Below are 129,126 nucleotides of genomic sequence, written 5' to 3'. Positions count from 1 at the left end.
CTATTGATCGTAGGATGAAGCCGACTTCGTTTAAAACTCCATTCTCGCCGAAGCGACACAGTCATTCATTCACCACATTCACCACTGCATTCATGACGACGTTGACTGATGAAATATTTTTACGTAAAAGGTTTTGACAAATTGCTACCTTAAAAACTATAATTACTGCTGTATTTCACCCTGCAGTTAAAAAACATTTTTTTTTTGTTTTGCTGCTGTATACGAGCTTGCCTTAGTTTACTAGTTGTGGTATTTTTTTATTGGTTAAAACAAATTGTAATGCTCCTTTGTTAAAGCTAGTGGATATTTTTTTTTTTTCAAATAAAATGTTGTGGAAATCTTGAGCTGTTTCGAAAATGGTTACATTATCATTCTAGGCCTGCTTTGAAAATGGTTGCCATACTATTTCAAAAATATTCCAATAGCATTCGATTCGTATTCGATTCGGTGTCATCGCTATTCGATTCGTATTCGGTTCGGTTCTAAAATTTACTATTCGCACACCCCTGCCAATCGGACGTTTTGCAAATCGATATACAAATTTCTCACTGGAACTATTTGCCCAGCAATCGTTGTTCAGACGGCTGCGTAATTAATCTTGGCTAAATAATTAGTGAAACAGAACACGAAAAATAGTCTGACTTACTCCATGCAGTATTCAGCAACATGTATTTGGTCGCGTCGTCATAGAGTGCGTCAGCATATTTTTAAAGGGGCCCTGCAACACTTTTCCAGGTAACCATCGAATTAACTAATTAAAGGAGTTTATTTCCTCGCGAATCGACCGTCGCAATTTTTTTTTAGAATCCGCCACGTATACGAGCAGAGTTATATACAGCGATTTGTCGCACGCTGTAATTCAATTACAGCGTGCGACAAATAGAGTAGAGAGAAAGCAATTAAATTGCTTTCTCTCTACTCTCGTCCCGACGAAAGCGCTCGAAGCTTAGCAGCTGGGTAGGGATCACAAGGCGGAAAGAAGATACGACACGCGGGCGTCATGACCTAGAGCACTTTTTTTTTTCTTCGAGTGCGCAGCTCACCTTCAGCGTGATAGCGGGCGCGCGCGTGGGCACGTGGCGGCCCCTCGCGGCAGGCTCGATAACTATGCAGTCCGCGATGCTCAACTCGGCCAATGGCTGTGAATTTGGGTATATGACGTCATTTGTCGAGAGAAGAGAGAATGATTTCTAGCTGACTTTGAGAATTAATTGTAAGTTCCAGGCCGCGTGCTGCGCTACAATGTTTGGCTCGTGTGTTCTCGGGAGCCTCGACTACCGATCGGCAGCGTTTTCTGATTATGCTGAAAGAGTGTTGCGAGGCCTTTTGAAACTCTCGCTACAGATAGCTGGGGCACCATGTGCAATCGATACTTTTGAAGCAGGCAAGGACAAATACACGATAAACTGACAAGACAGACGCTTGTATGCATTTCGTTTACGCTAATGACTACACTGTAGCTGGTTCGATTTGTCAGTTAGTGCATATTATTATGATATGTTCAGCTCAGAGGGATAACGCTGTTACTTTCCGTTTTGAAATAGTGCTAGAAAACGCAGATGTCTCCCTAACGAGACCACAGCAAAAATTAACGTTGATGAAATTGATTGATTTGCTTGCTGGTTTCCACTTGAACCATTAGTACTTTTTCTTGGCTATTGCAGGCACTGCGGCGTATTATGAGTTAAAGGTTCGTCGTTACTACCCAAAGCATTGGGTTTGGCTGGTAGCGATGTCGAAGTCCCCAATTGAAGTTTACGAGAACGTTCAAGTTTCTGATTTAAAATCAGTGGCACTAACGAGGGCCTGTATGGAAAACTCAGCTACCTTTCACGTTAGTTGCGAAATCGTGTTCCTCACATTCACGATTTTAGAACAAAAGGCAACGCATTCTGTGTATTTATGGGCCAGCCCAAGCAGCCTAGGCTAATGACTTTTTAGATGCGAAGCAGCTTTTGCTCGGGGCCGTCCTTCCCTCACGCGTCCGCTCCCTCACGCGCATGCGCCAACTCTTCCCCCTCTCCTCGCGTGAGCGCGAGGTGGCAGGAGGAGGTGTCGTGAGCGCTGCCTCTGCTCGTTTCTCCTCTCCCGTTTCTCTCTTTCCGCCACAGCTGTGCGCTCGTATACACCTTTTCACAGGAGCACCCTCGCACCCATGCTCGCACCAGTGCGCTGCAGGGTTCGAGGGTATGTTTTCAGTGTTGCCATCGCGCTTTGGGCTGCGCATGTTGTATTTGTACGCTTGGTACGCTTGGATGTTGTTTGCGAATTAGGCCCTTCTTTGCGATAAAAAGCGATTGTCATGGCCGGAAATGGTGCGTATTCAAAGAACCGATCGTCTGGCCATCACTGTGTCGTGCACGGGTGCACGAACAATCAGCGGAAAAGGAACATTTTAGGCGTGTTTGTGTGCCCGCAGCACAGCACGCCGCGCGAGGATTGCAAGTGTGACATGTTCTCGCTGTATCACTTTCCGTCGTCGCCGGAATTGCAGAAGAAATGGGTGGCGTCGGTAAATCGGAAAAACTACCGTGCTTTGGGCTGCGCCAGTGCTGTGTGTGTGTTGCTTCGGTACGCGTTTGTGTCACTGTGTTATGCGCCTGTGTCCGATACGAAGTGACTACCATGGCAGAAAATTTACTGCATTCGCATAGCAAGTCATCTGGTCATCACTGTGTCGTGTACGGGTGAACGAACAAGCAGCGGAAGAGAAATATTTAAGGTGCAATCGTGTGTCCGCAGCGCATGTACGCCACGCGATGAGTGCAAGCGTGGCATGTTCGCGCTGCATCGTTTTCCTTCGTCGCCTGAATTGCGGCAGCAGTGGGTGGCTTCACTAAATAGTAAGAACTTGCGCGTGTCGCCCTGGTCACGCCTCTATTCCCGGTATTTCGTTGGCGGCAAGAAAAACGACGAGAACAACGTTCCCAAGCAGCATCCTAGATAGGAAAGAAAGGTACGCAAGCCACTGATGACTCACCTACTAACTCGTGAGAATGTTGCGGATTCACACTTCATATCGTCCATAACACAGCGGCCGACACGGCTGCAAACTCCGCCTTGCCCGGTTACGCATGTGCAGCCTGCGCGCGCCGTACTTCAGCGGACGGCCTAGCGGAAACCCACGCGCGATCGGCTTGCGACGGTGTCACATTCCCCTTCACCAGCACGACTTTTTCCTTCACATTGTGCGCCAGCGACTGACCCACACAGTCAAACTGCACGTAGCTGCGCGACTCCAGTGCCTCGTAGTTGCACACCTGGCGAAGACCCCACACATTCGCCTCAACGAGATATAAAACAATGTTCGCTCGCGGTATTTCTGGCCACTCACAGGTCTCCTCGACCTAGTCTTCGACGTCGTCGGGGTGAATGTAGGTCAACTGTATCTGTGAAGAAGGATTGTGCGGTGTTTACAGTTTACAGCTGACAAACTTACGCGCCGCGAACGAGTATGCGCGGAGGTTTGAAACTGATGGATAATCCGTAGACATTTAGTACGCCAATAAAGGAAAGCGGTAGACAGCTGCAAGAACGCTCTAGTTACCGATTATTAACACTTCACGCCGTGATCGACCTGATACTACGCTGGCTGCTACTGGTACCGACGACGAAGCACTGCCGTTCGCAGACGCGGAGCTAATTCTTGCGTCGCACGGGCAAATGCGCGCCGCTGAACGGTTCAGACAGCGACGAATAAGTCAATGGCAGCGACGATACCAAACAAAACAGCTTAAAGAAACGAAAAATAGCAAACACAGGCTTTAGCAGGGACCTCACACCAACAGATAGCGTGCCGGTTCGAGTACGCGCAGCCCAAGATGGCGATTTCGCCAATCTTGCACGTTAGACGGCGCGCATTTCAATATGGCGCCTCCCTGGCGTGAGAACTTGAAAAGGTGTATATAATGCGGCGCAAACGTAAACGGCAACGCCGGCAAGCAAATCTCGAAGCTGCGAGGCAACGCGAAGCCGAAGCGCAACGGAAACGAGCTGGTGGGGGGGGGGGGTAACATAAGCGGTACACAACATACACACAACTGCACACACAAATGAAACATACAAATCGAAACACAAGTGAACACCCAGCGCTACTTCGCATCCCCACATGGTTCCCTTTGATGGGATATGGTGTAATTTTTTTTTCGTGGCCTGGACAGACGGTCGGCATGTATAGTACTCACCGGATATTTTAAATTTGTATTAGATACGCTAGCTGACGTGCAGGGTCCGAGATGGCGTCGACCTGACTGGAACGCATGCGACCTGCGTCGCCTTGTCCAGTACTTTTCTGTGATAGATGCGAACAGACTAGTACATGGATCACAATATGCCTGGGCTTGGCGACGTGGCTCATCGTCTAGTAGAGTGGATCGCGTCTACGTGCCAAGTGAGCTAGCTTCTTACGTGTCGCGATCATTTAGCATGCCATTATCATCATCCCCGTGTTTGTGTCTGTGATCATCGACCAGTGGACACGTCCAGCGACACAGACGCCATATTTTTATTCTATCTCACGCTCACTTTATCCTCGGCTTCTCCTACCATTGCAATTGTGTCACACGAATCCCCCCCCCCCCCACCCTTTCCCCGAAAGAAGGCATGAGTGACAAAGAACAACGAAAAGTGAACAAGCATAAATGTCAAAATGCTCAGATTGTTCCACGTCCTAGGAGAGTTCCGTAAACTCACACAAACACAGTTCAGCGCAGTCAGGTCATGTTTAGAAAAGCGCTGGTGGGCGAGGTTGGCTATCGGGTTCTGGTCTATACACAAGCATGTCCTAGCTGCTCATGGGACACTCCTGAAGACACAATTGGCGGACATTAAAGTCCCTAGATTTTTTTTTAGGGGCGAAGCTCCTTATAGCATCACCTGCTCGGTCGTCGCTCCATGCGGCGTGTCCCCACCGTCGCGTCTCCCGTCTCATTCAATAGATGGCGCTGTCCCATAGACATAGAAAAAAATTTAAAAATAAAAAATAATAAAAAGTAAAGAACAAAAAATAAAAAAGAAGAAAAAAGGGAAAAAGGAAAAATAATAAAAGCGGTGTATCGCTTTGATTACTGCTGGGCGAAACCACAGAACATTTCAGGGTGTACACGTGATTGCTTCAGGAGCTTCTTCCAAGCTCTTCATCATTCACCCGCGGATATGGTGTAATTTTTTTCCTTTTACCTAAGTACCGAATAGTGCCTCCTTTCCCGGCCTTCTCTCACGCGCAGCCGGCGTCTGCCGCCATTTTGTTTCTAACTTGGAAGAAACCCACGTACGTAGAAATACATTAGCCGAGCACCTTTCAGCGGACAATATATGCTAGCGTGACGACGCGCCTTTCTCCTCCCGCCAACCCCCCGTCATTAGTGAGCGGGGGACGCGTTTCACCAGGTGCTTGAAAAGCGTTAGGAAGAACATGGCTACCGAAAACGAGCGTTAGCCAATGAAATTCGTCGGCGGAGTTTCAATGGTTGTCGGTACTTAAATTTGTGTATATCAACTGATTATGACGTATTTGTCGCTCGGTTTCTCGCACGAACCCCATACTCTGCAGACGTCACTGTTGCCGATTAAGGAAGAAGAAGGAAAAATCTGGAGACTTTAGCGGACATATCACGGATGAGTAATACAGCACGCTACAGCATCGGAAGCTTGTATGTCGCAGGTGTCGAATTGTTCGTCGTGACTGATACAAGCACGTCGCTTTCACTTTGTGTATTCGTTGAAGGTGGCCGATGGTGCGATCCCTGTGTTCAACTGGAGTACACGACACGTGGTCGTTTCTCGTCCTTTCCGTCGTATTTTTTTTCTTTTTTTGTGATGTCTTGACTGTTAGGTCGTAGGAGCAGTCTTTTGATCGCTGGTACTGAAGGAGTCTTTGGCGATGTCCCTTTTACAGCGAAAGCTGTTATGAGTTCATTTCAGCGGCCGTTTATGGCGCCGTAGTTGTCCGCCGCCGCCGCTGCCGCCGCGGGTGTCCGTAACCACTATCGCTCGAAATAAGAAAAAAATTCCAGGATGGAACGAGGTTCCAACCTGGGCCCTCTGCGTGGGAGCCCAGCATTCAACCTCTGAGCCATGCCAGCTGTGCTTGAAACTGCTTTGTCAAAAAGGTCCTAAACAGGCTTCATATCGAGAAGGAACCACATTAACATATGCAATATAGCGTGGTAGAAGAGTAAAATAAACACCAAACGTCGCACATCGCGAATTCTGTAACCAGGCGTCACACAATGCGAATTGCGCAACGAGTAGGTTGTTGAATGCTTCCAACCCATTACAAAGGGCTCCGCCATAATTCTTCAACGTTATCAGGCACAGCATCAACAATGTGCGCATAATGCCTTACATGCGTTTAGCAGGTACCACGGCTCTCTGTAGAATGACGAAAAATGGCATATTGCCTGCTTCCCTACTTCTAAAAAATTACAGTGATTTATAGCGTGTGGGTTCCTCGCAAGTGCACTTATAGTGGTTGCAAAGGAAGTCCATAAGCGCATGATTCATTTCCTCGGGGTCTCAGTAAAGTTCTCCCCCCCCGTCTCTCTCCCACGTCAACGTATGTTATACAGTATGGCGGGAGAGGGAAATAACGACCGGGCGTCACCCAATGCAAATTACATAACTGGTGGGCCGTTTAAAGCTTCCAACCCGTTACAAAGGGCTGAGCCATAATTCTTCATCGTCATCAGTCGTCGCGTCAACAAAGTGCACTTACAGACGTGTACCTGGTGCCTCGCTTCTCCGCAGAATGACGAATAATGGCTTAGTAGGTGCTTCCCAACTTCACAAAAATTGTGATTTATGGCGTAGTGGGTACCTTGCTAGTGTACTTTGTGGGAATCGAGCGCGCCCTTCCCTTTGGCGCCTCGTTCCCCAGCTAGCACGCGTGTTGGCCCCGCGCGGCTCGAGCGCCGGGAACCGCCGTTAATCGGCGGTATGGCGACCGCGGCGGCAGCGCCAGGCCTCTTTGTCTGGTGCAAGCCATGCGTCAGCCTCCCGGCGCGCGGGCACGCGTCCGGGCATGCCTCGACATGCTCACATGCTCACGCCACCAAGCTAGCTTACGTCACTGTGCAACGCCGTTCCCATTGGCCGCCAGTGACAACCCCCTTCCCCCTTGAGCTCGCTTCTGTCTGGCGCGGGCTTGCCCGCGAGGGATGCTCTCAGGCTAGCACGAGAGGTTGACGCGCTGCTCTTGCAGGCGGTTTCTCGTTCGTGTGCTCGACTGCTGCCCTTTGTGTGATACAGGGGCGTAGCCAGAAATTTTTTTCGGGGGGGGGGGGGGTTCAACCATACTTTATGTATGTTCGTGCGTGCGTTTGTATGTGTGCGTGCCTATATACGCAAGCAAAACTGAAAAATTTCGGGGGGGTTTGAACCCCCCAACCCCCCCCTTGGCTACGCCCCTGGTGTGAGTCGTAGCGCCGCTGGCAAGCGTACTCGATCGGTCTTGCGGAGTTCCCTTTACGGCCTGCAAGCCCGTGACTGTCGTACTGTGCTGCATCCTGGGTTAATAAACCCGTGTTGTTTGTTGACATCCTGCGATCCTGCCTCGAGTGCCTTTTCTGCGCCGTGCCGGAGTCGACGAACCCGGCCGTAGCGTCTTTGTTCGCTGCGGCAGTGGAGAACGTCGCGTCCCTTCACGGTCGCCTCGTAGGGTAAGCTTTGCGCTATACCTATCTCCACAACTTGTATTAGTAGCCCCAAGAGAGCTTACAACGGGATCTAGAAACGCTGCTCTTCCAGCTTTCGCTGTGACTGTGCTGCGGTTGCAGCGCAGGCCTGGCGTTTTCTTTTTTTTTTTTTTGCAGATGTACACCTTGAATTTGTATGCCTTGTGGTCGCTTACTTTCGTCGACTTGCTTGTTCTGGACTCGCTGATATATACTGCTGCGGAAGTTGCTGATATGACATTCTTTTCAGCACATGACTTTCATTTTATTTGCGAGTTGATGTGGTATTCAGTATAGGTAGCTGGTGCACAATGGGCTAATAATGCTTGGCGTGTCGGGCATTGATGGCGGTGGGCCAGAATTGTTAGAAAAACCGTCAGAGGCTTCTAACGACGTCCGCCATCCAATGCGAATGTTTCCGTCACAAGGCTATGTGAGGGGTTTCGTGGACCTGAAACTTGAATCTGTATTGATAAACCGTTCATCGTAGGTAGCTGCCTGAAGGGAGCTTGTGTCATCAGAAGTCACACCTGCGCTCACCTTGGCACTGTTGAAACTGGTGCTGTATGGTGAATCCACATCGCTTCGACATTCCGGTAGTTGGACACTAGACGATACTGCAGTAGACATGAAAATTCACCAGGTTTCGATTGCGAATGTGTAGGTACGAAAGACGTGCTCTACGTGAGCGTGATGAGCAATTAACCGAAGCGCCACTTGATGCAACACCAGGTGCAACCCCAGACGAGGAATAAAATGAATCGGTTGTTTCGGTAACGCTCCCCCCACCCCTTGCCCCGAAAGAAATTCCTGGCTGCGACCCTGATGTCCTTCTCCTTAATATTTCGTCTTGTTTCCTTTGGGTTGTTAATACAAGTTCATTGCGCCTATGAGGAGTTATTTATAGGTATGAGTTGTTTTTACGCGGCGTCGGTACAGCTGCCACAGGCGGGAGCACATCCGCATGCATGCGACGACTACGGTTCACTAAGGTGCGCGCGCATCACGCACAGCTGCACCTGGGCTTTTTAGTCTTTTTTTTTTTATTCTGGTGTCGGAGCCGCTGTGCGTCATCACAGCTAGAAAAGCTATAGAAATTCCAGCCTCTCCTCTGCGTCACCTCAAAAGTGAGTATGCTAACAATGAAACCATATATTTCAAATTACGCGAGCGTGTTCTGGGATAGATAGAATTGAAAAAAATTCAAAGAAGGAGCGCAGCAAGTTTCATCTTGTCAAAATATAGATCAACCAATTCAACTGAAATGATTTAAGAAATAAGAAAGGAAAGACCAACCTCTACTTTTTCAACGCAGAAAGATGAAAATTTTGTATCTGATTCATCGTAACTGGTTTAACCAACTCAGGAAAGCGTTTGGCTGAAATTCATGCGTATGATTATAACTGCATTAAAAAATAGAATAACCTAAGCTTGAAATCCATGTTTCGCTGGAAATAAGTCATGCAGTTCGTGCAAGTAGTTATTAAGTTCTACGCCCTCTAACATTCTGGACGAAACTACGAGTTTGTATGTGTGCGTGCATGTACGCGTGCAAAACTGAAAAATTTCAGAAGGGGGCGTGGTTGAACCCCCATCTCACCCCCCCCCCCCCCTGGCTTCGCCAGGGGTAATGATTAAAAGAAGTACTCATCGAGTCATGCTGATTAATCTGCCAGATTATAATGAAGTGTTTTGCTTTTGATTGACCCCGTGCTATCGTACTTTTGATTCATTGTTGTTTTGTTGCACACCAATCCTGAAGTAAACAAGCAGGGCATTTTCAAAACCCTTACAAGCATTGCATCAATTAATTCTATCACGTAAACTGTAAGCTGATACATCGCATTTTTAATATTATTATTTTGAATGTCCAGGTTCTGGTTTACTTAGCAGTTTTTGAGAATTTTAAGCGAAATCTTCAGGCTATAAAGTAACACATTTTAGCTCTTACGGCCACTAGAATTCCACTTTCTCTCTTGAAAGCAACAAGCACCATTAAAATCGGTCTGGCGGTTTTCGGTTGACCCAATTTGCAGTTGACCCAGATTCTACAGTTGACCCACTTCACGGAAAATGCAAGTCTCTCTTCGCTCCGTTCAAACCCGCGTCTATACGCAGCCTCTGTAGATAAAAGTAAAGCTGCGCTTATGTAAACTTCGCATTTTTTGACAAATTATAGCCTCCGAGATATAGCCGTCAGACTGCTGCCGCCAACCGCCGCAACAAGTAAAGGCGCTACGGGCGCTACGGTGTACCGAATCTTTGAGGCCATAAACTGTGGCTTTCAGGAACCATAACAGCGCATGCTTCGGCATACCAGCGCCTACGGTAAGCGGTCGCAGTGCTGGCAGTGTTTTACTGAAGTTTACAGACAAAATAAATCTTCGGCAAACTGCCAAGCCCGCAGCTCCGCTTGACTCTCGCCATGGGGGAACGGTTATTCGCTTCTCCATACGTAAATACAAGATGCGTTGGTTCTACTAACTCCATGGATAGTGGTAGTGGCCTGACGTCACGCCCACTTGCTGGGCTTGTTAGCTCCGGTTAGCTCGCACTCTTTTGGACTACTGTGATTACTGTTTCTTCAGTTTTCTTCCTCCCTACATGTCAGTTGCCACCCTCATCAAAAGCAAGCTCGTTGCTGCCTGCCGTACGCATCTTTTCCAGCGCCTTTACGTGAGCATGTTTCTTCGTTTCACCTTATTTCGTTTGTTGATTGGCGTTACTGGAATCGCGCGCGTAATCAGTTTAGTAATCATACGATACTGACATCGTCGTTGGTTTAGTACCTGGTGCCAGTCGGTTGTAGGTGGCGGTTAATTTGTAGGTGTTCTGTGCTGTGCTACGACTGTGCGACTTACTAACCATTTCGTCGTTGGTTCAGCGCGCTACGTCTTGGCACCGCACTAGACACTTCCTCATTAGATTAGTACCGGTAAACAGCCGAAGGTTGTAGGGCGTTGCTGCTCCGCGACTGGGAAGGCGCGTCCGTTGTAGAGAGATAAATCACACTTGTCTATAACGCTGCAACGGCACGTTTCTTTCAGCACGTTCAAGTACCTTGAGAAAGCCCGCACTTGAACATTAATCCTTAGCGGCCATGCAGGCTATAATTCGGGCTCCTTCGAAATAGCTCTAATCGGCAAACATCGTCAGTGCAGTCCGGAGCGCGCCGTTCTAGTGTTCTACAGTCGGTTACAACCTAAGAGCAACCCAATGTAAGCTCCGCCCACAGCCGTCGTTGTCCCGCCCAGGGAGAATTTGCATAGGTGCCCTCTCCAGTCGCATTTGCTCATTTCCATGGCGTCAAGCACGTTTGGCGTATTTTGGGTAGGCGATTTTACCATACAGACACGCGTTATTGTCGCTGGTTTTTCTACCAAATTTCGGCAAAGATTCCGGCACCACTGCTCAGTCAAATGCAACATTTAAGGTAGGGACGACAAACTAGTCCATTCTTAGTAAGCGTAGTATTTACATTAGCAGCCAAAAAGTACGGAAGGTGTGAACGGAAGCCACAAAGCACGTATGACTTTCGCAGATGAAAGAGCAGGCGCGCCGCAGTTCTGGGGCGGAGCTTGTATTAGGTTGTAACCGACTATACTTGGTTGCAACCTAAGAAATAGCAGCTCTGCCCACAGAACCGCGGCACGCCTGCCCCTTCATCTGTGAAAAACAGGCGTGCTAGGTGGTTTCCGTTCACACCTTCAGTACTTTTTGGCTGCTAATGTAAATACTACACACGTTTAGAAATAAGGGCTCGTCGTTAGTATCTAAAACATTGCTTGGCTAAGCAGCGATAGAGTCCCTGACAAAATTGACCAGGACATTGAAGTTTCTGACCTAAAACGAGTGATGCAATTAAATGTGGCTCTGTATGAAAAGGTCAGAAAGCCAGTCTTGTCGACTGCACCTGTTTCGCATTTAACTAAGGGCTTGTCGTGCATGGAGTGAGAGATGTCAATGTATGTAGGGACCTCGGGAACGTGTGACGACATCTTGATATACGGTCCCCTGGCAGCACTGCGGCATGCCAGACTAAATCGAATATACAGACCTCGTAAAATATGCTTGCGTCTAATACAACAAGCTTTAATGTTGTAATACACACAAACATAGGTGTTTCTGTATTCAAGTATTCGTGCTTGTGTGTGTGTATGTGCATGTGCGTTCAAGCATTCCAGACAACTAAAATGCGCTTCGTGTGTTCTAATGTTTTCGTGTTCAAATATCATTTCATCTAAGATATTGTAGTATTGAGAATAATGCAAAATTGAACTCAGGATTTCAGAGAATTGGGGATTTACGAAAAATGAACTCCAACAAATGCCGAATTTCTGCCAAGAAATATACTCCGAAAAACATCCTCTGAAGTTCAAGAAAAATAAACTCCGAAAACACGAAGCCCTAGTTGTAACCGAGTATAAAAAGTGTGTTCACCTCTGTTCTCTGCTCAGGTGTCACCCCGCCCGGCAGGCCTACGCACGATGCAGGTGAAGGTGCTGAATGCGCTCGAGGACAACTACATGTACTTGCTGGTGGACGACGCGACCCGTGAGTGCGCCGTGGTTGACCCGGTCGAGCCGGCCAAGGTTCTCGACGAGGTGAGCAAGCTCGACGTCAAGCTCACAACCGTGCTCACCACGCACCACCACTGGGACCACTCGGGCGGCAACGAGCGGTTGCTCGAGCTGTCGCCCAAGCTGCGCGTGTTCGGCGGCGACGACCGCGTGCCGCGTCTCACGGAGCGCGTCACCGACAACCAGGAACTGAAGGTCGGCAAGCTGACCGTCCGGTGCCTCCTGACCCCCTGTCACACCTCGGGTCACGTGTGCTACTTCGTGCCGGCTGCCGATGGACAGGCCCCCGCTGTGTTCACAGGTAGTTGTTCGTCAAGTGGCACACTCTTACACAACCACGAAGGGAGGATAAATTGGGAGCGAGCATAGCGAAGCACGATTGAAGCAAAAGAAGGGGTATCACAACACATGACCTCTCAGAGGTCACGCGTTGCACTGATAGTGCATTGGAAAGAGCGAACGGGATGTTTTGTGGAGTGTCGCTTGCCAGGGCTAACTGCCCAACTTACTGTTCTCTCCTAGTTTATTTGTCCTCTACGCTTAAAACACCAACCTGACGAGGTATATTGCTGGAGTCAACGTTTCAACAAGCGCAGTTGTCTTCGTCAGGGCAGGCCTGACCGTGACAAGTCTTCATGTCAAATGTCAGCTTCAGTGAGTCACGAAGAGAAGCATCATGTGCAACTACCGGCGACCTTAGTGGGTCAACGGTAGTTAATGTGCAATTCAAAATGTGTGGATATGCCAAGCTCATCTACGGGAGGCGAAGGGTCAAACACACTTGAGATCAATTTTTCTTCTCCAGGTACGCTTCTCGAGAGGATGCTCGCGGCGAATCAAACTCAATGAGCTTTGCTTGTAGTTGTCATGGAGATGTGGTTGCATATCTGTCCTCATATATCTGTAACCCTCCTGGTGTGATAAAGCGTGCATCTATCGCGTCTTATCTGATGTGAAGCATAATGGAAAAGCTTACACGCTCCAGTGTAAATGTGTGCACCACCTCGTGTTGCCTCGTTTTTTGCACGTTTTCTAGGCAGGCCAAGTGTAAGCTTATACATCAGCATGTACAGGCATGGCCACTCTTAAGGGGAACAGGGGAGCCCGTGACATGCTCGTGGCAAAAACATGATCAACATGATAGGTGGAACACCCGTTTTGTCGTCTGCTATGACTTTCTCTCTGCTGCTCACATCAGCTGATAAATGGTAAAGAATACAATGCGCTGGCGCTCCACCTGTAGACAGTTTCAAGATTGTGATAGTAGGTGAAGGTAAAAAACCCTGAGGCACTGCGCCGACCAAAGTGAAAATTAAAACACAGAGAAAAAGACATTTCGGCTCCCACACGCGAGCCTTGTTCACAAGTGAAACTAAAAAATGTGTCAAGCACTTCGCCTTATGTACGCTTGAATATATCACGCAGGCAGCGCGCATACGCTGACAGCAGATTACCATCGCTAGTGTTGAGAGTGCGTGGTGTGGTCTCTATCACGAGCGACTCAAGATGAAGACGCCATGACAGTCCTTTTTCTCTGGCGAGAACATGTGCCCTCCCCCAGTCAATTGCGTGTCCACCTGAAGCATGCTCAGCCAAAGCACTGGATTTCACATTTCCTTTCTTCACGTCATAATTGTGCTGCCTGAGATGCTGTTCAAAGTCACCAGTTTCACCAATATATACGTCGTCACAATCTGCACATGGGCCAGTGTACATCACACCACGGAACTTCACGTTGGGTAGTCTGTCCTTCACATTTAAGAGTGATTGTCGCAGTTTCTGGCCTGGAACATGAGCCACTTGGACGTTGTAGGAACGCAGAACACGGCTTAGGGCTTCACTTATGAAAGGGATATACCGTATCGCCGCGTGCTTTTTACCGGAGGCAGCACAGGGCAATTGCAGACGTGCCATTTGTCGTTCGACAGCGTTCAAGAAGGAATTCGGACAGCCACAGGCTGACAATTCCCACTGCACCAAGTGTATGTCGGCTGTGTAGTCTTGTCTTGTGCAGATTTTCTGCGCACGACGTAGAAGCGTAGAAACCACTGCCCTTTTGTGAGAAGCAGGTTGCATGCTATCAAAATGCAAGTAATGCCCTGTGTAGGTCGTCTTCCTGAACACGCCAAACATCAAAGTGGGCCCTTTCCTTTAAATCAGCATATCAAGGAATGGCAGCTTGCCTTCGAATTCTTCCTCCACCATGAATTGAATCGCTGCTTTCATGCTGTTCAGGTGTGAAATGAACGCCTGAACCGCTTCTCGGTGTATTATGCAAAAAATGTCGTCCACATAGCGGTAGAACACGTTTGGAACAGGGCTGAACGAGGAGATGGCTCTACTTTCAGTCGCTTCCATCGTTAAATTAGCAGTGGTCATCGATATCGAACCACCAATAGACGTTCCGTGGACCTGTTTGTACAACTTCTTTTCGAAAGTAAAATACGTACTCGACAAACAGAACTGTAAAAGCTGAACTAGGTCCGGTACATCGACAGGTGACCTTTCCGCTAGACTTGCATCCTATTCCAGAGCGTTCTTGCACACATTCACAGCCAGTTCTGGCACACTGGTAAAAAGCGAGTTCATGTCAAAGGACACTAAAATATCGTCTTGATCGAGGACAACGTCACATTGTCCATTAAGTTGTAGGGGTTCCAGATGTGGGTGCCACGGTGTCCTACAAGGGGCAAAATGACACGATGCAAAAATCCTGATAGCTTGTGAAGAGGGGAGCGCGTAAAAACCACAATTGGGCGCATTAGGCGCACCATGTATCATCCCAACCAGACGGGCTTCCATCAAACATTAAACTTCATTGTGATAGTAGCAGGAAGTGTTGTACCCTAAGAAACTTCCTCACTTCATTTATCGTTCTCTAACACCAAAGCGGGAACTGTTTTGAAGTTGTCTCAGAGTAAGGAAAGTCACTTTTTACATTTTCGGATAAAAGGAGGGCACATAAAATTCAAGAGTCCCTCTTATAATTTTGTGTATAGCTTATAAGAACAATTATTTGAGACATTTGGCTAAATACCGAGAGAAAAGTGTTGAAAGTCTGTGCGCTTCTCGCCAAGGCTTCTTCCCCGCCACTGCTAGTACGCTACGTCGGAGGACAAAACCACAAGGAAGCCCTTGAGGGCCTATAGGGCCTGTGTCTGTAAAGAGCGAAAGGGTCTATTGCTCTTATTGCGCCTCTGCTGCAAGCCTTCACCAGGTGTCGGTACTGGCGCTACATCTGAAGGGGGAAACAACCTGTCGGAACTCGCTGCAGACGATGCTTATCTCACCTGCCGCAACAAGCAGGATGTTGATAAAGCGCAGCAAAAACTAGCGCACATGCCGCACACAGAGTTTGCGAATCTCCCTAACCAGATTCCACTTGTGCCGGGGAAACCCTACATGCTTACTTCAAACGTTGGCGTCATCAACGGTTCGTTAAATGGAGCAGTGGGAACTGTACGAATGGGAATCGCTGGCTACCCATGCTACGCACTTCCTCAGGGTTCATAGCAGTGGAGCTGCTATACATTTTTTTTTATATACGATTCTCCTTCCCTGTGGACACATTTTCATGCGGGTGGGTAACAGGATGCAGATGGAGTAAAGGTGCATAAAAAGGACGCACGTTGCAACACTCAATGAAGTGTCTTCTGTGTGCCTTTACGTTCTGTGTTTCCTCTGTGTCTCTTTAGTCTCATCTATTGTCTCTTTTTTTGTGCTAATTAGGTATGTCTCGAGTCTGCTTACTTCCTACTCATCATCGTTTGTGCTGTTCCCACTCGAATATGCATAATCAATTAGGTAATGCTTTTGCAATGACATTCAAATGAACGTACAGGCACTCTCAAGTGCAGATTCCAGATTTTTTTCAAGGAGGGTATCCTACATTTATATGGTGACTGGTGGTGATGGTTGCACAGTTGCTTGCATTCAGTGATATCAGTAATACCAAGTCTGCAATCCATTGAGCATTCTGATGACAGAGTAATAGCTGGGAGTGATTTCATGAGTTTATGTGCCATATGCCGGGGCTGCACACAAACACCTACATGCACATACACTTCATGTGGGTAGGTGAGAGAGGGGTGTCCTGGCATTTATTTTTTCACACCGAAAGGATGCAACAGTTGGGCTTGTCGGTACTGCAGCTGACCTTGTGGTGGAAAATGGCACCGTAGACGAAGAATGGCAATAACAGTTTTGTTATTCAGTGGCAGGATTATTGATGGGGACTAGCGATAATGATTATTTCCGCATGGTTATTACCAGCCCTTGTTGCTTGGGCTTTGTTTTTTTCTCCACAAGATACAGGCATACCTAACACATTTACACCTTTGCACACTGAGAATACAAGGAAATTTTTTAGTATTTATTATAAGAAATAAAGAATGGTTGTCCTTAGCGTGCATACTATTCTGGCTTACCACATACCATGAGGAAGCAGCGGTAAAAGGCAAAGATAATAATGAGGAAAGGAGGTAATTAAGGGCAGTGGATTCTTTTAATGTCCTAAATCTCACCTGTTGCTCTGCGTAGAATACAAAATGATACTTGTGACGTAACTTTCCTTTATGCGATGCAGTCACATAGTGTGCCTAGAGTAGCGACTTCCTTCTGATAATGTTTGCCTTCGAGTGCTTGTCAACACCGTGGCCAACCATGTGTAGGCTGTCCACATGAGCTAAGCGTGCACTCAACGTTGACAAGATAAAATAACCTGTAGTCCTCATGTTGTTCGGAATGCAGTACAGTCAGCAATATGTAGCTATAAGCAGCCGAACCAAAGGCAAGTGAACCATGCGATTTGCTGAGTGGGTGAGAGTTGAGCTTTGCCTTTATACATTGCCAAGTGAATGCCATAGAGAGTCGACATCTAGCTTTAGCACACCCCACAAATCAGCACCACGAATAGTCAACAGCTAGCCTCAGCACAATGACAAAAACAAACCCCAGATGAAAGTCAATAAGTGAATAAAAGTGAGAAGTGAGCCCCCAACTTCACATGCAGCTCAGTGTGTGTAGAGCAATAGGGTTGGGTTCAAGTACCCTGTTCCATTGGCACTTTGAACCATTGTTCAGTTGAACTGTGTTCAACGGCACTTAACTCTGAATCTGCACTTTAAACGAACTTTACAATTTGAGCGCATTACAGCTGATGGCAGTCACTGCATCTGTGTTCTATCATAGCTTGGCTAGAAACGAGGTAGGAAGATGATACCAAAGAAGGCAGCTCGCAATTAGCTGAACAGCACTTCACTTTCGAAGTGTGCAGCACTTCCCATGCACACTTTAGTTAAGATGCGTGCTCGTGCGATAGTGTCTTGGAAGCATCTGTAAATGACAAAACAAAAAAACCTTGTGTTAGTATTTCTCTGGTGCTAACTAGTACTGGTGCTATAAATGAAAGAAGGGGAATAGATCCACAGGCCCATTTTTGTTAGACACTACTATATGGAGCCAACAGATGACCATGCCGAGAAAAGTTGTCTTTTCATCCACTTTCAATTTCCTTAATTTCATAATTGCTACTTTTCAAACAAAGACTACAAATAATGCACCCTATGCATTTCTTGGCTTCAATTTCTTTCTTGGCTATTTATTTATTTACAAAGTGCTGCAGGCCCATTCGTGCCTAGGCAAGAGGGTTAAAATTACAAAAGAGGAATGATATACAAGTCTTAAGAAGAGAAGAAAAAAAAACCACCCACATCTCCATTGTAAAATTAGCAGTTGAAAAAGTTGTTAATTCTTGATCAAGATAAATAATTAACAAATCAAAAATTAAATCTGTCGCATCTGTAGTGTTTAACAATGAGAATGGTAGAGTGTTCCATTAATAAATAGTACAAGGAAAGAAAGAAAATTTGAAGGCATTAGTTCTTGTTTGATAAGGAGTTAAGTATTCAGGGTGGTAATTTCTGGTTATGGTCTTGTTTAGTTAATGGGCGTACGTATGGGCAGTGATGGAACGAGAGTTTGTTATAGAGAGAATTAAACTTTATTGAGGGACCAGGTGCGCGTGCTCTTCACCCAGAGGTGGGTGACTTCCTCATTCCAGGTAGCCATGGCTTGCAGCTGACGCTCGAGCCCTGTCTTCAAGGGGAAAAAGAAATTTAAGCCTTACAGTTTTCTGCCGTAATTGTAATGCCTGTATGCCATGAGCGTACGCATGATGGCTGTTGGTAATTCGGTGTTACGGTAGTTAGAAAAAAAGAACTAGCTATGTACTTTCTGCTGCACGTTTTCAGTAAATTAATATGCTTATTGTGGGGGTCCCAGTCGGGGCACGTGCGTTTTCTATTTTAGTCCTAGTGAGTGATTTAGTACTGATGTGGGGTTTAGTTCGAATGTTATCTTATCACAAAGGTTGTTTTTGTTCAATTTTCTAGGTTTTCTTTTGTCGGTCATAGCCATGTTCTATAACCAAGGCGATGCAAAACCTATGTTTGGTTCTCTTAGTTATGTGCATGTTTTGGAGTGTTGAGGCGCCTTTTATGTCATGCGTGCAATTTTACCTAGTGGTCTTCTCTGCAGATTCTAACGAGTATTTAGGTTATCAGTTGCCACTGTACAAACTGCTTGTTCGACGCTGAAGCACTCAAGCTACATATTTGCAACAAAGGCACACTTGAACTCGCTGTACATACGGACGTCGCTATCTTATCAGATCGCACGTCTTGCCTGGGTGCACCATTCTCAGAGGGAGAAAACTGCTGTTCAAATGTCCATGGTGGTTGCTTCTACGTGCCATGCCAGCCGCAATTGAGTTGCACTGCCTTTAGCTTCAGTGGCAGTTGAAAATGCCCGTGCAACTGAAGCAGACCGTTTCGGGGGGGGGGGGGGGGTGCTACCCCCCTCCCCCCGAAATTTTGGTCATGTAGGTGTTTTTACCAAAAATAATTAAGAAAAATAGGTGTTTTCTTAAATTGTCAAGGCTTTCAGCAAGTGCCCCCCCCCCCCCCCCGAAAAATCCTGCCAACTGGCCTGAACAGAAGTATTAAATGCTATATTGCCAAACCATGAAAGCACGTTTATTTCTTGAAATTCCCGACGTGACAATTTTGTACAGTTGCTGTAAAGCCTCACGCTCATACAGTGCTAGTGGGGTCATCAACAAAACAGAAAAACTAAAACGTAATTGTTAGCGATCCAGTTATTAACGTCCCGTAGCCAGGAATTTTTTTCCGGAGGGGAGGGGGCATTTTCTGAAGGCAAGTGTGACACCTTTTTTTATTGGTTGGTTGGTAACAACTTTATCGACACCTTTTTATTTATTTATTTATTTATTTATTTATTTTCGGTAAAACAACCCCCTAAATATATAAGGGAAGGGGGCTAGCCCCAACCCCCCCCCCCCTGACTACCGGCCTGGCTTGAGTTATGTACTCAGGAAAACCACAAAAAATTTCGCATATCTGTGCAAAAGAGGCAAATTGTGACGTTCATCTCGTAAGTGTCATCGTCATCGCGAAACTTGTCATTCATCTCAAGAACTAGGTCTGGTCATTTTATACACTTTTACAAACCTAATTTCCTCTTTGGTATTTCGTTAGCAGCATCTCCAGTTAACAGCTCAAATTATGAAACAGTTCTACAAGTAACCCGGGTTGTTTTTTTGTCTTTTTATGATATCTTTAAAATAAGTAGTTAATTTAAACCTCCTTCTTCGCAACGGCATATCCGGTAGCTCCAAGGAGGTTTAATTGGGTAGCTCAGAAGCATACAATGTGAAATCGACCGTCGCGAAACACACCAACGATGTCAGAAGGAAATCATAGCTAGTTTAGTGAGGAAGAGGGGGGAGATGTTTGTGTTATTGAATGATGCTATGTATAGGCGCATACACCTAAAGCGGATTCCTCTTTCTCGTGTTACTCGTGTTACCTCTGGTTGTACGTGTTTTCTGCGCCAGCTCGTTTTCCACAACAAAATACATGGAGGGACACACCGTCTCGTGTTATGATCTCATTTTTTGCGCGTCCCTTCGTCCTTGGTTCATCGCAATTCTACAGTGATAGCTCTACTCCTCCCCGTTCAAACCCAGAAAACGACTTTGTGCGTGCGTTTGGCCTTGAAGCTCAGTGAACGTCACTTTTCTCCTCTTCCTCCTCGCGCATGCGTCGCCATAGCAACGAACATGCGCAGTGTCGGTTTGTTCTTCTCTCCCGCGCGCCGCTCTCCATCGATCGGCGAGGGCCATGGGCCGGTGGGCCTGCACGCCTCAAGACCTCTGCATTTGCCACAGTGAAATGTATCGAACAGACGGTTAGGCTAAGGTAAGCACAGGGGACATCAGTTGTTGTCTTTAACTATATAATGCAGTAATTATGACGTAATTTGAAACGAAATAAAAGCGGACGCAAAAAATCACCCTTTCCGTCCGTGGGATCCGAACCCACAACTTTCGAATCACGCGTCTGATGCCCTGCCAATTGAGCTACGACAGAAGGCGCGTCCCCGTCCACTTCGTTGGACTTTTCTGTGCGTTTAATCCGTGAGTGATGATGATGATTGCGCGGATGCTTACAATAACAATATGAACTTAACACGTATTCGTGGGCTGGTTGGTTCATGATAGCTGTGCCAGCGCGCAACAAAACACAAGGACGAAACGGACACATGAAGATAAAGACGTAAGCGCTTACAGCTTTGTCTATGTCTGTTTCGCCCCTGTTTTTGGTGCGCGCTGTCAGAAGATTCCAAGCGATAAAAACATGTTTATTCGCGTCCATGTGAGCGTTCCAACGACAAAGCGAAAGCCAGAAGCGGGCAGGGTTGCCAGGTTTGGCTACTTTGCGCCAAGTTGGCTACTTTTTTAGGCCGGTGGCCACCCTACCGGTGGCGGCAGAAAAAGTGTGTTGGCTACTTGGCTACTTTTTGGCTAGTTTCTTGTTGCCTTAATTTGAACCAAATTATCAATAGCTTGTGACGTCGCAGCCGCTGGCGTTCGAGTATGCGGTGTCAAAACATGGTTATCAAGGCGTGTTACAAGCTCCCGAAATTAAATTTGCCGCTCGCGTTATACAACAGAAAAGTCTTATGCATAAGTGGCTGGGACTTGGGAGAAAACTGTTGCATGGCGTCTCATTTCGCAGACCACCTATTGCTGAACGCGACTTTAAACTAATTGAAAGTGAACAGGACAATCGAAAGCGCTCCGCATCCAAGGTGCTATGCACTTGTCGACATTAGAAATCGGATATCTGACGAACTGCTTGTGTCGTTTCTAAGAATTAGGGGCGGACTGCGACTCGAGAATATTAATTACTCGAACTTCGTCATCACGCGAGAAACGATTGCCGAAGTGAGTACAATTTATGCTTCAATCACGGAAACTGACTTTGTGCATACTTGCAGCACTAATTTGTATTGTCGGTGGTACTTGTAGCCCTTTCAAGAAAAGTCACGCAAGGCGCGCGAAGAGGACGTCATTTCTGCAACAGCGTAAGAAACTTCATCATCCGGCACGAAATGATTGCTAAAGTCAACAATTTATGCTTTATTCTCAGAAATTAGGATTTTGAAGGGTTTCTGGTGTACTTCTTTACGTTTCCACCAAAAGGCTACTGAATTTAGTCATTTGATAACAAGGTCGCAGTCGTTTTCACGCACGTGTGGCTACTTTTGGCTACTTTTAGTGCCCTTGGCTCGAGTTGGCTACTTTCTGGCTAGTTTTTCCGATTTATTGGCTATTTTTTGTCTTTTCGACCCGGCAACCCTGGAGGTGGGGTCATACAAACGTGCTCCCCTACTTTATCCACGCACGCACCGGCGACTAACGGTCACCGTTGCGAAAACGCTTCAAGCGTGTGAACGCGTCCTGATTGCACGCGGGACATTCTTAAAGATGTTATATTCCGCCTGATGAGGCATGTATGTGCCTGCGACGTAGGGATTATGCCATAGTTTCGGCACTTCATAGGTCTGGAGTTCGAACCATTGCCGTCGGAACATGTTGTCTTGTTTACTGATGAACGCCGATTCACCGCTGTGCCGCAGCCCTTTCCTTCTATCATGAAAAGATTGCAGAGTGCTCCTCAAAAAATAGCGCCGGAGCCTTACCACTATCGTTAGATTGAAGCCAGCGAAGCTGTGATTATCGTGGGTCTGATATAGCGAACATTGCTATAGTGAATTCATATGTCATCATTATTTTACTACTGTATTGAGTGAATAAAGAGACGTACGCTCAAAGATCCCGGTGTTTCTCTTGCGCATGACTTATATTATCTCGTCAACGGCGGATAACGGTCTTAAAATGAAATCCTGTATATAGTACATGAGAAACCCCGTTTTCCGAAAGTACAAAAACGGCATGACGTTCGTTTTTTATGCAGGTGGTCTTGTCGTTGGGGCGAAATCGTTTACTTGTATCTGCCACGTCGGCGAAATCGTCCGCCTTTTTGTTTACCTTTACGCCACATGTCCATTTTTTCTACGCAAGAACGCTGGGTTAATCTAGTTAATCGGCTCGCCGAAAACTTGTTCTACGCGTCTTTTGTTCGCGGACGCGATCTGCCAGAACCTAGCCGTATACACCTTCGCTGTAAAATAATGACCTGTGATCGGATTATTTTCTGACGGATGGACGCGCATGTCCTTGCCCACAGGCGACACGCTGTTCATCGCCGGCTGCGGCAAGTTCTTCGAGGGCACTGCGGACCAGATGTACAAGGCGCTGGTCGAGCGGCTCGCCAAGCTGCCGGACGACACTCGCGTCTACTGCGGCCACGAGTACACGGTCAACAACCTGCTGTACGCCTCGACCGTCGAGCCGGACAACGAGTCGATCAAGTCCAAGCTGTCGTGGGCACGGGAGAAGCGCGCCAAGAAGGAGCCCACGGTACCGTCGACCATCGCCGAGGAGCGGAGCTTCAACCCTTTCATGCGCGTTGGGGAGGCCTCGGTCCACAAGCACGCCAAGCTGGACGATCCGGTCTCCACCATGGCCTTCCTGCGCAAGGAGAAGGACCACTTCCGGCCCAAGGCTTGATCCTAGTTTTCGGTCGTCGTCGATCTGTACTCGCTTTATAGACATGCCCCAAATATACAGCTTCTGCCCGTCTCGGTTCTTTTCACGAACGTCTGTTACTCGACTCTCAATATACCACTTTTAGACATGGGGAGATATAGTCTCTACGAGGCCTTCATGGCCAATGAGAAATACAACTTCCGGTCGAACCCTTCAAGGGTTTTAGATTCTCAATCCTCGTTGATCGCCATTTGTTAGGTGCCATTATAAGACAGCCGAAATATGCAGATATTACCAGTTTATTTTTCTCGTAAACCGTATCCTTCGTATCTTGTTTGTCTTGCGCAAGGGGAAAGACCATTTCCGGCGCGCCGCTTGAGCCTTGTGTCGATGCTCGTCGATTGCCACCTGTGCTCGCGTTATAGACATGCCCAAATGTAGCGCGTCTGCCCGTCTCGCTTTTTTAAGGGTGAAGCACCTTAGGCCCGAGCCTTGTATACCCCGCGTCTTGCGTAGCTCTGGTTTACACGGGGTCCGCTAGGGGCGCTGCGGTAGCAGCGCTACCTCTCGGCGCGTGCTCTGGTTTGAATGGAGACCGCTAGGGGCGCGTTATGCTCTCAGATGCATTTCATATGACCATAAACATCCAACAACAACCAGGGAGACGTGTATAGACCTCGTCCTCGCTAACTTCAGATTGCATCCCGTTCAAAAACCCCTGGCTCTTCATTTCACCGTTCACAAGGTGGTCCTAATGAAGGGGAAACGGAAGTCCGCACCGCAACACCATATACGCCTTATGACATCAATAAAACAACATTGTATATACTGTAAACACGTGTTTGTCACGCATTTGCGTGCTCGAGTGGGCATTGTACGGAGGATTCACGGTTACCCGAGTGATCCCCGGTGCTTCGCCTACGCATCATCATTCACTTCATGGATATGCGTGAAAAAAAAAATTTTTTTTGCATGTACACCTCTTACTCGGCTCTCATTATACCACTTTCAGAGAAGGTGGAACTAGCCTTTACAAGTCCCTCCTGCTCAATCAGAAAGACCACTTCCTTCCCCACTCTTGACCGGTTTTGAATTTTCGGTCCTCGTTGATCGCCATTTTGGAACGTGTGTTATATGTAAGATAATCCAAATATGTAGCTATTACCCGGTAGTTTTTCTCATAAGCGTCTATTGATCAACCACTATGCGTATAACGTCTTCAGTCAACATGTCTTGTTGGCCTTGCGCAAGGAGGAAGACCAGTTTCGACCCGCCGCGAGACGTAATTACTTGTCGATATTTGTACTCGCAGTATTTTTAAAAAAGCCCGAACACGTTTTTACGCGCCTCGTTTTTTCACAAACGTCGATTACTTAGCTAAGTTGGCTCTAATTAATATAGGTTTCACTCGCGGCGTCTCCGTGCCCGAATGAGCCAATCCATGGCTCCTGCCGACACGTCACGTGACGTGGGTCGATACTCGTGTTCCTCTGTACTAGCCTTACAAAAAGTTCTAAGTATATCGCGGGTGTCTGTAATCAACAGAAAAAAACACGAATACTTGATATATAGAGAATTAGAAACTGTCTAATGGGACATTTTGCTAACCGATCTAAAACTTTATCATCGGAATTTTTCGCCCAGCTTCGTGTCTTCTAAAGCGGATTAATTAATCTTGCCTAATCAAGCAGTTAAGCAGAACGCACAAAAAAAGTGTGGCTTTTGACGGCCCTCCTGACACTGACGGCCCGGGCGCATGGCCTTCTGCCAGGATTTGAGAGGTCTGGTTCTGGACCTACGTCATTTCCTCTTGGGTGAAAGGGGGACCGGCAGAGGCGCAGCCCCACAGGGCATGCGACAAACTTTAAGCAACGGAGTGAGCTCCTTAGACTTTTTTTTCCTTTTTCCTCCTCTTTCTTTTTTTTTTTTTTGTAATGCCTTTTTCCGATTTTATTCCCCCAGGACATGGTAGTCAGGAGAGCAAGCTTACTTCCCCGCCTTTCCGTATATTAATTCCGCCTCCTTCTAGGACTCGCCATTTCCATGTGCATAATATCTGGGGTTTTAAGTGCCAAAACCACGATGTGATTATGAGGCACGCCGTGGTGGAGGGCTCCGGGAACTTCGACGGTCTCGTGTTCTTAAACGTGCACTGACATCGCACAGCACACGGGCCTCTATAGCATTTCGCCTCCTTCGAGATGCCACCGCCGCGGCCGGGACCGAACCCGCTACTTTCGGGTCAACAGCTGAGCACCGTAACCACTGTACCACCATCGAGGCCATAAAGTGTGTGCGTGGGTGCGAGCGAGGGTGGGGTGCGGCGCAGTGTCTGCCCCATAGTTGGACCTGTCCCGTCATTGCAGGATTACGGCCACGCCCACACGAGTTTTCGGCGATAGTGGCGGCCGAGTCTTCCCATCTTTACTTCAAGAAATCCGGGGACCAAAGGCAGGCCATAGTGACAAACACGTCATCGCTTAATTGTTTTTACAGCGAAAGCTGTTATGAGATCATTTCACCGGCCGTTTTTGGTGCCGTAGTTGTCCGCCGCCGCCGCCGCCGCCGCCGCCGCTGCCGCCGCCGCCGCCGCCGCCGCCGCCGGTGTCCGTAACCAGTATCGCTCGAAATAAGAAAAAAAACTAAATAAGAAAAAAATTCCAGGATGGAACGAGGTTCGAACCTGGGCCCTCTGCGTGGGAACCCAGTATTCAACCTCTGAGCCATGCCGGTGCTTGAAACTGCTTTGCAAAAAGGTCCTATACAGGCTTCATGTCGGGAAGGAACCACATTAGCATATGCAATATAGCGTGGTAAAAGAGTACTATAAGCACCAAGCGTCGCACAACGCGAATTCTGTAACCAGGCGTCACACAATGCGAATTGCGCAACGAGTAGGTTGTTGAATGCTTCCAACCCATTACAAAGAGCTCTGCCATAATTCTTCATCGTCATCACGCACATCATCAACAAAGTGCGCATAATGCCTTACATGCGTTTAGCAGGTACCACGGCTGTCTGTAGAATGACGAAAAATGGCACAGTGCCTACTGCCCTACTTCTAAAAAATTACAAAGATTTATAGCGTAGTGGGTTCCTCGCAAGTGCACTTCTGTTGGTTGCCAAGGAAGCCTATAAGGCTCCCATGATGTTTTTCCTCAGGGTCTCAATAAAGTCAATTTCTCTCTCGCTCGCTCTACGTTTCTCCGGTTAAAGTGTGTTATAAAGCGTGGCGGGACAGTTAAATAACGACCGGGCGTCACACAATATGCATTACGTAACTAGTGGGTCGTTTAAAGCTTCCAACCCATTACAAAGGGCGCAACCATAATTATTCATCGTCATCAACCGCCGCATCAACAAACTGCACATAATCGCTTACATATGGTACCTCGCTTCTCCGCAGAACAACGAATAATGTCGTGCTGGGTGCTTCCCAACTTCCCAAAAATTACGTTTGTGGCGTAGTGGGTACGTTGCTAATATACCTGTATTAGTAGCCACAGGAGAGTTTATAACGGGCTCTAGAAAAGCCGCTCTTCCAGCTTTCGCTGTGACTGTGCTGCGCTTTCCGCGCAGGCCTGGCGTTTTTTTTCGTGTATTAAGAAGCATGTTATCACTTGGACTCGACCAGGGGGGGGGGGCGTTGTAGAAGGGGAGGGGGGCACTACGATGAAACTTTGAAAACTCCCCCCCCCCCCCACTCCCTCAATGGGAAACACTGCGCACGCCTATGATCGAGGCGGACCTCTATTTTTCAAGTACTGACACGGATCATTCGCGGGATCGAATCCCGGCCGCGGCGACTGCATTTTCGATGGAGGCGAAAACGCTTGAGGCCCGTGTACTTATATTTACGCATAGGTAGGCAAACTCATGAGTCGACTCACTCAGACTCACACTCAGATCGAGCCGTGATCTGAGTCTTGAGTGATTGCGGGCGAGCAATATTTCGGTGAGCTTGAGTCCGAGTGAGTGCGGTTGAGAAAACTTTTAGTGAGTCTGAGTCCGAGTGAGTCCGGTTGAGGATAATTTGGTGAGTCTGAGTCCGAGTCAGTTCTAAGGGCAAAATATATCTGAGTGAGTCTGAGTGAGCTCCACATTTTTGGCCGACCTAGGTATTTAGGTGCACGTTAAAGAGCCCCAGATGGTCGAAATTTCCGGAGCCCTCAAATACGGCACCCCTCATAATCATATCGTGGTTTTGGGACGTCAGACCCCGACACTTATAGACAGGGATCATTAACGTACGTGACTTCAAAACGACACAAAAGAAAAACAACCTACGCCTTTTTCGTCGCGCGATTCGCAGCTTCCTCCGTGCCTTCTAGAGATAAGCGGGTCGAGATAAAGCTCGAGCCTTTCACCGGGCTGCCAGTGTATAGAATGCGACCTCAATAATGTCAATGCACAAATGCATACCTGATATCGGGCGGGCGTCAGCTTGTGCATGTCACACGCGTGGGGTAAGTGGGCTTACCTGGACGTTTTTTGAATGAGCTCTCCTGTTTTGCATATCTGGCTCGACACGAGCGTTGCCGACTTGCAGACGACTCCGGAATTTTCTTGTTAACCATCACCTGACTGGGGTAAGGTGGTTTGGGGAAAGGGGCTTGTGGTGGACGTCAGCTGGACGCTGCGATAAGCAACGTGTCAACGGGTGGAGGTAAAGATGGAGGCATTTTGACCTCTGGTGTAGTATGGTGTGCCTCGCTGCGTCATGGGGGCCTCACTGCATACGGTCGCGTGGCGAAAATAAAAAGCAAGGCACTTAAAACGCTGCAGGCAGCCCTTCACGGAGCTGTCCATGGCGTTTCCTGCGCGCCCGGCGCGGCCACTTTTGATATCGGCCTTGAAATTCGACGATAAATATCTGAGATTACGTGCGACTTTTGTCATGTCTAAAAAAAAAAAAAAAGGTATGTCGTGAATTGTGACGGCCTGCAACTTTCCCGCAGAAACAGCTGCCCTTCGATTCGATTCTCATTCGACACTCTCATTCGACAAACAAGGGCATAACAGAGAAGTCAAGACACCACGAACGCCGACTCACAACTGCAAAGGCGCACAGCGGCGGAAAAGAAAGAAGGCACGAAAACTTATCTGCGCATGCCCAAGCAATAGGCGAACCTATCAATCCGGCACGCGTGGTGGTCTATGTATACGTGAGAGATAACTATTCAGACACCTGATTACTTCTTTATGCAGGTTAATCGATGGTTGGCTCACGCATGCGCTACCACTATTATCGATATGCCAGGCCCCAACCATTAAACGCGTTTGTTCATTCCTGTGCCGGTACAAAATACAGTTGGTCGCTCTATCGATTACGCCGACGCCAACGGCGATTCCGCTCAACGCAGGAACGGGCTCCTAATCCTAAGAGCTGTGCTCTAGGAGGTTGGTTTCCTTTTTTTTTTTTAACTATAGGACAGATATGGCTTCGTAGAGCGTTTTGTTGGGCAATGTAATGAATGGACGAAATTTGTAAGGGACATTTGTGTGTTTGGAAACCTTCAAGTGAATTTGGTGAATTTTTGGTGTAATTTTGAGATGTTTGTGCGGACTTGTGAGAACGAGGACGACGGCGACATGAAGGCGAGCCAGGGGCAGGTGGCACGCGCGGCGGCGGCACGAGAAAAAAAGGAGAAACAAGAAAAGAAGAGGAAAAAGAAGAGAGGCGCATGTGGAACGCGCGGAGGGCTGAGCGGAGCAAGCCGAAGGACACGCCGGACCAGGGCGCTGTCCGAGAAGTCGTGGCCGTGCTCAGCGAGGACTGGTGCTTGCCTGGTGTTTCGGGCGTTGGCGGTGTCTCCAGCGAGGACGTGCCGGACCAGGGCGCTGTCCGGGGAGCTCCTCCTGTTCTCGGTGAGACCTGGGGAGCCGAGTTACCTGCCTGAGGCTGCCAGTACAGGGCGCGGCTCCTGCTGTGTCGGCGGGCAGGCGTCACGAGTTCCTGAACACCGTCGCCACCTGGGACGGCGCAAGGCCGTGATCAAACGGGAGGCCTTACGGAGGCCTTGTCTTCCTGCTGTGAAGCACACGGGACGTGTCACCTGCGTGCCTGGGCTTGCGTTCAACGACACTCGTCGCCGCATGTGGACTGACCCTCCAACATCTACAAGTCGTGAGATGTTTTTTCTGTACCCTCGATCGGACATTCCGCGGTTAGGACGTTCATATTAATTTATGTGTGTTTATCTCTGTGCTTGTTCTCCGTGATCGTCCCTAGCATACCTTGTCCCTATAAATGTTGATCCAAACTCATTCGTGCGTATTCTCTTGTCGCCTGTTCCGTTGAGCCACGCACTCGCAAACGTGACGAACCACCACTCGGTCCTTACAGGCAACTTGGTTCGTGACTTAACAAAAAAAATACCGTAACGCAAGAGAAACGAGAGAGAGAGACGGAAACACAGCACTGGCGCTATCCTGTGACGTAGCGTCAGCCTCGTCTTCGCCTCTTGACGCTACGTCACGTTTTTTCACGCTACGTCGCGTCCTCATAATGACGCTACGTTACAGTAGCGCCAGTCCTTTGTTCTCGTCCTGCGGTCGTTTCTTTTGCGCTGCGCTTTTTTTAGTGAGCTTGAAAACAGCGCGAAGACGGCATAACGAAAGCGGCACCAGCAAGGAGTGACTGTCTTGTTTCTCTTCCACGCACTTCCGGTCGAGCACTTACTTCCAGTTTTCCGAATATTCAGAAAAAGTCTTGTAAAAATAAAACTGATATCGATATGCTTCTGGTTCAATTTAATAGTTGTAGGGCATACATATGACATCGGAGCATAAGTTTACCTAAGCTAAAGGCCGCTTAACTGTCAGGATAATCAATGAAAATGAATCGAATGAGTTCATAGGAAGAGCAGACGGATTTCTTGTGCGCAGCAGGGACCGTCGCGGCACCTGGCGGAGAGGATCTCAACCACGCGCCTTCTTCTACGTGACCTCTGCGATTCGCTTCGGCAGCGCGCGAGGCACAAGCTTAACCAGAGGAATACACCAGGGCACACCAACACCGACGTGCGTGCGCCACAACCAGATAAGTCAAGGACTATAGACCAGAACACAGCGAATTCTATGCGCATCGCCATATTTGCATCGCGCGTCGCGCCATCTATCGCACACGCGACGAAACAACATGCGCGGGCTGCCACGCCAGCAGACGCTACACAGAGCAAACGTGAAACTCCCGAAACTCAGCCCGTCGGAGAGCGTGTTTCGCGTCTTTTCTAGCCTGGACATTTTCGCTGATTTCATTGGAACATCAAGAACATCTTGCTCATGCAAGTCCACAATGTATACAGTACGTGCTGAGCGGGCTGCGGAAGCAATCTCGTCGGATACGTACGCTGTTACATTTGTAAATAAACGTTCTCGCTGTAGTACGCGTGAATCGTAATTGCAGTGCAGCTCGCGAAAGAGTGAAACGATGTTTTGTTGCCCCATATTACAAGTTGTGCACAAATTTTTGTGAAAGCTCATCATTTCAGCATGCATCGCGTAATAATTAGAGTACGCTTTACGGGTAGTTTCGCGGAACGTAATTTTTGTTTCACGGGCGCTCTTACTATAATGCGTCTTGCTCACAAAGGCGTGCTATCAGAGAGTATAACCTGAAGTATCGTTCAGCGATCCCTTTTGGAAGCTACCTGAGCTATTTTATTCTTGTAACGATGGTGCTTTACAAGCGAAACTGTGCTACTCTTAGTTAAGCCGGTTAGCTACGCCTGCGACGTAAAGGACACAGGCGCGAGTACTGTTTACTTACGTGCCAATATATGTATTATGTGCAGCTGGATACCTGGTGTCCAAATAAATTTGGGGACACCAAACACTGAAATGAAAGCACGAAATTCTGGCCAGCTGTTGATGAGCACCGTGCCATTTATTACCTTTTGAAGACGAAATCTCGAAGGCGTGGATGCCATCAAAATCACTAAAGCTTAATACTACGTTAAAAGTGGCAAAGCATGCTGATTGCTTGTGCTTGAAAGCACAACCTTGCACTAGATTTTCGTCAAAGGAAACGCTCAAAGGTATGAAGTGCACCCCCACACAAAGCTCGCGCCTGCCTTCAACCCAGCTGCGTGTCACGCAAATTAGGTTCGCAAGATGAAATATGTGGGCATCACACTGCAGAATACACGCAGTTAGTGTACTTACTCGCGCATTTTCACTCGGCTCCTAGTTTTTAGGGGCGAAGCTCCTTAAGGCGGCACCCGTTCGTCCCTCGTAGTCGTCGTGGTCGTAGTAGTGAGTAACAAGTATTACGCTTTGACCTCCAAGGTGGTGCCGGTGGGAGATTTCTCCTGTGCGTTGTTGAACAATAAAAAATTCGCAGCGTGCGCGTTAACTAAAAGCCGAATTCTTCTGTCTCTCATTCCCCATTAGCAGCCATTGGCATGTTCCAGTAGGAAACGTTAGTAGAAGTAGAAGTGTAAGTGTTAGCTAAAAGCCGACTTCTGTCTCTCATTGCCATTAGCAGCCATTGTTTACCTCCAAGGTAGTGCCTGGTGAGATTTCTCCTGTGCGTGATTAAACAATAAAAATTTTGTTCAAAACGCCGTTGATTGATGAAATAAACCAACGAAAGACGCCAGATGTTTTGTAAAAGCAGAACGAAAGAACGCCAGATGTTTTTCTTAAAGTGTAGTAGTAGTAGTTGTATTTAGCCACCTCGCCCGATCGTCAACGGGCGAGGTGGACCGGCAACGGCGCGAGAACCCTGCCGTACGAGAGTTAAATCACACTAAAAGACATACTTTGCGGGCGATACACTCTAGTGAGCTTTCAACTTTTCGTCTTAATGTACATGATAAAGAAATTATTTCTACGAAAAACGCAAGGCACACTTTGAGCAATATGTTTGGTTTTGGGACGCTAAATGGAACCATGAGGCGATGCGAAGCCGGAGCACTTGCACGATCGCGTTCCGTTGGCTTTCGTTGGGCATGCTACCGACCTCGCGTCGTGGAACGTGCGTCCTGTCTTCCCTCTAGCCTTGCCTTTAATTCGCACAGGGCGAGCGGGGAATGCGGTCGCTCTTGGCGCTCTTTCGCTCGGGAGCGGACTTCTTCCTTGCATTTCACCGATCACAAGTGATAATGAAGGGACCACGTAAACCAGCAGTACAATAAAAGTTTGATGTTTAATATATACACGATGTTTCACGCTCTTTATATTATGTACTGGGCGCATTTCACGGAAGAGTTTCACGGTTTACAGATGATTCCCTCCGTAGCTTCGCCCCACTCATCATCATTCACCCCGTGGATATGCTGTGATTTTTTTTGCTTGAATCACAGTTATCCACTCGCGGCGAAGCTGAAAACACCACACCGGCACTATTTCCGTGGCGCGTCGTAATCGTCGCCGACAACGCTAATATCCTCTTGTTGCGCTGCTTGTTTTGGCATCCAAAGACGACGCAGTAGTGCCCAGACGAGCTCTTATGCGCTGAATCGGCGTGAACGGGTACTTTTTCGCATTTTAAAGCCTCAGAGCTGCAGCTTGCCCTGTTTACTTGGTGCAACCCGCGCGCGCCTTGGCAGCCCCGGTCAGCCGGGCGTCTGGGTGCGAGAGTATCCGCTCGGCTCGCCAGCAGCCTGGGTGCGAGACAGGCGTGCTCTGGTGTATAGGGTCGCCTCCAGAATTTTAGGGGCGAAGCTCCTTTGGGTGTGGGTCTGTCCCTCCTCTGTAGTATGTAGTAGTAGGTAGCCACCTCTAGTTCGAGTGTACACTAGATGGCGCTGTCGTAGCCACCTCTAGTTCTCAGAAAAATCCCTACATGGCGCGGAGGCGCTCGCTGCATTGCAGATTCGTGCTCTAGTCCCCCCCCCCCCCTCTCTCTCTCTCTCTCTCTCGCCTCGCGAGGCCGACGCAGGCAGCGTCTGCTAGCGAGTTTCTTGATTGAAAAAACTGACTGCTCGCGCTGCACAATCGTTTACTGACCACCCCGTATATATAGGCACTGTATTTTGACCTCCAAAGTAGTGCCAGTGTGAGATTTCTCCTGTGCGTGATTAAAGAATAAAAATTCACAGCGTACATGTAAAATTAAAGTGAGCTGCAAGTCGCCATGGCTTTCATCGACCCTTTAGTATAAACGCGCCCGATCTCACGTCGTTGATGATGTACTGGGCAGAATTCACGGAAGATTCTCATATGGCGCGTGTCATTGGTGAAACGCAATCGTTTGATTTAGTGCGGCGACGTACGCTAGTGGGACCGTTGTAATAAAATCCGCTCGCTGTTGGCGCGCTTTCACTTTTGCTCGGAGTATTCACGGTTTACCGATGATTCCCTCCGGAGCTTCGCCCCACTCATCATCATTCACCCCGTGGATATGCTGTGGATTTCTTTTTTATTTTCTCTTCATTTTTCGTTATCTCAAGTGTTGGATTATACTTTCACAGACAACGGTGCTATATTTGCGAAGGTCGTTTTACTCAACCGAGAACGGCGTTTCATTTCCGCCTTTCCCTGCGTTGTTCGGAACGACGGACGTGCACGCCTTCTCTCGATAACGATATCGCTTCGATAACGAGGCGCGATATGGACTCAAGTGCGTACACGACACTTTCAGCAGCATAAATTTCGTAAGCATACGCGAGTCGAGGTTCTTTGAGACTTCGCGATATCATTGTGCCCGGGAAGTGGCCATCTGGACACTGTCAAAATCCCCTCCCGTTATCACGTCTTGTTATCGTGTATGGGAACGTGTTTGTCGACTCTTGGGTGGTGGGTCTGTAGGACGCCACGCCAGCGTGGCCGAATTTCGCCCCCTGCAGAACCCCGTTGTGGTCCAACATCCCGGTGTTCTATAATAATTGCCGGGGTTTTACGTTCCAAAACCACGATATGATTACGAGGGTCGCCGTAGTGGAAGGCTCCGGAAATTTCGACCGCCTGGAGTTCTTTAACGTGCACCTAAATCTTAGGTACACGGGCCTCAAGCATTTTCGCCTCCATCGAAATGCGGCCACCGCGGCCGGGAGTCGATCCCGATACCTTCGGGTCAGCAGTCGGGCACCGTAATTAACCGCTAGACCACCGTGGCGGAACATCCCAGTGTGAAGTACAAATTCATTTTCTTTACGATCTCATAATTTATTTACTTTTCTGCATCCAATATTTAAAATCTCGACCATTGCCGCTGTGAAAACGTGGGCGAAAAAAAATTAAAGTAATCAAGGAAATTAAAATTAATTAAATTTAAACAATTAAGTTTAGTTCAGAAGAAGTCTTACGTGACTTGTTCTGAAGGAATGCACGTGTCGTATAATTAACAAGGTGTCGTATAATTAACAGGGCCGGTATAGTAAGCGCCTCTTCCAGTTAAACAGCTGTACTGATTTCCGCTCAGATTTCGCGTACGTCCGTCGTCGTGGTGACTTGGAGGGTGTTGGCGACGCTAAACACGAGGGCGTGGGTTCGATTCCCAAGCCGCTTGTGTTTAGCGGCGCAACACTAAACACAAGGGGCCCCCGGAGACTTAAAGTACCAAGTTTCAGCAAATTTTGCGAAGGCAACGTGGCCAAAACATAAGTACGCTTTGAAATCCATGACGCCACTTTGAAGAGATTTCGGCGTGAAATTTAAAAACGAAACTTTGGCCTTCGCCTTCTCTTGTGTTAATTAACCCATGATGGCGAAATAAAGCGACAGTATACTTCTAAGAGAGTAATTTATCAGTCTAAATCGATTCATTGTTTCACTTCGGTGTCCGTTTAATGTGAGGCTTAAACCATTTTTGGCAAACAGACAGTTGGCTATCACTCGCGACACCTGCTCTAGTTTTGTGATCCCTTGTTCGCGTTGCATTTGTCGACGACTGTACCTCCACGTGGGTCGTTCAGTTTTTTAGCGGGAATGCCCTTGTTTGCATAACTTCGACAATTCTATATTTAGGATAGGGGGTGTGGTTCGGGCGGATGGGTCCCTCATGCGATGCGCCTGAACACATGTCGTCTAATGACTGAATAGTTTTTCACTGTTGACATCGGCCATGCTATAGCAAGTGCGATTTTTTGAATACATATAGAGTAAGGTGACCCCCCCCCCCTCTCCGAATCGTCGACACCTGTGGTATGCATCCGGTGTATCAGTGTCGTCGTACTTCGCAGCTGGTATAAGCCCCCCTCAGGCAACCGCTGTCCGACACTGTACACCCCAGCATCCTTTTAATTTAATGGACGAAGGTCAGCATACATTCAAAATTTTATCGATTAATACGTGCGAACGTTGACGTTTATGCGGTGCCGTTAAAATCTCATCTGTGATGCAGAAACGCGGGCGATATTTTATTGTTCAGTCGTTTTTGCAACGTTAGTTCTGTTCTTCCTGCGTGCGCGTTTCTCCTTGACTCCACTGTCTGTTCGTGCTGTCATAATGAACGAGACGAGTATGTGCCGACACCGCGGTTCGTTCCAGCATTTTTCTACATACCAAAACAAAGCAAAGAGAGAGAGAGAGAGAGACAGAAACATGTCTACCCCCCTCCCGCCCCATCAAGAAAAGAAAAAAAAAAAGAATGACAGAAATACGTCCGTACTGCGTCCGGCACACATCGATACGACTATACCACTCGAATGCCGCGTGCGAAAAAAAGAAAATTAGAAAGTAAGAGAAAGGATAAAAAGCCACGCGAAACTAACTAGCCTTTGTTTCCTACCCTAAAACAAACTAGTTCGCGCGCGCGTTCCGAGCCCGCGCGGTTTTCGCCGTTTAAAACTGTTTTCCAACTGCCGTTTTCGTTGTTTCGGCTTTCAACCTCGCTCGCTTGGTTTTGCTTGCTTGCCTGCTTGCCTTGCCTTGCCTTGCCTCACACGGGCACCGCGCACGTTATCTGATGCTTTCCACTGCCGCCGCGGATGCCGACGGTGTTCCGCGAAACATGCTGCCTCGGCAAGACGGCGGTGGGGAGAAGTCGCCCCTTCTCCTCAACCACTCCGGCCGTTCGTCGCAGCAACCGGTGGTTGTTGGCGCTTGGCCCAGTTTCGAGTCGGACCCTGCGGCGTCGGCGATGGAGAACTACGAGCCCCTGTCGCCACCGCCGCACACGACGCCGCCTCAAGCGACCCGTGAGCCGGTCTGCCTCTGTTCGCCGGACGAAAACAGGTGGGAGCGCTCGAGCTAATAGAGTGCGTTGCTGGGGGACTTGGTGCATTGTCTGAAAATAACAGCAGAGCGCAAAAAGAACGGGACAAAACACAGAAGACGACGGGATGGGCTTGAGCTAGTTTGCTGCACATCGCAAGGAGGGTTTCTAGCCAAACGCTTTGGACCTAACCTAACCTAGCCTAGCCTAACCTAACCTAACTTAGCCTAACTTAACGTAGCCTAACCTCACCTCAAAAGAGCGTCTCTTTGGTACTGCACGCACCGGCTGAAACTATGTACGGAGGGTACAACTACAGTCCTGGGTGATTACAAGTGGCATGACATGTTGCAAAGCGGCAGAATATGAACCGATCGCGCGGTTACAGTAATGTTACAGCAATTAAATTACCTTTTTCTGTAACGGGTAATGTAATGAATTAATTTTGTGGGGCTGGCCCCGCCACGGTGGTCTAGTGGTTATGGCGCTCGACTGCTGACCCGAAGGTCGCGGGATCGAATCCCGGCCGCGGCGGCTGCATTTTCGATGGAGGCGAAAATGTTTGAGGCCCGTGTACTTAGATTTAGGTGCACGTTAAAGAACCCCAGGTGGTCGAAATTTCCGGAGCCCTCCACTACGGCGTCTCTCATAATCATATCGTGGTTTTGGGACGTTAAACCCCAGATATCATCAATTTTGTGGGGCTGGTAATTGAGTAATGTAACGAATTACTTCGAGCGCATAATTTCGAGAAAATTACTCGTTACTATCCCTATACTATTTTTGACCAATACGTGGCATGCCCGCTTTCATAATGGCTTATCCGAAGGTCGCGGAATCGAATCCCGGCCGCGCGGCGCGTTTCAGTGCAGGCGTAATGACAGAGGCCAGGTGTGCTTAGATTTAGGCGCACGTCAAAGAACACCAGGTGGTCGAAATTTCCGGAGCCCTCCACTATACGACGTCTTTCATAATCAGATCGTAGTTTTTTGGCGTGTAAAACTCCAGATATTAAATCTTAGCGCAAGAACTTCTGGACAGGAGGCGAAATGAATGCCACACATACATGGGCGTCGGCAGGATTTTGCATTGGGGGGTGCAAACCCGTGTTACATCGCGGCTGGGGGAGGGGGGGGGAGAGCTGGCATAGCTTGGGTGGGGGGGCAAGTGCCGGTGTGGCTTGAGGGTGGCAAGTGCCCCCTTTTGCACCCACACATAGAAGGCGCCACCGTTGCTTCTATCTTGTCTGCCGTCTGACTACCACTTTCGATGCGTTGTGATTTGCTGCGGTAGACTGACGCAGGCGCACGCTTTCCGTTGTAAAAATGTGTCCGAATAATAAAGATTCAGTTAGAAGTTTAGCACTTTTATTTATTTATTTTTTAAATTTACACATACTTCCGTCTTGCATAGCAAGATATTGCAGGAGTGAGTACATACATACGCTGAAAAAAGATATGAAAAAGAGTATACACACATAGAAAAAAAGAGAACTATATCAGGAAAGTATACACAGCTCGTCATTGAACGTTTTATGTGTCGCATTCATCTTGTCCCTTGTCCGGAAGCTTTCGTGCTAATACGCCACAGGGTTAATGCGCAGAAGACGAGAACTTCTGCGCATTTACCCTGCGTCATGCTACACCACAACAAGCCCAGACTGTTACCTAAGGGGGCTAAGACCACAACACGGATCTACCAAATAGCCCAATCATGGATCTTGGGAAGTTACACAGCCTGGTTAGGGTGGCTATAGCCTCGTGGGCGATTACAGGTGTCTTGCCTGTTGCGCACCGGCAGAATATATGAACCGAGGTGCGAATACCAATTGTTTTCTTTATAGTCAGAGTGGTAGCATGGACGAGTTAATTGGTTACACATATGTCAGGCACGCACACGCCATGGCCCCCATTTTCCCGATATGGGAAGTGCTCCTGAATTCCTTTTTGAGGTCGGGGTGGAGGCGGGAGTGTCAAACTATGAGGTGGGCATGGATGGTGACGACTGCACGGACACTGCGAAGACAGTTGCACCATTTGAGGAGCCTTTCTGTGCCGCCAACTATATGATGCCCTTATATAGCATGCTTGCATTTCCTCTCTTGAACAAAACTCGGCGCGCACCCCCTTTCCAATCGAGAATTGCGATATGGCGCTGATAGCGCGCACGCGGTTCGTAAACTGGAAGTGTGCCAGGAGCGAGAGAAAGGCACGAGAGATAGATGGCGATTATTGTTGCGGGACGAGGAGACCTGCGAAAGGGGGGCGGGCATGCGACTGTTTCTTAGAGTGGACGTTCAATAAATAATTTTTCGCGCGTACACATTAGCGTTCTAACGACTTATTTATATATTTATTTTTAAGCAAGGGGCGGTTTCATTCAAGCTTGCCGTGCTATTTATGTGGTGGCGCCGACCCAATATTTTTTTTCAAATAACAATGTTTATTTCATATTATTTATAAAGATAACAAGCACTTGCCGGACCTGTAGCGAAAGGCTAGTTGAATTTCTTTAGCCTCGCGGGGATACAACTTTCAAAGGCTTTTAGGGTGAGGCGCAGGTACAAGCAGCACCCGCCGCGGTGGTCTATAGTGGCTATGGTGCTAGACTGCTGACGCGAAGGTCGCGGGATCGAGTCCCGACCGCGGCGGCCGCATTTCGATGCAGGTGAAAATGCTCGAGGCCCGTGTACTTAAGATTGAGGTACGGGTTCAAGAACCCCGGGCGGTAAAAATCTCCGGAGCCCTCCACTACGGCGTCCCTTTTAATCATATCGTGGCTTTGGGACGTAAAACCCCAACATTTATTATTATTATTATTATTATTATTATTATTATTATTATTATTATTATTATTATTATTATTATTATTATTATTATTATTATTGTATAGATACCCATTTGAGATCCTTCTCGACTTACCGTTTCTGCACAATTTAAAAATATAAAGAAGAAACGTGGTGCGGCGACCATGCAGACTCGCATACGTCGCGCAAGTAAGCTTCAAGTTGGTCTATAAATATGTAATCTGCACACACTAAATAGTTAGAAACGCAATACAGAGAGCGAATGTGGTAGCACGGTGCGACCACACCGTTTGAAAAGGGCTGCGCCGAACTCAATCATATTCATAAACTTTTGTCCTCTTCGCCTCCCTATGGTGTTAACGTAAAATGCCGCATATTTAAATGCACGAAAAATACAGAAATTGGGGCTTTAGACGGGTACTGACACGAAATCTTTCAGTTGTCGTTTTTCTTGCGTCAAATGAAAGACAAGTCCGCAAGAGCCGAGAAAATGTACTGGCCGGTAAGCGTGATTGTGCCCTGCAAACTTATTTAAATATTTTTGAAAGCAAGTTCCGGTGTGCCCTGACATCACGACACGGTATGGGCTTCTCGACACGTGCTCGCACAAGATACCGTGACGTTCAGCGGCATCAGCGGCATACGGGGCTGGCTTTATCGGCCCACAGCGGAGAAAGGGGCACCCGAAAATCACTTGCGCTGTGCGAAAATGGACTTTAATGGTAAAATAAAATATCAAAATTTCCTGAGCATATATCACTTTTGCTCAGGGCCATCCATCTACACAAGAGATTTGTATGGCGGAAAGAACTCAGCTTCGAAAATCGGTGTCAGTACCCCTTTAACGAGATAGCCCCTGCTCCGATACATACGATTGAAAATTGTTCATTGGAGAGAGAAAGTTAAGATATAGTGCATTCGTAGGACTGTGCAGCGCTCACAAAAAAGACGAAGGATGAAGGAAGTGCACACGACATTCGCTGACTCATGTCGTGGTTTAGGAATATATTTCCCGAAGGTGGGCAAATACATGTGTCATCGTTTTTTTGTTTTCGTTGTGCTTTAGACGCATTATCAGATGCTGTCTACGGGATTATTACTGCCGACGGCAAAGCGGGGTTTTTCGTCTACTTTAATAATTTCCATTTACATCATAATTACTGTACTACATTTTAAAACTGCAAGTAATGTTCCCTATGCTTTATTTGGCTTCATTGTTTGTTGGCTCCATTAGGTTATATCTAACAAAGAAAATGGGCCCTTAATCAATTACCCTTCTTTCGTAACATAACAGTGATGTTTATAAAAAAATGTTTATTAAAAAATCGGTGGCCTCAGTCAAAAATAATTCGCTGACAGTCGCTAGATTAAGTTTTCTCTTTTAAATAAAACAAACGCCGTTAAATTGGTTGTTGTACTGTTTGCCGAGAGAAAGCTATTTTTAGTTTCCGTGTACTAAAATATAGGACCACCCTGGCGCTATAGATTCCCCCTTTTGACCGCCTCGGTAGTGCAGTGGTTACGTTGCTCGGCTACTGAGCCGGAAGTCGCGGGTTCGGTCCCGGCCGCGGCGGTCGCACTTCGATGGAGGCAAGATGCTATAGAGGCCAGTGTACGGAGTGATGTCAGTGCACCTTTAAAGAACGCCAGATTGTCGAACTGTCGGATCCCTCCGCTTCGGAGTACCTCGTAATAATCTCGTGGTTTGGACGCGTAAAACCCGAGATGTTATAGCTATTATATTACAATAATTCCGTGATATTTTGTGAGAAGAAGCGTGCACAAATAGTGAACGTCGCTCTCTTCGGCAAGTATGTTTTCGGTGTACTTAATAGCGATTGTATTGCAGTAAAACCTCGTTATAAGCTAGCGGGACTCTGGTGCATTTCCTGATATTATTATTAAAGGTTCCCCTGTGCCCGTAAAGCTTGTGCTAACAATAGCAGTTTGTTGACGCAAATTCTCAACCGAAACGAATACGTCAGGGGTTCAAGCTGAACAGATGTTAGCTGTCCTGCTTGTCACCGCTCGTTGAATTTAATTGCCAGGTCTTGGCCAGCTTGACAGTGTATGTGGCATTCCTGCGTTGTCAATGGCTTCGGAACGTCTGTTTTACTTGGATATAATTAAATGTGTGGCAAGGTTGACATGGAAAGTTCAGGGGTGTTATTATGGAAACTGTAAAATTCCGCCATCTTGTCAAATTTAGTAATAGCGGCATTTTAAGCCATTCAGAGAGGCCGTAGCAGCCCTCTGGACCAATCAGAATTGACTAATGGCGGAATTTAACAACATGGCGGAATTTGGCAATGTCCAGAATAGCAAACCCGGACTCGTGCTCAGTCATGGCCGCAAGGTTGTTGTTTCCAGCGTGCATGGAATGACGCAGATACGTTTCCGCATAATATACGGTTTCTGGGCATAATACGTTTTTATGTCGCTTGCTCGCCAGCGTCCTTTAGGAGCAGTCTATTTTCGTACGGTTAACCCGATCGCGTTTTTACCTTAAATCGGATACAGACTGTTCCGAGTGGTATTTGAATGGTATTTCTATACCTGACTAGTTTGGTTTACATATTGTAATAATATAATGTTATTATGGGCTTTTACGTGCATAAACCACTATGTGGTTATAAAGCACGCCGTAGGGCGAAGGGGGAGGGGGGACTCCACACTGATTTCAGCCAACCGGGGTCATTTAATGTGCACTTAAATCTAAGTACACGGGGGATTATTTGCGTTTCGCTCCCATCGCAATGCGGTCGCCGTAGCTTGCAATCGAACCCGCGTCGTCGAGTAAGCCGCGCGATACGTTACCTGCTCAGCCACCAGTAGTGCATTAGCTTGATTAACATCTAACGAATGGGGCCGTAGCGAGCATGTTATGAAGGGGGCTTCGAGCAGAGGCCTGCCTTTGGTCTCTGGTTTTCCGAGGTAAAGCTAGAAAGTATGAAGTTCTTTGAACGCAACGTGAGAGGTCCTCGGTCGTCATCTTAAAAAAAGAACAAACAAAACAAAAACAAAACATGCGTAGTAACCATAATCCTGCGCATTAGAAAATGACGTCAAAGTTCCGAATGAGTCAAGGTATGAGGCAGAATTGGACCCCCCCCTCCCTCCACCTCGTGCGCGTGCATGTGGTGAAATGTACAGTAACTCACGGATTCAAACAGGACATCAAATTTTTAGTATAACGACTGACACGCGCGATTGCTCGAAATAACCACGTCATGTCGCGACGAATCTGGTCTCTAAAGATAATGTTGGCTTCGATCTACGCGTTTGAGTCGAAATTACGCCGCTACGACACGAACTGAAGACGGCGGAAACGAAAGTAAGTTCGTTACTTAGCTCTAAAGTGTCCTGTTTCAATCCGTGAGTACCGTGCACCAACAAGCTCAACTGTCACAGCTTCGAGACGCGTGTAATACACGCGTTATGCGGAGCAGCGTCGATCGGTGCCGAATGAACCTGTTGCTACAGAGCATTTGTCGCCGAGTACGACCCTATTTCCATATTCTTTTGGGGCTTGCTTCGGATAGTACGATTCTCGGATGATGCGTTTATTTTATTTTTTCCCCGTTTCCCACGAGTTTTGTGCCAACGAGATTCCGCTGTACTTGCAACTAAACGATGTTGTCATTGCGTGGCGTGCAAGGCCCAGCTGAGCTGTTTGCCTTGGATAGCCCTCGTTTTGCTGCGCTTCCAAACAAGCTTGCGCGGAAGTGGGAAACGCGGCGTAGGGTTTCGGGTTCGGTTTATCTAATCAGCGGTGCCCTTGCAGTTATGGCACTTCGCGCCCGCCCTGCATGCACAGCGCTTCGTTGCGCAAACAGAACAGGCGTCGTCACAAGGTCTTCAGAGCAAAGGAGCGTTTGAGACGCAGATGTTATCCTGGGTTGCGTAAACGTGGTGCTCGGAAGGCATTGTATCCTGTCTTAATACACAAGAATAGACTTAGAACTAGTATTGGTATCCGCTGAACTAATTTCGACGAGGCCGTTTGCGTTCAAGAAAAAGAAAGTTATGTCAGGAAACAATGCACCAAATTTCTTAGTCGTCGTCATCAGCAGCAGCCTATTAATAGGCTGCTGCTAATGACTTATGTACACTGGAGAAAAAAGGCCAGTTTACCGCGTGTTGCGCAAACCGATTCCATTTCTATTCTGCAAGTTTTCAGATTTATTCTCGCCACTTAACTTTCTGCCGGCCTCAGCTGCACATCCCATTCCTTGGTTAACCATTCCGTTGCTCTGTCTGGCTACTGGTTTTTTCTATGCTGGCGAAAATTCTTGAGGCCAGTGCACTTGCCGTATTTACACGATTGTAGGTCGACCCATTTTATCTAAACTTGAAAACCGAAGTTGGGAGGGGGGGTCGACTTACAATCGAAACTGGTAATTTTAACGCCAGTTACAATGAGACAAACGAGAAATCAGGGACTCTGTGGCATGGTTGCGACATTACGTTTGCGTTCCGGCTTTACCTGTAACATATACCGTATTTTCGCGTGTATAATACGCACTCTCAGTGTCTATGCGCGGAATTAAAAAAACAAAGATCCCAATTTATTGCCGCGAAGCTAGCTTGTCTGCACAGATGTTAAGCACTGCTGTGAAGCCAACTTTGCACACCGGAATTCGCGTTTTTTGTCTTGACATTACAAAATACGTTTCGGGAGCGCTAGCATGGTGATACATTCTTACTTAAAAATTCCAGTGCTACTTTTTACGAGGACAGGACAGAGATCGAAGTGTGTGACAGACGGGCGCCGACTCCAACTATGGATTCAGTCAACGTGTAGTCATTCCAGCGACTACGAAAATAAATTTCATTTAATGAAATGCGCTCACGCGTTTTCTTTCTTTTTTTTGCCGCGCTATTTGGGGAGAGCCGACTTACATTCGAGTCGTGTTTGGGGGGAGGAGTTTCATCGCAGCCCCACCCATTTCCCTCCCGTTGGTCAAGTCCAAAAGACATGCGTCACGACGGATGACATGCCTCCCAATGGCATGCCTTCAGTTCCTGGCTTTCAGGGAGCAAATAGGGGTAGTAAATGGTTTTTGGAATGCAACATCAGCGGCCTTCGGCCGCCGTTATCGTTAAAAAAATTAGACCATCTCCCGCTAAAGGGAACCATGTGTGGATGCGAAGCAGCGGGGAGCCAGTGTCAGCGCTGACGTTGACACTGGCGCTTTTGCTGGCTCTAACTCTGAAACTGGCGGCGGCGTTGACGCTGGCGCTCATAGCGGCGTTGCGCAGGAGAGAATGAGGTGCGCGCGCTCCGTCATTTTATACCGCGGAACCACCGTGCCGCCCCCAGCGCAGTATGCAGCTGTCGCGCCACCTGTCGTGTGCGCCACTCCGTAGAGTAGAGGATTCCTAGAGGAGAGAGAGGGGGAGTGTAGAAGAGACGGGAGAGGGGGAGGGGACGCGCATGCGTATTGGGGGTGGACGCTGCGGGACGCGGGAGGGATGGACAAAGCCCCCGCCATAAGCTGCTTCGCATCTAAAACCTGCGTGGCCATAACCCTGAACTATAAACAATGATGGTACAGGTCCGAATGACCCCCCCCTTAGGTGATTCGGGGGGAGAGAGAGGTCGTCCCACTTGCCCCTCTCGTGCGCACGCCTATGAGTCAAGCCTCGATACAGCGATAACGGATATAACAAATTATCGGTTATAACGAAGTACGTTTATAACGAATTTTCGGATATGTTGAAGATATTTTCGGGTTGGATGGGAATCGTGACAAGGTTTGACATGTTTTCTTGTGTGCTATTGCTGGTGCATCCCTGGGCTTTCTTTCAATGTGCACGAATGTTAGTCATGAGCATATATTAGTTTCGTAGGAGTGACATTGCATTACCGGCAGTCAGAGAACCAGCTACAGACCATAGTGGCTCACTTCCTTCTGGCAGGGGCTTAACGTTGGAACATAGAATGAATGGATGCTCTGGTAATCTGATGTGGATTGTAAACTGCAACATGTGTTCACTCTGCCTCGACAGCAGCAATGGCGACGTCGAAGGCTACGTACGGCTTCGGAACCCGCACCTGGCGAAACTTAGCTCAGACCACCTCTACCACCTGGCCCTGTCCACCACCACGCATTCTCTGGTGGACATGTTTGGTGATGTCAAGGTGAGTTTATTTGCCATTTACCAGATCCGCATGTAGCTTCAACTGTGAACACCACAGTTGAAGCGAAAAAAAGAACTCAGTTGAAGAAGACAGCAGATTCTTCTAATTAGGCTTAAAGGGCCCCTAAACCACGCAGAGGTTGAAATTTAGCTGTGGCGTTTCAGTTGTGCACGAGTCTACTGCGAACGCTGGTGGAGTTGCACGCGCTTTGTCGTTTCGCTCTTTCCTTCGCTAGGCTGCGTTCGTCGGCTCGTCTATCCACCTCTCCGAGTGCCCTTCCTCAGCGTCCGAGGTGAAAACGCAAGAAGCATGGGCATCTGCTAGCAGAAAACAGGCTCCAATTGTTCGCCCATTGACAGCGTCTCTTGCTCGAGACGTCACCTAATCATACAGGTGACGTCATGACGGCTGTTGTCCATCAAGGAAAGGCACGAAGAGGAGCACGCGAGCGTCTGTTAGTGGTTTAGGGGCCCTTTAAAGGGATACTGACACCATTTTTTGATGGTGAGTTTACTCTGCTGTACAAATCTGTTCTGTACAGAGACGGCTCTGAGCAAGTGTGAAGCCCAGCAAATGCTGATAAAATGTTTTATTTTGATATTAAAGTCCACTTTCCCATGGCGCACCTACCGACATCGATACTAGCTTGATGTCAGGCTACAGTACTAATTCTGGTGACTTCATGCAGCAGTCTGGCTAGTTGTGATGACGTCAGGTACCAGAACTTCCAAAATGACGGCTTGTGCGTCACTGAAACATTCGCTGCTTGTGCGTCACCAATGGAGCCACGGTGCGGAGTAACCGTGGAAATGTCGCAATATTGTGCGCAAACACGTGACGTGAAGCTCATACCCTGTTGTAACGTCAGGGTACAGCAGGAACCAAAACTAGCTTTTAAAAACATACTGTAATTACTTTTTCAGGGTGCATTCATGCTTAGCAGTACATTTTTTAGGCTTTTGAGGGCTTGGCCTTCCATTTGACGCCAAAAAACTATAGCTGAACACAGATTATATCACAGATTTTATGCTTGATGATGATGTTCATAAAACAAGTCTCGTACCCACACCAAAGGGCAACACACCAAAGGGGCACGAAAGCAAAACATTAAGTAAGATTCTACTCGTAAAGTATTCGCTGTAAACATTATCTTTGGTTGATTACAAAAGGGCGAAATAAAACGCACAGCGTATAGGCGCTCTAAAATTTCTCACTGAAACCACTGTGCCATCAAATCAAGTTTGACGTCACAGATTTCGAAGTGTCTCTTTTCATATCTGGGCCATTGTGATTCACTGAGAGCACTTCAGTGTTGTTAACTTCACTTTATGCTATAAATATAAAGAAGTCGATGTTCACGTCCTATGCAAAACACGTACTGACATTGGTGTGGCTGTTTGCTGGAATGGTGCAGTTCGTGTGCATGGGCGGCACGCCATCACGCATGGAGCAGTTTGCTCGGCTCGCCAAGGAGAAGCTCAATCTCAAGTTGCCCACGGGCACGGACCTCTGCTGACCTGAGCCATTACGCCGGCCGCTACTCCATGTACAAGGTCGGACCCCTGCTGTCCATCAGCGTAAGTATGCATGCAACCGTCACAAACATCTGCCGTTCTCGCTCTTGAAACCATTCACAACTGAGACCACACGTTTTGTCGTATGCAATCATCCTCAACAGCTTGAACAAGCTCATCACAGTTGCCGCAGCAAGTTGCGAGGTTGCATGGATTTTCAACAAAACAAAATCAAAATTTTGACTGTCAGTGTTAATGGTGTGAATGTTACACAAGTAAATAGGACACTTGTACCAAGAAGAACAAGGAAAGAGATGACAAATGCTTTCTTCTTAGTATGGTACTGAACTTGTACTTGCTTCGAGAGAGAAGGATCGGGGGAACTGAGGGGCTGGGTCCTTGTTGTTTGCAACAGTGAAGTAGAATTCTGATAGAGCTGTGTGTTTGGACTTACCCTACTGAGTGTTCAATACAATCAAGTCCGAACACTTCATTTCTGTTGAGTGCGCATCATTGTCGCATCCTTTCCTTGGCCTGTGAATGCCAGTGTATTATGTGAAAAACATTACGCAATTACCTACTAACGAGAAAACAAATCACAGACCGAGTAAAAAATATCTTCACTTAAAAAGGCGTTCTGGCTGCTGCACTGGAGCCTTGTTCATTATAATAGCAATAACTTCGAGTACTACACATTCGTGAGGTCGTTGTGTCACTCACTGTAGGCTGGGAACATATGTGAACGGAAGATTATCGGTGCCCCTTCCTAACGTGTCCGGCGGTAGTCTGAATGATCGAAGATTCCAAATGCAGATGTGGAGACAGTTTCTTTCCCATGGAGATGACGGAGATGTCTTTTCCCGTTTGTCATATGCCCGGTGGACACAACTTGCTCCGTGAGGACATTGAACGTCATCTTTCTCGTTTTTGATACTGTTGCTGTGTTCATGTAATATCCCCTGTTATTCCCTGGTTATTTTCCCCTGTTATTGTGTCCTTCCTTTCCCGACCAGGCAGGATTCCGTTTAATGCTTGATTTCATATCATACAATATCTCTTTTAGTATCTCTTATCAGTACCCGCCGCAGTGGTCTAGTGGCTGTGGTGCTCAACTGCTGACCCACAGGTCGCGGGATCGAATCCCGGCAACAGCGGCCGCATTTTCGATGGAGGCGAAAATGCTTGAGGCCCGTGTACTTAGATTTAGGTGCACGTTAAAGAACCCCAGGTAGTCGAAATTTCCGAAGCCCTCCACTACGACGTCTCTCATAATCATATAGTGGTCTTAGGATGTCAAACCCCAGCAGTTATTATTATATTATTATGTCATTATTAGTATCTCTTATCAGTGAGTTATGCAGGAATGTTATTTTGAGAAAATCTGCAATTAGATCTTTTTGTTTGCGATGCGCAGCATGGCATGGGTGCTCCGTCGCTGTCAATCCTGTTGCACGAGGTGTTCAAGCTGCTGCACTACGCCCGATGCCGGGACGTGCTGGTGTTCCGCATCGGCACCAGCGGAGGTGTCGGTGAGTAACCATTAGATGTCCTTTATCATCCATTGCCAGCAGCGCCTCTAACTACAAAAGCACGAAAGAAAATTCAGGAGCCCGTTCCCTATCAAGTAAATGGGTGCAAGCGAAGATTGGTGTGTAATGCAATACGTAGTTCAGTAACTCCACTAGCCTCTCTGCTAACAGACACAATGACTCGCATATGAGCAATAGGGTGACAGCAGAACAAATTGTTTCACTTGTTCCCATCTTATTCCTGTGCTCATTCGCTCTGTGTTTCACTTGCAGGACAAGTGTGCTGCAACTTGTACCGCATTCAGCTTTGTTGATGATTGATTTTCTTACTTCTTCTTTCGTGTAGGTGTGCCCCCTGGTTCGGTCGTCGTGAGCACCGGCGCTGTGAATGGTCTCCTCAGGGAGGAACTGGACATGGTCAGTTACTTTTGAAAACTTGTTGCTGCTCTTTCGATTTTCTACTGGTGTAGATATTCAAAGATCTTGTTTAGGGCAGTCAATTCATATTATATCCGTCCCTTGTGAAGTGTCGCATTAGGGATCACGTGTCACGTTACGCCCTCTGACTGAAAGAGTTTTTCACACTCGCTGCCTTGGCTACAATTGGCATTGGCTAACACTCCTAGGAATTACACGAGCACAAATGCCCAACGAAGCGGACGGGGAAGTGCCTTCCGTAATAGCGCAATTAATAGAGCATCGGACACGTAATTCAAAAGTTGTGGGTTGAGGATCCACCGGTAGAAAGGGTGCATTTTTGTCCACTTTCATTCATTTCATTTTACGTCATAATCACTACTCTACAATTATAGACAACAATTGATGGCTCCTATGCTTGCCCTCGCCTAATTGCCTGTCGGATTCGTTTAGTTGTGTCTAACAAAAAAACGAACCCCTCATGAAAATTTCCCTTCTTTGGGCATGTTTAGGTGATAAATTTTGAGTCTTACCCTTCTGAAGGTGACTGGTGGGCAGCAAACAAAGGCATGAGTGAGTGTGGGCCTCGGGATGATAGCGACCACTCGGCGTCTTTTGAACACCAGTGTTTTCGCACGTGAATGCTTTGGCATATGAGCGTTCTTGTGATGTGCTGAAGTAATAATGTGTTGGCCATGGCAGTTAGGAAATCTACCTGCAAGCTGGTGCTCAGGAACTGAGAACCCCTCAGAGGAAATTGACCCCTCACGAAAGGCGTCCGTGTGGAAGCTGAAACGTTATTACGCTTTTTTCGACAACACCATTTTAGCTGCTATTTCATTTTATTTCTATCGTGGGCAACCATTTGTCACCTCCCCTGTTAAAAATAATATCAATAAAAATAATCGTCGTCTTCATCTTGACAATATGCGCAGCATGTGCTTGGCAAGCTTGTGTCCCGTCCTGCCAAGCTGGACGTAAAGCTGGCTGAGGAGATTGCAGCCGAAGCCCGCCGCTCCCTGTCCGGGATCAACGTGGTCTTGGGAAAGACAATGTGCGCCGATGACTTCTACGAAGGTGAGGACCTTGTTTCTCAGAACCTCGCTTGAAAAAATGGGGCTCGCTTCTTTCGGTTCCTCTGACGTGCAGATGAATTGACGATGTAAAAGAGTTGAAATACTTGACCTCGCTTAGCCCATTGTTGCAATTGAGCGACATGCTGAGCCTAATCTCGCGAATTCATACAGGACATTCAGGACAGAAAAAAATTCGGGGGCTCTTGACCTATCAGGATAATGGAGGCAAGCGAAGCAGCTTGGCGTTTGCGTGCCTGACATACTCCTTTTCTTTCTTTCGTTCTATCACACTGCGCAATGCTCCCTCCTAATTGTTTCCTTCCTCCATGTCAGGGATCAGACCATCACCCACACGCTTAGCAGAGGAACACTTCAGTTTCCACACGCAACAACGACGGTTGTGCATTCATATACAGGCAACAACGAAGCATGGCAACATGAAATGACAAGTGTCCTCGTTAAGTAATCAGATTGCCGTATCAGAAACGGCTGATTGCCGAAAAGCCCGCAATCGAGAGAGCATTAATTATTGGAAAAAAGGCACACACAAATACTCATATGACTGGTGCAACCTTGAGGGCTGCATTTGCTTGCGCTCGCGGGTGCCGGGCTTTATCTTGCGGTCACACCTACGACGGCCACAACGCTTGTGAGGCAATGTGAACTTCGCTTGAACATGTTAACCTGGGCATCGTGTGCCAATCTGGCGAAAACCACTACAGTCGAGCCCGGCTATATCGAACCTATTTATATCAAATTATCCCGTATATCGAACAATTTCTAAACACGGTAAATTTACATTGAGAATATACAGCAAAAGTTACTGTTACATCGAACGAAAATAGCAACGACAACCGATATATCAAACTCCATGTGCCTCAAAAGTGCCCCAGCAAGTTGGCTTTCCTTGCGGTGGCGGGGAAAACTGCCGGCGCCACCCTAGAAAAAGTGGTTTAGACCCGGCTGTGCACGGCCGAACACCCCCCTGCACAAAATGATCCTGGCCTGCTCGCAGCGCTTACAGCCAATTAGAGGCCGTCGCGCTTTCTCCGAGGCGCGGAGGCGGTACAAGTGAGCGCCATTTTTTCTTTCTTTATGCTTGCGTGCCTGCTGCTTTATGCTTGCGTGCCGCTGCCTCTTTTCCACGAGTTCAGCGTGGTCCGTGCTGGTGGTGTTGCCTGTTGGCGCTCTGTGAACTTTCTTGGCGCGCTGTCGTCATGGCTTGTGCAAAGAGGCAGAATTTGCCGTTCGCCACGAAACTCGAAACCACAAATCGAGTCGAGCGCGGTGAGAAGTCCGGCGTCGTCACCGCATACGGATCGACATTCGACGAGTTCGTCAGTGCGGACGATGATGTCACCATCATGGGCCAGCTACAAGATGAGGAATACGTTGCAGACGTCGTGCCGACCACGAGCCATAGCGACAGCAATAAGGAAATTGACGATGGCCCGTTGCCTACATCCTCCGAAGTGATTAGTGCACTTGCGTTGGTCCGGCGCTATTGCGTGAATATACAAGGCTGCTCCGACTCGTTGGACGTGGAGGCGTGCGTGCTGTCGCAGGCAGCGAAGTTGTTGAAACAGAAGAAAATCCAGGACTATTTTGTTCCAAAGTAGGGCACGCAAGTAAGCCACCATATTAATAAAGTACTTTTCTTATTTGTATGTGCCTTTGTGTCATTAAATCCTATAGCGGGCCTATATCGAATTATGCCATACATCGAACTAATAAACGTTTTTTGGCGAGTTCGATATACCCGGGTTCGACTGTATAGCGTGTCACCATTCTGACTTGTGAAAGAACGCATTAAATGTGGAGCTACTGATGAAGGGGAAAGCTTCAAAAAAAACTCATGCAGGTGTATCTATTCAAGCATATAACTTGAAATTACCATCTCTGTGGTATTGAACGCTTTTGCAGACTGCGGTGAAACGACAGACCAGTTCACATGCTAAATCTCAGCTTATTTAGTGCAAAACACGCTAGCATAAGAACATAGTTTTCCGTTAGGAGCTTTGTTTCTGTTTTCTTTAATCTAGTCTGCAAATGTCTCCTGGTTTAGTCACATGGTGCAACAGTAATTTCATGTGTTGTCAGCTTGCATGCAAGCAAGCATTTCTAAGTGCAATTTGAATGCCATTTTTTTAGACAAGAAAATCCAATATATAAGAAGTTAAGTCTATATTGGCTCCCGAGTAGCTATCAGAGTGAATACAATCCTTATGAGAAGAAGCTTAGTCTGCTGGAAGGTATGCAAAAAACAAAATGCGAGTGCAGTTGCCTCCTTGGAAAATTTCCTATTAGGCTGCCCATAGTGCAGTAGGTTTTTGCAGCTTTTTTTTCAAGGCCATCAGTTGTTTGCAGTTTATTGGCAAATAAGTGTTACATTCTCGCAGGTCAAGGCCGGCTGGACGGTGCCTTCTGTGACTACACGGACCAGGAGAAGCAGCAGTTCATGGAGAGGCTGCGCTCCGTTGGGGTGGTCAACATCGAAATGGAGGCCACCCTCTTCGCTGCCATGTGCCATCATGCCGGCATCAAAGGTCGGTGTAACAATCAATTCGGATGCAGCAGAACAATCTGGAACATTGGCATAGTTGGGGAAGATGGGTTGTATCAAATTTTGTTTTTGTTGATTGGCCCATTTTGGAGCACTGGGCCATACGTCAGCCGAGACGTGTCACATTTTCCGCGGAAAAATGAAGCGAGATGTGGTAGTATCAATTTGGCTTGCCAGTACTTGTTTTTACGTTTAGACTCCATGCGGTTGACTGGGCCAAGGCAGGCATAATCCCAAGAGAAGGAAACTGGTGTTTCCATCAATATCTGTGATCGTTTCTTACCAGACTACGAGAAAAACGCTGAGCAGGAAAGATGGCAATCTCCCAACACCAGGTTTGTCGGCCACGTACTAAAACGGACGTAAGCTCGCGTCGTCAGGCCACTATTTTCTGAACAAGGCTTCTGTGCAGAAGCCAGAACATCTTTTAATGTTTTAAACCTTTTCATTTTGATCAGCGTTTCTTATGCTTTTCTTTTTTAGTCGTAGGTTGCATTAGTGCTTCGCTCCCTTCTTCAATACTAAAAGACTAGTTTGTACCATGCAATGCTACCCTCTCTTATGTTGGCATTAAACCCTAGTATTAGCTTTAGTCTTAATACTAACATTAATACTGTACTCGGCAACAACTTTTCTGGGCAGTACTGTGGAAGCTGTAGAATCGAAACGTCTGCCTGCTGCCGCGCCAAAAAATAGTACTTAAATGTACTGATAATTTTCTCATTTGCCTTGCTGAAATAAATGCTGCTTTATTTATCATGAGACTAATACAGTTGTTGGAAGTCGTAGGTAAAATACCGTTATTGCTGACTTTGCAAGAATGCCTTCCATTTCTTTGCATTTCTTAGACACCACCACCTTTTTGAACACACCTGTTTTCCAAAGTAAACATGGCGTCCGTGACGTGAGTGGGTCAGTGCACTGCTGGAAACTCGCTGTTTAGTTCTGCAGAAAAAATATACTCGTAATATGACACTAAAATGTGCCCTGAACAGTTGAAACGTCTCTCCCACTCACATTTTTCGTGTAGATGTTTTTCCAAATGCGTTAACGATGCGAGCGAGCAAAGGCGAAATCAGCTGCAAGCTGCCGTACTACTTGCGGAGCAACACAAATGTGCGGAAGCCCCGCCTCCGTAGCCTTCGCTCCATTGCCGCCGAGTATAGCATCAGGTGTTTTATTAGTGTTAGTGTGTGTCTCAATGCTGACACTCCTTACGTGATACCAAAATTTACTAATTGGGGGGTATCCTCCAAAACTTGTGTATTGTGTGTTTTCGGCATGTAATAATTGCATCACTGGCTTCGCTCAATGCATGCAGGCGCTGTGGTTTGTGTAACCTTGCTGGACCGCCTGAAAGGTGACCAGGTCACCGAGCCGAAGAGCGTCATGAGCGAGTGGCAGCTACGTCCCCAGCACGTAGTGTTGCGCTTCATACAGCACCGCCTGGCAAAAGCCGCATCATCGTCCTAGTTACCTCACTAACGCACTCACCCTTCACCGCCATTTGCAGTCCAGTAAACTTTCCAGACAAGAAAGCTTACATTTGTTGCACCTTGTTTTCTTGTGGTTTAGTGCATGGCATGTAAGTGACGTGAGTCAAACATTGGGTGCTCCGAAGTTAACACGTATTCGCTGGGCTTGTGCGAATAGTAAACTTTAGGTTGAAAGCGAATTCGCTTCGAAGCGAATTCGAAGTGAATAGTGATTTGGTCTAATATTTTCGAATCGAATTGGAATAGTATTGTCACATATTAGAAAGAAAAATGTTCATATTTGTCATGACTCAACTAACCTGCACAATATATATATATTTTTAATTGAAACAAGGCATGTGCAAATAAATGTCACTCTGTTTTGGTTCAAAGGAAGTGGAAGCAACTTTGAATAGTAGCAGGATTTGACTTTCACTAGAATGCTAGTGATAACCTGTAAAATACGTTACGTTTTAAAATTTACTATACTTAGAGCATATAAGCCAGTACAACAAGCTCTTAAACTTCAAAAACGATGAATCAATGTAAGGGTAATATGTTCATTTAAACTTGAAGTGGGGCTTCGCGGTAGTGCAGATTTGCCCTGGACAGGTGTATTCATGGCATAGCACCCCTCCACTGCAGTGAAACCACTGTTACAGGTGGGTTACATGTGGACTGTTCGTCCAGACAAGGGTCGTGGAGTGGGCCACACAGGTCGCCGTCAACCTTGGGCTGATGGCCATCTAACACGGAATCGTCCCCAACTGTTTTCTGACGAAATAAAGTTTTTCCATCCATCCATCCATCGTTCATTTCGAATACTGTAATATTCGTTCAAATATTCGAAGTGCTGGAATATTCGCACAAGCCTAGTATTCACATGTTTGTATGTAACCCGCAGCGTCATTTGTGATGCTAATCGTAACGTACGACGCTTTCTCCGTAGAGTTTCCTACCATGCCTACCTACCTAGAGGTAACTCTGGTGCTGCGATCATTCAGCCACCATGGGAATGATGGGCAGTACGTGGATTTGCCTAAACTTTGCGCTTGTGGCTTGGAATGCACTTGGGGCTTTGTTTATTGCTGTGTTTTGGCGTTTGTTTCGGATAAATGAATGGATTGTTGTGAACTTCGTGACCCGATTTGAATTGGTGAGCCTAAAAAGGTCAAGGTGATCATATTTGTGGAACTGCTGAACGTTTGCTGAACATTGTCTTGCTACAAAGGGGCTGCAAGCCACATGTAGCCAAACGGAGCCGAAAGAGCAAAGCTTAGACAAACCTATGTACTACCCATCATTCCCATGCTGGCTGAAGCGCCATGCATTGCAGCTTCCATAGACACTAGTGCCAGATTTCCTTCTATTGAATAATTAGGAAACTCTATGGATTTCTTATCCCTACAGCACGCCAGCTGGTAAAAAGGAGTGTTCCACACTCGCCGCCATGGCTCCAAGTGGTGCTGGCTAATACTTCCAGGTTTAGATTCACAGAAACACCCCATAAAGTGGGCGGGAGGACGACTGCCACTGTAGCTCAGTTGGTAGAGCATCGGACACGTTATCCGAAGGTCTTATTCTCGGTCTGTACCAGCGGCAAGTTGTCTTTTCGTCCAATTTAATTCCTTTAGATTTATATCGCAATCACCACACTAGAGTTAAAGACTACATATAATGCCCCTATACTTTCCTTGGCTTCATTGTCTGCTGGTTTCATCAGGTTGCACATAACAAAGAAAACGAGCCCTTGATGAAGTCCCCTTCCTTCGTTCAACTTGCCTACTAGCAGTTCACGTGGGGTCTACTGTTTTCATTGTGCTGTCACCGATGTGCTGGAGAATTTTTACAAAAGTTCTCCGAGAAGCTGTTTTCTTGTTATCTTTTTAAGCAGTCTTTACCATAATAGAGCAAGCCCTCTAGCTATTCATATGGCTACCCTCGTTATCTAGAACTGTCATCCGTATATATTACTATAGCGAAACTCTGTTGATGTGGTTGTTAATCGACTTTAAAAAAACACGCGACATTTGATGATGCTTGAAGTTGAATAGGAAGCCAGCAGACTACTGAAAACTCACTCTGTGGAGCTTGTTATTATTGCCTGGTTGTCAGATTAAATGTTCCAACACTTTCTTGGAGCAGTCGTAGCCAGGAATTGCACTAAATGAAGGTTGTAGTATTCATCTCATGCTCGGATGGAGTCAACAGTAACAGCACCTTTGATTCTGAGCATTCACAGCCATTTCTCGGTTTTTGTGCAACCATGTATATGGAAGCAACAGTGCAAGGTCATAAAGTTCACGAGAAAGTATCCACTAAACGGGATGCTGGGCTACTTATTGTGCTTTTTTCTGCCTCCTCTTGGCTTTCTACTGAATGAGCATTACTGAACTCGGCAACAGGTGATGATATGAATGTGGCAATGACAATCATTCTGTGCTTTGTGGCAAGTCCTGTGAAGTGGCTGTTTTTAGTGGCAGCATGATGCTGGTCAACGCACCTCGGGTTCTGCCAACAAATGTTGCCGTCTCGATAGTGCACTGTTGCTGTTTTACGGTTGTAGCCACCACGAAGAGAAATGTAAGAAACGAGAAGCTGATGCGCACCATTCTTTAGAAACAAACTGGGTGTAAGCACTGGTAAAACGGACCAAACAGAAACGTACCTGTGAGGTGGCACAGCGGCTCACACTGCTGAGCGTCAGCAGGTTTGGGAGTTCAATCCCGAATGTGGTGGCCACCTTGCAATGAGTACAGTAGAACGTGTTTGTATTAGGCTTGTGCGAATAGTAAATTTTAGGTTTAAAGCGAATTCGAAGCGAACAGTAATTTGATCGAATAATTTCGAATTGAATTTGAAAAGTATATATTGCATATTATAAAAAAAAATCAGCTGTATAGAAGCCTTGGAACTGAGTAATGGGTTGCGCTCTCCAGCGCCTTCTAGTGGGTCGTCTTGTTTGGCTCCTTCTTGAAAGAACGCCGCTCCCGCTAAGAGTTCATGCTTTGATCTGACTGTTGCCATTGCGTATTGTCGCTGAGTACCGTAAAATAAACGCCTTAAGAAATTGGTGGAGAGTGCTGTGTCATCACAAGAACTTCGGTCTCTATTCGATGCCCCTGGAGCTTCGATCCCGTACCGTGCCATCTACATTGCCTCAAGACGCCGCCCAGCAAATGCCGCCTCCTGCACCGACCGCTTGGTCCCAGTGTCCTCCGTATCCGCGACCCTCCAGTCGGGTGCGGATGGCACCGATGTGAATGACTGGCTCGGGATTTACGAGCGCGTGAGCGTTCCCAATAAATGGGACGAGGCAGGCAAACTGAGCAACTTGGTTTTCTACCTCGCGGGTGTGGCAGGCATGTGGTACAACAACCATGCATTCGATTCCCCGACGTGGTCCGATTTCAAGGCCGCCATCGTCGACGTGTTTGGCCGCCCTGCCGTTCGTAAGTTGCAAGCCGAACAGCGTTTACGTGAACGAGCTCAGCGTATTTCTCATGACCCAAGTAACCTGCACAGTATTTTAAAGAAAATTGAAACAAGGCATGTGCAAATGTCATTATTTTTGGTTCAAAGGGAAGTGGAAGCAAAAGCAACCTTGAATAGTGGTAGGATTTGACTTTCAGTAGAATTCAAGTGATAACCTGTAAAATACGGCACATTTTAAAATTGACTATACAGAGCATATAAGCCGGTATAACAAGCTTTTAAACTTAAAAAAAATGATGAATCGATGTGAGGGTAATTTGTTCATTTAACCTTGAAGTGCATGGTGCTTTGCGGCTGTGCGTATTTTCTTTGGATAGGTGTATTCACTGTATAACGCCCCTTAACTGCAGTGAAACCACCTTTACAGGCGACTACATGCAGTTAATGTCTATTCGTTCATTTCGAATACTTCGAAATTTAGAATCACTTAAATTCGTTACGAAGCGAATTCGAATACTGTAATATTCGTACGAATATTCGAACTGCTCGAATATTCGCGCAAGCCCAGTTTGTATGCCACGCATCGGGTAAACATCACAGAATGCCGGTGTGATCAAAATTATTCTACAGACCATCATTGCAGCATTTCTCATAACCCACTTTGCAGTTGCAAGTCATTAAAGCTTGCAGTTTAACTTAACAGGAATGGATGATGGAGGTTCTACCGTAACATGGCGTGCGCATTTGTGCGCACTCTGGGCATTTATTGCCCAGTTTTTCCTATGTCAGGAATTTTGTCTGTATGATTCAGTCGTTGTATGATTGTATGATTCAGTCGTTGTATGTCTGTATGATTCAATCGTTGTCTTACATTTGTATTTCATCTTCTTTCATGTGTGATTATCAATCATTAGGAGCTGTGCTGAGCATTCGCTGAGTGTCCAGTAGCGATTAAGGGTTGTGTCACACTTTGCAGAGAGAGAGAGAAAGGTAGCGGAAGGACAGGGAGGTTAACTGGAGAAAATGTTGGGTTGGCTACCCTGTACCTGGGAAGGAGAAAGAGTGTGCGAAAGAATGAAAGAGGAGAAGATTCTGTAACAATACTACAAAGTCGTGACAATAGTATCGTCTAAAATCAGCATACCAGTATAGTCACTGAACTGTCACAATAAATCGTTCATTCTGGTTGTCCTAACAAACTGCAGCAACGCCCTCACAGCGGCTCGCATGGAAGTCTATGTAGGCCAGTGCCCTGAAATTTTGTTTTCTGTCAGAGGGTGGTTGTCCAGCTGGCCTAGCGCATGACTGAGGTGGCAGCTCTTTTGCTGCTAAAGCGGGGGCATGTCCCCCTTTCGGTTTTAAAGCAAATACTAGGATGCTTGTCTTGTGAACTCCTGGCAGACAACGAGGACAAGCGGTGATTTGAACTTCGCACTGAGGTCCTAGACCTGACTCTCTGCACCCGCCGTGGTGGTCTAGTGGTTATGGTGCTCGACTCATGGCCCGAAGGTCGCGGGATCTTAGCCCGGCTGCGGCGGCTGCATTTGAACACAGGTCAAATGCTAGAGCCCCGTGTACTTGGATTTAGGTGCACGTTAAAGAACCCCAGGTGGTCTCGAAATTTTTGGAGCCCTCCACTACGGTGTCTCTCAGAATCATATCATAGTTTTGGGATGTAAAACTCCAACAGCTATTTTTATTACGTGAACCTGTTTGTACATGCTCCTCCCATCCCTGCATTTCAATGTGGAATGTTGTTTGAGAACGCTTGCATTGAACATTTGTCTGTTCGTTGACCAGTTGATGCTTCCGTCGGTTTTTCTACATTGAATATCATTGTTTCTGAAAAGTGGAAGTTCTTTACGGGCCTTGCTTGTTGATTCTTTTGCATTCTGTTACGATATGCCGAGTCATTTCCATTTAACTGCAACTGCAGCATACGCATGCCACATCCTTTGTGGTCACATTGCTGCATATATTCCGCCTTCGCATACTTTTACAATACGACTACCTTACTTAGTATTCCATGTGTGTGACCAATCTACCGGTCTATTTTATGTGTTCTTATTGCAGGTCATATGTGGCTCAAGCAATGTAGTTATTGAACAATATATTTATATGTTTCTTTATAGTGTTCTTTGCTAGGTGATTACATTGTGGGAGGTCAATATAGGTACTTATATGACATCACTAACTATAAGCTCCCTCATAATTCTGCATGCATGCCCAGGAGCCTGCTAGGAAGGAAGGAAACTGACAGGGTAGAAGGCATAGAGGTTAACAAGAATTGCACCTTTTTGGCTACCGTACACTGAGGGAAATGGTAAAGGGAAACAGACGGATGAGAGAGTGAGAGGAGGGAAGTAAAGGAAGAAACCTGTGGTAAATAGGCTGACATGAGTGGGACATGTCCTAGTGGTCAAAGGCAGTTCCACGAGCTTGTCAACCTGTGAAATGCGCTTGTTTACCAGTACACCAACGCACAGCGTTCCGCGCATAGGTCGGCAAACTCACTCATGAGTCGACTCACTCAGACTCACTCAGACTCATATCGAGACGTGAGTGTGACTCTGAGTGAATCCGGGTGAGTAAAGATTTTTTGAGTCTGAGTCCGAGTGAGTCCGGTTGAGGAAAATTTTGGTGAGTCTGAGTCCGAGTGAGCCCTAAGGGCAAAATATATTGCATGAGTGAGTCTGAGTGAGCTCCACACTTTTTTGCCGACCTATGGTCCTATCTACTCAATTTTAGCATTAGTATCAGCCCTATGTCAGCTGACGTGTATACTCCCGCATACTTCTACGCGCTACCGTTCATACGTCAGCTCAATATTTATTGATCAGAGGCGTGATTTGAGGAGGGAGAGGGGAGGAGGTGCCTTGACCTCCCCTCGCAAACTTTTTCACGGGAAGTTACTGATAAAACTATCTCGTGTGAGTCATGACTTCCAATAAAAAGGTCCTTACTGAACTGCAAACTCAGATAACTCGTATTTGAAGGTACGAGATCAAAAGGTGCTAAGTAGCGCACCGATTATGCGAGATAATGGCGTTAAAGAGCATTGACATTACGGTAGAAAAAGGATAATTTAATGCTAACGGACTCACGAGTCGACTCATTCAGACTCACTCAGACTCAGATTGAGCCGTGAGTCTGAGTCTGAGTGAGTTTGAGTGAATAAAATATTGGTGAGTCTGAGTCCGAGTGAGTCCGGTTGAGAAAAATTATAGTGAGTCTTAGTCCGAGTGAGTCCGGATGAGGAAAAGTTTGGTGAGTCTGAGTCCGAGTGAGCCCTAAGGGCAAAATATATTGCATGAGTGAGTCTGAGTGAGCTCCACAATTTTTGCCGACCTATGGTTCCGCGTTTCTCACTTTATTTCTTTCCATGACAAGACAGCGGCATCAACAGCACACATGAAGTCGCACCCACGACCTCTAGGTTTCAGGGAAGCGCCTTTTTGTACTATAGCGTCTCTCGAGCCCGTCACCTCACAGGGAACATCAGTTCAGTGCACACGAGGGCGAACACCGAAAATCCCTGCACACCGTGCAGTGAGATTCACGGGGCGAGCTGCTGCTGACACCACTGCTGACGTTGCAGGATTGGCTGCGCCTTCGTCTTCTAAGGCCTCCTCCGATGAGCTTGGGGTTCTGTTCTGGACAGTGTCAAAGTCCGCCGTATTGCTAAATTCTGTCGTGTTAATGTCTTAAGCCAGTCAGAGACGGCATAGTCAATGAGAGTAGACAGATGGGCGAATTGTACAACGTGGTGGATACTGGTAGCACCAAGATTAGCACGCTGGACATAGCCAAGTTTGTTATCTTGCCCACCAAGAGGATCAAGGACAGCAGGCAATGGTTTTCTAGGAAATTTTGTGACTTTGCCATTTATCACTGGCTCAGAAAGGAAGCTCGGCAGAATTTGAAAATGGGTTGGAGTTTGACACCATCCAAAAAACGTAGATTTTTTGTGCGGTTTCTTGACATGTCTTCGCTTCCGCTGAGTTAGGTGGTACAACTTTCTTCTCCATGGTTCTGGCAGTTCAATTCAAAGCCTATGCCGGGAAACATTGAGTTGGAAGTTACCTTTGTACCCGTTGTGCCATGTGTTTTCGTGCATCGCTTCTTTCTTCCCAAGTACTACAGTGTCGTAGTTGAGCCCAATATTTGTTAAAGCCATGGCACTTTCGGACGTACCACACGACAAACCCGCATGCCTCGCTGCATCGTACGCTTTGCTGTGAAGCAGGCAAGCATGAAAAAACAAAAACAAAGGGAGCATGACTGTTCTTGGATGCATATTTGAGTGTTGCATGTGCTTCTTTGCCTAACGTTTGCTTATAGTGCGTGGTAAAGGTCGTTGAACATTCATCTTGGCCCGTCTATCATCTGGTGCTCCCGGTTGCTTGGATGGACGTTGAAGTGAGAATGGCCTATAGGCACAAGCCTTAAAACCTTGTGTCTGTAAACCTTTGTGACTGCCTTGAGTGCATATGGCCAGGTTCTTGCGTCCAAGAGCACCAAGAGCATACTTCTTGTGTCCAAGAGCTCCAAGAGCATACTTTAGCATGAACTGCACCAAGAGCTCGATGAAAGCACCGTGCACCAGCGGCCCTCCGAAGATGCTGCTGCTGTAGATTCGATGTGCGCTCGTATTTGTTAGGTGTAGAGCAGCGCTAGTGACCCTCCCTTTGTGTCTTCGTTGCGACGTTGATCTTGGCAAAGTTTGAAGCACATGTTCTTAAGAGGGGTGCAAAGAGACCCAACGTCGTCATCACTTTTTGTTGCACGAATCCCTGTCACCCTTCATGCAGCGGCCCACCTTGCTCCTGTAAAGCATCTCGGCAGGGCAGTTGTGGACGTAGCCGCGCAGTCCTGTCGACGCCTTCGAGTTCGGCGCGCACACGACGAACTTGCCGCAGTCCTCCGGGTGCGGGAACACGCCGCGCTTGTGGCAGTCCACGGTGTTCTCGTCGATCAGGATGAGAGGCGGCGCGAACGGGTCCGGAGGGATGGTGGGCAGCGGTGCCGCCGCCACGACGGGTCGTCGGTGACCTCCGGTGGCAGCTGCCGCGGGCCGCCTGCTGCCTCCGCGACGTCCTCCTCTCCGGCTGGGGCGACGCGTGGTCGTCGTCGTGGTGGTAGTCGTCGAGGTCGTCGACGGCTCGTCGTCTTCGTACTCGTACTCGTACTCTACGTCATCGTACTGCGGCGGTGGCGGAGAGGTCGGCCTCCGCGTCGTAGTCGTGGTTGTGGTAGTCGTTGTGGTCGGGGGCAGGGTCTGCTGGACGGGCTTGCGGCGCACCGCGATCCTGTCTCCCGGTCGCACGCGGATCCTCTTGCCGCGACGACCTCCGCCGGCTGCCGGCTGGTCTCCCGTGGGCTTTCCGTTCACCCGGACCACCTTGTTGATGCGGACCTTGGTTCCCTTCTGGAAGCTGAGCGGTACCAGGACCTCCGCGTCTGTCTGGAAGTCCGGCGGAAAGTCTATGGGCGTCACACCTACCGAGTCCGTGAAGGAGGACGTAGAAGGCTGCGTCGGGTACACTGAGGGCGGCACCGTCGGAGGCGAGAACGAGGGCGCCTGGACGGGGACGTTCAGCGGGGCGTTCACTGGACCTCCCTGATAGTTGGGGTACACCTGTTGCTGCTGCTGCTGCTGCTGCTGCTGCTGCTGCTGAAAAGTCTGCTGCTGCAACGGCTGTTGAAGCTGCTGTTGGGGCTGCCCTCTCTCGGGCGTCTGGTAGACGAACTGGAAGGGCATTCGTGGAGGCAGCGTTCCGTGTATGGGACCCACGAACACGTTGGTCTCTTCGCGCGGCGTCGGGGTTGGGTGCGAGGCGTACGGAGTCGGAGGTGGCGGAGCGAACTGCGTCGGAGGAGGCCTAGCAGGCTCGACGTACTGGAATAGCTGGGGTTCTTGAAACAGCGGGGGTCTCCGGATAACGTGACCCTGCGCCGCGGCGCTGCTGTCGTTATAGACGGTACGGAACGGCGCTTCGGTGCCGGCAAAGACCTGAGGAGGCAGCCGACGGGCTCCCGTGCCGCCGACGCCTTGTCCTCCCTGGTTTTCGGCTGACGTCAGAATGGTCTGCAACTTCTCGACGCCGCCGATGCTCTGCAGTAGCTTGAGCAGTTCGGCGACGTTCTGGTCGGGAGCCTTCGTGGTCGGGGGCGGCGGCGGTGGAGGTGGTGTCGTTGTTGTTGTGGTGGTAGTGGTAGTCGTCGTGGTCGTGGTTGGCCTTCGCGTCGTGGTCGTAGTGGTGGTGGTGGAGCGAGCCTTTGATCGCCGTGGCTTGCGCGTCGTGGTGGACGGAGCATCCGTGGGTGTCGGGACCCTGCGCAAATAGGCGAATGTATTAGGGCGCTGCCATTTCGGCGCTTAATATACGCACATTTCTAGAGTTCTTTCCCGCTAAGTGAGAAGACGAAACTATAGGGTTAATGTCTAAAGGCGCATAACTGGATGTGGCTCCGACAGGGCCAATACAAGATACATATACGTGTTTAAACAATCAAGATAACTTCAATGAGGACAGAAAAGTACAAACTGCACATCATTCGTTGCGCGCTGTCTCGTAACAAGCGGCACACAGAGAAAGTCGCTCTGTACGGCAGGCGCGATTTCGATAGCGGCTGTATTGATATTTCTATAGCGGTTATACTTGATAGCGACTGTATTGCAGTCCAACCTGGTTATAATAAACTAGTGTGTAAAACGCTTAATAAAACTCGTATTATTAATGTCGTCTTCACGAAGCAATGGATGTCTAAAGATCGTTGATGTAAACCTTTCGTAGTTCGTATCGAACACCTACTATTCATTCCACACCGATTACATTGAGTGCAGCCCAGAGGCGGCGCCAGGAGTTCGGGCCATTGGGCGGGGGGGGGGGGGGAGCGAAAATCTGCGACACCATAAAATCTTAACCTGCTCCTCTTCCATCGCCATCCTCCAGAATTAGAAAGGTGACACTTACAGAAACACCGGCCGGAACCTCGTCATTGTGGGCGTGGATGGTATGCCAATCTCGGCTATAATAATACTTACGCGCGCTTATATCTTTCATGTACGCTAAGCTTCGAACCCGCCTCAAGATAATGCTCACCCCTGGCGCCACAGCCTCGCCTGCAACGCCGGCTGCGCGGGCGAGTCCTGACCTCTATCTGGAATGATTCTGATCCCGTGATTGACAAAGATCCCGGCCCATCGACTGTGGTCCGAACTCTCCGCAGCGAAACACTGGCACCTATTGGTGTGCATGCGGCAACGTGACAGTGTAGTCGGGTATTACACTCAGATTGCTTCCCTCAGCTGTGTAGTTGACCAGGTTAGGATGGCTATTATTTTCGCAACTCACACACTACTGCGAAACTTCCGAAAGGACAGAGGCGTATCCTTACTTGCAGACCACGTTCTCCTTGTAGTCGCACGCCTCGGACTTCGAGTTGAAGTACAGTCCTGACGGGCAGGTGAACGCGTGCGCCACGGTTCCCAGGTTTGCCGGCCCGGAGTCCAGGCACCAGAAGTACTTCCTGCAGTCGCGTGGGTTGTTGAAGAACCCTTCGTCCTCGCACTCGAACGCCGGTCCCGGGTCCGGGGTCGGCGGCGGTGGCGGCGTGGTCACCGATAGGGCCAGGTTCTTTCGCGTGCCCGAGCCGCCCCGGCGTCCCGGGGACAGCGAGGACTTGGCCACGCGGCGCCCAATCTCCTGCTGCTGCGGTCGCTGGGCGGCCCTGGGGGTCGCGGTCGTCGAGCGGGCGTTGCTGCTGGCCACAACCTCTTCCTCTTCTTCCTCGTCCTCGTCTTCGAAGGATCCCTGAGGCTGTGGCGCCTTCGAGGAGTTCCTTACGGAGCGCCGTGATCAGGGGGCTCTGCTCGCCACCGCAGTGGCCCCTGAAGTCGTCGTTGTCCAGCGTCCAGACCATGGCCCCGGCCAGGCCCTTGGAGAGGATGTAGCGGGCCTTCTCGCGCACCATCTGTTCGTCGTCGAAGCCCACCCACTGGTCGTCCTTGAAGGCGTACGGACCCATGCGCCGGGGTTCCGGTCGCCGCAGCTCCCAGTCCAACTCGTTCACGTACTGACAGATCTGCGTGAGGAGACCGAACGGGAGAGTTAACTAACGCAAGTCGAGACATGGGAGATGGTTAAAGCCGTTTCGATAATTATGTCAGACAAACTTTAATCGAACACTGGAATTTGGGCCTGTCTTGAGCGTTGATCTTTCTTAAATATACGAACTCGAAACGAGGCTCAATGCGGAAATATTTCAACACGAAACGAGACTAAACACGAACCGCAAAAATCTTCGTGTTTAATCTCGTTTGCTTGCTGGGATAATTCGTATGGGTCGCCACGGACGCAACTTTTCAACGTTCTGGTCCTCCATCATGGCGTCTAGGATGATGTCACTGCAAGTCATTAAGTTTTCGTGACGCAGTATCAAACTCAAACTATAACCACGTGACTCGTCGTCCTAGTTACTCACCTCGCGTAAAGCGTTGTAACTGAACTCGGAAACGAAAACCTTGGTAACTTAATTGAAGCACGCGCAAGCGATGAGGCTGTACGTTACAATGCAACCAACCGTGCGTGACCTGTCCATGACTTGTAGTACAGATGGCACGCCTTCGCGAACGAAGTGTGGCCATGCGCATACAAAGCGTGCTGGACAGAGACGACGTGTTTCTCCAGGGTGAATGCCTTGTCATTGTGTACGAACAGATCCGTTCGTTTCGAAAAACTGTCCGCTACAGCTTTCCGCGCTTCGAATCGCTGCACGAGCCGCCCAAACGACGAAGTCGTGGAAAAATTGCGCTCTTACTTCGACGTGAAATGCGGTGCCGCAAATGTGATGCAACGGGGCCTCTGCGTCTAATGTTTACGTTTCTCTCGGTAATGTATCCTTCACGACTCACGCTTTTTTTCCCCAAGTCACGACGGCTATATTAGAACCCCTTCGGCTTCCGGTGACCCAGAAAAAAAGAAGGACCGGCTTTTGTATTCGCGATTGTTACAGCGTATTCAAAGACCTTATGCTGGCTACCGCTGAGATGTTGTGCCGCCAGATGCGAATTCGTGTCCTACCACGCCATAGGCGAACCTGACTCAAACCGACTTTTGAGTTGAGGAGCTGAAGCTGGTTTCGTCAGCAGATATGACTCGACACTGTATGCGTCGTTGAGTAATTGCGCAAGCTGAGTAAAAAGACAGTTCACACGTGAGCGGACAACCGTGCGTTAACGCATGGGTTAACAATCTTAGTTAAACTCTTGAAATCTTCTCAGGGTTTTCTCATCTGTGTGCGTGTAGATGTCTGCCTTGGGCCAAGGCTCGCTGCATGTTTGAGAAGAGTTGACTCACCTGGATGATATGCGATAAACACTCGTCGGATCATTCAAGCTAACTCAACGCGACTTCTGAGTCGACACGTTCCAGTAAGATTGGTCCGCGAAGTACTTTTTGGACTCTGTACACATGTCTGGCTCCAAAACGGCGCCCTTCCTGGCACGCACGCGGTTCGACCCATAGTTCGCTCCTCGCATCCGAGATTAAACGCGTCTTAATACGGCTTTCGAGTCGACAAGCTTCAGCCACTTTCTGCAGCTGGAATTTGCACATGTATGACTCTGCAAAACACCGCCCTCGTGCGCGGTTTGATCGATAATTCATCGATCCCGTCCTACGTAAGATTAAAACTGACTCAACGTACGCGACATTGGAATCAAGATGCTCCAGCCGATTTGCTTGGTTTGCATAACGTGCGGTACCATACGCATATGTCTTGCTTGGAACACCGCCTGTCACTCAGCTTACACGCTTGTATTGATTGACACATCGCTTATCGCATCTCACACTCAAACCGCCTCAATACTCGAGTCGACACGTCCCGGTAAGGTTTGTTCTTGCTGTATACCCTGCTGGACCCTACAGACTGTGTAGCTGGTAACACCACCCGTCATTGCACGGCACGGTTCGGCTAAAAGTTTGCTCATAGCAACCTGCATACGATTCACGCTATCTCAAGATGACCTGCGAGTCGACACGCACCAGCAGGGTTGATGCTTGATATGCTCTGCAGGACCCTGGCTACACCACATGTCTCGCTGGAAACGCCGTGGCCGGCTTTGCGTGCGGGATTCTATCGACATTTGACTCATCGCGTCAGATTCAAGCTGTTTCTAGGTGACTTTCGAATCGACACGCTGCAGTGCAGTTGCCTGTATACCTTGTCGGACCCTGCACTTGTCTGTCTAGAAATCTACGCCCACGAGCTTCGCTCGCTCATGCCATCCTTTGTGACATTCAGTCTCAACACTACTCTCGAGTTGAAGCGCTCCATCCAAGGTTGGTTCGGGACGTACCCTGTCACACCTTAAGCCTGTCTGGCTGCAAATACTGCCCATTTCGTGCGCATGATATTCAGTTGTCAGTTTGCTCATTGTGTCCTACGTGATGGTGATGAATTCTTTTATTCAGGAAAAAGGAGGACCGAAACTTGCAGATGAGGATATGGGGAGGGAGGGGATGTAGGCGCACTGAATCACGCGCACCAAGCCGCTAGTACATCCGGAGCGGGCTAAGAGGACAAGCTCATCAGGGCGCTCGAGTATGTTCTTCTTTACAGCTTCCAATTCAGGACGTAAAAAAAATAGCGTTGTTCTTTCGATGAGGATGTATAGCAGTGTAAAATGAGGTGCTCCATGTCCACTGCCGCACTCTAGACTCAGCCGAGTGCGGTCTGTTACTCTGAGGCTGTTACAAACAGACACGTACCCCAAGCCGGTTATATTCAATAAGATCAATGCAGACTGTGGCACAGAAATGAAATGTCACAAATGCGATGATTTGATATCCTTATAACATATGCTATATACGGCGCTGCCCTGTGGAGCACACGGGCAGTACCAAAGAATAAAGATGATGGCAACAGACACTACACAGCGACTAACATCAAGATCAATTCAGGGCTTTCCAGAGGGCCCATGACGTGACAGTTAGGCTTAGTCTACCTGTCGCAGAGTGGGAGCGGCCAGCATCAGCCCTTGGCTGACCCTCAGGACCCTATAAAGTTTTACCGTACCATACTGTACCATGTTAGTTATATGCATAGGCGTGCGCAGGGTTCCCCTTAAGGGCGGGGGGGGGCGAAGGTTCGTCGCAGCGCCTCCGCCTCCCAATTATGTCAATGTATGGCGCTGACAATGCGCCCCCCCCCCACCCGAGTCGTAGCGCCCCCCCCTCTCCGTATTATGTCAATGGGTGAGGCTTACTTCGCCCCCCCCCCCCACCCTTAGGTGAATGGGGGAGCGGCCGCCTCCCCCCCCTGCCCCCCCCCCCCCCTGTGCGCACGCCTATGGTTATATGCATGAATCGTGGCACAAGGTGCATATATAACGCGACGGTTGTACTCACCTCGTAGTAGGCGAGGTAGCCCTTCTCTCGCGTTGAGTTGCCGGGCTCGCCGGGTCCCTGCGCGGCCGAGTCCAGCTCGTTCTCGTCGGGGTCCTCCAGCGTGTAGGATCGGCCGTAGGTGGGCACGCCCACGACGAGCTTGTTGCGGGGCGCGCCGGCGTCCAGGTAGTAGTCGACCGTCCAGCGCACGTTCAGCCGGCTCTCTTCGTCCCAGTTACGCAGGCCGTCGGGCGATCCCAGCGGGGCGTGGTGCTGCGTGGCCGACTCGTACGCCGTGTGGTAGTCGTACGTGAGCAGGTTCAGGAAGTCGGCCGCCCTGCACCGCGTCATCGATTACGTATATGGCTTATCGTAGCACACAGTTGAAAGTCAAATGCACTGAGTACCGCCGCAGGCAGCTTAGCAGATAAGGTCTCTCGCATGGTAAGCTCGAGGACGCGGGTTCGACTCTCTACAACGGCAGTCGCACTTCGACGGTGGCTAAATGTAAGAACACCCGTGTACATGTATTTAGGTTGGCTTCAAGTTACCCGATATGGTCATGAGTTAGTTTTTAAGCGTAGGGTGGCTTGAACAAGTAGTAAGACGGGGAAGGCGGGCTGTTAACTTGAGTTCATTCTTGATCTAAATGTGCGCACTGAACGACGACAAAACGAAGAATACACAAGGGCCAGCGCTAACTAGAACTGAACTTTTTTCATAACACACGTAAATACCCTCGAGAACAGAGCTAGCTTGAACAAGCTGGACAGAAGCAGTTTAGGAACAATAAACTGTACACAAAGACCGTCACTCTTCAGGGCGAAATTAAACACGTGAGGCTGTTGAGGGGCTAAAGTACACCGATGCGGTGTAGTTACGTAGCCATGCTGAGGTCTAAGTTGATTTGTGGGAGCAGAGCTTGTCTGTGCAACCTGTATGGCCACCGAACACCGAGTACTGTCCAACCGGCGAAATGACAGTAATAGCTCTGAACATGGTGTGTGTAGATAAAAACACTGCGTTCTTTCCTGTATGGACACTTTCTGGCTGTCTTTCACGTGTTTCCCACGGCAGACTGCTACAGACTAGATCTTGCTCTACTCCTCGCTTAATACACTTATAGATCAGGAAAACTCGCAGGCATGCTGCAATTGCGGATACGAATGTTGTAATTTTGAACGCGTGCTCTGGCTGTGCGCAGCCTTAGAGGCTTTCTCACTTAAAGTCGAGGACTCCTGGGAATCAGCCCTCAAGAGTCCAGGACATCTACAACCCCTCCAGGTCGTTCAGAAGGCCCATGATGTTGCGGTGGGTATAGGCCTGCCAGTTCCGTCATGGGTGAAGCCATCAGCTCTTTCCGGTTCCCCCCGGGCTTGAGCTCTTCATGACCTCAATAAAGTTCTTGTCATGTCATGTCATATGAAGTGTGAATAAACCGTATAGCCCTGAAAAAAGTGTATGGTAACTCTGTACACGTACTTGGCGATCACTCGCACGTCGAAGCCGTTGTCGATGTACTCCTTGCCGGCGGGCATGGCGACCGAGAGAAGCAGGCGCTCCTTGCCCCTGGGCACGGACTCGGCCTCGAAGGCCTCTCGCAGTTCCCGGATGAGCTGCGCGTAGCCCTGCTTGTCCTCTGGCTGGCCTCCGTCGCGGAAGGCCGGGTACTCCCAGTCCATGTCCAGGCCGTCGAAGCCGTGCTCGCGGCAGAACTTGATGGCGCTGCGCACGAACTTCTGCCTCTGGCTCCGATCGGATACCATGTGCGAGAACCTGAAACGTAGGAGGAGAGAGGCGGAGGACAAACACTATGTAGAACAGCACGTAAGTAGCTTCTCCGCCCTGCATTGGGCTGTCCCCCTCAGTCCAGGAGTCCGGCGACCTTAGCTGCCCTCATCGCTCGGTAGACCAGTTTGATATGGTCCAAGGTCTGGGTACGGGCTAGTTGGTATTCCATTTCAAATTGTGATCACAGCGCAAGGTAAGACACGAGACGGAGAGCAACGAAGACGAGCGCTGCTCTCTGTCTCGTGTCTTACCTTGCGCTGTGATCACAATTTGAATTGATCTGGTCCGTCGAGTCGGTACTGGACATAGATGCCTCCCATTGCCGTGTGGTGGATTGTGTGATAGACGTGTGCTGCGGTGTGATTACGCGTGTCCGTACCACGCGGTGGAGGTTGGTACGCTTCTCGCAGTGTGGGCATCGACATGAATGCATAGTAGTATGCAATACTCTGGTACAGACTTAATTGCGAATGTGTTTGTAGTTTACTAGGTGCCACAACTTCTTTTCGTGTGAGAGAGTTGCGCAACCGTGCAAAGGCGATGCTGCTGCAGAAGGTGTGGTTAATGGTATCGACTCGGTATGGAACTGCGCACCGCGTCCATCTCGAGCAAACGACGAAGAAGAGATGGGCAGACGACGTGGCTAAGCTCTTGGCGAGAAAGTCTCACGAAATCTCGGCTGGTCGCCGAGAGGAAATATGACAGCGGTAATAATTACGACAGCGACGAGAATGACAAGAATTGGGTGCGACACAGGAGCACGGACGGTCAATACCGGCCAGTGAAATTAAAATGAGACGGATGGCTAAAAGAATGAACGTAGAGCTTAATGTCGGGAATGTTATTCTGGTTCACGTGTTATGGGCGCCGTTGAATTCCGCCATGCTGACGTTTCGAGTCAATTGGCGATTGAGTAACCACCTTGCGAGCCAATCTAACGTTATGATTGCTGACCTGAAAGTCGCAGTTTCGATCCTGGCCGCGGTGTTCGCATTTCGACGGAGAAAAATTCTAGAGCCCTGTTTGTGTGTGTCATCATCATCATAATCATCATCATCAACAACAACAGCAGCAGCAGCAGCAGCCTGTCTACGCCCACTGCAGGGAAAAGGCCTCTTCCATGTTCCGCCAATCAACCCGGTCCTGCGCTTCCCGCTGCCACGTTATACCCACAAACTTCTTAATCTCATCTACCCACCTAATTTTCTGTCTCCCCCTCACGCGTTTGCCATCTCTTGGATATGGACATAGGCCGGGCACGTAGCACGTCGGCAGGATAACCGGTGGTCATTAAGGGTGTGTGTGCCAGCGCACGTTAAAGATCCCCAAATGATTATGAAGCCCATCACTACGGCAGGCTTCATAATCATATCGTGGTTTTGGCACTTTTTATATATTATTTTTGGCATATTTTATTAATCTAACATCGCAAGATGGCGTTAGAATATGCGGAAATTTGACTGCCCTAAAATATGACCATCTGTGCGCTGTTCTGGGCGTTTACCAAATTCAGCGCATTGTCAAGTTTGCCAGCTTGTCACCAAAGTCGACCAGCAGAGCTGCAACGGTCTCCTGCTGCGAAGCTGCACATACGGACCAATGTGAAGGATCGATTTATCTCAATGGTTTTTCTTACGTTATGACCCCCGTGGAGTATAAACGGAAAGTACTGTACGACGGCTCGTCATTACAGAAATAAATATTGCCACGAATTAAGCCACGTTCTGTCATTACGTCGGCAATACTCGTACCTCGAAGGTCCGAGTATTGCCTACGAGAAGGTACGAATACCTCGAAGGTACTCGTATCCATGCATCCGCTGCTCACCTTTTAGAACCTTCGTTCCATCCGCCTACGGCGACCATGGTCTTGAGACCAGGGTTGTATTGCTTCAGACCCACGAACTTCTTGTAGTTACCTGCGAATATGGTATTAGAAGGTGAAAAGAGATGGACAATGAAATGAGCTGACTTTCTCATTATCCCTCGAGACTTTTTGATGTACACGGTCGGGGGTTTGGCAGAATACCGTCTGGTACCCACCAATTAACTGGGAACGACGCAGGTGACTGTATACTGTGGACGCAAGGATATGGCTGTTTGAGATCTGTACATATTCCTTCTTCACGACGACATTTAAATAACGATGTATTCTCAATGTCATGAAGCAGGTCACTCGCAGTGGCCTGCTTCATAACGCATCACTACGCTTCCTGATACTGACCATTGATTCTATCAAATGTTATAGGCCGCTTGAGACTCCTTGTCCCTCTGCAAGGAGATTGGTTTTCAGGTTTGGACAGAAAATTGAGCTTCATAGACAATAGACTCAGTGTCCCTGTGGGAGGACAAGTGTTGTGGTACTATCTATGAATAACGTATAGTAATTTTTAGCTCCCTTGAAAAGGCAACGTGCCGCCAATTCGCACGAGCATGTCTAACGCGCGACATTGCCCTCAGGTCTGAGAAGGATACTGGTGCCACTGGCAGGGGCGTAGGCAGAAATTTTTTTCGGGGGGGGGGGGCACCTCCTTGATCTGTAGTGGGGACGAGCAGGCAGATGTGGTCGAGTGTCATTTTCTGCTCTCTATGCTATGGCAAAAAAAATTTCGGGGGGGGGGGGGCACGGGCCCGGTGTGCCCTAACGTGGCTACGCCCCTGGCCACTGGTGTACCGGCTCTGAGATAGTCGTACACCATCTGTCTCGGCAATGGCAGCAATGGACAACGATGTGGTTGTTAAGTGGTAATCAATTTGAGGATTGAACCGTGGTTGCAGCTGGGCTTTAGGGGTGGGCCTCCTGTGGCGGCACCTCTACAATTTTTCTGTAGCTTTCTGATTCAGTTGAAGTGCTCGATGCGACGGTGTATGCTGTGTACCCGTTTCATTTCTTGAAGGCAATTTGATTGCGATAGCAATTATACGTACACTCTCGATGGGTTTTTGCCGTCAGCGTCGCCGTCATGTTCCGTATAAAGTACAAATCGACAACACCCCCCCCCCCCGCGCATCGTATGTTCTACCCGCAAGTAAAAGTGCGCGAACGGAGGCGACGAACGCGGCTGCGGCAGAGATCAAACGAGCTGGCCCATCTCCGTCGCTCGGAGGGCGCATGCCATAACAATCCCCCGCGTGTTGGACCTGCCGTCGAATGCCGCAGAGACCTGCCGCAGAGAAGAAACGCCCTGCCCATCTTTAACGCTCGCGAAGAGACGCTGATGGGGGGGGGGGGGGTGTCGCTGGAGCAGCAACTCTGAACTTTCATTCTAAGGGCGCGGTCGCGATCGCTGGCGCGCGCGTTATCTCGGCAGGCATCAGCGGACGGCTCGTGCTGCGCTGTCAACGCGAAAAGGCTGTGCGAAAAGCGCATCTCTCCGTGGAGCGGCCGTGTTCTCATACAGCAGCAATTTGTACATTCACGAGAGATCGGATCTAAAAGAGTTAGCTGCCAGCATTACTTCGTATAGCATTACAATTTGTTGGTGTCGCATTCATTGCTTCGCCCTTGCGGTGAAACTATTGATTTTTCGATTGATAAGACCGTCGTTTTGTTCGTCTATCAACACATTCATATGCCATAAGGAGTAGATATTTCCACCTGTAGTAGCGGGTGAAATGCATGGGGAGAGCCACAGGTCACGAAAAAAAGAAGTGAGCGCGCCTGTGGAGAGCGAGCTTAACCAACGCGTTTACCAAGAGCCCTGCTGCTCTACGACCAGTAAACTTCGCCTGGACCTCTGAAGCGAAGTGACAATATGTAGATTTGCTGAATGAACTGGAGAAAGTGCCGACAGGCTGGCCCACGGTCGATAGGGAGACTTTATCGGCACTTTCTCCTGTTCCTTCAACCTATCCCCACATTGTGTTTCCACCCGTCGGCTACCTCCTTGACCATGTAGCACATCGAGGAGTACAAAGAAAAGAGAGAAGCGCCACGGCCGGTGTTCGGCCAGGGCATTTCATGGTTTAAGGCCGACCCTGCTGTCTGTGCTTAAGATGATCAGTTCACATAAAAATAAACAAAGGAAGGGGGGGGGGGGAGGGGTCATCGGGAATACAGCTTGCAAAAGAGATCAACCAATTACGTACCCTGCTCGATGTCGTTGTACGGGTCGTAAGGCTTCAGCTCGTAACGCTTGTTGAAGCCGGCGAACGCGTAGATGATGTGCGTGCACAGGTACGGGTTGATGTTCTGCGGCGTGAACTTTGCCAGTGAGGGTCGGTACACGGCCCAGTTTGAGTAGTAGCACACGATCTTCAGGTCCGTGCGCGGCGTCACTTCTCGGGGCGCACGGTGGTGCCCTGCCTCGGCCGCGGCTGCTGCTGCAATATAAATATTGTAAGCGGAATAGTGAGAACATCGCATTTGCGCTCAAGGTTGAAAGAGCTGTGTGTAAGTGATAGCTGACGTGTCTACAGAATTGTTACAAAGGCATTGGCATGACCCTAATCACAAGCATACCACTAACGGCACTTCTGGGTGACCAGAGTTGACCTGCTTTGAAGAAGGAAGTCAACCCGCGTGGGTCAGGGCTGGAACTGAACGAACTGGTTACGGAACAACAAGAACGCATGTTTATGCTAACAACACAACAGTAGAAGGCGATACTAGTTCGTGCTGACGTCGTCTTATGCAGGAGCTATTGCTACCCCTTTAACGAAATTGTTTTTTCCTTTTTTTTCTCGAAAACTAGATTAACATTAGAATCAAGAGTGACATTAAACAATCAGGACGGTAAAATGTGGTCCTTCGGCGAACTCTGGGAAAGAAGAGTACAGTGGTAAGCACGAAACCTTTTTTCTTTCTGTGATTTTTAATCGAGACATGGACGTGCCTGTATTGGTCGTGTTGTTTCTCTATCCCAGAGGTGAGACAGTAGTCGTGAGATAACGCTAACAGAAGAACAAAGAGGGCAAGAACAAAGTTACGGTGACGCGACTCACGTGATGGCCAGCCGGCACCCAGGGCCGATAAGAAGAGCGCCGGCCACAGGAACATGGCTCCCCTGCGATAAAAAAGCCAAAAAAGGACGAGATAGTTTCATGTGGCTACGAACCAACTTCATACCTTGTTTGCGGACATGGTATATATACAGATACAAAATGTAAAAATTGTGTGTGTGGGGGGGGGGGGGGTAGGAGTAGAGGGGTAGTTGAACCCCCATAACAACTCCTCTGGCTACGTCACTGCGTAGCGCTAGTCCTGTTACTTGCTGCGTCCTTGTCCATCCGTACTTTACGTTACAATGAACAGTTACCCACTCGCCCAGTTGGCCATCCTTTATCACCTGGTGCGTGCGGATGTGTATGAGTTGCTGCGCACCGACAGCGCTGTTGGCAAGGGATTTTAACCACGCAGTGCACACTCTCGAATTATTCATAATTCGCAGTTCTACCTTGCAAAGCTACCGCTGGCGTGTGCAAGGCCATCCGCACTTATATACTAGTGCGATGGTTCGGTGTTTTGTTCCTCCTCCTCACGAAAACGGTCTGTAAACCAGAATATTGCTCCGCTTGTGGGAGGCGGCCACCTCTAATCTTATATATTGAGGATAAAACGAAGGTCACGATTTAAAAAAAAATCGGACCAGTGGACCCGACCATCGCTCCCCGTCACCCAGAAGCACTACGAAGGTGACGCCTTTCTCTCTCTGTCTCTATCTGTATCCTATGTGTAATAATGTACAAATGACGGCGAAGTCAATGACAATAGAGTTTCGGACGAAATGTTATCAGTCTAGACTGTTCTTCTGGTGCTTCTCTGAAGTGTCCCTTTATCGACATGAACGTCCCTTTCCTTCAATTATTAATGCGAAAGTCGATAGTCGGAAAGTTCGGCGTAGTCGACGTCCAACACGAATTATGCAGAAAAAGTCACAAAGAACAAAATGTCACATGACTTCATCATCACGTCATGTAGGACCGCCATATGATGACGTCATCACGTGACACCGACGCCTGACCAATGGCGTCGGTGATAGTGCGACGCCGGATGAGGTGCTCAAAGCTTTTGAGGAAGGGGCCGGGGCACAGTGCACTCGACTGAGAACCACAAAGAAATTTAATGAGTGTCCCGTGAGAGCATATAGGCTTCCGCTTGCGCACTCTCCTTAGCGTTGCCTAAAGGGGCTGTCGTTTTTCTGCAGAGCAGAGTTGCAAGGCGCCGGAGCATGCATTCGTTGTCAGGAGGCGAGATCGAAGAACTAAGCGCACGAATATACGGCACACGCTGCGCGTACAGTCAAGGTCGACCGAAGCGCCAAGGCGTACAAAACAATGCTCGTCTTCGAGGGCCGATCGCGGAGGTCGATCGTTAAGATACCCGCGTGCCTGCGTCGGCAGGCGGCAATTGATTGTTCCCACTAAGTGGTAGCTGCTCGACATGAACGACAGCCAGATGCTCGTTAGTGGTGCGTATTTGGCGAGACCCTGGCTGCGGTCGAAGGCGAACGAAATTGACAAGAGACGCCTCAGCCTAACATAATAATACACCCGGCTCACTTTCTGTAGTTTCTTTGTAGGAACGCACAGACGTGAAATGAAGAAAATAAAACATACAACTTCAGACAACCGGCACGCATTGCACGAGTGTTTGCATGAAGTGGCAGCCACTGCGAGACATGAAATATTCATTTAACCTGTGGCATATTAACATATTTGCATATGCGCTTAGACTGACAGATTCTGACCCTACATTGGCGGATGGTCTCTCATTGCGGTTACCTCAATTCCAATGCAGGTATTATATTGGCGCAGCGTGGCGGAATTACCTGTGCGATGCGTCTAACTTCAAACCAGAAGTATGAGTGCATCTTTAATTGTCCCTTCTAGGTACCAATGCGCGAAAACAGCATAGCGCAACCTCTCATTAAAATATGCTAGCGTGGATCCGACGTGCGCCATATCGATGTAGCACACGGTTTACCTTTGTCTACTGTTAAACCAAGATTAGACAACGTGTGATACAGTTGTCCAATCTCGGTTTAACAGTAGACCGAGGTAGGACCTGCGCTGTATCAATGTCACGTTGGCGTTACGTTGGCTCAACCCTTGTTGCTTGGCAAAAACACCCGTTTCGCGGCTCCCACGCCGCACCCTTCACACACCCTTGGGTACTCGTGTTTTTTTCTTTTCATTTTGTGCGGCGATTCGTTTCGTTCTCGATTTCGTTGTTACACTCGTCCCTTCGCTGCCTGCTCACTCACTCCCGAGCCTGTTTAAAATGCAACAATGCTTTTCTTTCTTCCAACAAGGTTGGGCTGGGCTGGAGGATGTAAGCGGAGCGCTATTGGAATTTCACATCCACTCCCCCATCGCCACTGTCCCAGTCTCTCTCCCCTCCCCCCTCAACCTTTCTCTTCTTTTCCTCCGTCTCAATCACGGCAAAGCGGAGCACGGGAATGCGTTGCTAGCGCTGTGGTGGTGGCCGCATTCCAACGGCACCGAGGAATCTCCAACATCAACCCCCCCCTCCCCTCCCGCACCTTGTACAGTCGATATCAAGCGTCGCAGTCCGCGACGTCGTCGCCGCTTCGCGAAAAGCCTCGCATACGCCGTTAGAGAAACGACGCAAGGTGTTTTGAATTTCGAGAACAGCTTTCGCGGGAAGGCCGGCGAGTCGTCTCTTGGCTGGCGAAGCTCCTACTTCGTTTTATTCTCACATTTTCGTTAATGAACAGTGCTGCGGCGCGTGCACGAATGTGTGATCCGTATCGCATAAAGAAGCACCGAACACTGCTGGCGTCCTTCGCGTCGCGTTAGCATCTTCTATTGCTTCGCAATGGTTCGCTGCCGATTCGTAGGCGCCCGGATTCCTAGGTGCGTCGTTGCTTCGTAATGGTCGGCAAGATTCCTCCGTGTGCAGTCGCGAGAGAGTTGCGACCATGCAGGAAGAAAAATTAGGGGAGAGAGCATTGCGCAATGCCATTAAAGCCCACCGTGTCGGCCGAACACTTGATCAAAACGTCAAAGCGCGCGGTAGGTTTTAGTACCCTCGGTTAAAGGGGCCCTGCGACACAATTTGAGCATGTGTTTTTCATCGGTTCTTCTGGCACTGTGGAGTGCACCGATATTGTTGCGCAAGTGGCAACGCCGAAATCGAAGCGGTTATAATTTTAATTCACGGGATAAACTACCTTAATTTCGCACTATGGCGACACACATCGGCTATTTCTGTTACAGGAAGTGGCGTGATGTCATGTGACAGTGACGACAAAGACCGTTCGTTTTTGATTGGCTTGACGCGACACGTGACGTGCAATATTCATATGGTAGTAGCTAGGCCATACTACGGAGGTCTAAGAGGAGCAAAACCCCTTTTTATGCTTTCTCAGAAACAAATGATTCCTGTTTTTCTAACTGATATATTTTCAAAACAACGAACACGACGCTAGGTGCGTTGTGGAATGGTAATCAAAGGATACTCTTCCGCGTTTTGTCTTTTGCGGCATCGAGCGACACCGGCCACACCGGCACCTGCGAAACACGCAATGCTCAATTCGGCGCGATGCTGTCAACGAAAAAAAAAAAAAAATTCTAAACGCTTACCGGCCGACGCCTTCCGCGTCATCGGGCGTTAGCGTTTCGTCTGGGCCCATGGAGCCATCCTCGCGTTGCGCGGGGCTCAGCGACGCACTTTCAATTTGCAATGGCGTGCACGACACGCAATCAATCACTGCGTCGCGAGAGCTCGCGCTCGAGGTCTGTTAGGTCTTCCAGACTCATTTTGTGCACTACACGACAAATCATGGGAGCGTCTGCTAGCTGACGGACGTGGTTTGTCGTAAGCATGGTAACAACGCCGTCAAAAAGTGGTGTAGCAATGTACTGTGTGAAGGCCACCATGAGGGGACATTTCCGGTATGTCTTTATAAGACGCGCGCGGTGATTGGAGCCGGTCTTTGACGTCAGCGGGAGAGTGAAATCCGAAAAAAACGTTTCTCGTCGTCGTCTGCTTGAGTTTTGAACTTTGAGGACTAATAACTTCACTTTTCGCGCACCAATTTACATAATTATTTTTGCGTTCGTCTCGGCATTCATAACTACACGCATTTGCGGTGCTAAATAAGGCAGTCGCAAAAGTGTCGCAGGGCCCCTTTAAGTTCTGTTTTTGAACCACCGCCGTGAGCCGGCCAAACTGCGCCGAGCGAGCGCGCTTCGATTAAAAACTACCGGGCACCATAGACCAAGGTCTCAGCAAATCTCGTTTATTGCGTGATCTCAAAGCGAATGGTCACTTGTTGGGTCGACGCTACCATAGAGTTTCCTACAATACTTACTAGAGGGAACTGTGGCGCTAGTGTCTATGGGAGCTGCGACGCACGACGCTTCAGCCAGCATGGGAATGATGGGTAGTACACAAATTTGTCTAAACTTCGTTCTTTCGGCTTCGTTTGGCTGCGCGTCGCCTGCATCCGCTTTGTCGCAAAACAAAGTTCAGCAAAAGTCAGCAGTTCCGCTTCACCACTTTAACTTTTTTAGGCTCACCAAATCAAACCTGGTCACGAAGTTCACAACGGTCTATTCTTTTATCCGAAACAAACGCCAAAACACAGCAATAAACAAAGCCACAAGTACGTTTGAAGCCGCAAGCACGAAGACTAGGCAAATTTGTGTACTACCCATCATTCCCATGGTAGCTGAACGATCTAAAGTACGATCGCAGCGCCAGAGTCCCCTCTAGTTAATTTTAGGAAACTCTATGGACGCTACTACTGGCTTCAAAACGGTTTGGCTTGCCAAGGCTGGTTGCTGCGTGACGTAATGATCCCTCCTTTCTTTTACCTACTTCCACGGTTGCGACTTTCTTCAGTCACGCGTCGATGTCCCCCATAATATGTTGGCAACTTAGCGTTCTTATTTGCCGCGTAATATGGTTGTAAAAGACTACTTAACCGTTGCACCCGCTGTGGTATATTGCTGAGTGGATAACGTATCGGCGCTGCAATAAGCTCGAGGACGCGGGCTCGATTCCAGGCCACTGCCATGATCACATTTTGGCGGTAGCGAAGTGCGGAAAAAGCAATAAGAAATAATAAAAAAACACCAGGCCTGCGTGGAACACGCAGCACAGTCACAGCGAAAGCTGGAGGAGTTGCCTTTCTAGAGCCCGTTGTAAACTCTACAACGGGCTGCTTGTACAACTACAAGTACACTTGCGAGGTACCCACTACGCCATAAACCATCATAATTTTGCGAAGTATAGGGAATGCCATTATTTATGATTCGACGGAGAAGCGAGGTACCCGCTACATATCTGTAAGGCTTTATGTGCACTAAGTCGATGCTATGACTGATGACGTTGAAGAATTATGGCTGAACCCTTTGTAATGGCTGGGAAGCTTTAAACCACTCACTGGTTACGCAATTTGCGCAGTGTGATTTCTCGTTTTTCATTTACTCTTCTACCACGCTTTATTACAAAACATAACGTGACTCCTAGCCCGACGTGACTCCTGTATTATAGCGTCTTTTTGCGAAGGGGTGTTCAAGCACTAGCTTGGATCTGTGGTAGAGTACTCGACTGGCACACAGAGCACCTGCGTTCGAATCCCGCCCGAGCCCTCTTTTATTTTGTTTTCATTGTGCGCTGTAGGTGTTACGGACACCGGTGGCGGCGGCGGCGGCGGTGAACTCTACTCCACCAAATTCATCTGTTGTTGTGATTTCATAACAGGTTTCGCTGTAAAAGAGCACCGCGACGCACAGCATTAGTAATTGCTGGGTCAGATTACTTGTGGGTAATTCGCAATTTTGGAAATGAGGAAACGCGAACACCGAAAAAGAAATGAATTTATCGCCATAATTAAACGTCTTGACGTAATCGAAACGGCATACTAAAAACAAATGTGCCAATACTCGGGCACCGGAAGCGCAGCGCAGCGCAGGAGAGTGTGGACCCAGGGAATAAGGATGACGGTCATAGTTGAGTGGAAATGCGTGCGAGCGCCTCAGATTCCAGGAGCGTAGTGAGGCGTCGCCTCTGGGTGCAGCGAAAGCGGAAACGTCTCGGAGAGCGGCGAGCGAAAGCGCGAAGGCCCGAAAACGAATCGATTCTCGTTCGCCCGTCTTTCGTTCTTTTTTTCGTTTCTTTATCCCTCGGTGTTTCTTTTGCGGTGGTGCCTGCGCCTATATAATGGCTTGTAACAGTAAAAACAGTCCACCAAGAAGTCATTCCTTGTAGTGCTTCAACATGGCGAAAAATTGGAGGACGCTTAAGCTTCGCCTCTAAGATTTGAACGTAAGAGCGATATCCGGCCCCGTCCGCATGGCGCTCTCTTTCGCTTGTCATGCTCTCGAGTCTCACAACCACGTAATTCTCACGACAGAACACTCCTTTCTTGTCGTTTTGCGAACTAGCGATGCACCCTTTAGTGTGAACCCGACACACCTAGTGTCGCTTTGCCTGATGTAAATTCTCGCGCGTGCAGTCACTTAAGCCTCAACCACACGCACGCGTTGGAACGCGTCAGCACGCGATGCCCCGCGTCGGCGTCAGACGAGGAGGCCAGATCGCGTGATGACGCGCGTCGAAGGCGAGAGCTAGTGCTGTCAGCTTTTCTTTTTGTTTTTGCGTCGTGGGCCGGCACGCCGAGTCTTCACGCCATGCGCTGACGCGTATAACGCGCGCGTATGCTAGGGCTTTAGGTGATTACTCGCCCGCCCTAAGCCAACCAACCTGCGCGCATCGAAAGCGTCATTTTGGCGGCATCTCCAACAGTGATCGTCTCAGAATACGGCCCTATAGTACACCAGTATCGCACAGTCCCGAGCTCGGGACGGTGCGACAGACTGCGTGAGACTGCATTAACACATCGACAGCCTTGGTTTCGTGGTCCCGTAATGAACCTACAAGTATGTGCCTTCTGGAACCAATCGCAACGCTGTCAAGCCTTCCTGGAAGAACGAGCCAGAGGTGCCGCAGGTTCTTGCCAGCTACATCGCGCGAAACGCCGCAAATATCAGGGGACAGTGAATTCCTGGCATCAAATAGGTCCGATGACGACAGAGTTGTGGCTCATCACGTGCCTTCTACAGTAAATCTTAGATACGAGAGCGTCGCGAAGCAAGACATGTGCACCTCGCCAACAGGCTTGCCGCGATAACCTTTGCATGGTTGGTCCCGGCTTGCGTAAGCCAAAACGACGGCGATGGCCGGAATTCCGGATAAACTAGTGGTGGGGAGGGTGGGCTCGTACTCGGGAAGACGGTCAACAAGGTCGACGAGGGGTCAGCTAGGGTCCCAGGGACACCTTGAGCGTCCCGCGGTAACGCCGGTGATGCGCGGCCTCATAAAATGTTTCTGCCAGCAAGAGCTGCGGCCACCTCCTCTGAAACCGGCTACCACAAGATGTGACGTAACTCGCAGAAAGTGACGCTGTTAGATCTTAGTTATCCGGTTGATTTTACTCGGTCAACGCGTGCTGTCGGCGGAACGTGTCTTGAACCGCTGAAACGCAGTCGTAAGCAGAGATTGAAGATAGCTATTAACTGCTCGACCGATCAATCGTTTGATTGGTTTTGATGCACGCATTGACGATGAATGAAAGCAAGAAAAGAGCGCGGTAGAGGAAAGAGGCTCCCTCCTCTACAGAGCCTTCTTTCACAGACAGTGTGGTTCTGGAGGTGTTTATTAAGCGCATGAATCACTATATGAATGGCTCAGCACCTTTGACTGACTGTGTGTGTGTGTAATGATGGCGGGAGGTTGCATTGGAAGTGCTTTATAGTTCGAGATCTCTAAGGGTCAGTGGTTCTGTATATTTTGTTTACTGTTTTTCGTTTGATGATATTCCTTATAATCCTCTGATGTCCTCTTATTCTCTGCGTGTGAGCTATTTTTCAAGACTGAAACAGCAGTCGCAATCACCATAGGCCTGCGCACGGAGGGTGCAGGGGGGGGGGGCGGCGGTCGCTCTCCCCTATTTACCTAGGAAGGGGGGGGCGAAGTCAGCCCCACACATTGACATAATAGGGAGGGGGGGCGCTGCGACTCGGACGGGGAGGGGCGCAATATCAGCGCCATACAATGGGAGGGGGGCGCTGCGACGAACCTTCGCCCCCCCCCCCCTCCTGAAGGGGAACCCTGCGCATGCCTATGACAATCACGTACAGCAAATCGCGAAGGGTCTTTCTTTCTTTTTTTTTCTCTGTTCTTTCTGTTTGTAAAGCCTTCCCTGCAACCTAAACGTTTATTTCAATAAAATAATGGATCTCCTCTTCGAGCAAAAGTTACAATTTAGTGACTGCGAGCGAACTTATACTGCTTTCTAAGCCACTACCAGAAGGATTTGCAAAGAACTCTCCTGTGATAGGGAGACAAGGTCTCCCGGCCTCTACCTGTGCGGCCTAACCCGGACGCAAAACCAGCCGGATCATGTAATAAAGTTTATTCACCCAATCACTCACGTAGAAAACTGGAGCGTAAAATGAGCCCGGGCGCTCTTTCCCACCCGGACTCTCCTGCCCCGTCTTGACGTAACACATGAGGTAATACCACCTTCGGTGGTCTCAGGTTCGACTCCCTGACCGGCGATTGGCAGGCTTGGGGTGGGGCAGTGTGTCACTTCGCCATCTTACGTTGCTTCTCGCGCCGAGTGTCCTAAAGACGTGAACCCTGGTTCCCAGAGAGTGTGCGCTGGCATCGAATACGCGCGTTTCACGTGGCCCACATATAGGGAGAAAGGTCTCAAGGCGCCGCGCCGCCGCCGCCTTGGGTCAATCGCCGTTGCGGCAGCGCCGATGGTGCCGTTAGGGTCGACGACCGACAACCTACATTGGCCACCGCTCCTGCGAGCACACACACACACGCACACCTTTCACGCACGTAGACTTACGCTGCAAGGCCGAAGAAGTGAGGGCTTCACTATACCACTCCCACGTTTCGTTCGAGATCTGGACGTGTGACGGCCTCGGCCCCAACCGGCGAGACGGGTGTCCATAAACGCTGTATCAGAAACACGTCCGCTAAAGCGCATCGAAACGCACAGAAAAACACACCGACGAAGTTAACGATACTAGGTCTCAGTGGCGTAAATCCGGAAAAATCACAAGGGCAGACACGTCTTGCCATGACGGCCATTTTGTTTTTAAAAATATGTTTTATTTCTAATAGTATAAAATTAAAATAGTGATTTGAAATAAGATAAAAAACAATGTTTTTTTTAATTAACACGATCATAGTCGAGCAATGGGATTCATACTTAATTGCCGATGGCTTCCGCGAAACCGCGAAATCGTCGACATAAATAAATAACGGTAGGTAATCGGGGATTCTTTATTTCCATTGCATCTTAGACCCCAGCATAATAAAACATTTGCGGCACGTAAACCTGGGGCATTTAAGAAAGCTCGTTCCCTATAGTGCCTTTGGAAACGAAAAGTAATTCCAATATAAGGTTTGAAAGATAAATCTCAAGGGGGGGGGGCACCTACAAGGGGTGTCCCCCAGCCCGAACACAGGGCGTGTCGGAACTCCCTGACCCCGCATTATTTACGCCATTGCCTCCTCAGACATGAAGACCGCTACGTAGCCTGAAAAACCGAACTGCTGTGACGTTTCGGAAGCTTGCTCGTCTAGCATCCGCAAGACATAGTTTCCATTCCCATCCGAGCCAAGTTCGCACGATTTTCTTTTCGACTCAATTTCTTTGTTTGCAGGAGCTGTCCTGATAAACTGGGCACGAATCCGAGCCTTCCTTAACACAGGCGCGCGCAGGGTTCTCATAAAGGGGGCGAGGGGGGCAATGTTTTACAGCAGCGCCCCCACCCCCCACCCTTGTTGGCCGAGTCCAAAGGACATGTTTCACAATGAACGACAAAAGTGAAAAAGCGATGACGTGTTTCTCACAATGGCCTGTCTTCGGTCCCTGGCTAACCGGAAGTAAAGATTGGAAATAAACAGTTCTTGGAATGCAACATCAAGGGCCTTCGTCCGCCATTATCTTCAAAAACCTGCCTGGCCATAACTGAGTTAACGTATGGGGCACACTTTGCCCTCCCCTCCTAGGTGATTAGGGAGGGGCGGTCACCCCCCCCTCCCCCCTGCCCTTCTCTTGCGCCCGCCTATGTTCCTTAACAGGTTCCGGAATTTTGTTCTTTGCATTCATTGCGATGAATTTTCATTCACGGACAATGACGCCGACGCCGGATATTCTTTCGCTGTAATGGTGGCATAAATTATTGAAGACATCCTTTTTCCTAGGACGCTTTCACCGACATTATGTGCCCGGGTAGGATGAATATTTCCGACCGAATACAACTGCCGCACTCACTCGCACACTACCAGCAATGATTAGGGCTGACCTATGTGGCTAGTTTTGGCCAGAACGATAGGACTAGTGTTTAGTAACGTTGCCTACAGATGGCAAAGTTTGTGGTAATGTTGCCTACGGATGATCAAGTGATTGCCGATTTCGGCTTATGTTGGCTAATATTCGCCAATGTAGGCTTGTGTGGCTAAATGATTTCCACTGCTGACTTGAGAGTTAATTATGGTAAATAGTGGCTGACGGTGTCTGTCCGCTATTATAGCACCAACATCGTGTTCATTACATATCTCAATGTAAAGGTTGATACGTTTACCAAATTTTAACCTGGGTTAACTTACGCTTTGTTTAGCGTCCTTTCTAAGTAAAGACGACACGCAGTGTGTAAAGGGTTTTCTAACATTATTTGAGTCTTGGAATGTTTCAAAGACATCAAGGAAATAACTGAGCAACACCAGAACAGACGGCCAGTATTCGCATGACGGTTATGTAAGATAGATCGACTCGCCAAGAATTTATTAATCGTAGGTTGGTGTCAGTTGATCGGAGTCGATATCAATGTATCGAGTGTTTTATGGGATGGCTCCCATTGCAGAGTACACGACACTCTATATCGTTAACCGCTAGAAAGGCGATACCCTTAGGTGCCTCGTCAAACGCGAAAATCGATAGTCGGTGTAACACGAGTGATGCAAAAAATGATGACGTGATAGCGTCATAGTGACGTCCCTATGACGTCACATAACGTGACGCCGCATGATGAGGTCATCACATGACATCGTCGCTTGGTTAAAGGTGGGCCGATCACTGAGGAAATGCAAAACCAGGTGAAGTCCAGAAAGCTTGCAAAGCTTTAGATCCTGGAGGCAGTGCAAACAAGGGTGTGGAAGTGGGGGGGGGGGTCGCGTGGTCATTGCGTCCACAGATGTGAAAAAGAAGAAAATGGCTCTCGCCTTCGACTCGGCTTAGGCGATTGCATAACGGACCCTATTAGTTTTTTTTTTTATTTTTCGCACATGTGTATCTAATATTCGTAGCACCTTAGTGTGCTCTGTGACATTTTTATTCAGTAGACGCACGGTGGTCTAGTGGTTATGGCGCTCGACGGCGTACCCGAAGGTCGCGGGATCGAATCCCGGCCGCGGCGGCTGCATTTTCGATGGAGGCGAAAATGTTTGAGGCCCGTGTACTTAGATTTAGGTGCACGTTAAGGAACCCCAGGTGGTCGAAATTTCCGGAGCCCTCCACTGCGGCGTATCTCATAATCATATCGTGGTTTTAGGACGTTAAACCCCAGATATTATTATTATCAGTAGACGCTGAACACACTAGACAACAGCGCACATAGAAATTATCGCGGACATCGTGTACATAGCGCCTCGTTTCATAATGTGGGCGGAGCAGCCCATTAAAACAAATTGCATTTCACGTAACCAGACACTCGCTGGATCACCGTGCTGCGCCCACGTGACACGCCAGCTGGCTCTTGCGGAAAAAAACAAGAAGGAATCCTTTGCACTCAGCGCGCTAACTTTTTGTCGTGGGGGCGTTTATAATTGCGGCGCGCCGCGCTGAGCATCTTCGGTAAACGTTAACGGGGATTCTGGAACGGCGCCGGTGAATCCATCCGTCCCACGTGACCTGTCGACAAACCGCCGCAGACGGCCCTCAGGTGGCCCACGACGTCAACGATATGTTTTGCGCGTCTCTTCTTTTTTTTTTCGTATTATTTTGCTCATTGCGGGAGACCGACACCTTGTTGACGACATGGCTTACGCCATCTGCCTCGTGGTTGCATAGAGACGCGCCTTCTGTGCTTATGAATGACGGTGCTGTATGCCTTATTTACATTGTGTTTCCCTCTTTAACGGGCTGAAATCATGATCGTCTCGTCTTTATGCTATAATTACATGAAGAAATATTCATGTGGACTCTACAGACATTTGTCTACAGTCACCATTCTTGCATGTCGTCAACAAAAGACATCGCAGCTGAAGGCGACGAAGGCACTGCTGAGTTTTTTAAGAGAAACGGACTTGGACAAGTGGCTGTGACAGTAACGTCGCGTACCACGCAAGAGTGACCGACCGAGACTGTCTCTGTGTGTGCTGTGTCATCTCCCATCTTTCTCTTTCCTCTCCATCTTTAAATCTCCCTGTTTCCATGTGTAGGGTAGCAAACCGGTTTTCCTAAACTGGTTAACCTCCCTGCCTTTTCTTCTCTACTATTTCTTCTTTCTCTCTTCATGTGGACTCTAATTCTTTATGATAATAGGCAGTTTTAGAATAGGGTACGCAAAGATAGCAATCGTTGCGTACGCACGCTATTTCCGTCAGTTAACGGGGCTGCGCAAGAGGATACCAGTGACGCATGGGCAGTGGCGACAAACGCTAACGCAAAGCTTTGCGTACCCAATTCTAAAGTTCCCTAATACCTTCTGGGGTTTTAGGTGCCAGAACCATGATATGATTATGAGGCACGCCGTAGTGGAGGGTTGAGAAAAATTCGACCACGGGGGGTTCTCAACGTGCACCTAAATCTAAGTACACGGGCCTTTAGCATTTCGTCTCCATCGAAATGCGACCGCCGCGGCCGGAATCGAACCCGCGACCTTCAGGTCAGCAGCCGAGCACCGCCACCGCTTTACCACCGTGGCGGCTGGACTCTGAGTCTTACGTGATGGATTACTCCTATGAACCCTACATCTTTTGTAATGTGTTCTGGACTGTGATAAATTCGATGTGATGGGTGATGGGAAAATATTTTGGACTTGCCAACTTCTGTGTGGTGGATGTCTTCCTGTATGTCCTGGTCTTGTGTTAACTCCTGTGTGATCCTCCTACATGTTCTGGACTTGTGTGATGGGTGAATTTTGTGTGTTCTGGGCTGTGATAACGCCTGTTTTATGGGTGACCATCATGCAGGTTCCGCACACTCCAACTTCTCTCACATCGGTGACGTCATATGTGTTCTGTACTGAGATGATTCCTTCTTGTTGAATAACCCTCCAATGTGTTCCGAACTTGCCAAGTCAGACCATCCTGTGTTACGAACGGTTATATCTCCTGCGTTATGAATGACCCTCCTGTATGCTCTTGACTTCCTAACTCCTGTGCCATGGGTGACCATACTATATTTGCATTCTGGGCTGTGATAGCTCCTGTGTGCCCGGTGACCCTTCTATATGTTAACTTTTGTGTCATGGGTGACCATAGTACGTGTTATGGGCTATGATATCTCTTGTGTGACTGGTGAACCTCCTATGTGTTCTTGACTTGTTAACTCATCTGTCATATGAGTGACCATTCCATGCATTCCGGACTGTGATAGCTTCTATGTACTTCGTGGACCCTCCTATTTTCTGGACTTGCCAACTCCTGCGCCATGCGTAACCATCCTACGTGTTGTGGGATGTGATAGCTCCTGTGTGATGAGTCATGCCCCTATGTATTCTGGACTTGCCCAATCCTGTGTCACGGATGACCGTGCCATTTGTTCTGGACTGTGTCATTTCCTTTGTTATGGTGGAACCTCCGGTTGTTCTGGGCTGTGCTTTCGGTGCTGGTGCCCGTGGAGACATTCGCAGCGCGCTTGAGTTCGTATACGTACAGTTAATTTGAATATTTTCTTTTTACTTGTCGTTTCATTGTTACCACACTTAAATGAAGAAGACCCGGCTTTCTTTTTGTTATTCATCGTGGAATAGGTAACAGCGCAACAGAGTTAGAATACGGACACTACAAGAAAAGGACACAGCGCGCTCTACCACTGTCCGTATTCTAACTCTGTTGCGCTGTTACTTATTCCACGATGAGCATTGACCAACTAGCCCAACTCGCGATTCTGCTTCGGCATGTTCTTGCTGTTGTCCTCGCCTTAGTGCACAAAAAATCCTTAGCTCGGCGCTCGACAACTGTCTCCTTGCGGGAAAATACATACAGAGTATTGCTGTTTCTTTCCTTGTTTTCTTTCTCTCTTTCTCTCTCTTTTGTAACCCCTCACAGAGTCGAAAAGCGGTTACTTTTCTGATTTCGCTTTCATAACTCTCTCTCTCTCTATCTCTCACGCGACCGGCGCTGTTATAAACACTCCTGCTACTCTCGTAATAGCCATCGCACACCGCTGCGTCGTACGAGGATCGATGCTCGTACGCTTTCGCTCGTGTATGCAGGTGGCTTCGATTCGCACGCGCGGTAGCCACGAGCCCCGTACACATGCGCACACACCGTGACCGTATTCTGCCATCGTCCATAACTCACCATGAACTTGGTCCACTTTGCGCCGCGCCGCCATGTCAGTGTCATATAAAGTCATTAACCCACATTCCCCGCAGATTTGACCGTGACGCATATATACGCATACCTGCACGCCGATAATCGTGAATGAATTTTTATTACGTCTTACACGATAGTCGTCATCCAGCGGGTCATCCTTTATTGGAGGCTTACACGAAGTGCCTATATGCTTTAAAGGCTACCCGCACGCGTGCATGCATGGTGTTGGCGCTGACGGTCACGCATGCGCCGTTGCTTCCTTCGTGCGCCACTTTCTTCGAGAGCTTTCTATGTTTACGCTTCACATGCAAAGCCGTTTTCTTCTGTCGGCGCTCGCGACCACATCGAAGTGATGTTGCCGACCGCCATACTATCGCGCACATGGCATTGAACTCACGAGGAGAAATGCACACGGATCTCAAAAGCGAGGATTTCGATAGACTCGAAGCTCTTGCAAGCACAAGAGCACGGGTTTATCGAATCGAATCGAATCCTGATGATAGATAGATAGATAGATAGATAGATAGATAGATAGATAGATAGATAGATAGATAGATAGATAGATAGATAGATAGATAGATAGATAGATAGATAGATAGATAGATAGATAGATAGATAGATAGATAGATAGATAGATAGATAGATAGATAGATAGATAGATAGATAGATAGATAGATAGATAGATAGATAGATAGATAGATAGATAGATAGATAGATAGATAGATAGATAGATAGATAGATAGATAGATAGATAGATAGATAGATAGATAGATAGATAGATAGATAGATAGATAGATAGATAGATACGCTCAAAGTTCCTTTGGTGCGCCAAGAAATGTTCAGAATGTTCCAGCAGAAGTTTCAGTTTACTGCACTGGGCTTCACCTGTAGTAGCACTGAGAAAGATCGTTATACCGAAATCGCGGATAAGCAAGCTTCGTTATATTGAGGTCGAAAATACATATATTTGCCATCCTAAAGCATCACAATGGGTGCCAGGCACTGAGAAGTCTTTCTTGTGTCCCAGGTTTTTGCGCTTTAAAGCGAAGTATAAATTCGTACAATCTCGCCCGAATTGCAGCTCTTGTACGGCAGAGCCCATGTGGTTCGTGCATCTGGATACAATTTTACTGCTGACCGCACTGCAACTGTGCATTGCTGGCACCCGAAGGCTGGTCAGCAGTGGCTGTGGGAGGAGGGAAGTGAAGGACATGGGGAGAGGGAGATAAAAATTTGGAGGACGCTTGAGCTTCGCCTTCAAGAGTAGAACGCGACAGTGTAGTCGGGCCCCGTGCGCATCGCCTCCAACCGTGCCGCAAAGACGGGAACGCTTGTGCGCGTAACACTAGTCGCTTCAAACTATCCTAGCTGTCTTATCCTACTACAAGTACAGTTGCGAAGTAGATTTTCGCTCACAACCAACGCCGCCGCCGCCGACACCGGATTTTCTGCGAAACGAGCTCTTTAACGATGTCGCGGTAATGGAGGGGGACTGCTGAGGTGTGAGCAGTGAAGGCTTCGTGCGAATGTGCTTTCGATGTTCACGCTATGTCGGACTACGCTTGGCACGCGAAGGAGGTCGTTAGAGGCCACCGCTACTGCACTCAACTGCGGTGCAGGTGACCCGTAATGACTTTTGCCCTCTTGTGTCTCATTGTTCTTTCTTGTTATATTCTTCTGCGTTTCTTTTTGTATACAAAGGCTACGTGTTGAACGCGCTATGTCGAGGAAGCGTGTAATTTGCTGGACTAAATAGGCGACCGTCGACTGGCGTTCCTCGTCTGACCGGAACTCAACAATGGTCTCGGTTCTGTTTTCTTTCCCAAGGAAGTGTCGGTGTCCGCATCGTCATGGCTGGAACGAGGGTTCCTTGGAGTCACGCACGTGCAGTTTAAGTGCGTTACTCTTTTTTTTCCCCCCTCTCTTCCGAGGACGACAGCGTAGTTTTATGCTCTCTGTGAAAGTAACTGCCTTCATGTGGCTTCGACGATGCTCCGAGTACTTTGCAGTGGCGTAGCCGGGAAGTTATTCCACGGGGATGGACAGCACCTGGAGTGGGCAATGTGGGATGGGCGAGCGGATGTTTCTTTGCTTCATGTTATTCTTATTCTGCTGCGTTATCTTTTGGTAAACAAACATTTCGAAGGAGGTGGCGGGTGAGGATGATGAAGGCACGTGCCCACAGTGGGCACATACCTTTATCTCTCTCTCCCCCTCCGCTTCTCACCCAAAGTCTGATCTTTTACCTGCTGATCCAATCTTTAATCGAGGTTAGTTGTCATTTCACGTTGCCACATTTCAGTGTTGCCTAGATATGAAAGCATGGCCTTCGTTGTAGCCAGTAGCAACTGAAGTGTTTCGTTGCTAAGCACGTGGATGAAGGTCCAATTCCTGGCATGGAGGAAGGAAACAGGAAAATGCGAAAGAAAGAAAGAAAGAAAGAAAGAAAGAAAGAAAGAAAGAAAGAAAGAAAGAAAGAAAGAAAGAAAGAAAGAAAGAAAGAAAGAAAGAAAGAAAGAAAGAAAGAAAGAAAGAAAGAAAGAAAGAAAGAAAAGTAGTACGTCAGGCGCATAGACGTAAAGCTTCGCTTGCCCCAATTTTCCCGATAGGGCGAGGGCTCCTAAATTTTCGTTCAGTATGGACAAACACCAAGAACTTGCCCAGCCCAGTTGTGAGACTCTTGTAACCGTGTCTACACAAAACCGGGCCCTTCGGCGACCGATTTCCATTTCTCGTTCGTGTCTCCGCGGTTTGTGCCTTTGCGGTACTTTACAAATATCTCTTTTCAACTCGCTCTACGTGCAGTATAGGAAGGGGCCAACACATGCCACGGCGTCGTGCGGTGACGTCTCTCGTTCGCGCGAGGACTTGGACTGAGAGAAGGGAGGGAGGGAAGGGCGGGGGACATAGAAGGGCGAAGGCATGCCATCATCACCCCGCAACCAACGCGATCTCCGATGGGATTATTCTCTTTTCCGGGACGGCATTCTTTCGCAGGCGGCAATGCGGCGCCTCGCTCCGGCCACCGCAAGGTCGACAAGGTGCTGCCTCGACGACTCTAGTGGATGCGACGATGACTGGAGTAGCTCGCAAGAGGCAGCGTGCCCCCGCGTTATGGCCTATACGACGAGTCTGCCTGCCTCTGCTCGTGGCGGCAAAAAAAAAAAAAAAAAAAAAAAAAAGAAAAGAAAAACGTTGGCTCGTGGTTCAAGGCGCGGGTTCAAGGACTGCCCCCCTCATGGAAGGAGGGAAGAAGACCGGTTAGTGAAGCTTCTTACAGACCCCCACTCCCTTTCCTTTACCCACCACCTCTGGAGTCCAATAAGTGGGTCATCGCCTAGCCTAGCGGAGACCAGGGAACTGATGAAGCGGCCGCTGCAAGACGGTCGCCGTTGCCCCCGCCGAAGAAGAAGAAGAGTGGTGGAGGAAAGTGAAGAAAAATTTCGATCGAGCAAAAGTGGCCCTTGATCTCGCGTGGCTGCGATATCGATAAAAAGCGTGCAGCGCGCGGTTGGAAAGGTGAGACGAGATACAGGTTCGCGGAGTGTTTAACCTATAGAAGCGTGTCGAAGAGTGAGCTTGAACGCGTATATATACGCTCTGTAGAGTGAGAACGGGAGTGTTGTATGGTTCTGTGGGATGCACGGAACACTCCGGCTTGTTTGCTAAAACGCCGAAGAAAGGCTTGACTGGCACTTGGTTTGTTTCGTTCCCTTTCGTTTCTGAGCCTCTTTTTGTTTGCTCTAAGGAGCGCTACTTTTGATTCTATACAGCGAGTCGAGGGATAGAGTGTATATGTAGTGGCATTCCTTTTTCCACGGAATAGATGCAACAGGGCCCCCGTTTTAGGACACAGCCCAGTCGTATCAGTGACTCCCTTGACAAACTTCTGTATACGTTGCATAACCTAACTGCAGGCTTGCTGTCGCCTAGTAGATCTGTTTTGTACATGGACACATGTTAGAACTCTATCAATTTCTTTACATCGCTTGCCGCATTCTGCCGTGTCCCACCGTGATTATTTGTCCTTTCATCATCATGTTACGTTGGAGCCAGTGTCAGAGTCAGTTGGTTGTACGATAGCGTCCGCTGCGGTGGTATAGCGGTTACGGTGCTCGGCTGCTGACCCGAAGGTCGCGGGTTCGATCCCGGCCGCGGCGGTCGCATTTCGATGGAGGCGAAATGGTAGAGGCTCGTGTACTTCGATTTAGGTGCACGTTAAAGAACACCAGATGGTCGAAATTTCCGGAGTCCTCCACTACGGCGTCTCTCATAATCATATCGTGGTTTTGGGACGTAAAACCCCAGATACTATTATTATTTATTGGTTGTACGATAGCTCTAAACAGTGTTTATAGTTCACCGGGACGGGCGGGTCACGCAAACGCCCGAATGTAACTGACTACAAAAAAGTGCGATCTCACGATCTTTCGTCTGCACGTGCGCGTCCTGTTTTCGTTACTGCGCGTCACACAGACCTTGCTCAACTAAGCCTTTCATTAGGCTTAGTTACACCTGGACCTTAGTTCACGAAACGCGTACGCCGTTTTCGCAGACGTCGTCATTTTCTGCTTAACTTGTGTTGCGAATAGATGGCGCCGCGGAAGAGTAAAAAGCAGAATTTACTGGCACGACCACTATCCTTCGCCGATGAATATTTGACCGTTCCACAGCATTCCTGCGATGCACACTATTTCGTGACGTAAGAGAAGAGGAGAGAGAGTGTGTATGGACGAACACGCGGCGTCGTGTCAGGCCGGCCATATATAACGCGCGAACAAGAACTCCGACGCATACGCGCAGCCTTTGAGATCACCGCCGTTTCGCGAACCGTCCGATTAAGCGGCTGGGGCGCGCTTGGGGTCGGGCCAGATCCGAGAGCTAGGGGTCGCCTCGTTGGAACAAGGTCGGAGGAGGGCAGACAGGGGTCACGGTATTCGAACCAGATGCGCCGCGCGAATGGTGAATGGTGCACGCGGCGTGCTTGCCGATGGGCTTGCGCTTGCGCTTTTGACTGCCTAGCGTGCGCACAGAAGATCTAGGAGGAAAGGAGGCATTGATGCGGAGAAATGGAAAGTGGGTTGACGGTGGAGCAGCGGTCATTTATTATGTGTGACTGCAAGGTACTGGACGCTGTACATCATCTCTTTGTGTTGTCAATGTCCTTGATACGGAGCAATTCGTCACAGGGGATCTAAACGAGAATGACAGCTCTGAAGTTGGAGCTGCTTTTTTGTTGTATTGGAAACGACTGATATTCGACTGTAGATCGTGGAAAGAAAGAAAATCAAAGAAACGGACAATAAATAGGGCACAGTTAGCTCTTAAGTATATGTATTGTACCTCGGACTCGATCACTGCAGGGATGTGTAATTGAGTGTACGATTTGTGGGGTGCACACTACAAGGTGAGCGTGTTGATTTCGATCAGATAAGCCAAATGATTCAGGCGTCTCTGTGATGGAGCGCTTCTTCTTCTAGCAAAGGCGCTCGCGCGCAAGTGGTCATTCTGTAATCCGTCTGCCTGTGTTTCTTTGACTGATGTGAATTTTTAGCCCCATAAACGCTAGGGAAATGCTAGTAGCGCGATAAGGAACAATGAGGGCCAGGCACAGAGGTCAACTGGGAGAGGAGGTTCTGGTTTGCTACCCTACATTAAGGGAAATGGAAAGGAGAAAAAAAAAGCAGATATGCGTAAAAGATTCAAACTAGAGCAAGAGGGGAGTGGCATGTGTCCGAAGTCCGAAGGATCTCTGAAGTTTGGCTGTAAATATGCTTTCGTAACTTCCATAATTCAGAAGAGTAAAATGCAGCTATACCTGTACTAATCAGCATGAATACATTTAAGCAGACAACGAAAGAACTGATGGCGATCTCGGCGGTGCACCTGTGTAACATTTGATGCATTACGTCATGCATTACGGAACTGCATTACATAGACTAGTGGATCGAACCCAGGTCAGTGTAACTTATAACAGCGTTTTCATCGGAGCCACTCGTTTGGCGGTTACGGTAACGTGCAGCCCAACATTTACAGACATGCAAATAAATATAAGAGGCGACACAAGGCATGGAGGTAACACACCACGTGGAGACAACACGACATGTGTAGGCACGCAACACATGGAGGTAACACATGGTTGTTGTGTTCTTGATGCAACATAACACACCGATTCAACACAGGCAGTTGGTAACCGAGTCGTATAGGCTCCTGTGTCGTATGGCCTGGATCGATTGACACGTGGGACGAGGAGATGTCGCACAACATAACAGCCATGCAAATTGTATTGCCACGATGTGTTGTGTTGCCTCAACAACACAACAGCCAAGGTAACCCATCCCATGGCTGTTGCGCTGTTGAGGCAACAGAAGGCATGGTTGTTGTGAGGCAGCACAACACGTAGAGGCAACACAGCCCATTGATGTTGCGTTGTTGTTGAGGCAACACAACACGCGGCCGCTGTGTTGTGTTGCCTCAATTTGTCCTGTATGCCGATGAAGTTTGGCCATACGACACAGGAATTCGTGTATATCTAACTGGGTTATCAGCTGCTTCCTGGGGCGATAGCATGTACGTAGTAAGACGCAGGGAAATGGCAGGCTGCGTGGAAGGGGTGGTTTATCTAGTTACTAAGACTATTTACGGGTTCGGGAAAAAGTGTCACAGGTTCTACACGATGAAATATACAGCTCGCGACCTGGACGTTTAAACCACGCATTGACTTCGCATGCTGCGATTTCATTATTTTTATTACGCTCGTAGGGGTCGGCCTTGCTCTTGTGGTTCCAGGAGAACGTTCCTTTGCCGTTACAGTGGCACTTTCGAAAACCGAAACGAGGCGGGCGTGCTCAGAGGTTTACGCTGAACACAACGCCTGCAGCGCTCCCTGCGGACGGGTATATAGCTAGACGCGATAAATTATCAAAGTGCCGCCCCTCGTTGGCGTTGGCATGGCTACTAATCTTTCCCTTGGACTACGTACAAGGCTCCCGTTAGATCCTCGATCGTATATAGCGCGGTCTTATCTCTGTCGAGGAAAATTAAATGCAAGAACTCCATCCGAAATGAGGAAATGCAACGCATTAGTGAGCTGCATTTAGTAGAGCGAGGTAGAAAGATAGTCCACCTGTTTTCTTGGCGGGCTTGCATGTGTTGTTTGTGCACGCGTTTTCCTGTTGACGTTTGTTGCATTGTTCGCGGTCCACCGAGGCTTAAGTCCTCGTACGAATCACGCCGGGACCGCGTCTTCAGTCTCCCGATGTTATTGTTGAGTTGAGTGATCAGATGTTTAGAAATGAGGACATAGAAGGGCTGGCCATCCAAAACATCCAGGTGAATCCTAAAGACTACAGCTAATGTCCATTGCAACAGCGGCGGCAAATGGGACGCCAACGCACGGCAGAAAAGTACGCAAGAGTACTGCAGGTCAGCGCTTGTGTGCTTGTTCTCTGCTTCAGTAGGACAGTGCTGCTTGGCTAGTTTGTTTTGATTTATGATCGCTGCGTGCGCTTGGGTTATCACTAGATTTCTCTTCATCGTCAGGAGCTGTGGGAGGCTGCCGTGCGCAGCTACAGCTCCGTACTTCAGGAGGCTGTCCCGAGGTGGGCTGAGGTGGCAGAGGAGGCCTACCGCGAGGAGGATCCCTCGCCTTCTTCTCGCGGCTTCTTTCCCTTAAGATATGGGATAAATAAAGTTGTTTCTCTCTCTCTCTTTTCATCAACATAGTTCTCTAATTTCTGTTGCTGTCTAATTCACGCCGCCGTCATGAACGCGAGCCAGCTCACCCAGTTTTACGCTCTGCATGCTGGTAAGAAATGTCTGAAGTTACGCTAAATAAAAGCAACCGGGAAAGAAATAATGAAAAAGACATCCCTTTGCTGGATGAGGGGCTCATAGACAAATGTCGCGTGTTTCATGTCTTGTAAGATGTTACGCCTCTACTTATATAATTACCTCTACTAGAAATGAGCGTTTTACGAATGCTGTAAACTCGTACGAAAACAATGTTAAAAAAATAAAAACGTCTCCAAGAACTTAGCGCGCTCATCAAATAGCACGACATGGCAGACGCGCTGAACGATTGATCGGTATATGTGGCGTAAGAATGTGTGAACAACGTAAAGGAATGCGATCAGCAAGACTGGTCACTGCTGGTCACTGGTTTATATGCTACAAACAAAATGCTCAACAGAGCGCAAGACAATCCATGCCTGTGCAACGTGTATTCTCGAACCAATGGTACGAGTGGGCAGAAGCTACAGACGAGTACCTCCATCGCTTGTATGTGACAGTCATCTTAAGTAAGGTTCTCGACTTCGGGCCCGGAGGTCGCTGGTTCGATTGCGGCCGCGGCGGTCGCATTTCGATGGCGGCGAAAATGCTAGAGACCCGTGTCCATCGATTTAGGTGCACGTTAAAGAACCCCAGATGGTCGAGATTTTCGGCGCCCTCCTCTACGGCGTCCCTCATAGTCATATCGTGGTTTTGAGACGTTAAACCCCAACAATTATTATATTAGGAGACAGTCCTCTTAAATCAAGAGCTGCGGATCAGATGAAGCGAACAACCACGATAGCGTCCGGCCTATCCTTATCGCGTGCCTGTTGCCAGTGTTCGCTCGCCATAAGCTGTGACGTCACCAAACCCGTCACGTAGACACGTGACGTAGACAGGTAACAACTGAGGTCAATATTACGACTAAACGTAAGCGATATAGTAAAAGAACCTGGTCCATAAGCTATAGAGGAATCGTGGGTTTGGTTACGTCATATGATGATGGCGAGCGGACACTCCAGCATGCGATAAAGACGAACCGGGTGTTATCGTGGTTCTTAGTTTCACTTGACCCGCAGCGCCCGGCCAAAGATGGCTGCCATCAGTAGAAGTCAGGAAAATTGTGATCTAATACTTCAACTGTGAACAAGGAAACTACGCAGACTCGGCTGAAATGTCACGCTTCGCATTTTTGGACATTGGTGAGTGACCTGGAATACCAGTAATGAATATATTTCTCTCGCGCTCTTGTTAAAGCGGCCGTGTTTAAAGGGTGTAGCCTAATGTTGCAAGCTTGCTGAGTGTTCGCCTTTGGTGTCTCTTTGACGCGTTTCACCTTTTCATGCACTGCTGGGCTCTGCGATTACGAAACTGTTCGTACGCTTACGCGTGCTTCTGCCTCTGTATATAGGATAGTAAATGGGCGACGGAACTACGTTGCCAGTCCCGCTGCCTAAAGACGAGTCCAACTGGAAACGATCGGACATACAAGCGAGCAGCTCATTTTCTTTAACGCACCGCTGGAGAAAGGTATTGTAGCGGTGCTACAAGAACACCTTGCAGGCGGTGAAAGAGCCTGTTCACACCAGCATAACAGGGAAGCGTCTGCCTCGTCATAGAATCCCCCACCCTCTTCCGAAAAGGTGTAGTCCGTTAATGCCCCCATATTCGCGGCGTCGCGTCCAAAGTACGTCTCCCTTGAACCACAAAACCTGCATTCCCGCACGCTTTGACGGCTATACGACTACGCCCCAATACGCTGTGGTCGCCTAGCGGATAAGATGTGCTGTTTCGATGCGGCTCCGTTTCTCTGCTACGGCGGCTGTGTAATCATATGACAGTGAGAAAGGGACAATTGACAACCACCCGTTTGTAGCACGAAGCCACAAGGAAACTGTTAGGTCAATTGCTAGAGCGACCGCCCCGTGCAGGCATTGGTCCCGGGTTCGAACCCCGGACTAGGACACATTGTCCAACTAAGAAACCTTCCTTTCTAAGAAATCCGTTTGGATTCCTTGTGGTTTTGTGCTACAAGCGAGTGGTTGTTAATTGTCGCTTTCATAACCCTTCCGCCACCTTGCGGGATTCCGCAGAACTCATTTGCAATCATATGGCGGTTTCGACTCGTAAAAGGAACACCTGAATTCCACTGACGACGACGTCCACTCCAGTACATACTGCTACTTCAAGCGCGCACACAGTCCCTGTGTGAACGCCAACGGTCCGTCAGCGCGAAACTGTTTACTACCACGCCGCCCCGCGGCGAGGCGAAAGCTTGCGCCCCTTGCAGTATATGCCATCTCGATCGGCTCGCTGGGCGCAATGCGGTTGAACTGGTTGAACGCTCGCGAGCATCAACGAGATGACGGCAGCCGATTAAAGGTGGCGGCTGGCAGGCGCTGGCAGGCGATGATTAAATGAGATTGCCCATTGCTGCTGGTCATACGATCGAATCGCCCTTGGCCAGCAGTGAAAGCATGCGTGCGCCCATCCCAACCACGACGTGCCTGCATCTCAGATTAGACGCGGCGATGTGGAGGCAACGGCCCGAGAAACCAGGCCGATGCCGATAAGAAACGGCCAACTGTACAGACGGGAATTGTACGCGCAGAGCGGGTGTGGAATATACGAAGACGTTTCCTCCTGACGGTGGGGTGTCTGTCTGCACGGAGTGAAGCTGTCTGCGTCGTAGTTGGCGTTTTGTGTATAGTATACCGTTCCATGCATACTTTCTTTTACGAGTCGGCTGACAGGGCTGCGACCGGACGGTTCCTCACAGTGCCAGCAGGAGGCGCCGATGCAGCGGCTGTCGTCAGGACGCGGCATATTTAGCTGACGTGTTGCAGTGAACCAGTTGGTTTAGCAACGTGATGGTGTCGGACGTAATGAGTTGTTGGTACAAAGAGCATGTAAAAAGAACTATAACACGTAGACATCATAGGCGTGCGCAGGGTTCACCATTAGGAGGGGGGTGGGGCAAACTTTCACCGCTTCGCCTCACCCCCCCCCCCCTCACAACATTAGGGGTCCTTGGCAGCTGTTATTGCGAAAAACCTGCAAGGCCGTAACCATGAATATTAAACAATGAGGGAACAGGTACGACTAAGGAAAGGTATGGAACAGAGGTGGCGACTCCGTAATGATAGGGGGGGGGGGGAGGTGCCCCTCCTTTTCTCAGAATGACCTGTTAGTCCAGACTAACAGGTTATCGTTGGTCTGCGCTTCTGTGCCTATACGTCTTATTAACGTCCGTGTTGAAGGTGTTGCTTGCGGTGTAGCGTTCCAGAACATCTGTGTGACACACTGGAAAGCTTCAAATAGAGTGCTGAGGTTGCATGTTACGCTATACCACATTTCAAAGAGTGTGCTCACATCATGGTCGTCATTACGATCGTCGGGTGTCGTTCTCGATATCCACAAATAACGACCCACGCCTACTTCAGCGATTGGCCAAGAGACGGGCTAGTTAGAATAGTTTGTCACGCATGAACTGTGGGCAAGTGAAAGAACTGAAGACATTCGTTCTTTTTTGCGTGGCCTCTAAGGTCGCTCGACTGCGAGCTGTTGAAGCTGAGAGTCAACTCCCCGTTGCCCAACCCACAGCCGAAAAAACGCAGCAACAGAGTGCTGAGATCGGGCATCAAAGGGGTCGATACCGACCAGAAAATGTCTTTTTTTTTCAAGTCTTTATCTATTTTCTACAAAGCCCGCCATGGAATAAGGAGGCTGGGAACACAATGCAAGCCGATAATATTGGCGAAGAAATATCGGTGAAGCTAATAACATGCTGATGATATTAAAAGCAACATGAATGATGACGTAGCATGCCCGCGCAGCGCATCCCAACTGTACGACATAGACAGCGGCTTAAGGTCTCGCGTTCTCTCGTCTTTACCAACAACGTCTTTCCTCTTTACTCTTCGTTTCCGGGCCCTTGTGCTGAACGACGCAGCGTAGTTGCGTTTGGATGAACAAAGAGATAACGAGAGAGGATAATGTTCGGTAAAGCCGAGGAAGGAAGTGTGCGGAGCGCGGTGCACCGGTAAAGGACATACACTGCGCGCACGTGCGATTCCACTGATACGAGTGCAGAGCACGCAGGAAAGTGCAGCGGGAAGAAAAGCAATATTGCCGCATTGCGCAAGGTAAAGAAAGAGAGTGAGAGAGAGAGACACACAGGGAGCTGCTTACGTGGGTTCACTGACACATTTCGAAATCTGTGGAACGACGGAAGTAATGCCGCTGTGTATATGAGGAAAAATATGGAGTATCTGGGGTGTAATCGGTGCTGTTTATAGCCGCAGCGGATATTGCGGGCTCTGCAGAGCAGGAAAACAAAACACAATAACAACGGAAAGAACGTCAAGGCAAAGAAAACGCTAAAATTCTGGTAGAAACCACCTATCCATGCCTTGACTCTCAGCCGCTAGCTGAGAAAGTAGTTTAATGAACTATTTTATCCAGACAAGGAGGTCTTGTCCGGCTAAGGTAATCCGGTGGGAGGGTGAGTAGGTGGTACTTATCAGCATTAACGGCATCATCATCATCATCAAGAGCGTAATCATTGTGTCTATCATCTACATCTTCATACTCACGGGTGTCATGTCGTCGTCGCCATCAACGTAAAGTTTATCCATGACTGTCAGTGTCACTACAAAAGCTTATAGTTAATGACGTCCTGTCCAAGGAGGGGAAGTGGAGGTATAGTACTCGTCAGCGTAAGCGACATCGTCATCAACGAGAACGTTACCATCTGTAACCATTGCGTCCATCATCGACATTCCCGTGCCCACGGGAGTCATGTCACCGTCGCCAGCAACGTAAACTTGAAGCGTCATCATTACTATACTACGATCGCTGGGAACGCGACCGCTGTAGTCATCTTGGCCGTTATCGCCATCACTGAGGTCGACGTCTTCATCATAATAACCATCATGTGAGGCGTGTAATGAAGGTGTGTTGATAACCAGAGTTTACGCTCTGACATAAAGCCTTGTGTCCTAAGGAGGCTATAGCTGGGATCATAGGCGTGCGCAGGGTTTCCCTTCAGGGGGAGGGGGAGGTTCGTCGTAGCGCCCCCCTCCCAATTATGTCAATCTATGGCGCTGACAATGATCCCCCCCCCCCGAGTCGCAGCGCCCCCTCCCTATTATGTCAATGTGTGGAGATGACTTTGCGCCCCCCCCCCACCTCTTAAGTGAAACCCCCTGCCCCCCCCCCCCCCCCCCGTGCGCACTCCTATGGCTGGGAACATGGCAGCGCTGTGGCGCCGTCTACGAGGCCCTCTCATCGCAAAGAGGAGAGAAACGTCCCAGATGCGAGAAAGTGCGTAATAATGGTGTCGCATTTAAAAACCCTGTTCACCTTCTCCAGTGACGTCGGTGCGGAGTTGGAGGATTCGGTGTTTCGTTCCAAATCGAAACGCGCGGCGAATTAAGAGGAAACCGAAAAGGGGGAAAAGTCGGCGGGCGCGCTTTCCTCTTGCTGGGCCTTCGTACGTTTGCTTTGCAGTTCTTTCTTTTTTTTTCTGTCTTGTAGGACCTGTCTGAGTGTTCTATTACTGGCGCGCGTACAGATCGTTGAGAGCGTTGCGTACTTGTCGTGTCGCGTTATGTGTACTTGGCGCACGCTTGCGGCAATGCGTTGTCTATTACAGAAGTTTGCGCACCAGAGGAAGCACTCGACAGGGAAAAATTGAGGCACAACGTGAACTCAGCTTGTCCTCAATGCGTATGCGAGAATATCATTAAATTGAGATCGCATGAAGACGATGCTTCAATTTCATCACTCGACAGCCAACATTATCCAACATTATCCAACACTGGGCATGATTTAGCCCATAGGGTTTCCCACAATACCTACTAGAGGAAACTGTGGTGCTGCTGCGATCGTTCAGTCACCAAGGGAATGATGGGTAGTACGTCGATTTGTCGTGCTTGCGGCTTCGAACGCGCTTGTGGCATTGCTTATTGTTGTATTTTGGCTTTTGTTTCGGATAAAACAATGGCTCGTTGTGAACTTCGCGAGCTGATTTCAGTTAGTGAGTCTAAAAGGATCAAGGCGGTGCAGTGAGACTGCTGAGCTATTGCTGAACTTCGTCTTGCGACAAAGCAGCTGCAGGTCACGCGGGGCCGAAAGAACGAAGCTTAGGCAAATCCATGTACTACCCACCATTCCCATGCTGGCTGAAGCTCAGTAGGATGGAAGCGCCTGTCGTGTGTTCGCACTAGTCCACGTCGTCCGTATAGCGCTTCACTACCCTCGGTAATGGCTGAAGCGCCATGCGCTGCCGCTCCCATAGACACTAGCGCCAGATTTCCTTCTAGTGTATTATTATGAAACTCTACGATTTAGCCAACATACCGTTACGATACGGTATAGGCGCACGCTGAAGAGACCACGCGTCGGCTGCCAGGAAGGCGAAGTGGCTATGAGCTTCTGGCGCGCGCTCGTTTCCGGCTTGGTCTGCGGTAATCCTGGAGTTGTAAATACACCGTCGCGAGAGGGAAGCAAGGAACGGCATGGTGGTTAACAAGGCGTACGTCCGGTTTGCTACCCTGCGCTGGGGTGGATAGAATAAAGGGGCGAGGAGAGAGGTAGAACGGGCGAGAGGGAGCGATAGAGAACTAATCACGCTCACTTGCAGGATCACATCAAGTATACAGACGGTCGCATAGACCTTTAGACTCTGGGTACACTAGCAACGCCTTCGTCGCCTTCTGCGAACTGTCTCCGTGTTTGTCATCACGTAACGTTCTGGTGGTGGTTACGGTAGCACTAGCCAGTGCACTAACCAGTTCGGGACTTGAGTGAGTACATACGGCAGCTAGGCCAGACCACGACCGCTCACCGCTCACCGCGTGCGAATCGCGGGAGTGGAAAGGGGGGGGGGAGGGGGAGGGGTAAAAGGCTGAATGTTCTAGGGCGCTTCTGGTGCAAAGTACGGGATTAACAAGTCCGCTGCTAACAGCTGTTACCGCGGTGCGACTAAACTGTTACTTACCTGAAGCCTGTGCTTTCCGGGCGACGGCGGTGTGATTACGTTGCCGTTGCGACGTTGTTTCGACTTCGGTTGCGTTGTTACACGTGGTTACGTTGCGGTGACGTCAAACTTATACTGCGTGGTATCCGCTATACAGAACCAGAGCACCAGGACTCAACTGGCCGTCTCGTCTAGAGGCCGTGCACTTTCTCGCACAACTGAGGAAGCTTGCACAGACACTATGTGAAAAGGGTAATCGAAGCCTCCTAAAGTTGTCAGTGTACTCCTTCGCCTATACAATTAAACATAAATAAAAGAACAGAGGCAACGTACAGACGTGGTTGTTGTCAGTGTCTGCGACGTCAAATTGCACTGACGCAAATGGTGGCCCGTGGACTACTTTTGGAAAAAGATAGAAACGAGATGGCAAACACGACAGACCGACAGGTGGACGATCTATAAAGGTGTCTTGTCCGTGACGTGATACCTGTCGAACCTGCTTGACGCAATGCATACGGTAAGCAGCAGTTGCTCGCGTGTATACCTTTTTCGTGGTTCTTGGAGGGGTAGATGGTCGTGTGCGTACATACTGCAAGGGCTGCGATTTTATGTGACCACAGAACCTGTTTCAGTGTGTCAGGATAAAAAGGTGCACTTACGTCGCGATTGCTACTCCGACGGGCGCGCGCGCACACTCGGATTCGGAGATACTTATCGGGGTACAGTCGCGCCAGCGACTGCAGCCGAAGCTATTTTTGGGTGCCGAAACAGGCTCGAGACGTCTTCGAGAACGCATGAGCCGAAAGAACTGCTGGGCTTCTAAGAGCACTGATTCGTAGACGGTCTCGCCTATACCGGCTTGCGCAAGTATCGGACATCGCGGATGCATTAGCGACAACACGTACGGCTGAGTGTGGGGAAAGTGTTAGTGATCGTTATTAATTACTAACAAGCACACAGCTTCGCTTCCCTGCGTGGAACTAGCCAACTTATCTGTCGTTGCTGCCAAGCCGAGTGAAAGCCATAACTCTGCGTTGTGCCTCAGAGCCGATACGTTCCCGGCTCTGATCACAACGTGGCAGGTTCGCTTTCCGGCAGCAGCGGGCACATTCCGATGACAGCAAGAATGTAAAAATATTCTATTTAGACTTAGCCTTGTGTAACCACAGGTGGTATCAGAACCATGGGAGTCGGCAATGAGGCGCACAAGGGGAACTTGCCCCGCCCCTGGAAGCCACACCAGCGCTCACTCCCCGCCCAAGCTTTACCAGCGTCCCAAATACCCAGCCCCGATGCAACATGGGTTTGCATCCCGCAAGACAAAATCCTGCCGACACCCATGGTCAGAACGAATCCGTACTGCCCCTTGAGTGAAGTACGTGCTTCAATGCACCAAGAGCTAAAGGGTTTGCCCGTGCGCTGAATGGTTCGGTGATATTCTCCAAGCCACAGGAAATTATCCCGAGGGAGTTAAACCGTATTAAATCGATCTCACTGGCATTTGTACACTCGCGGTGTTACGAGAGGTAGACAGCGAGTCGACGGTACTTAACACATTCTCACGAAGCCTTTGCACTGTTGTGCATAGACTTTGACAAGTGCAGGGCCTTTGACATGTGCGAAGCCTTTGACGGGTGCACAGCCTTTGAAGCGTAAACATCATTTGACGGGTGCACAACCTTTCAACAAAGTCTGTGCACCCGCCCCACGTATGTCATTACTTTCTACATTACTTATTACCTTTCATATTACCTTTGTGCTTGCTGTAACTTTTGAAGTAACCGTCAATTTTGTGGGCGGTTTCCTGCTGCGCCAGCTTCGAAGGGAATGACATCGGCATCTGCTTGGGCCCACGCTGTCTTCGCTCGCTGTCACGTGAAACCTTTCCACCGAGTTCGATGCACGCGAGGCTTGGTGCAGCACCACGACGCTTCGCTTGTCGTCGTCGCCGCTGCCGTGTCAAGGGCGATGACCCCGCTGTCGTCGTTTTCGTGTCGACCCGTTACACGGTGGCACTCCGTAATCGAACCGTGACGGCCCGCATTTTCATCGAATGCATTACGCAGGAGGTTACGCTGTCATATTTTCAAGGTGTCAGCTGCTTCTTTCTTTCTTTCTTTCTTTCTCTTTCTTTCTTTCTTTCTTTCTTTCTTTCTTTCTTTCTTTCTTTCTTTCTTTCTTTCTTTCTTTCTTTCTTTCTTTCTTTCTTTCTTTCCCTCTTTCTTTCTTTCTTTCTTTCTTTCTTCCTATCTTCCTTTCTTTCTTTCTTTCTTTCTTTCTTTCTCTCTTTCTTTCTTTCTTTCTCTCTTTCTTTCTTTCTCTCTTTCCCTCTTTCTTTCTTTCTTTCTCTCTTTCTTTCTCTCTTTCTTCCTTTCTTTCCTTCTTTCTTTCTTTCTTTCTTTCTCTCTTTCTTTCTTTCTATAACAAGCCCAACTAAGCGAACGACAAAGAAGCAGCACTCGAGGAAACGTGTGCTGGTCGTCAACAGGAGCTTGTGAACTCTTGCCGAGAGCAAGTCGATCTGAAACTGTGATCGCCATAGTTTCAGCGGCTAGCCCACGTTGCCCTTTTGTAAGTCTGATTAAGGCGAAAGCCTTAGATGCCTCATCAAACGCGAAAATTGACCGTCGGCGGCGGCGGCGGCGTCAACAAAAGCGATTAAAAAATCATCACGTAATGACGTCATCATGACGTTAGCTTGACCTCACTATGCCGTCACACAACGTGACGTCACATGACGTCGTCATCACATGAAATCATCGCTTGGTCAAAGGTGGACCGATCACGGAAGCAGTGCAAAACCAGCTGAGATGCACAAAGCTTGCAATGGCTCCGATCCCGGAGGCAATGCAAAACCACGTTAGGGGCAGAAAGCTTTCGGAGGTGGGTGGAGGAGTATCAGTACATCGACTGTGAAGAAATAGAAGGTGGCTTTCACCTTCGAATCGTCTTAGGAGAATGCATAAGGGACCCTGTGAGTTTTTCTTTCATCTACTGATAGAGTGCTTCATTTGTGTTCTACAACTAAGCGCACAAAGCTCAGGAAATGGGGGAAGGCACGTCCGGCAAAAAGACACCAGAAGTGGATCGCGTGCCTTCACGACACACGAAGGCAGCGAACAATGGTACTACGGGGCTCACGCGTACGTGACACAGTAGTTCCATTGTTCTGGTGCCCCGGACGTATAATTGGAGGAAATCGTTTTTAATGGGGCTGGGTGTACACGCGTGCTCAGTGAATGATTGCTCGGCAATTACCTTGTCCCACAATTTCACTTTTAAGAGACGCACGGCCACGCATTACTCAGGCAGCTTGACTGAGCAAAGTTGACTCGGAGATCACTGTAAGGGAGTGGGTTTCTTTCAACTGTTGTCGTTCTTGTCGTGGACGTTGTTGTCCTGTTAAATGTGGCCTACATGTGGCCTGGGTAGTTGAGCCTTTCTGCTAAACGGAGACACAAGCTGCGCCGTAGCGGATGGAATTTCCGGCATCGCGTTTGATTTATGGAGACGGAATGACCAGATGTCGAGCATAGGCTATAATAGCTTTCACTTCCCCGCACACAGCTAATGCATTCGACTGCTGTGATTTTCACGGCGAGAGGAAAGACTTGAAGGAAGGAACCTTCGCAACCGCATCAAAATCTGAGAAACTCACACCCATATATCAGTGATATCGAAGCAACTTGTCATACCCGACGGAAGTCTTGTATGGTGACCCGGTTTGCCGGAGACTCAGATCTATCCGAGGATTGGCAAACGCTTTCGTTGTATCTGGTGCATTTCCCTTGGCCGTTTCAGAGTCTTTTAAAGCAATTCCCTGTACGCGATCAGAGCGCTTCTCACTCTTCGCAGCATCCGACCTTCTTTCAAGGCCTAAATGAAAGCAGACGGGTGTCTTTCGCAAGTCGCCTCCATCTGAAACGAGGCCGGTGTGGCTGCGGTAATCGAACCCGCGTCCTGAAGTCCTAGCATTACAAGAACTTTTGCTAGGATGTTGAGCTATACCATGACGAGGGACTTGCAGGAAGGTTACTGAAGAGATTGAGAGAGGCTCCTTATTGTAAAAACGGATTTTTGCGGGCGTGTACATAACCACTGGCATGCTACTCTGTATAGGTTTGGGAAAATTGTCATGAACCCTACTTTATGCAGCAAGAAACCTCGAAGGACGCCCGTACGGGTTTTCCCGAAAGAATTCCTCGCCAGCTGAAGGGGAATATTCTTAGCCGTCCTTCGATAGGAAGGCGGCATCGAACCCTGTATTAACGTACGTTTTTCTGTATATCGGTGACAAGAACAACAAAATGACAGTGCGGAATGTAGCCAGCTTCTTTTACGAGGCAAAACAGTTAGACTGGCTCTCTACTTTGGCGGCTCTGCTATGCATAGTACACAATGCACCCCTGTTTCCTCGACACCGTGACCAGGCAAGCTGCCGCCACAAGAAACCGTTGTTGTTGGGACTCACCTATACACACCCACAGCTTTTACTCTAAAAGGCAAAGGACCATCGACGTGAGGCGAATCGCGTTGCTAACGAGAACACCTAGCCGCCTCCTCCATCACCTATACAGGTCTTTCTACATCGACAAAGCAAACTCCATTCTGTACCTTTAAATATAACGCGCGCTCATTGTTTTGCCCAGAGAGAAAGCCCACACCGTCGACCCATTGAGCATTGCTTTGTTTCGTGTATACGCGCTTCGCGTTCCAAACAGTGCGTCGCCGTTTCCTTATGACTTCGTCCTTTTCTCTTCACCCTTCTTTGCATTACACGCACGCGTGCCTATGTGCGTGTGCGCGCACGGCATTGCATGTTAGTGAGAGTGGTGCGTGCATGCAAAGAGCACGCGGTAGTAACGCGGCATTCCCAGAAAGCAAATGGCGACGACGGTTGTAAAGCGAAAGCGGGGAGCAGCCAGACAACGCGCTCAGAACGAGGCCGAGCGGCAGGTAAATGTACCGCGTTTACTCGGTTAAACACCCAGTGTGTTCTCCAATCGCCTGCCCCCCAACAAACAAAACTCGATTCTAAGTTCGTGCTCTGCTTCGATCGGTACAGTGATGGCTGTTACCGCTAATTAGAGCCGCTGTATTCGCTCCCTTCGCGGAGTATAGAGTTGCGTTACTGTGTTCCGCGCACTGCTCACTCCACATGCAGTAAGTGACTACAGCGGCGACACTCGCCGACTGCCATCACGCGTTCAAAATTTCTATACTTATTGTATGGATCCCCACGGGTAATGTACACCGTCTACGGCTGTCTACGGGAGCCATATGCAGCAACTCCACCGCAAAGTCGAGCACAGCGCCACCCCTACGCTGTAGAGGAAGGTGTGCATTCAACAAGGATCGTCATAGTTGGTATACTGTTAAAATTAAATAGTAAGACAACACGATAAGTGACATCACAAGAAACGTTATAAATGCGAACACGAAGGTTAGACAAAAAAAAACCCATACTATATGTATACCATGATACTTGGCCAATCCTCCAGTACGAATATGAGCCACAGCTTCCAGGGTCTACTCTACTCTCTACTTGTGGTTATGTAGCTCAGCGATCGCAGCGCCGCGGTTACTGCTAGACTTCTCACGAGGGGACCTCGGATAGTGCGCAAGCGATGCCTGGCATTCTTGGGCTATTCCTGCTGGAGCTGTTCCTGCTGTGACCAAGTGGTTCACGGCGACATATTTGGAGTGCATATGAAACGTTCACACGGAGCGATTGCCGGCGAACTCTACCAGGCGTACTTCGCCCACGTCAGCACCAAGCAGGCGGATCATCCGCGGATTAGTCGTCTGCGACAAATCCGGATTCGGTCCGCCGTCTGAATGCACCATTGCCACCACCGCCACCTTCCTCACCTGGATAAACTCTGCAGGTAGTCCGCGAATAAAAACGGTATTCAGCGTTTTCGCTCAGGTTTATGGCAGTAAAATCGTCGGAGGGTGCACTGAATAAGCATGCGCAGGGCGTCCTACGAAAACGGAATTCTCTGCTGCTTGGAGCGAGAGCGATGCGTATCGGTTAGAGAGAGAATGGGTTTCGCGGAAACGCGGCGGGGATGCTCTTTCGACAACCATGGGAATCCGAGGGCAGTACGGAAGAGAGAACCATGCGACTGGTCTCCTACTCGTATTTACCAGAGAGAGCTGTTCCGCTGCGATCATTCAGCCACCTTCAGCCACCATGGGAATGGTGGGTGGTACATGGATTTGAGCGCACTGGTCGCTTTGTGTATTGTTGTGTACTGGCTTCTGTTTCGGATAAAAGAATGGCTCGTTGTGAACCTCGTGAGCTGATACGAATAGGTCAGCCTAAAAGGGTCAAGATGGAGAAGTGGGACTGCTGAACATTTTGCCGAACTTCGTCTTGCGACAAAGTGGCAGCTGGCTACTCGGAGTCACATGGAAGCCGAAAGAACGAAGCTTAGGCAAATCCATGTATTACCAACCATTTCCATGCTGGCTGCAGTGCCATGCGTTGCAGTTCCCGTAGACATTAACGCCAGTTTTCCCTCTAGTGTACAATTATGAAACTCTATGCGGTTCACCGCAACGGCAACGAGATGGCGCCCGCGCACCCCGCCTCAGAAAAATAACTAGGATCTGTTGCGGAATTCAACGCTAGATGCACTGTCCCTACACAATTTCCCTCGAGTACATTGCCTGTTGAGATGAGATTGAATGTTGCGCATTATTTCCTTAAGGAATTGAGGTCCGAAATCACATTACTCCGCAAGCCTTGGCACGTCGTCGAAAGATTGGTCAATCAGCCCCTTGACAACATCGATGAATATACACTACGCCAAGCGTGCAGCGTTGATAGCATTGACGTGGTTAGCTTTAAACGTGCCGAATCTCGCCCGACAGGAGTGATTCTGTCACGCTTGACAGGGTGTGGTTTGACAGGCGTTGCGGGAATTGCAGCGGGGCATGTAGGCACAGCGTGCTAGCAATCTGCGCGGCTTACTGGTAAACTGCCGGAAGCGAAGCGTCATCGAGCGTTCTGAACCTGGTGGCTTTTGACGCGCCGTATGGTTCTCCGGCCTCTAAGCGGGTACAAGTAATTTGTTGTCCATTCGCCATAAACCGTAAGAAAACACAAGCTAATTACCTCTGGCCGCACCGTGCCTCGTTGGGTGGGTGTGCTCAAGTCTGCGAAGGGTGGCCATCTTTGCGAGATGGATGGGGAAGAGGGTATGATAGTAAATGACAGGGACGGAGAATAACAGAGATATGATAACATTAGATATATGTATAATAATTGCTGGAGTTTTATAATTATGAGAGACGCCGAAGTCGAGAAGGCTCCGGAAATTTCGACCACCTGGGGTTCTTTAACGTGCACATAAATCTAAGTACACCACGGGCCTTTAGCATTTTGCCTCCATCGAAATGCCGCCGCCACGGCCGGGATTCCATCCCGCGACATTTGGGTCATCAGTCGCGCACCATAAACGCTAGACCACCGTGGCGGTTATGATAACATTAGAGAAGGCCTAATGACTATTTACAAAGCTTTGCTACACAGGAGTTTGAGGCTAGGGCAAATCATTCGCCTTCACCAATTTACAACACTTCTATGGCGCCACGACAGTGTAACCATTTGGAAGGATGTAAGGATGGGCTTGTTGGTGTTGATACATAGTGAAACTTGGAGCGCACTATGTGGACTCGGACAAAGAAAGTGAAGACAGGACGATGCGCATCGTGTGGTCTTCACTTCCTACGTCCCTGTCCTTCATTATGCACTGCAAGCTGCACAGTGTAGACATGTCGTTGTGGAGAGAATCGGGAGCATCGTTATGTCCTTGTGTAGCTTTTGGACGAGCTATTCCGTCGGATGATTATTATCATGCATGGAAGATCATGTGAAACGCATGCATCCACGCTGACGCAGCCACCATGCCGGCGGCGAGCCGCCTATGGGGTTGCACATTCGCCCGATCCGGTTGCAACCGGCCTCCCTCCAGCAAACGAAGTGGAGCCTACGAGCGATACCCAAATATGGCGACAGCGACGTCGCGTGCGAACCTTCCATAGCCCATCCGTGCGATATGTAGAGGAGGCGCTGGATATGCTCACCAAGGACACCGTCTTGTTCGAACTGACTTCTCGCCCTTCAAACCGCCACTAAAGGGTACGAAGCGTCGCTAATTCCTATAAGAATTGATGGCAAAGCTTCAGCAAAATCATTCATCCAAGCTTGCTCAGAGCCACGCGTGGTCGCACTAATCCAGTGTGCCTGGCAGCTCGACTCAAGGCGATGAGCACCTGTGTGTTAGTGCGGGGTTGTCACGAAGAAACACGCGGCGAGCGTGATGCCAAGGCCGATGGCAAATTGAAAGCTGTCCGAGGCGTCCAAGAACAAATGGTGGGATCAGTCGTTATATCGTTCCAGACACCAAGGTCTGTTCCGAGACAGCACGTACAGCGTGGCCAGGTGTGTGGACTGCATGTAGCCAAAGCGTACACATTCAGCAGAGGTCATAAAATGTTCACGGAAAGTCCTATTCTGCTGCGACCGAATAAAATGCTTGTGAGACAATTCGTTCAGAACATCGATTTTTTTTGTGACAGTCGATGATTTACAAACCATATGTACGATTTCCTTGATCGAATGACACAATAACGTGTACAGTGTTTGTGTCTCCCTTGGGCCTTACCTCCTCCGTGTGTCGAGTTACTAGGTGCTCCTAACAAGCACATGCTCACATACCACACCTACACGTATGCGGACAAAGAGTCAATTTCTCCAATTTGCTCGAATGAGTCTTTCCCTGGGGTCAGCGCATGGACAGAGCCTTAATGTAGAATAATGACTGGTTGCCTTCGTTTTTCATCCTGGAGTTTCGCGTCGTTTGGTAAAGCACTTCAAGTATCACTACCCGTTCATGTTTTCTTTTTCGTCAGCGGTAACAACGACCGTGAGCATGTCCCTCAAATATAGCCATTTTCTCGGGAAAGTGGTGTCAACGAAACAATTAAACGCTTGACATATGGTGCCGGATACATCTAGCTTCAAACTACACTTGACTATTTACTATTTTTTAGCTTTGATGTGCGATAGGATTAAGGCCGATGTTCAGGATAAATATTTGTGAGGATAATGGGCAGGCAACTCAACATGATAGACAAATACTAATGGAACATCTAGATAGACTAATCTTACACTGCACCAGTGCGCGAGTATAACTGGGCGCAAGCGTTAAAATGCAGGATCCAGAGAAAACCAAAATATTGCGAGATTAAACGCGAGCCAGTAACATGAAGCCATCTATCAAGCAAACGAAGCAAGCAGGATCAGAGGAAACGAGTTGATCTGCTTTAAATGCATCTGGATCGGTGAAAACCTCGACGACCCCAAACCATCTGCACCACGGACGCGATATCTCGGACGCTCGCAGAAACTACTTGGCGATCTCCGATGTCCTTGAAGAGGCTTCTTCTCAGTCACAAATTACCCACCACTCGTAAAAGAAGAATTAAGTTGCTCAGGTCTTGCGAATATCGACAACCAATCCATTTCTGCGAAGCCGATAGGACGCATACTAGAGTGTGTCAACGGGACTTGAGAGACAGCCTTGGGAACGTTAAACAGCAACACTATCATTTATCTATCCAATGCAATGAGTACAGTATATGGTCACGGGGTTTCGAAGACGGAGTGCTTTCCATGTACTCATCGTGAACCTGTTATCACAGCGACCCCGTGACAACGTCCCCAAACGATTTATTCATCGAAAGACTGTCACTAGGGGCTTGGAAAGTTGTCTTATGTAGCTGAGGTCAGTGAGCCGTCTTCCTGAGGGCCACGGATAGGGGACCACGAACGACACAGCAGTTGTTTTCTAAAAGCTCATTCACGTGACATTGCACATGTCGACTCGTGATTATGTTGCAACCACGGGAAAGAGGACAAGTATTACACATCAACAGAATAGCGTTCCCATAGGTAGCTCGAACCCTCGACATCTCGGGAAGGCCCAACATAAGTTGGGTACTACCCGCTGGGGCAGGTCCTTTCAAAGTGTCTTGCTGTGGAAACCAGCACCTCATAGGCTACATGGCTTATGTTGACCACATAAGACATGTACCCATGTTAAGCCGTTTTTTACGCATATAACAAAGAATTCTGTGGATCATACCTAAAACCAGCAGAAACTTTTGCCGGACGTCAACAGACTTCCCTACGTGACAGGCAGACTCCCAGCAACTGCTCCTCAACCTTCCAACAACGCTGAATCTGGGCGACGATTGAGAGACGACTTTTAACGGACTATGGACATCATCGACCTGGAGTTCCATCGGCATGCATATGCTCTGTGTGATCAAACTAAACTGGGATTGTTGAGTGAGACAACTTTATTATATCCTGTAAATTGGCGGCCTGGGTCTAGGCCACACCGGGAGCTACCGAAAGACCCTGTCTCTTGGTAGCTTCCCGGGCTTGCTTGATCGCCCAGAGTTGGACCTGGATATCTGTGCTAATCAGTGAGCACCCCAAGTTCATTCGGTAGAGGAGGGGGGGGGAGGGGGACTGCACTTTGTTTCTGAACTATTTCGCAATGCCAGAGTATATGCATACAGGTATATCCCCAACGTTCCAGCGATGGGAATCTCAAAAAAATGGCACTCGCACACTCTAACGCTGTTCTGCTACCAGGGCCTGCCCTAGAAAGCCTTGCGACTCTCCATTTGAAGTTACTGAACGTAATAATTTATTGTGATGCATGCTAAGCGGTGTTTACTTTCTTTTTTTTTCAGTCACTCCGAGTCGGAAGATTAACGACGGCAGACCAGACAAACTGCGAGACACGGGACGAAGTACTACGTCTTTCGTTGTTACGGGCAATCTTTTCGTGCGCGTCCATCCATGTAGTATTCGCGGTAAGCGTAATCGTCTATCTAAGAAACAAGCGTTCGGTGACGTCCAGATCCCTACTACTTCGACGCACAGAGGTCGTCATAAACGATGCCAAGACCAAGAACTGTAATGCACAACCGGCGGAAAAGTAATGATTGCACTGTACTTTGATTGCGATACGTGGATGTCACTGCTGTGCAAGTAGGCAAAAGGCGTACCGTCGACGGTTACGGGTTGCATGCAGCACCGTGCACGAAGGTCGTGGAGGACGACATTCGCAAAAGAATTATGAGAAGGGCCTCGATTTGCCCGGCATCGTTTGGTCGTGCGCCCAGTGATTGCGTGTTGAATCCGAGGACAAACTCAGCAGCCTCCTCACTGCTCTCAGTTAAGTGAAGCTCTGCTATCCCGAAATGACCCTCACCCACGCTGGAAGGTTCGATGTAACTGTCTAGAGCGTGTTATGCGTAGCGACGTTACCGGCCCAAAAGGGCCGCGGAGACATAAAAGACAGAGAGCTAGCAATTAAGTTCCCATGCTTCTAATGTATGTGGTCGACGTCACGAAGGCATCTTGAGATCGTAAATAAATCACGACGTTCAATTACGTCGCAAATGAACTTCACGTTAAAGCAACAACGAGTCATTGAAACGCAACGCGATCTCTCTTCATGTAAACGTCGCATTTATCCTCTGAAAAAGCACACAAACCAAGGAAGAACTACTGTAGTGGCCGCGGCGATAATGGCGGGATTTGTATACAGCTTGAAGGCAAGCACGTTTCTTATCTGGAACGGCGCATGCAAACAGGGAGGTATACGTCAGTGGCCGCCGTGATTTTGAAGGACGTAACCGGGGAAGTCACGGGAAGGGCCTCGATTTACTGGAAAGTCATTTTGTCGTGCATACAGCGATTGCCTGTCCATTTCGAGCCCAGCCACGTGGAGCACTCTCTTGTAATGTGTAGGCAAGCTCGTGAACTGCCCCTATCCGAAAGGGACCCTCGCGTACGCTGGGATGAATGACTTAACTTCCTAGTTCCCTATGCGTGTAACTACGTTCATCGCATCTGATTTCAGTGGGTGCATATAAAAGAAGATAGGGAGTCACTCCCACGCTTTGGACGTACGTACGTGTATGACGTCACGGAGTCATCCGGTGAGATGGTGAATCAGACATTGACTCCGTCCAATTCAGAGTCACTTGATGACAACAGTAGCCAACAAACGCGCAACAAAATTTCTATATACAGGCAACACCGAGCGAGACTGGTTCAGTTAAACGAAATGAGTCATTCACAACTTCCTATTCGTTCTCGGCTGAAAATGAAGTGCTGACAATGTTAATGTAAGTAAATAATCAGCGGGTTTTCAGTGCACCTACGGCGTTGAATGATATCTGGTCACTGAAGCGCGCCGGTCAAAACGTTATCCTTTTTGTTTGATGACTGCAACTTTTCATGACTTCTACAAGCCTGCGAGAATCCCACAGTGTTGCTAAAACCTGCATCACTGAATGAGACCTGCTTGTTGAAGTGCTGAAGTGGCAAGAATACGTCATAAAGTTACAACATCTGGCGGCATAAAATCATTCGATATTAAAAAGGCTGCAGAAGATCGACGGACATTTTACACACTTGTTACACTCAACAAGACCGGTTCATTAAAGTTATGGGACTCAGGCACAATTATGACTTGTTTTTCAACATAAAGTCAATTGGTGACTGGAAAAAAGTCAGTGAAACGTGACAGAATTTCCATGCAGCGGCAGCGTCGAGCTAGACCGGCTCATCGCATCGAAAAAGAAGAGCGACGAGAGAGGAAAAGTCTTTCGGTGCGCGGGCGAAAGCAGAGCCGCGCCAAATAGCGCACGCACGTTTTATGTGAAACCGAAGAGCGAGCGTGCCATCTTCGATTCGTAATCGCCCGGAACGACCTTCGGGTAAACCTGTTTGCTTCGTGCCTCGAACACCGTCGAGGGCGCCGCATGATGACACTGTACGAAGATAGCGGCAGTGCGTGGGCTGTTGTACTGCCCTCCGGGTCGACGGGTCACCCCCGGAGCACCCGGTGCACACTAACCTCGTTAAAACGAATACAAGTGCGTGCGCACTGCGACCTACCGATTAATATGGGAACCCTTTGCAGTAACAAATCATAGCCACTAAATGTTAACGTACATTAAGCTGGAAATTACATAATGTCAACAGCAAAGAACATTAGCCCTGTGATGGTTTTGTGGAGATTGCGAGCCGGAAATACGATGGCAAGAAGTTTCATTCACAGGTGCAACCACTGGCAACTCATGCAAAAAATACTACACTCCCTGTGGTCGTCCCCAGGGTACCCGGTGCTCACTAATCTCGTTATATCGAGTATAACTGTGCATGCACCTCTACCTTGCGATTAATAAACGCTACCCTTTGAAAAAATAATTCATAGTTTCGAACTAAGTGTTAACGCATATTGAGCTGAAAACTACATAAGGCCAACATAAAAGAACGATATAACTATAATAGTTTTCGTGAAGGTTGTGGCTGGAAATGCGATGACAAGAAGCTTCACAAGCGCAATCAGCAGACAGTTATGCAGGGACACCAACTATCCCTTGCGTCGTCCCCAGGACATCCGGTGCACACTGACCTAGCTACATCGACTGCAACTGTACATGCATTGCGAGGCGCAAGTTAATAAGAACAACCATCTAGAGAAACAATTCATAGTGTTTGAATTTCAACCTAAATCGTGAGGAAAACAAAAGAAAGTCTACAGAAAAGAAAAGAATTATCGATACATTGGTTTTCGTGAGGGTTGCGACGGAAAATATGATGGCAAGAAGTTTCATTCGCAAATGAAGTCACTCTAGCAAGTTATGCGGGGTCTAAAGATCGTCCACAGAGCATCCTGTGCACACTAACTTCGATGAAACGAACACAGTGGTGCGTATGATGCATTGTGAGATAACAGTGACAACACTCCCCATTTGAGTAATAACGCGTAGCATTCAATGGAATATGCGCATAAGTTATGACAAAAAGCAAGAGAAAGCCAATGGAAACCTAAACGTTACTTACCATATAACGGTTTACGTAAGGGCAATTGCGACAGCAAATTTGGTGGCGAAGCGGTTTCATTCACAAGCGCGACCACGGGACCTTTGTGCGGGGACAGTGAATGTGCCATTGTGTTCGTTTCTTTGATTTAGAGATGCCGCAAGATGTCGACAAAAGGACGTGCCGCAACTTATGCGCGTGAGTCGCCAGCTTCCCAATTATCCGACGCTTGACCTTAGGCCGCTCTCATAGGGCGATGATTTGTTAAAGGAACACTAAAGTGAGACATTAAATCAGTTTAGACCAATAAATTATTCTTTCGGAATGCTACGGTTATCAATTTCGCCGTCATAGGATAATTATTACAAGAGGAAATGAAGGTCATGATTTCATGCTTGAAATTCGCGCCGAAACTTCAGTAGATGAACATCAGTGTGACGTGAATCATTTCAGAGTCATTTTGCATGTTTTGTCCACACTGGTTCAGCGAAATTTTCTGAAGCTCGCTATGACGAGACATTAGGTCCCTCAGAACACAATGTAAACAAGTTTGACGTATAAACGATTACGTAGGCCCTAGCAGACGCCGTCAAAATTTATGACGTCACAGCGAGCTAGTGTGGGATCTCTAAGGTAGCGTCGCCTCCTGTATTTTCTTTTAGCACATTTTCTCTAGGGTGAATCGATGCGCACGCCCCCGCGGAGGAGAGGGCATCGAGGCACTCTAGTTTTCTCGCTTACCAAGCGTCATCTCGCGGTAAGAGGGGCGCCTACCTTCGGTATTATGAAATATTAATTTAATAATAAAATCATTTTTCTCTTCAGTGTCCACTTAGAACGTGCATGTCATAAGTTCGCAAACACTCCACAAGCGTTCTGCATAGTATTCACGGAAAACTCCACAAACCTAAGTCGTGCTTAAGAAAAACTTGTTGATGAGTGAGTTCATGACTCTTCTGTCACGTGTTCGTCTTGTTTAGCGCTAAATCAGGACGTCGCTATCTTGTCCAATATAGTATATTGCGGGTTAGAGAGGGGTCTAATTGCAACCGGCGGTCCAATTGCAGCCGTCGGTCCCTAAGGGTCACTTCGGCTATGACAGCCAACGCGAGACAACTGTCCCGAATCCGCCTGTGCGGAGGTGACAAACGTTTAGATATTCCCTCGTCTGTAGTGTCCTCTAGATTTTTAAGACAGCTTGCTTGTGGAAACTTTCCAGGTGTTAGCTGGAGAACTCGTAGTCCTGTTAAGTCTGGAGATCGATCCATCGTAGACGTTCCGCAGACACCGACAGTAAACCTCTACAGGTCATCTTAAATTGTCCAATTATATTTTTAGTGAGGAGTCAAGAGTGTCCCGGGTTTAACAATGAGGGGTTCCTCTCTTCGGACGTCGGTTGCGACAGCCAAGACAGTCTACGTCCGCGTCGTCGACTCAAAGGCGAGAACCTCAACCGCGTCGACGTTCTTGTCCGGAACAGAGGCCACGTCGCGGCGTTCGCATTGCGCGCCGCCATCTTTTCTAAACGGCTAACAAACGAACGAGACACAGAAGGCGGGATTGGCGAGGGGTGCGCCGAACAAAAAGTAAGAGTGAAACAAAGGCGGCATCCCCCGACTCGTTCTAAACAAGAGACGAGCGCGGGCTCTGCTGGCCTCTGCCCGGCTGTAGCTGTTTCGCTCGAGCAAGCAGCTAGTGAAGGTCTTGGAGACCTCCCCGGCAGAGAGGCAGCTTCCGCCTGCATCTCAGTGGGCGTCGTGGCTGTTACGTGTAGGCGTCATGCATCCCCGCAGACGATCTCTACGCGTCTGTGTGTGTATGTGTGAGTGTGAGTGTGTGGGCAACCGCAGGTAAGATCGTCCCGTTCCTTCTAGGCCCCGGCGCGTAACAGAGCACCCGGAGGAAGCTGCCGGCGGCGTCGCCTCGTCTGTTTTTTGTTCTTCCGTTATACGCGGCCGAGCTTTTCAGACGTGGCCTACATAATACCTGCTCGGGACTGGGTTGTTCGATGGCGTAGAGCGGCAAGCACAGAGGACAGGGGCTGCGCGCGCGAGGCTGCACGCGGACCTGTTGAGACGTATGGAAGCGGGTGTGACGTTGCGGTGAAGGAAGACACGCTGTCTTATGAAATGTGATATAGAAGGTGCGTGGGGATTGTCTGATTGGTTGGCTAGTTGATTGATTCGGCGAATGTCTAATTAGTTAATCGACTGACTGTGTGACTGGCAGCTTTACTGACTAGCTGGTTAATCGATTGATTGAAAGTCTGACGAAAGTCTGACCTAATAATTAATTAGTTTATCTCTCTATTGATGAACCTGTTAATTGAATCGCCAAATAACTGACTAGTTTATTGATAGACTGAATTGCTCATGGCTTACATACTTAATTCCTAACTGGCAACCCGAGTGACTATCTAGCTGATCGATTAATTAATTGAGAGTGACCGAATGATTTACTCCGCAGTTTATAGAAATGTTTATAGAAGGACTGACGAGATGAGGAATTCGCTGATTAGTTGACTTAATGTTGGCATGATTAGCGGACTGATAGATTCGATTAACTAACTGACTTTTATATTGACGATAGTAATCTTCTCCGAGAGTGTATCACTGCAAGAGTCTCTCCAAGAGTGTATTTCATCTCTTTAATTAGAATGGGCATTGCAACCCCGCTCCTCCTCCTCATATCCGCGAAAAACGACCAGATGAAGGGACGTCATCGGCTGAAATTGAAGAAGAAGCTTCGACCAAACGATTCAACGGTACTTCTCAATACGCGAAAGTTTAAATCGTCAAATGTCCCTGCGTTCTTCGAGTCATCTTTAAAAAATGCCATTACGCTAGGCTGTGTCATAGTTATTAGTCAATTCGCACTTGTCACAAATGAATTTCGTCCCACACGAAGCGGCGTCATCGGCTGAAATTCGAAAAAAGGGGTGGGGGGTGAGTGATGCTGGTCAAACGATTCAACGAGGTACTTCGTAAAACGAAAGATTGAATCTCTGAATTCCACATGCATCGTGTCACCCTTCGAGTCTTTCCTTAAAGAATCCATTTGACGACATCGCGTCATCTCCTGAATTCAGACTGTGCGTTGGGAGCGCTGGCATGCGACAAACAACTCCCATCCCATATGAAGATGTGTCATCGGCTCGAAAAACGACACTGGCCTAACGATTCAACGGTGGACTCACTACAGCAAAGATTCAATCTTTGCACGCGTGCTTCGACGTCTCAGCGTGGCCACGTCTTTAAAAGCATTCCAAGAGAGGGCGGCGTCTCATATATAGAAGGCGCTCGATTGCGGCTCTTGCGGCAACGGGACATCGGCGAGCGAGCGATGTCGAAAGCCGCATTCCCCGATGGCTCGATGCCATCGTCTAGCGGCCTCCGCCCAAACCGTTATACGCGACAAACCGGCCAGCAGGCGGGCAATTGTTCCGGGAGAAATGCGTCGAGTGCAGCAAAGCCGGACTACGGCGAGCGCTCGGCCAGCCGGTCGGCGGTTGCTTGCGGCTACAGGAACGCTTCGAGCGTCTTTCCGCGATGACGCACTCTTTCTTTCTTCTTTTTTTCCGTTACCTCGTTGGAACGCCGATGGACACTCGTTACTTCGAGAGCCGGTTTCAGCTTTCTTTCTGAATCGAAAGTGGGAGTAGATCTGGATTGGGCTTCGAGTCTCGATACTATAGTCTTCAACCGCCTTCTATAGAAGACCGTACTCTTCTATAGATGGCTTCCTATAGTCTTTTCTATAGAGGACTTCTGTAGTCTTCTATAGAAGACTATAGTCTTCAGCAGCCTTCCATCGCTATAGTGATAGAAGGCTGCTGGAGGCCTATAAGCAGCTTGAAGAATAATAGAAGATTTGAGGCATATTTTGTCGACGATTTCAGAACTGATAACAGGCTACAGATGTTCGGTGGGCTATTCGATGCAGGTTCTATGTAGATAAGTGGTCGACCACACGCTTGGTTGAAACGCCTCATTTGATTTCAAGAGATGACAACAGCTAATGTCACCATGAAATTAAGAAAGCAATACAAAATTGGGAAAATTGTTCCTCGACATATCAGCTTCATAACTATACATTCGTTGTCAGTGGCGGACTGTTTTGAACTTCATAAGGAAGAATAGATTAATACTCTTGAACAAGGGGTTGTCGCTGGAGCCAACTTCGCGACCAGCGGTCTTGTCTTCTTCAAGCCTGCAACTTGAAGAAGACAAGTCCGCTTGTCGAAACGTAGGCTACAGTGACGCCCCGTGTTGCATGATTTTTCATCTATTCAAGACTCAATGTTCGTCTGAGCAAGGAAGAATTAGAAACAAAATACTCACTACCCCATACAAGCAAGAGGAATGTCTTTATTTTAACTCGTCTGTATGGGGATCCATCCCTAGGTGCGCGAGCTGGGCTGTCGTCCTCACCACAATAACATTTTATATACGCTCTCCTCGTTCCGCGAGCTTTCAAGCGAGTTACAGATTCCACACTCACAAACAAACAAATGCGGAATGCTCCCTGAACGGGAACTGTCCGAAGTATTTCGTGGCGGACCGTGTGGGGTTAGCGCTGTCATTGCGTTATGAAATAAAGACAAATGTCGGTGAATACACAAATCGGCTTTTCCTTGGTTCTTAAGCGTTTCTTGCGTTTTCTTGCTGTGTTTTCTGTTGCACTTATTCGATCCAAAACGGTTTCAATAGGGGAGGTTTTTTTTTTCATTTCATGCGGCATTCTTCGACCAGCTGGCGATACAGTACTGCACACTGATAAAAAATTCAGAGCCCCTCCACTACTGTGAAATGGAAGTCGGCGAATCTTTGACTATGATGTGCCTGGTGTACAGTGAATATTGCGATAGTGAATTTATGTACTATCATTATTGACTATATTGAGCGAATAAAAAGGTGTACAAAGATCCCCCTGTTTCCCTTGCGCATGGCGCATATTATCTCATCAACGGCAGCTAACGACAGTCTCAAGATGAAATTCTGTAGTGCATAAGAAACCCCGTTGTTTCGATAGTACAAAAAGTGGCATGATATTCGTTTCTTATGAAAGTAGTCTTGTCTTTGAGGCAAAATTGTTAGCTTCACTTTGCCATGTCTGAAATAATGCACCTTTATGTTTACTTTTACGGCATATCCATTTTTTCGACGGAAAAAGACAGGATTAGTCGAGTTAATCGGTGAGTCGAAAATTGTTGTTCTACGCGTCTTTTGTCCGCGGACGCGATCGGCCATAACCTAGCCATATATATAGCTTCGCCGTGAAAAAAGTATCCTTCTAGCAAGACCACGTGATCGTACAGGGTCTTTCTTTAGCCGCCCCCGTCTCCGCAACTGCGACGATGGAAAACCGCTGGACTGTGTCCTCCTGGCAAGCGTTGTGACAGCGCCTTTACGTACCATACCAGCTAGCCGGCCGGCTGGCCGACCGGCGACGTAGGCTCTTGTGTAACGCTCGAACGAGACCGAAATGCTCGCCCCTTGACGTCACGGTCGATATACCGCAAAAACTGACCGACCGACCGACCGACCGGCGGCGAACGAAGAAGCTACAAAACCGGCGGTGTCTTCTTCTTCTCCTCCATCGTCTTGCCTTTCTCCCAGCAAGCGTGGCCCCTTGGGCGCCGGTGACCTACTGCTTGGTAGCCCAAATATTTCGGCTTCGCCCGGGCCGCCACCGCTACATCGGTATGATGTGGATTTGAAGTCGAGGATGGGGAAGGCGCAGCACAACCTGGCCAGCTCTGGTGTATGCTCTTATTACGTCGCGAGGCCCTCCGTATAAGCGAAAGGGGGCGGGCTAGGTGTAACGATGGTACGTCGATCGTTGCCGAATTGACGATGGGTCCACGGCTGTATAGTTACGGCTACTGCTGATGCTCCAGCACGCAGAGATAAAAGTGCTGGAGATACACGGTACTACTGTCAAGACCTTGTAGTACCGTTACAGACCCTTTCCTTCTAGTTAATTCTTTCACACACTCGCTTTCCTTCCCAAGCAGAGGGTAGCAAAGCCGGAGACTTCCTCTGGTTAAAGTATGTCGCCACCTTTATAGTGAATCTTTTTAGATCTTGATCCCAAGTTGACTGCTTAGCAATCTTGAGTGATTGATTTTGCCTTCAGAAGGGCAGTTTAAAAACACCCTCCAACCGTGTTATGTAGAAAATAATTATAACTAAATCGTGGGAGGAGCCCACTGCGCGCCAGTCGCGTCACTCAGGACAGTTTAATGAAGTTTGACCAACCAACCAGTTAAGATTTAATCACCAATATTACTCTAAGTATGCCTTTTACGCCAGCAGTCATAACTACCGATCTTACCGCACGAAAAGTTATGGTGCTCGGCTGCTGACCCGATGGTCATGGGTTCGATCCCGGCCGCGGCGGTCGCATTTCGATGGAGGCGAAATGCTAGAGGCCCGTGTACTGTGCGATGTCAGTGCACGTTAAAGAACTCCCAGGTGGTCGAAATTTCCAGAGCCCTGCACTACGGCGTCTCTCATAATTATATAATGGTTTTGGGACTTAAAACCCTAGATATTATTATACCACACGAAAGGAAAATGGCCTCTGGGATGAAATAATTTCCGAAAACGGGTAATTTTTGGTTTGAGGGCAGATATGAAGAAGACCGTAACTTTTGAAAGAAACCAAATAGAGGCGTAATTTTTTCTGCCCCGCAATTGAGAATGTCTGTACATTCTTTAAGCATCAGAAATTAAAATTTGGTTGTTTTTTAATGTCATTTTAAAGGCTGGGGACATACCTTAACTTCCCTGTCTAACCTTTACCCTTTTCCATCTCTCTTAGAGCAGTCGTATGGATGAAGAATACTGAGAGTGCAACCGGTTCATCGATTGCATATGTTATCTGGGCGTGCTTTCACGTCGCCTTGCAGGCTACGCCGAAGCAGCGGACCTATGGAGGTAAGTTTAGCGAACGTGCCGCGGTGCACCGGTTTTTCTTTTTCTTCTGTCTAACCTGTTTCTGTATTCCTAAATTGACTCTTTCTCTCCCGGAGCTTCCAACTTTTACTCTCGTGCTGTAGACGAGTTTGAGACTTTCCGTCCACCGTTTCATCCTTTAGCAACTCTGTAAGTCTACACGCAATATTCCGTAAACTTCTTGTAGACCTGTTTTCTCTTGCGTAAAGCAGTCGTTTTGTATGTATAAACACTATTCAGATTTTGTGGGTTTTTTTTTTTGTAGATTCATTCGTGGCCACCAGGCTGGCCATGAGACAACACCGAACTTGACCATTGCGCAAATCTTATACTAGCGTGAAGGCATGAACAATGTGTACGGCCGTACCTCTACAAGATGTCTTGAAGACGCCTGCCGACTTTGAGGTGGTCTGACAAATTGCTCTGCAGGTTCTATAAAACCGTTTTTTATAAGAATAAATATATCTTCGGTCAGAACTTGCACACTCATGACTGCTGACACGTTTAACTAGTGCCTCGTCACTGCGGAGTGTTCCTAGACAGAACAAGAGTTCCTCTGCGTCTTCACGTCGGTATTGTGGCTGTTCCCAAAAGCCGAGCCGTTCTGTTCAAAGCATACGAACCACTGAACATTTCTAGATGGTGGAATTCGGAACAACTAATTTGCAACCACGGAGGACGCGTTCTGTGAAGAGTATCACAAAAATCGATTTACGAGTGTTTTTTGTTGTTCATACGAGCATTCCCAATAGTTGTAGGGTTAGAAGTGGTTACAGATATCGGGACTCACATGAATGTGTTACTTGTGAGCACGCCCGAAATACTGACCTTAATCTGCTGCCTAAATGTTTTCTAGTCGTCGGCATCTAATAACTTGCCGATGTCCTTGCGGTGTCATCAAGAACGCAAAGCAGAATATGATCGTCCGTGCCATCAGTTAATATTTTGTTGACCTACGGTCCAGGACCTCACAGGCAGGCCATTACTGCAGTACCGATAATACTCCGGCTATTGCACGCGCGAATAGACAACTTGTTTGAGCATGGATGCTTTCTTCTGGTAGCAGTGTACAGTAAAGGAATACTACGGACGTCACGGCTACCACGACCGCAAAACACTTTTCTTACGCTTTCGCAATAATGATCAGGTTTCAGCCAGTCGTCGATGTAGGACATATGAGCCAAATTTATCATATCATTTTCTTCTAATCAAAACACACATCGTGAATCTTCACGATTACCATTACAATTAGCACCTGACACAATGCCAAACAACTTTTACGAACGGCAAAATCTGCGCATTCTCGCCCCGAGGCCCGTATCCATCCTTTTACAAAAATTTATTTCCGTAAAAGGGAATTCCAGGCTATCCTGAAATGGGACATACTGTTAGCCAAGGTGGCCAGGCAATGAACGCTCAAGCGGATTTATGAAGATACATTTGAAGCCCGGCCACAGGTTTTGATGCTCGTGTTCCTGGTAAACCGACAGTTGTCGCGCCCTCGGTATTTCTGCAGTTCACCTGCAGGTATGTGTTGGTATTTTGCACCTACCTTCTCTTGCTGCCTCCCGAGGTTAATCCAGGATCGACCGGGGGTCCCTCTTCGGGGCGTGGGAACCGGAGCTCACGAAGAGACACACACACCTCCTCTTGTCGTGGAGTTCCAGAAGACGAGGAACGCAGGTCGAGTGGCTTCAGGCCGGCACACCGCAACCACCACACTACTGACCAGTTGCAAGCAGTAGAACTAGAGCCTCACTTTGATGTGGTTTTCCACTGCAGTCCCGTTCCCGCGCGCACCCACTACTGCGACGATAACGTTAACGTACTCGAAGAAAGGGCCGCTGCCGGCACCCCCCGCGATCACTGGAAGTTTCTAGGCGAGCTTTGCTAGCGTGGCCCAGCTTTACGATAGCGTCGTCTTTATGCGCGCCTCTCGCCTCGGGCCGTGCCGCTTCTGGAGCGAGTCCCGTTAGACGGGCCTTCTTTGCCTCACTTTTTTTTTTCACCCTCCCTCTTTTTTCGTTCTCGTCGTCGTAGTCGAGAGAGTGTTGCGATGCCCTTCTTTCACACACCGCCACTGTTACCTCGTCAGCCGGGGCGAGTGGGTACGAGTTGAGAAGGAGGATGACGGTGAGTGAGGAAGACTACGCGCACCTGTCTTCTCTTCGCTACGTCTTCGACGTCTCTCCGAAAAGGGTGGCAGTGCCGGTGGGCCGCTGCGCGTGCCTTTTCTTTTTCTCTGCACCGGCCCGCCGCTGCACGGCGCCACGCTTTTACTTGAGGCACTGGCGCGGTGGACATGGCCAAGCGTCTGGAGGCCACCGGCCGCGGCCGCCGTAGACGTCGGCCGCATTTCCACGCCGGGCGAAACTGCGAAACGCAAGAGAAAAAAGCGAGCGGGCCGTTTCTCTCAAGTTGTGTCGGCGCGCTTTGGCGGGTTTGTGTTTACGACTGGGCGTGATGAGTGCGTTAAACGTAGTACGTGTTCACGGGCCGTGTATTCTGAGCTGGAGATATCGCCAAAATGTCGCTTTCAATATGCGCTGATTGGCTGGTTGAAGGAAGGCGTGCAGGTAGTCGCATCAGTCATTGGACACAAGAGCTTTCTACGTCACGCAAAGCGACGCTATCGCCCGAAAGTGATGATCTCAGAATACGATCCTTAGCTGGTACTGCAATGACAGCATATCCTATGATTACACTAAAAAAAATGACGCAGTACAACATAAGACACACAGCGAGCAAAAGAGCATGGTATTTAAATGCAAACCTACAGGGGATTCAGTGATGAGTCATGTTGTTCTTTCCCGCTCGTAGATGTAGCGATGAATGTTAACCCGAGACTCAGAACTGCGCACCAATACCTGGCATTTCAAAACTTTCCAGGGTACCGTTCAATTTCGGGTTATTCGTTTTTGCGGATGAATTGCTAGAGGGCGTGTGTTCCGAATGTTATGGAGGCCTAATTCACGAAACCATTTGTTTCGGACGGGCTGTTGAGCATTGGCTTGTCTCCTCGGTTATTAGTAGATAGTTGAAAGCTTTGTGCACCCAATGTTAGAGAACAAAGACAGCCGCATGTACAAAAGGTGCCAAACGAGTGTACAAGAGAACACAGGCAGGACGCTTAACCTTGTGCAGGCAATGAATAACACCTCCACTCATAAGCACGTTCTCCTTTTGCTTCTCGCGAGAGTACACCTTCTACCATTTGGTCTGAGAATGCAGCAAGAATCGGCGGACAACGCCCATCCAGTCACCAAGAGAAGACCAGTGGGAGCCGCAGCTGACAAGCTCAAATCCCGAGCACCAGTAACGGCTGGTGAACAGGACAATGGCTATCGGCCCAAGTCCACGGCTACCTAGAATGAGGTGACCGCCAACCTCCGGCCATAAACAGCCTGGTCAGTTAAATACCGTTTAATTCTCTCTCTCTCCCTTCCAGGGATGATGTGGCAGGTTTATTTCA

General features: G+C 48.6%; 3 protein-coding genes across 3 annotated transcripts; 2 read left to right on the top strand and 1 right to left on the bottom strand.

The window, feature by feature from the left end:
• The first annotated feature begins 10,163 nt into the window (after positions 1–10,163).
• LOC119399968 (hydroxyacylglutathione hydrolase, mitochondrial) lies at positions 10,164–23,334 on the top strand. The gene is made up of 3 exons (XM_037666871.2): positions 10,164–10,349; positions 12,131–12,554; positions 22,867–23,334. Exons 1-3 carry the CDS (start codon positions 10,278–10,280, stop codon positions 23,247–23,249), a joined length of 879 nt encoding a protein of 292 aa, XP_037522799.1. The 5' UTR covers positions 10,164–10,277; the 3' UTR covers positions 23,250–23,334.
• A 12,791-nt stretch (positions 23,335–36,125) lies between these two features.
• On the top strand, positions 36,126–53,918 carry LOC119399967 (uridine phosphorylase 1-like). The gene is given in 9 exon segments (XM_037666870.2): positions 36,126–36,350; positions 45,149–45,281; positions 46,696–46,794; positions 46,796–46,858; positions 48,210–48,324; positions 48,671–48,741; positions 49,677–49,818; positions 52,217–52,363; positions 53,702–53,918. Coding segments are annotated over 9 exon segments (1,146 nt in total). The 5' UTR covers position 36,126; the 3' UTR covers positions 53,854–53,918.
• Positions 53,919–60,689: 6,771 nt separating this feature from the next.
• Positions 60,690–127,608, bottom strand: LOC119399966 (uncharacterized). The gene is given in 9 exon segments (XM_037666868.2): positions 60,690–63,625; positions 64,692–65,096; positions 65,098–65,378; positions 68,705–69,020; positions 70,166–70,459; positions 72,302–72,392; positions 74,563–74,796; positions 75,418–75,479; positions 127,207–127,608. Coding segments are annotated over 8 exon segments (3,240 nt in total). The 5' UTR covers positions 75,473–75,479; positions 127,207–127,608; the 3' UTR covers positions 60,690–62,061.
• Positions 127,609–129,126: the final 1,518 nt, after the last annotated feature.

This window comes from Rhipicephalus sanguineus, chromosome 7 (genome assembly GCF_013339695.2).
Source record: "Rhipicephalus sanguineus isolate Rsan-2018 chromosome 7, BIME_Rsan_1.4, whole genome shotgun sequence".
NCBI lineage: Eukaryota > Metazoa > Arthropoda > Arachnida > Ixodida > Ixodidae > Rhipicephalus > Rhipicephalus sanguineus.
This window is presented reverse-complemented; position numbering and strand designations above follow the sequence as displayed.

What these genes read in the sequence shown, in the direction of transcription:
- LOC119399968 (XM_037666871.2), top strand. Translation starts at nt 10,278, where the DNA reads ATGTCAGTTGCCACCCTCATCAAAAGCAAGCTCGTTGCTGCCTGCCGT. An exon ending in ATCTTTTCCAGCGCCTTTAC is followed by an intron (nt 10,350 to 12,130) that starts GTGAGCATGTTT and finishes TTCTCTGCTCAG; the next exon opens with GTGTCACCCCGCCCGGCAGG. An exon ending in GGCCCCCGCTGTGTTCACAG is followed by an intron (nt 12,555 to 22,866) that starts GTAGTTGTTCGT and finishes CCTTGCCCACAG; the next exon opens with GCGACACGCTGTTCATCGCC.